The sequence below is a fragment of the Arvicola amphibius genome, chromosome 4, assembly GCF_903992535.2.
Source record: "Arvicola amphibius chromosome 4, mArvAmp1.2, whole genome shotgun sequence".
NCBI lineage: Eukaryota > Metazoa > Chordata > Mammalia > Rodentia > Cricetidae > Arvicola > Arvicola amphibius.
In genome coordinates this window covers 152,316,409-152,460,581 of record NC_052050.1, presented here as the reverse complement: position 1 = coordinate 152,460,581, position 144,173 = coordinate 152,316,409, and the positions used below count along the sequence as shown (strand labels likewise).

Sequence of the window (144,173 nt, the reverse complement as noted above, 5' to 3'; positions counted from 1 at the left end):
CGCACCAGGACTGGGTAACTCTTATGTGGTGACTGCCAAAATCTATGGGACGTGTTTCTGTAAAGAATTCCCACAGAGATTCCTAGACTAGGAGGGCTACTGCTTACAGCAGGTTCCTAACCCTCAAGCCTCCAGGCTCTTGTCAGGACCTCTGGACCTCCTCACCCTCCAGGTGAAGGCTGGAAGAACATAGAAAACTTGAACCTTGCCGGGCGGTTGGTGGCGCACGCCTTTAATCCCAGCACTCGGGAGGCAGAGGCAGGCGGATCTCTGAGTTCGAGGCCAGCATGGTCTACAAGAGCTAGTTCCAGGACAGGCTCTAGAAACTACAGGGAAACCCTGTCTCGAAAAACCAAAAAAACAAACAAAAAAAAACAAAAAAAAGAAAACTTGAACCTTGGAAAACCTTGGAGCAGAGGAAGGAGCTCATCTGGGGAAAGCCAAGATCAGTGAGAGGAACTCTCGGGTGAGCCCAAGCTACTGACATTGTGATAAACTGCCACCTTCAAAGTTTGAACTTAAGGCCTGCACAGTGAAGTTATAAAGATTAATTATGGGCTGGAGAGATGGCTTAGTTAATAAAGTGTTTGCCATGCAAGCATGGGGACATGAGTTTGGGTCCCCACACCTATGCAAAAGCCAGCTGGGGCAGTGTGCATCACAGTGCTGGGGAGATGGAGACAGGAGGGTCCAGATGGTTGGCAGCCAGCAGCCAGCATAGCTGAATTGGCCTCTCCGTGAGAGACTGTGTCTTAAAAACTAAGGTGGGGAATGACTCAGGGTCAAGCAATTGCTATTGAACAATGAAAGCCTTATGGACTGAGTTCATGCCCTGGAACCTACATAAGGGACAGAACCAGTTCCACAGAGTTGCCCTCTGACTGCTTCTGTACCCCCAGTATCAATGGAAGACCCCCAGTGTCAACCTCTGGCCTCTACATGTATACACACATGCATGTGCCCATACAAAACATACACCCTTGATACATATAGAACTACCCAAACCAAACAAAAACCCAAATCTCATTCATTATGAGTAAGCTCACCATTCTGTGTCCGGCTGCATTCATAGCTCTTCTGGGGCACCCCGGCTGCAAGTGGTACATGGCCAAGTACATCTCTCTGTGTCAATTCCATATTAACCTTGGTTGTACAGCCTCTCAGGGTTGTTCTGCTCCATTTTTTCTAAAATATGGAGCAGTAAGTATGTAAACTTAAAAAAAAAAAAAACTTTCCTTCCAAAGGATTTCCTGGGAACTATGAGGTAAAGAGCTGAACATTGACCCCTCTGCTGTTCAGCACGTTTACATTTAAAATGCTACTTGACCTTGGAGTCTTATAGGAACGAAGCCCCTGCACTGCCACACTCTATTCCTGCCCCCATCGTGAGACAGGGTTTCTCTGTATAGCCCAGGCTGGCCTTGAACTTAGAGTTCCCCCTGCCTCTACCTCCCAAGTGCTGGGATTAAAGGCATGCACCACCACCACCACCACTGGGCTTTCCAGTCAGCTTCTCTGGTGTGATACAGACCTTGGGCCACAAGACCCAGTGTTTTACCTCCTGTTCCCCACCAGTGTTCTGCAGCCCAGTGCAGGAATCCACCGCATGGGTGGTAGCAACAGTAAGCCAGGTGTATGCAGGTCACTACAGGCTTCAATGTCCCCAAGTGTCTACCCCAACACCAGCAGCAGCTGGCTCAGGACCTGTGGCCTGGAAGCAACTCTGGAAATCTGTTTCCTCTTTGTACTTTTCCAGTTGTCTCCCCCTACCCCCACCCATGTTCCCAGTTCCTTTTCCTTCCAGGGTTAAGCATGACATCACCGAGCCCCGGGCATACTCTAGACACAGGCCACTTTCTTTGGTAGGTCTTGCCTGTCACAGTTTATCCTCTGTCCAGCTGAGAAGAGAAAATCAACAGAGAAGTGCCCATTGTCCTGAGCTGTGGGGAAGACGCTGGAGGCTGCTGGGTGGACAGATGCTCTTTCTCTGGCTAGCCCTCCAAATGGATTTCCTCTGGTCCCCCTGCTCTGGCCGGATGTGATGGGGTGGGGGGCAGATTGAGAGTCTTCATGGCTTCTGTTGCTCCAGAAGACCCTTGTGGAGAAAGTGAGTGGTCTGGCATGATAAGTCACCTCCACTGTCACCTACACGGTCACGAAGAGCTGGGGAGTGCTGTTCAGGAGAAGGCCAAGGCTGAGAGCTAACAAAACCAGATCCAGATCCTCAGGTCTTTCCACGACCTCACCCTGAAAACTAGGTGTTTTCTTGCTGTCTCTGCCATACTTTGTATCTCTTCATCTCTGGGGATCCTCGGCTCTGTCTTTAAACTCTCTCTCTGAGGTTCTTTCTCTGTTACCAATAATGTCTTCGGTCCAATTTAAATGGTTTTCTCTCCGAGGTTGGGGTTTTGTGAGTGGATGACTATAAAAGCATCACGGCCAGTCATGAGTTACATGGGCCACTGAGTGTGGGAGGCAGACAGGAGAGAGGTCTGGCGGAATGTGGCTGCGTGGAGCCCCGCCCAGCCTGGGACATCAACAGCTGGCTCCATCTGCCTTATTCAGATGCAGTAGGCTGGGGGAGCTTTGGAGGTGCTGATGACTCTGGACTCCCACATGCCAGGGTCTCCTGGGTTGCAAACCTGAGAGGCTCACGGCTCTCCTTCCTCAGCACCAGTTTCAGCCTAAGTATTCCAAACTAGAAACAATCAGCTCTCCACATTCAGGCCTGAGCAAACTCTAGGCTTTCTACGAAGGCATGCGGGTTCTCTAGCTTTGGGTGCCAGGACTCTTGGCTCTTAGCTGTTAGCTCTCTATCCATGGAAGCCCCTGGTGCTCTTCTAGCCCCAGGCTGTGGTTCTTTGCACATTCCCAGTCCACTGTTTGAGTTCTCTGTAGTCTCCAGCTTCCTCCTGAGGTGCAGGTGAGCTCAGGGCTTGCAGCCTCAGCACACCCCACCCCCCAGCTGCTAATCCTGGGTGCTTGGGCCTGGGCCCCCAGAGCGTCACCTGTTCCAGTGTCTCTAGCTCAGCCTGCTCTACCTGTGACAGGGACCGTAGGTGACAATGGGCCACCCAGAAGAGGCCTCTCCTGCCTCTTGTTACAACACGGGAGTAGGAACATACAGAAGAGGCCTAGGTTAACCCGTCAAGATTGAGAAATAGCCTGCTTATATATCGAAAAAAGGAATACAGCAAAATTCTGCTTAGCTGCAGTTCTACCAAGCCTCAGATTTGTGCGTGCATGGCTTTAATTTATACCTCTCTTAAGGAGAGATGGCTCCAAAGGTCCAGAGTTCAATTCCTAGGAACCACATTGTAGTAATATGATGTTATGCTCTTTGGAGTCTTTTGGGAAGCCCACCACCCAGCTCCCAAATGAACCACACATGGAGTCTTATTCTTAATTATAAATATCCAGCCTTAGCTTGGCTTGTTTCTTGCTTGCTTTTCTTAAATTATTCCATCTACCCTTTGGCCTCTGTGTTTTTCCCATTATTTTACTTCTTTAAATCTTATTCTTACTCCGTGGATTGCTGGGTTGCTGGGTGGCTGGGTGGCTGGCCCCTGACATCCCCCTTCTCAGGTTACTTACTCAGAACTCCTCCTCCCAGTTTCCCCCTTCTATCTATTCTCTCTGCCTGCCAGCCCCACCTATCCTTTCTCCTGCCTTGTTATCAGACCATCAGATGTTCAAGACAGGCAACGAATCACAGCTTCACAGAGTTAAACAAATGCAACATAAACAAAAGTCACACACCTGAACATAATATTCCCAGCAGCACATGGTGGCTCACAACCATCTATAACAGGATAGGATGCCCTCTTCTGGCCTGCAGGTATATGCACAGAACAATCATACATAAAATATACATAAATAAAATTTTAAAAAAGAGCCGATCCCAAGCCCGGCACTTCGCCGCGAGCAGGTACTTCAGGTGGTTCTCTGCCCAGCTGTTCCCTCTGGAGACAAAGGGGGAGTAAGGTCGCCTGAAGGTCACTGAGGCCTGCCTGGCCTGCCTGAGAGTTTTCCAAGGTACCTGGGATGGTAGTGACTGAGGTAGAAATCGTGGCTGGAGCAGCTGCCATGGCTACAGCTGTCCCTGTTAGATGAGAAAGCGGATCCTGGACCCTGGGATGGATGAGAAGTGATACTGTCAAGGACCAGAGGCTGACCCATTGGCTCTTCCTAGACGCTCTGTCTCTATTCCCCCAAAGTCCTGCAGGTGGGGAGGACTCGCTTGCTGATCTCAAACAGCCACCAAGAAGGGAGCAGGAAACTGCACAGTGCACAGCCCCAGCTCTCAGGAACCCTGGGTCCTAGGTCCCACAATCCCAGAAACTGTTAGGGCCTCTGCCTCTGAAACCCACCTGCCCTCGGAAGGTCAGAACCACCTGATACGGCCTTTCACTGCCTCTTCTCGGGGCCTCTTCTTTTTGTCCTTTGCTGGGTAGTACAGTGCTGTGGGAGCACATTCTGCTCCTTAGCCAATAACCTTTAAGATACCAGCCCAAATGGGTATGGTCTCTTATACTGTAAAAGCAGCTGCAAAGCTTGCTCTCTTGCTTCTGGCTGCTAGACTCTGTTCCTGTTCACACAGAGGACTGTTATCTAGGACAGTGATCTGTAAGTTTCCCTTAAATAAATAACCCTTGATTATTCATAATTCTGAACTGATGTGGGATTATTTTGTGACTTCCGCCATCAGTACAGTACAGTGAAGCCTCGTTCAACCTTCCTCTGCTTCCCACCAGACTCAGTGGTTAGATTCATGTCCCTACGCTGTCCCTGGCAGACTGTGTCCAACTGCTGGACCCTTTGCTCAGGGTCCCCAAGCTGCTCCTCTGTGCTTCATCTCCCTCACCGCTCATCCCCACCCCCACAGAGTCCTGCTGCTGCCGGGAAGCTGAACATAGGAGGGGAACAGGCCAAGAGAACCATGTGAGGTCACCCCCCCCACCCGGGTACCAAGAGCAGTCACATGCTTTTTCTTTTAGATTTAAGCTCCACGCATCCTGTTCTTAGGCATGGAGCCCTGCCATTCAGCCTCTTGGCGTGTTTCATGGAGACGCTGAACAAGGCTTTGTCTTCCTTAGGACGCTGCCGCACTCCCAAATCTGAGGGCATCCTTTCCCCCCACAGATAGGGTCTGGTTGCCTCCCCACCCTGGCAGGATATATTTAAGCGTCTCCTTTGTCATCATCATGACACAACTGTAGCTGTATGCATCTAGTAATTTACACAATTCCACTCTTAGTAGAGCTTGACAGGTTCACCTGAGCATGGGCTGGGTACCTACCACAGCATCCATGGTCTGCCATGAAGATGGATGGAGAGGGACCCACAGAGAACTGTGAGCATTAAAGTCCACGGCTGTGGCAGAGAGGAGCCACTCTGAAGTTTGTTCTGTTGCCGTGGGAGAGTGGCCATGGCATGCCACCCTGACCCTGCAGGCTACTCCAGGTTTCCTGACACTCACTACAGTTGCGTAGTCTTACAAGAGGAGGTAGAAGCTTCGGAGGGGGAGCTGGGGGAGCCTGGATTCACCAGAGGCCCTGAACTTCATGCAGAGAATTATGTCTTTTATCTCAATGTCAGAATAGGGGGCACTGATACCACCCCACACTGCCACAGAGCAGTGTCTTTACCCCATGGCTCCCAGTCCTCACCTTAAGGCGACCTGTGAGGAAGTCAGGCCAATCTGCTACAGCCCATCTGTATCCGAGGTGGAAATGGCAAGGAGTAAGCATGAGGTTGGGTAAATAATTATCACTCCTACACTGTGACAGCAGGGGCTGAAATGTGGGTTGTCACTAGAAGGGAAAACCCCGCCCCCAATGCCTTATGGGGCTCGTGGTCTCTCTACTCCCTGCATTCCCAGCCTCACAGGTAGAGTCAGTTGTATTTAACATGGCACCCACCCAATGGAGCTTACCTGGACCCACGGGTGGGCTACTTAAAATGTAATATATTTCAACCGTTAAGTGCATTTTGGTGCACAGGGTCTCTGTGTCCTGTGCACATTGCTGGTAACTTATCCCAGGTACTTCCTCAGACTGTACTGTGCACAGGGGGTACTGTGCACAGGGGGTACTTGTGCACGGGCTGATGCAATGTCAACAGTGGGCTGTTTGGCCCGCATTCCACTGTACCCTGGACCACCCTGAATAGTATCCACCCTCACCAGTCCAAGACCCTCTCCAGACACCAGCACCTGGATTAGAGCCTCGGTACCTGGTTTTAGGGGCATAGACAGCCAGAACTCTTTTGTACTTTCCCACGGTGTGAGTTTTGTTTTCTCTAGTTCGGGACCCAGTTAGAACAGCTCTGCAAATTCTAATCTGTGCCATTGGATTCTGACTGCAAAGCGGCAGGGCAGGTGACATCAAATACTCACAAAAGGCTTTTGATGGCTCTGCAGTGACACAGCTGCCCCTAGATTTCCCACAGCTATAGGAGATTGTGGGCCAAGGTTTGGGAGGTACGACTCCAAATCCAACACCACCCCCTGCAGGTTACGACAGCATACTGCAACCGCTAGGTCAAATGGAAGAAAATGTTGAGAGAGTATTGAAATAGAGACAAGTAAAATTATATTAATAACAACAAAGTTACTAAGAATAAATGGCAATCACGATGCCATATTTTCAGTTTTTTACTTTGTGTGTGTGTGTGTGTGTGTGTGTGTGTGTGTGCGCATGTTAGTGTGAGTGTGTGTATGCCTGCATTCATGTGTGTAAAATGTGGGGCGTGTATGCTACAGTGTGCACGTGAAGCTGATGGTTTATTCTCAGGCTTTGCTGGTTATCTTCCTCCCTGTTGCAGACAGGGCACCTTTTTGCTCTGTGTACGCCAGTCCTGCTGGCTGCAAGCTTCCAGGGCTTGTCCCGTTTCTGCCTCCTTCACAGGAACACTTGGGACTACCAACCTGAGCTACCGAACCTAGCTTAGGTAAATTTTGGAGATTTGAACTCAGGCCCTCAAACTTACATGGCAAGTAATGCATCCAATGAACCATCTCCCCAGCTTTTCAAAAACATTTCAGGTACATTTTATACTATGTAAGTAGTGTATGCACAACAAATGCTTGCTAACTGAAGACATGAAATATACGTTCTTTTCAGGGCAGTGCCTACCGTGGAGAGGACACGCACGCCAGTGACACACGTGTGTGCTCACAATACAGTCCCTGAAGCCCCAGTGTGTGCCTGCTCCTGTGTGAGCTCTATGGTCCTGTATTCATGGACTGAGAGTCAGTGCAGCAAGGGGCCTGTTGGTCCTGAAACCAAGAGGGGCTTTACACGTTTTGGAAAATCCCCAATATCATCCCAGAATTATTCATGATAGGCCAGGATTTGCATCTAACACTCACAATTGGAAGATTAAGGGAAAGTCAGGGCTTAGCAGGTACAGCCTCGTTCAGTTGTTTGGGTTCAGGCCAGATTGCCTGTCTCAGTTCTGCCATCCTGCACCAGGGCCCCTCCCCACCACACCATGGATCTTCAGCTTCTAATTACTTTGTCCCACACGGTATGACCGAGGCAGGGCAGGCTTGGACATTTGGACATAGTGTTAACTTTGTGCTCTGGGAATCCAGGGAGTCTGATGGGTGTCGCCTGCTGGAGGCTACACTAGGTGGGGACCTCTGTGATGCAATCCACTCAAAGGTCTTTTTTTCCTTTCTTTCTTTCTTTCTTTCTTTCTTTTCTTTTCTTTCACAGTTGCTTCTGACCCTGGCCGCTGAGTTTTCAAATATAAAAGTAATATTTTATCTAAAGGGACCATTTGACATCAGCCATTTATACTAAGCTAATACTTTTTAAATGCGAGATCATTTTTAAAACCGAAAATTACCATAATCAAAAGGAGTCGCTCGTCTGCTTAATAACTGCTTATTAACAGCTAAAACTAGGAGGTTGTAAAAAAAAAAAATAAAAGGTCTGTCACTTGGCTGCCAGTTAGATCACAGGAAACAAAGCAAACCTCAACAGGTAGAGGCGAGCTATCTTAGCCACTCAGTGAAGCAGGCCTCATTGCAGGCAAACACTCTTCAACGGAATTTAATACACTCTTCAATGGAATTTTTATGTCATGTGCTTAGCATGCTGAGTGGCTCCTGCCTGCCATATTTACAACACAGCATGCCAAGAAATGTACCTACCATCTTTCTTTCTTGAATGTAACCTTAAACTGAGGATGGTCACATCATAGCGGCGTCTGAAGTAAATGTGTATGTGTAAGGCTTTCCGAGTAGCATGCGGGCACTTTAAGGAAGGGCATTGCTTTGGAGGTGGCCTCCTGTCTTGCCCTGCGGCAGGTGATGAATCGTTCCCCTCTCGTTTCATGCTGGTTTGTTTTGTACTCACAAGGATGCCCATTGCATAGGTTACAGACCAGACTTTTGTCCAGAAAACCCATTCGGGATGTTTGCCCAGCAAACACCCACACAGCCATGGGTGGTCAAGGAGGATAGTTCCAAGATGCTTGACGTAATCCTTTCTGCCTATAGAAGTCCCCTCTGGCCTCCACTCAAGGTTTTCTCTCCACACCTGTCCCCACCACAGGGCATTCAGCACCCTAAATCAATGTTCTGAAGACAATTTCTCTCTTTGCTTGTTGTTTAGGTCAAGAACATTAATGGGGTCCTTCCCATTGCTGTATCTCGGCATCCCTTCCTCATGGGGACCATGTTTGCAAGTGGTCACCATCCCTTAAGGCACAGGGCAGAGCCCAGATACCCCAGAATGTGGGGGAAAATTAAGGATTTGGTCTCATCTTGGTCTGGTGAAGCTGAGATGTGACTCTGTGGGTTGCCTGTAGGCTATGCCTGGTAGATTTGGGTCCCAGGAGCTGCAAATGGGGGTGCTGTCGGCTTTATGTGGGTGAGTTTCCACATTTGTGGCAAAGGGTGGTCCCTGTTTAGAATCCCTTTATCTTCTGGGTTTCAATGAGATAGATGCTCAGTAGAGAGACCCGTAGATTTTATGAACACATCATGAGAGCAATGATAAAATAAAAATCTGTTAGTATTTGAGTAGCCATACTAGGTATGGGTCAACTATTTCAGTACAGAATTGTGCTTCCGGGGGAACCTAGTGACCAAGTCAGCTTTCTTGGTTGTCAAAAATAAATAAGCAGTCGGAGCTATCTCTCCCAGATAGCAATCTATGTCACGAAGACACTGTAGGCCGCTTCAATTGTCCCTGAAGTCAGGCTTGAACTCACCCTGATGTCTGTGGCGTTCCTGAGTTGGCTCCCCTGAGGTGCTGCAATGGTAGAACTGAAATTCTGGGGCAACAAAGAATTCACATTCCAGATGTTTTTCTTTGCCAGAACCTGGAATTTATATTCGTTAGCATGTTTAGCACCGTGTTCGTTCACCATTTCCAAGGTTGAGGAGGCCTTTGTTTCTAAAACTTCTCAACAGTTTCCAGCTGGCCGCAAGCTCTCCGCAGCAAGGCTGTTCTGCCAGGCAGTCTTACTGGCCTCACGGTTTATCTGTGATGCATTCTAACTCTACGTTTAAAGCAGAAGGTCTTGTAAGGCTACACGGCCCAAATCTACAGTTTGGCTGCCCAGCAGAGCCATCTGTACAGGGAGAAGGAAAAGGACTTGTGGGTGCTCACATGAAAGCTTCTTGGGGTGGCTCATTTCAAGTCAGTATTTAACGACAGATATTGTATTATCTCAGTATATAATTTCAGTATATGGATTTTTTTAAATTTGCTAAGAATTGTTTAGTCTTAGTACATTTTTTGCCCCCATCCCCTTTGCTTTTCAGGGTTTTCAGATGGGAAATATGCTGGTTCTATTTTTAAAATCTATTTAAAATTTGTTATTGTTGTTTTTGAGATTTTAAAAGACTTTTTAATTTATTTTTATATGTGAGGAATATTTGTTTGTATGTGTGTCTGTGTACCAGGTACATGCCTGGCGCCCACAAAGGAGGCCAGAAGAGGGCATCAGATTCCCTGGAACTGGGGTTACAGATGGTTTTGAACCTCCCTGTGAATGCTGGGAATTAAATATGGGCCACCTGGAGGAGCCGGCAGTGCTCTTACCTGCTGAACCCTCTCTCCAGTTCTAGTTTTGTCTTGTTGAGACTATAGGTCTGGTATTTATTATCCAGCTCCCCACCTCCCTGTTCCCTTCCGCCTTTATTGTTGGGGGACAACAACAAAGGCTGTATTTGTTGTCTGTTGACACGTTTACTCTGACCCCCACTTCCCCTCTCTCACCCCCCCCAGCCCCCACCCCATGCTGCTGTGCTCTCTGTAGACACAATTACAGTGAATCGCCAGCTCCATTCAGGAAATGTTGGAACTTTTTCCGCATCGCAAACCATTAAGGGTAATAAACGAAAGTTCTCTATATTTTTTTCTTTTGCACGATGTTGTTGAGCTTCCTTTAAAGAACTCAGGGAAGTTCTCAGGGAAGAAGAGATTTCTGGTGGCTTGGCGCGCCCTCTTGTGGACACATGTGAGATTGCAGTAGTGGTTGTTACTGAAGAGAGGAAGGGGAAGGGCTCCTTGGGGAGCAAGGATCAGAACTTTCACCTTTGCTTTTGCAAATAATTTTCGCAGTGATTGCCACAGGTAGCGAGTGTGTTATTTACTTGTTGGTGAGACAAAATACCTGGTAGAACAGCTAAGGGAGGAAGAACTTGTTTGGGCCACAATTTGAGAGGATGCATCGTCCATAGCCGAGGGGAGGCTTAGGGAAAAGAGCAAGAGGTGTCTGGTCAGGGCAGTACGGAAACAGAGCGAGATGAATGCTGGCACCCGGCTCACTTTCCCCCTTTTTATGCGGTCTGGAACCCCAGTCCAGGAAATAGCACCCCCATATTTATATTGAGTCACATCTGCTAACCCTTCCTGAAAACACCTACACAGACCTACCCAGAGGCATGCCTCTTAGTTGGTTCTAGATCCATACAAGTTGACAGCCATCACCATTGTACACCATCACCATGGGCGGTAGATTAAGGATCTGCATTTTTAGGTGCTTCTGCTAAGTAGATAGGCTCACTGTGGTCAGGGTGGCAGACGGCTGGACCTCGGGTCAACACCCCTCTTTCCAGTCTCAGGGTGGCTTTGCTGTGGATGGTCAAATGTGTGGCCCCCTAGTCACAACAGACTCGGGGGTCTGTGGGAGAAAGGCAGTCCTGAGATTCACCCTTTCGTTATGAAGCCGAACCCGTGTCTCATTCAAGGTCACAGATCTGGCAGGTGAGTGCCTGGGATGTCAGCCCCGTCCCTAACACCCACTTGTTTGCTTGGTGACCTTGTAGTTTCCGGTTCTACTCACCCTTAGCCTGTGGGCTTCAGGGGAAGCCACAGCTGATTAAACAAATCAGGCATTCACATAGGCAGCTGTGGGGTCCTTGGGAAAGACTGGGCCACAGTGGATTTTCACTAAGGGATGGAAGAGGACAGTATGGGCCTGTCCCTGAGAAAGAGCCCCTCAGGTGTTGGCTTCATTCAGGTCTTGATCTAAGGGGGTGGCATATGCCAGTCTTCAGTGTGGCTTAATCCTGAGACGGACTCTCCCTTCGTCCTGCCTTTCCTATCGGCTGGGCAACCATGGGTCTTAGTTATGCCCAGAGAATGTTGAGGCTGCGGGGGACCTGAGCTTCCGTGGATGAGCAGCATATTCCCGGGAAGGCGAAAGCAGCAGGCCAGCTGTTCTGGCTTTGTGAATGTGGAGTTTCGCCTCGGCCTCGAAGCACAGAAGGCTGAAGCTACAGCGAGGACAGCTGTGTATTTAGCTGTTCTTTAGTGATCAGGTTGCACGGGGGGCTTGAACTTGATATGTAACTGAAGATGGCGTTGAGCTCTTCATCTTCCCTTAGAAGGGCTGAGATCATAGGCCTGCCCCTCCACACCAGACTCTGGTGGCTGTTTACATGGCTACTTAAAATCCTTTTGACTTCCCACCCCTGATGTTGACTGTGTCTTGTCCAAGCTACATAGGTCCCTGAAAGCTGCTCAGTCCCCTGGGCCCACACTCACTCTCTCTGTGGCCTCTCGAGCTGGAATTCTGTCCCAGTTCCATGCTGGACTAGATGGGAGCTCAGACTTTGATCATAGCCCGATTCTGTGCACCTCTCATTCCTCCCAGGAGGCGCCACCACAGGGGGATAGAAATCAAAAGTGGCGACTTTTAGTTCGGAGCCTTCTACTGGCTTTTTACAGACCATGGGTTCCACTCCAGCAGGTGGGGCAGAGGTAAGGACGTCATTTTCAAGAGTTCCTCTAAGGGCTGGCACAGCTGTTCGTCCTTACCCCATCGGCTCTCTTTTTAGGCCAGTGGGCACCCTGTTTGCCTTGCACCTTGCCAGGACAGGCAGGGCCAGCAGAGTGGACTCCTGTGCCTACCGCCACTTTTATTTTATTGCCGCCACTGTTCTTGTAAACACGTGGCATGGCACACTGCTGCTAATCTTTGAGCCTCTGGGCATTTTCAGAATGGAATCCTCGCTGGCCTGGCTTGTCAGAGCCTTCATTCCTGTTTCCTGGAGCCTCTCGTGGGCCAGGCAGCTGGCCACACAGTCCTGTGCATCGAGCTTATGCTCAGAGCACGACCATGCAGGACCGAGCCCAGAGCCTCTTGGGGCTTAAACGAGGAGTCTCTAATCTGATTCCCACTGTGCCAACGAGGAAGTCAAGGCCCAGGGCAGCTGAATGGATTCTCAATAGGCTTTCAGATCCAAGAATAGATTAACAAATGGAATGAACCTGAACCGGTGCCCTTGGTTCCAGCTTAGGGCTCTCGCTCTAAACCTAGCTGCCTGCTGCCTTAGCATGGCTCACAGAAGCCACTTTAGGAATATACTCCCTGGGGGGCTGGATACGACTCAATTAGCAATGCACTTGCCACACAAGCATCAGCTCAGATACTAGTGCCTCCATACAAGCCGGATGCTGTGGCACACTCCTTAGCCCCAGTGCTGGGGCACAGAGACAGGCAGGTCCCCGGAGCTCATTGGTTAGCCAGTGTAGTGGAGTCTGAACTCCAGATTCAGAGAGAGACCCTGCCTCAAAAAACACAATGTGAAAAGTAATTGAAGAAGACAATGAAATTTTCTGTTTTCTGAGTGCATGCAACTGTGCATGTACATACAGTGTGTACACTAACATGGGCATGTGCATACACACGCACCTGCAATAAATGGAGACATTGGAGTCTGGTGCTTCTAAAGGCAGTTGCCTGGCCATAGAACCCGCAGGATAAACTCCAAGCCTTCACAATTAATCCAAGATAGACCTACTGACTCTTGAGCACTCTGGACATTGACGGACCCGTCAGAATGAAGATGTAGGTCTTTGTCAATCCTGGCCACCTGGTATAGACAAATTGTCAGAGAGTATGCCATCCTACCGGTAAGTTCCAGCTGGGTTGCTACTCTTGCAGGTTGAACGCTGCAGGAATGTTTCGCTGCAACTCAGTGCTAGCTAGATAAATGGGTGTGAGGGCACCCAGATCACTATACACACACTAAGCTGCTTGTGTTCCTCTCAGTCACGCAGGAGGCCTCATGTCCTCTGTGGCTTCCTGTCTGCTAAGAACACTTTCACCCTTGGCCTGCTGAAGACAGACCTTTGTGGGCTGAGGGAAAGCCTCCCGCTGCCGCTTTTGATTCTGGGCTTCCTGCCGCTGCGGCCTGGGCACGTAGCTTGGGTTGAAGGCAGTGGAGCTGGTGCCAGAGGGTTGCACACATGATACCTGCAAGGTGCACTGCTGAGATCTGTTGATGGGTTTCCTAGGATATGTTTTGATCGACAAGATACGGAAAACCTTCGGGCTCTGTTACAGAGACACAAAGTAATGCCAAACGCCAAGCAAGCATGCAGGCCGGGCAAGTGACCTCAGAAACCAGGCTTGTCTTCAAATGAAGCTGGACCGACTAAGGGAAGCTATGTGCTGTCTGGGCCCCTCACCCTCATCATGCGAGAACCTGGGCCTTATCATCCCAGTTCCAGTGGGGTGGAGTGCATCTCCCGGTGTGTTGAAGGTGGCAGGTAGGGCTGGAGAAGCCCTCACCCAAGATCTGAAGTGTAGCATGTCACACTGACATTGGTCTCAGGAGAGGCACCGGATACCCTCACTAGGAATACAAAGTAAGGTCAATGTTATAAAAAAGCATCAATTAAGGGAACATGAGTATTTGTCTTTATTGTCTCTGATAATGGGGGGGATAAAATAATAACAGGAGAAATATTGTATATGTGTGTCTTAGGGTTTCTATTGCTGTGAAGAGACACCATGACCATGGCAACTCTTATAAAGGAAAACATTTAATCGGTGGCTGGCTTACAGTTCAGAGGTTCAGTCCATTATCATCATGTCAGGGAGCATGGCAGTGTGCTGGCAGACATGTTGTTGGCTAAATTTGATCAGAAGGCAACTGGAAATGAACTTTCTGGGACCACTGGGTGTTAGTTTGAACATATATATCAGATCTCAAAGTCCGCCTCCACAGACACACTTCCTCCAACAAGACCACACCCACTCCAACAAAGCCACACCTCCCAATAGCACCATTTCCTAGGAGATTATGGCAGCCAACTACACTCAAACTACCATGAAGTGTAGCAAGTCAGTTACCAAGAGACCCTCACTATTAAACATTTTCTGTGAACCCTGCTTGATTGACTAAGAGCTAGGAAAGAAAGCAGAGTTCCCCAGAATGGGGGTCACATCTCACCAGTGGCTGCAGGAAACACGTGACATCCCACTGGGGTTAAAGGTACTGATTCCCTTTCCCTTGGTAAGTCCACATGGACGGTGAAGAGGTAGAAAAGCAAGCTATAAAGAGGACATGGATTTGGGATCTGGAAGGCAAGGCTAGGGGTGCTGTGTGGCCAGTACGTGGCCACTGATACCCTCCGCCCCAACACCACCTCTAAGAGGGTTGATTTCTCTACGGATGGTTTCTGTGTGGATGGTGGATGGCAGTGGCATCCACGTGCAAGCTGTTACCCCAGAGCCTAGCTACTCCAGTGGGCATGGGTAGAGGTGCCTCCACAGGCGCCACACTCTTGCTGAGAAAGCCCTGGGTGCGGTGGCAGGGAAGGGGGTGCTGCGGGGGGCAGGGCTGGTCATAGCAGCTGTTGCTTGTGGCCCTAGAGCAGGTTCGAGACCTCATCTTTTCCTCATTTCTGAGAGGAGAAAATAGAAACCAAAGGACATTCCCACACTCACATAGGGAAGATGGCAAATCCCTTGCTTATCTCTCCGGACACTTACCTGAAGCAGGACAGCTTTCCCAGCATGCTAAACTGCCTCCTTCCTGGGCTGTCCTGACCCCTGGGGGCTTTTCTTTCTTTATTTTCCTTTCTCCTTCCTTCCTCCCTCCCTTCTTCCCCCCCTCTTTCTTTCTCTTTCGTGCTTCTCTGTGTCATAGGCCTCTCATGAGATCCGCCTGCCTCTGCCTCCTGAGTGCTAGGATTAAAGGTGTGCGTCATCACACCCTGAGCCAGGGGATTTTCTGATCATGAACAGCCGTGATTGTTTAGCCAGTTGGACGTTTTCTATAACACATTAAACCACCTTCTATTTTCTAAGATACAATACATGAAAATTAATAACTCAAGAGTATCTTTATTCATAACTTTATTAATAATGAGGTTCTTCTCAAGTTGAGTTCCTGAGTTGAACATCAGTTTTGACTATGTGGTGTCTTAGCCAAATCCTCCAGGTTTATTTTTGTCCACACACTAGAGACCCCAGAATTTTGTTAAGCTTGAAATACTTATGATCCCACTCTTTGACTTCTGGTCTCTCTTTTTATGCAAAGGGACATTTCATAGAGACCGTTTATTAAGTTGAAAGCTCCAGCTGGGGGTTTGAACATGACATAACTTCTCCTTTTTCTTCTTCTTCTTCTTCTTCTTCTTCTTCTTCTTCTTCTTCTTATTATTATTATTATTATTATTATTATTATTGTTATTATTATTAATTATTATTATTATGGCACATGACAGAAACCTAGGCCTAGCTTCAGCAATGAAGAGTCTGCTTGTCTTACCCTTGGGAACCTGGTGGAGAACCAACATCCTGCTTTCTACGTTTTGACTCTCACCATTTGGCTTTTCAAGGTTCAGTCTGTGGACTCCATACAGGGGCCGATGGCAGAGTCTCGGGGAGGAATCAAAGGCTAGGTTTAAGTAAATGTATCCTGAAGCAGAAGGGACATTCATCCCCAGGGGAAGACATGGCTGCTTCCCACCAGGAAGCTCCTCTGTCCTCAGATGCAGTGGTCTAGGAAACAGGCTTCCTGTATCCCAGAGCACTGTGCGCTGATGCACAAGCAGAATAAGTAACTTAAAGGAGGGTGGGGGTGGGGTCCTTTGAGGTCTAGCCTCCTGAGACAGGGCTGGGGGAGTCGGCAATGGGAACCCAGGCAATTGGGATTTCCTTGGAGCAACGTAGTGTGCTTTCTGCAGCTACGTTACATGCAAGTGGGGTGCAGTGAGCCATGTCTGGATATAGGGGGTGGAGAGTGCAGAACTGGTCCCTCATGTGTGAAAACAGCATATGACCTTGAGACTTCTACGGTGGCCTGAATATTTGTGTTCCTTAGTACTTAGGGAAATCTCTCTGTAGCTTTGGAGCCTGTGTTGGAACTCACTCCATAGACCAGGCTGGCCTCAAACTCACAGAGATCCGCCTGCCTCTGCCTCTGAGTTTTGGGATTAAAGGTGTGCGCCACCAACACCCAGCTCCACCACAGATTCTTAATACAAAACACCACACCAATTGCCCTGTGGAACCTTCAGGTGACAACCCTCTATTACCTGCCCTACTCTTGGGTTTATCTTCCAGGTCCCCCAATAGCTCATTAACTCTTAGCACTGGATGGATTTTCTGGGTCTAAGTTCTAAGGCCCTTCCGCAATCCTCCTCCAAACATAGTCTAGTCTATCACAGCAACACCCCACGGCATGACCCGGTACCAATCTCTCTCTTAGTTATGGTTTCTTTGGCTGTTATAAAGCATAATTACCATGTTATAAAACACAAGACTTGGAGAGGAAAGGGTTTATGTCAGTTCTCCATCAGAGTTCATCATCAAAGGAAGTCAGAGCAGGAACTGAGGTAGAAACTGTGGAGGGGTGCTGCTTACTGGCTTGCACCCTGTCATTTGTTCAGCTTTCTTTTAACACTCCTGCCCAGGGGTGGCGCCATCTACAATGGGCTGATCCCTCCCACATCAATCACTAATTAAGAAAATGCCTTACAAGCTTGCCGGTAGGCCAATCTTGCAGAGGCATTTTCTCAGCTGAGAGCCAGTCTTCCCAAATGACTCTCGCTTGTGTAAAGTTGAAATAGAACTAATCAGGATGGACATAGTAGGCCACTGGGGTGCTAGGAAAAAATAAGACGCAAAAATAAAAGTACGCAAGTCACTGACTAAGAATCCAAGGGGCGTCTGGATGAGGCCGTGGGGATCTTTACCTTAAGCCTTTCTGAGCCTTAGCTTGTTCCTCAAGCCAGGTGTGGGAAGATGGGTTTCTTGAAAGACCTCCAGGTAATCTGCAAGTGTAGTTCTCACAATAGACTTCTAGGTGGTGGTTGCTGCCGCCCACAATCTAAGACAGCAGTACAGAGTTCTGTGGGGCTGACTGGCTGGAGACCTCAAGCGACAGCCGTCCCTCCAGAGTCCTCTTCTTGGCAGGATGACCACGCCAGGGGCATGCTGTTATTTATACTTGGACACATGCTGTGTGAAGAGATGGACACCTGCTGTCATCCCCGCAGGTCAGATGATGCGGCACAGTGTGAGGACCTTAAATAAGACTGGGCTTGCCCTGCAGGCTGTCCCTACTCAGGTGGGCAGCGCTTGTTAGAGTCCCCCCCCCCCCAATAAAGTCACAAACTCACACCCAGATTGGAGTAGTTTTTAAATCAACACACACACACACACACACACACACACACACACATGCACGCACGCACACATGCACGCACACACGCACGCACCCACACCCACACCCACAACTGAAAGTGCATGGAGCTGCCATCTTCCCTAGCGATAGCACCCTTGCCTCTAGGTGCTCTGGCTAACAGGTGACCTGGATGTCTGCGGATACTCAGATAGAGAGGCACCATGGCACATGTCCGGAAGTCTTCAGTGAATGAGAAAACTTGCCTGAGAATTTGGGTCTGACTCTCAGATCCTGTGCCTGAATCTGGGTAGAGGCAACACCGGAGTCTGCTCTCTCTTCCGGGCAGTAGCCAGAGGGGCAAAGAGTGGAACACCCTAGGACGTGGTACCAACACCTTCTACCTCCTAGCTTGAGTTGCCCCCTTGCATCTGGTGTGTCCTCTCTAGTGAGCAGGCCAGTGATTTATGATACAGGTATGGGTTTGGGAGAGGCAGCCCTGTGCCTAAATATAGCACCTCCTCTGGCCATAAATGGGAGGGGAAGCTCAGAGCTTTGCGGGGAGAAATTAGCTCTGCTGACCGGAGCCAGTGTCTGGGAAACCCTTCTGCCCGTCGTTCTCTCTGTTCAGGCTCTTCTCCTCTGGGTGAGTCTTTCTCCTTTCCTCAGATGTGGGTTTTGGGAGACCACAGAGCACAGTGCAGCTGCATTTGCTTTCACATGGGGCCAAGTTCAGAGCAAATTGCTACCTGCAGGTATTCATGATAGGACAAATCAAGGGATTCCACCCAAGGTGTGCCTGTCTTTGACTGGACTCTGCTAGGCTCAGCCAGGATCCCTCTCCACCACCTGCCTTTTCTTCTTCCCCTACCCACTCCTGATCCCCCTTTCCTTTGCTTCCTTTCCCTTCCTTCTCCGCCTCACTTTTGAAGGGGGAGGGTCTCATGTCCCAGGCTGGCCTTGAACTTGCGAGGTAGCCAAGGATGACCTTGAACTTGTGAGGTAGCCAAGGGTGACCTTGAACTTGTGATTCTCTTGCTTTTGTCTCCTGAGCTTCAGAGTTCTGGAATCACAGGTGTGTGCCACCAGGCATTATGCTGTGCTGGAGATCAAACCTAGGGCTTCAGGCAAGCTGGGCTAGTTCTCTACCGACTGAGTTACACGCCTAGGCATTACCCCCAAGATGGTTCTTCATTTCCCTATGTTCTGGGCCTAATTGTTGTATAATCTGACGCCCCTTCAAGTCAGGTTGTGCCCCCTGGGTTTCCTACCCTTTTGATGTTTTTTAAAAAAACTGTTCCTGAGTCTGCTGATTGATTTGAAGTCTGAGGTTCTTACAAAGGATCCGAGATGAAGAGAGGAGGAGAAGGGCGGACTAGAAAAAGGAGACATTGTTGTGGGGTAGAGGGCAGAGAAACGCCGGGCATTCAGCTTAGAGCTTGGGCAGGACTGGGTGGGAGGTTCAGGCTTTTTCAGTGAAAGGGCAATTGTGGGTTGTTGGGTTTCCTTTGCTTGTACATTTGGAGTTTGGATCCTGCAGGTCACCAGCGCCATGCCTTGTGCAGAGCTGTGTGCAGAGAGCTACGCCTGCCAGGAGAGAAAGGGGCTCCTGCTGCATCTGAGTGCATTTGAGGGCTGGAACCTCAGCTCTCTCTGTCACCTGCCCCACATTCCTTCCTTAGTGAGTGCACTAAAAACAGGAAGCAAAGGGCACGTGGAACCAAGACACTTAGAGGTGATAGTGAATAAATGGGGGCCCCAGATAAAAACCTGTCCTAGAAGCCAAGGGCTGGGGCCCATGCCAACTCCATGTGCCCTCTGGTGATGCTGTGCCCATGAGCTCACTGCCTGGCACTTCTAGCTCTGCGAAGGAAGATTGGTGCAGAAGTGAGGGTAAGCAACCGAAGGCTCTGGAAGGATGTTAGATCTTATCTGCAGCACATTGTGACAAACTCAAAGGAACCAGGGAGCGAGGGGAGCTTGTCACTAGAACTCAGTGAGGCTTTCATGACTGCTGACTTAATTTCCCTTTAGGAAGTAGGGCGGCGGTGTGGGTTGCAGTAAGGATTGTCCAAGTGGGAGCTGCCTGGGACCATTTCTGTGTCAAATTCAACATTGTTGAAGTTTTATGGGGAGCCAGCGAGCCTTCACAGACAGCTGAGCGCATTGTGCATACGAAGTTGGACCCTTCTGTAGCTTATGCCAAGGCTTTCAAAGGAGGAGCCCTGCAAAACCCAGCCATGTTTAATTGATTCTCAGTGTCCCTAAGTCATTTTGAAAACCCTTTAAATAGGTCCTAATATGAACTAGCTAGGAAAAAATTTATCTCATGAACTCAGGGCTTATTTATTTATTTATTTATTTATTTATTTATTTATTTATTTTTGTCTACACTGTGTTAGCTGTTTCTCTTCCTCCTTGAATTATTTTCATCCCATGTGTCTATGAACTTTGACATTTTTAGCTGTATAAATAATTTCTTTAACTGCGTAGGAGGAAATGCTTTCAACCTGGCACATCTTCACAAACTAAAACCGTGTTTAGGGACACAAAAGAGTTTGTTCCCTCTGTTCCTTGCAGCGAGGGCTCCGGACAAGATGCATCCCCAACACGGAGCCCTGGTGCTGGGGACAGGCTCGAGTTTCATGGTGGTGTCATAATTCCTAAACATGTCAGGAGCCTCGTGGGTGTGGTTCCAGAGCTGGGCTGAGGCGGAAAGTGTCTGGGAGTGGTCAGAGGGGCAGCTGGTGTCTTGGCTCTGCTGGAATGCCCCAGTCCTTCGGGCAGGGCGTGCTCATCTGAGAGGTCTCTGGTGCGAGTTATGTACAGCCACGGACATACACTCCTGGAGGCAAGGGGTATTTGGGGGAATATTCCTGGCATTAGTTCAGTCCCCTGGTTTTATAGTGTGGACCACACAGTAGCCTGGCGCTGTGAGGGTTCAGGCCTTGGAGTTCCCAGAACCAAAGCCTCTCTGTGCTTCTGAACTCCAGGGGATCAGCAGAACCTGCCCTTTGGAGAAGAGGTGCTCCTCATCTTTTTGGGTATGTATGGGGCCACTTCAAGGATTTCTGAAGGAGAACAGCAGCAGTGTGAATCTGGGTGGGCTCCCCGAGGGCTCTTTCACCTCCATGCACCTGATACTCCCAGACGGCGGCCTCAGTTTCCAGCCTGGGCCAAGGAATATGCTTCAACAGAGAGGGGTTGGGAACCCAGCCTGCTCAGGGCAGTTCTGAAGCAAGAAGTCCTAAGGAGACAGCTATGGCAGTGTACATTGGACCTGGGTTTCATGAGGTCTCCCTTTCATGTGATATGTCTTGCTGGCCATGGGACTGGTAACAGTCTGAGGAGACAGGTAGAGCCTAGGGTCCCAGGCACAGTGCTCAGGTGCACTGATCCAGCTGACATGTGAAATCTAAGGTGCTTCCTTCCTAGAATTCAGCAGTCTTGGAGTCGGCGTTGGAGGTCACACGTCAGTTGCCCCCAGAGGCTGTGGTTTGACAGAAGTGTATGGTGGGGAGGCCTGCTCTCTGAGACCACTTGACTCCGGCCTTTGATGGCATCAGGGGGACAAAGCGTAGGGATAAGTGCCCTAAAGTGCTGTTGCCCTTGTCAAAGGCACCCAGGGGACGTGTCTGCAGTGGGTCTGTGTGTCAGAGCGAGGGGCCCAGGAAACGTGACCACTTAAGGCAGGTGGTACCTGGCTGATCACTACAAAGTGTGTACTCCGCACACATGAAGTGTTTGAAGACTTCCAGGCCCCCTGGACAGTGGGTGAGGTAGTGTCAGAGATATACTGTGCTGCGTGCGGTCACTGTCTGTGCCTGTAGTGTTGAGTGGGACATTCAGAGTAGTCAAAAGGAAAGAAGGCCATTGAGATATAGGGACCCTTGTCAGTTTACGTTCCACACAGAAGCATGCATCTAGTGGAGTGTGCTTGGCCCTCTTTAGTGGACGGTGCTACTAGGGCATGCGTTTGGAGTTCTTTTTGTAAAAGACAATTTGGAAGTTGACATAGCATGAACACATATATAAGTGAACATAAAGAATGATGTGATATTCTATGTTTCTGATGAAGAATTATAAGCCATCAGGGCAGATGGATTAGGAAAGCAGCCTAGGGAGTAAACTAGCTTTAGGGTGGTTATCTTAGCAATGCAAGGCTATCTTTAGTCACCATGTATGCACGCCTCCGGAGACGGCACATGCAGTCATGGGCAGCAGACCTTTCTTGGGGATCACCTTGCTGAGGTACAGTCAAGGTGCCCCCATGTTAAAGTGAGAGGGTCTTTTAGGGGTACCTCATCCCGTCTTCACGGTTTGGTGTCACAATGACCCTGCTGGTCTGCTGTTTGGCACTCTGTACCAAACACAGTGCCAGCTGTTACATAGATTCAGTGTGGAATATCAGAGCTGGAGAGATTAGCAATAAGCCCCAAGGCTGCACCACCGAGCTGGTGACAGGGTTTGGCCCCAGGGAGCCTGGCACCTGACCTCTGAGTTCTCCTTGAAGGCTAGCTGGGTTGGTTCTGTGGGGCCCTTAGGGCACAATGTCTTTTTACACTTTTGCAACCAGTGGATGGTGGCACACTCTGTGGAAGCCGGCGGAAGCACATTTGGCATCTGGGAGATGGTTGGTTGACTTGTCGAGCTTTGAGAAGAGGTTACTGAAATATGCTAGTGTATCAAAGCATAAGGGGCCCCAAGACAGAAGTTTACCGACCTTGGGGGATCTTTCTCAGCTCTGTGATTCTGCGATCCCACGGTCTTAACTGGAATTGATCACAGGGTAAATTGTGCGATGTGGTGAATTTTGTACTATAGATGGGGAGGACTAGAATGGAGGAGGCAGTCTCTTCTCTGAGACCACAGGCTTCCATGCTGAGCTTCTACTCTGGTCATTTCTTCTGAGTGGCACTCTTGGAGCCGTGCTGTGGGCTCTAAACACAGCAGACTCAGAGCTCAGGCCTGGGAAACCGAGGCTCACAGAGACGGAGGAGAATTGTCTCTGAGTGACTGTGTAGAGATTGACCGAAGAGGCCAGGCGTGGATTTTATTTACTTGGGGTGAATCTGTGCACTAGATGAAGATGTATAATTCCAGAAATGCTCCAAAATCTCTCATTGATCTTTCGGGAGAATTCCACCAAGACTCGCTCACTTTTTCACACCCCGGGGTTTCATTGCTGTCTTGGTTTGTCCTTTCCTGTATCTGCCTCAGATGCCAGAAGTCCACAGCTCATGACTTCAGATGACTCTTGGAGACACTGGGGGGTTGGTAATTTCCTGAGACCCCTGGCCCAGCCACGGGACGTTTCTGGAGTGGCCACAGCCTTTCCAGAGTAAGGCCCTGCTGTACGCCATGTTTCCATCTTCACGCTTCAGAACTCTTCCTGCCACCTGACCTCTGTTGGCCTTCCCACATGTGCCCTGCTGGGGGTCTCGCTGGCTGCCCTCTCTCCTCTTTTGCAGGACGCTCTATCTCTGTGTGGCCTCTGGCTCCTGTCATGTGAAGCATTTGTTTACTTCCCTGATCCGTTTAAATTATTCTTATCTTCTTTACTCACGCTGCTTTGTGCATTGCTCCAAGCACAGTAGGCAGTCTATAACTGATGTTAAGAAAGAAATTAAAAGCCGGGTGGTGGTGGCGCACGCCTTTAATTCCAGCACTCGGGAGGCAGAGGCAGGCGGATCTCTGTGAGTTCGAGACCAGCCTGGTCTACAAGAGCTAGTTCCAGGACAGGCTCCAATGCTACAGAGAAACCCTGTCTCGAAAAACCAAAAAAAAAAAAAAAAAAAAAAAAAAAAAAAAAAAAAAAAAGAAAGAAATTAAAGGCGCATTTTTCTGATTTTCATGGAAGCCGACAAAAATTAAAACTGGGTTCCAGAGAACTCTGTGGACTTCATGATTATATCTGAAGATTATTTCTATCTGTGCAATCCTCCCCATCCCCCCTTTGGGATCAGAATAGTCTTTCTGGTGTGTGTGTGTGTGTGTGTGTGTGTGTGTGTGTGTGGTGTGTCTATGTCTCTCTATATATACATCTGTCTGTGTGTCTTTGTGTCTATGTGTCTGTCTATCTGTGCCTCTCTTTCTCTGTGCATGTCTCTCTCTGTGTGTGGTTCTGTGCTTGTATGTGTCTGTCATGTTTGTGTGTCTGTCTGTGTGTATCTGCTACAGCTGTCTTTTTCTCTGTGTGTCTGTATGTGTCTGTCTGTGTCTATCCATGTCTGTATGTATGCCTGTCTGTCTGTGTGCCTGTCCTCCCTCCCTCCCTCCCTCCCTCCCTCCCTCTCTCTCTCTCTCTCTCTCTCTCTTTCTCTCTCTGTGCGCGCGCGCATGCAGGTGGGAACAGAAATCAATGAATCAATGTCAGGTGTCCTTCTCAATTGTTCTCCACCTTACTATGAGACAGGTCTTTCACTGAACCCAGAGATCACTGATCTCTGGACTTCTAGGCCAGTGATCTCCTGGACCCTTCCTTTCTCCACTCTGCCACCTCCAGCCCTAGAGTTAAAGGCATGAAGGACCAAGTCTTCCCGTGGGTGCTGGGGGATCCTTTGCAGGGCTTCCTGCTTGCATAGCAAGTACTTTTTTCACAGAGCCATTTCCCCAGCTCCTCCCCTCTCCCTTGGAATGATGTAGAAGGTAAAGCAGAGACCACAGGTCCTGACTTATGCTCTTTTCTCTCTTAGGAGCACTCAGAATGTCCCTGGTGGCAGTCCCTTTCTATCAGAAAAGACACAAGCACTTCGACCAGTCATACCGAAACATTCAAACCAGGTACCTCCTGGACCAGTATGCATCCAAAAAGTAAGTTGTGAGGTCCTGGCTAGGCTTCCTGAATGCTGAATGCATAGCTCGGATGTCTTCCGGCTGTGTAATTCCCTGAGATCTGGAGGTGAAAGGGTTTGAGGGATGTCTGAAAGCAGGAAGACTGCATCCCTGATATACACATCCCTTTGGAAAACTAAAGTTTGGCTGGGTTGCATGGCTTGGTTGCATGGAGTTTTGTATCCTGCAGGGCCTGTGGGCTGACCCTGGTGGAGATGCCCAAGGTTACTCAGTACAAGCCCACTGACTTGCGGGATTTAAAGAGTCACACACAGTATGGGACAAGGAGGAAAGCAATGGGAAGAGCATTGGCAGGGTTCATAGGTGGCAGAGCAAAGATGGAAATGAAGTCTGTTCTAACCACAGTTCTGCTACCTCAGCAGTACAGGTGCAGCACCTGAGCATCCATCCTCCCTGCCCAGTGCAGCCAGAATCTAGACCCCCGCATCCCCCTTCCTCTCTGGCCCAGCTCCTGAAGGACGAGGTCTCCTCCAGCTTGCGGCTTGTGCCTCCCTGGCACTGCTGGAGTGGCTGCCGGCCTATCTACAGCTTCAATGGGCTGATTAGAGGGTGGTGAGCAGGAAGGGACCTCTGAGTCTGGCCTGCTCCTGCTGCAGGTTCCTGCCCCATGTCACCAGCACCCTATATTTAGAAGTGCTGGTGGCGTTCATTTAGTTGCCATCCTCGTTATAAACAAAGCCAAACATTTGCAGCCCATCTCAACAGAGACTGAGATTATACCTTACACACACAGAGGCACAAACACAGACACACCACACACTCATGCATACACACACACCACACCACATACACACACATACTATACACGTAAACATATCACACACACACACATACACACATGAACACAGGCACACTACCTTCACCCCCTCACACATCAACATCTACACGTGGCATCTTGACCGAAAAACAAAAAGGATGGTTCAGGAATGGCTGGCAGAGAAAGGGACCCACCAGCTCTAGGGAGCTCGGCAGGGGGTATTTCTCAGAGGTGGTTTGCAGACCAAGGAAGAGTACCACATGCAAATATGCAGGCTTGGGTTTAGGTGCACTCATGCATATGTGTGCTTGTGATTGTGTGATTGTATATGTATATATCAATATATAGGTGTGCCTACACATGTATAGATGTCTGGCTATGTGTGTGTCCATGACCATGCATGTTCCTGCTTATGTTTGTGTGGTATTTATTGGTATATGTATGTGCCTCTGTATGTGGTATGTATGCATATACATGCATGACGCATGCCCAGGTGCATCTGTATGGACTACTTATGGGCATACATGTACATATGTGTGACTTGTATGTGCATGCTTTGGGTGCACGTGTGTGTGCTGTAGGGAGGGATGGGTGTGTAGAAAGGAAACTGTGTGTGTTAGCATAAGTGTTAGCGATTTCCAGAACACCTCATCGTTTTCACTGTTTCTTCAGGCGAGCAACCACCCAGTCGTCATCTGAGAGGTCTCTTATGGAGAGGTCCTCTTCACAGAGAGCTTCCAGTCAGAGCTCCACTGGGGGTGTGTGCAGGCTCTGTGCAAAGCGCGTGAGCGCCTCAGAAGAGGAGGAAGTTGAAAAGGAGAACAGGTAATTGCTTTGCGCCCTCCCTTGGCCACAGCCCATAGCTCTGTGCTTCTAAGTGCAGGCATTCAATTCTCGTGTGGGCTGGGGAGGCCCAGCATGCAGAAGCCAGGCTGCTTATAACCAAAGCTGAGTTCTTTCAATCACTCCCTTGCTCTTTACCATTTGACGTCAGTCCCAACACACAAGGAGTTGGAACAGCATCTCCATCATGATTGTCCAGGGCTGAGATGCGATTTTGGCTTACCCTCTGCCCTCAGATCCCTGCCTTTCCATGGCTGAGTTTCCATCACAGCCTCCGGGGCTGTTGTCCCTTGGAGCAAGGTCATCTTCTGAGGAGGCAGCCAGTGTTTAAACAGCTGTCTCTGTGGACACCAAGGGCTATGAAGGGTTCCATAAATCATCGTATTTTAGATGTCAATGGATCTGGCTCACGAGGGTGCACTGTCATAGGAAAGAGGAGGACCGGCCAGAATGTCAACCCTACAGTTACAAAATCCAAGTGATGGAGCAGCTGCTGGCGGTTGTGCATTGGTCTTTCAAGAAAAACACAGGCGGGTCCGGAGGGACGGCTCAGTAGTTGACTCTTGCTGCTCTTGCAGGAGAGCCGAGTTTGATTCCCAGGTGGCTCACAACCACCTGTAACGCCCTCCAATTCCGGGAGATCCTATGGACCAACAGTGGGAAGTGGACAGTCTCCTTTTCAGTTGTTTGCAAAGTACAGTTCTTCAACAAGAACGATCCACTGTGGAGCTCTAACACAAGCGAGGTGGAAGCGAGATTCCTGGTGTTTTTAGATTCCCGGCATGTTAAATTCTCTTACATCCAGGGGCAAGGAATTCCCAGCCATGTCACAGTTATGATTATTTTTAAGCATCCTTGTAGTAATCCTCACACTCCCGTTTAGTTAGTTAAAATGTGTATTTAATGAATAAAAATGCAGCCGGGCGGTGGTGGCCCACACCTTTAATCCCAGCCCTCTGGAGGCAGAGGCAGGTGGATCTCGGAGCTCGAGGCAAGTCTGCTCTACAAGAACTAGTTCCAGGACAGGCTCCAAAGCTACAGAGAAACCCTGAAACCCTGTCTCGAAAAACCAAAACCAAACCAAGCCAAGCCACCACCACCAACAACAAAGAATAAAATGTACCAAATTTAGTAGTACTTACAAAGAGCTTCATCCTAGAGGAATAGCCAAACAGTGAAATGATAAAGTTCAGGTCTGCAGTAAGATAACGGCTCTCCGTGGGATCATACGTGGACACTGTTTAAAGACTCACAAAGACGCAAGGACTTCGCTTACATAATGTGTTATACCTTAATAGTTCATTCAAAGGACAGGGCTGAAGAATACTATATATATGGACTTATAAGTATGAATTTGATTCATCCTTTTCTTAAAAGACAAATTAGCTTATCAGTGCTTTAGGTATATTGTACTATGAATACTGTATACATTTATTTTATTATAAAGTGAGGGCTTCTGATGTTAAAGAATGACTTCAGAGTACAAGCTTTGTGGGGTGGGGGTGTAGGTCAGTGGGGGTGTAGGTCAGTGGGGGTGTAGGTCAGTGGGGAGAGTGCGTGCTTAGCATCTGTGGTGCTCTGGTTATCATTCCGAGTCCCACATAAACCACGTATGGTACATGACTAAATGCCCAGTAACTGGGATGTAGAGGCAAGAGGATCAGAAGTTCAAGTCATATTGAGCTCTATAGTGACTTTTTCATGTCAACCTGGGCTACATGGGACATAAACACTCTGAAGTTTCAAATATTCATTTTTGGAAAGATATCTTCTGATTATATTTAAGTTTGGGGACTATACATTGGACATTTGAGCCATGCCGCTGTGTGGCCACCCATTATATATCAGCGTGCCTTTGAACATAATAAATGTCCCTCAGTGTCCCCACTGTCGGATGAGGAAAGTGGACATCATTAGCTGGAATGGTTGGTATGTTGGTTATGAATCCCACACAGTTTTGGGACAGTCTCAGTGGATGGAAATCTTCATGACACACAGACCCTTTGCACTGGGTTCTCTCACTTCGAGTCTGGCACCTCTTAGCCTAAGGTAAACATCAGTCCTCGTGGTAGGTATAGGGCTGCAGGCGTGGGGTTGGCCAGTCCTCTACTCACCCCACTGTCCCCCGTGGAATCACATTTTACTCTCGTCAGTCATGTGGGTATCTTCCTCATGTCGGGTCTCGAGATCACTGCTGCCTCCGTAAGTGGATTGGGTGGCAAGTGAGTGATCCCGGGGTCCAGGGAGCTGAAACCATTGCATTGCAGGGTAGCTGCAGAGGGTGAGTGGGCCCCATGAGCCCTGATGGGAGTCTCGGTCTTTCATTATGTGCTACCACTCTCAACCAGCCCTAATTGTTATCAAAGTTCTTATCATTCCTTGCAGGCATTAGTCCAGTCTGGTACATATTGGTCCTTTGCTTTGGTAGAAAGGGATGACCCAGGATTAAGACTGGTATTTCTTCATTGTTTATGATCCCTCAACCTCTAGATGCAGGGATCCTTCCAAGCACCCATATATACATACATGCTCTTGAAGGACTCTAAGGAGTGGCCAAGTATATTAGTCTGGTCTCTCATGCCAAGAAAGCAAGAGATGTGTGATGTGCATATCTATATTAATAAACCACACACCCGCTGTCCTTTGTAACTTCCTGTGTGCCCTTAACGCACTCTGAAAAGCAAGAGGCAAAACTAAGTAGGAAAGGTTGCTTTATTTCCCTCCATTGTCTTTTTTTCTTTTTCCTCATCACACTGAGGGATGGGTAGCCGGAGAGGATCAGTCTAGTCTGTCAGTGCCACAAAGTCTTGTCACGTGTCCTATGGCTAACGGGGTTTCTGGGCTCTCGTAGGTACCGCTCCCTAGAGGCTTCTTATGGAGAAGCTAAGAGACAGCGTTTCCTCAGTGAGCTGGCCCAGCTGGAGGAGAATGTCCACCTGGCACGGTCACTAGCTCGTGACAAGCTGGACAAGTACTCTCTGGAGCAGATGGTAGGAGGACCTCCCAGTTCCTTGGGGTGCAGAGAAGGAGAGTTTGCATGCATGCTGGTGGTTTAATACTTCACTGCTTGAGGGATACTCTTGCCACGCCCACCCTGACCATCCTTGCTTCTTCCTGGCAGGTGGATGACAAGCTAGCCTGGGAGAGACACTCATTTGAAGACCGGATGAGCAGAGCCCCTGAGATCCTGGTGAGGCTCAGGTCCCACACCATCTGGGAGCGGATGTCCGTGAAGCTCTGTTTCACTGTGCAAGGATTCCCCACACCCGTGGTGCAATGGTGAGCGACTGTGTGTACGCAGGGCTGCTTTCCTATGATAACTGTGTGTGGAAGGCATACATGCCTCAGAGTCTGTCCTATAGATCTATGGAAGTCCCTGAGGGAAATATATGTGCAACATTTAAAATGCATGTCTGGTTAATGCTCGATTGTTCAAATGGCAGGGACACTGCCCTGGTGACTCTCTCAGAACATTGTGTTGAAAGGTTAGCTCCCAGAATAGGAATGTGTGTTTGTTGTCTTGGCTCTTGTCTATGCACTGGCTTCATTGTTGACCTTGTCCAGAGAGCCCATGTATCTGCTTAATTACAGGAGGATGCATTGAGGGAAGCTATAGATATGAATAGTAGTTTTTACATTTGAGTTAAATCTTTAAAGGTCCGCAGACCCTCTTTGTTCTCCTGCTGTGGAAATTGCAGATTGCTGCGTAAATCCCCTTGAGATCTCTAACAGGAGTCTAGCAACCTTGTAGTTCAGCTCATCCACGGTGTTAGGAGACGAGGGAGTATTCCAAGGCTTGGCCAACTGTAACAGCCTGTGGTGGGTGAGCTCTGCTTTGCAGGTTGGGGACTGGAACTCCCAGGACTAGGGCTTCATGCACTGTGTGACTTTCTCTTTGTGTGTTCCAGCTGCAGTGTGGCCTGATGGGCCAGGCTGGGACCTGGCTAGCATCACCTGTATTTCTTTTTAAATGAAATGATAATTTCTGAATTCCTAAGAGGTTCAAGCGGATATACGGGGTACTGTCCGTTTGAACGTTATAACTCCTGCCTCTTCTTGAAAGCCAGGTCCAGAGCGTTTTGCATTAATGGATAGGGGAGGGAGGAGCAGATGTTTCTTAGAGCACGAAGGAGGTTGAGATAAAACTGTAGAAGTATGTCTGCTGTCACACTAACGTGATTATTTTCCCCTACCAGGTACAAAGATGGCAGTCTGATCTGCCAGGCAGGTGAGCCGGGGAAGTACCGGATTGAGAGCAGGTATGGCGTGCACACTCTGGAGATCAACAGGTAAGGGGCTATAGCCAGTGTGTGCTGGGGTCTCATCCTATGATTGAGGGCAAACTCCAAAGACAGTGGAAGCGGCTGGGAGAGGCGGTAAAGCCTTCAACCCGGCCCTCGGGAGGCTGAGGCAGAGCCTGGGGTGTCTAGACCATCCCGACTGACTGAGACTTAAGTGCATCTGTGATCTCAGGTGTGACTGGAAGAGTCACGTGACAACACACACATACTACACTCAGACACACAGGGGCATACAGGAAGGCTTATTCTGCCCGGCCCTCGATGCTGGCACAGAATAAAAACATGTTCCCTTAAAAACATTTCAATTAAAATGTTTTATGCGCTGGGTTTTGTTGAAGGAGCCATGATTCGGATGGCAATGGACACCCATGCAGTGATAGTTGTGGTGGACAGGCATACCTGGATCAGGACACCAGAGCCAAGGACAGGGTGGGGTCCACAGACAAAAAGTGACAGCTGGAGGCTTCTGGGAAGGGGTTCTGGATAACCCCACCTGGTGGGAATCTTGATGAGTTTAGGCTGGTCCCTGATGAAGATGGATGAGGGCCTCCATTAGGATGGACAAAGGGGTCAAAGTGAGGGGTTTTGCCCTTGAGGTCCTGCTCCAGGAGGAGCCTGTTTGGACTGGAAACCTTTCTGTCAGACCCTGGCCCTGCAGCTGAGATGGACTTTCTCCTTTCTGCTTCCTAGCTTTTCTTCTTCTTTCAATCTGCTTCCATGTGACTTGTTCCTCTTTGTGGGAGAGACAGTCCCTTTTCTGGGCTCATCTTGGTGGCCAGAGGACAGGGTAGTGCAGTCCCTGTGCCCTGCAGGGCTGTGGGCCCCTCCCTCAAGCCCGCAGTGTACAAATGTCTCTCCTCCACAGCTGTTCAGGCTCTACTAAGCTGGAAGCCCTGCCCCCCATAAGCTCCACCTCCTGGCGTCAGAGCTAGTTGGTTTCTTTGGTCATCTATTGATAGCCTACTGAGTGCCAGGTACCGTGCTAGGTATCCAGAAGGTGTCCCTTATTCAGAATAGGTGAATAACAGGTAGGTGAGGGGGAGAAATGGGCTTAGGGTGGCAGACCATAGCAAAAGGAGGACCAGGGCCAACTGGCTTGGGAAGATGGAGCTTGAGTGTCCAAGGTGAGAAGCTGCTAGGTGGGAAGTGGTGGTGGGTGAAGGATCTCCAGCGGTGTCTCATGGTTCACAGGCGCTGGGGCTAGAGAGGGGAGGAGGAGTGGAGGCCTCTGGACCAGGGAACCAGCAGGGCAGGTAGGATGCTGGCTTTGTTTAGAAGTTGAAGCAAGTGGACAGGATCCTTCTTGACTTGGGGTGGGAGGGAACCAAGGGGACCAATGTCATCATGCTCTTACTGAAACTCAAGAATTAAGAAGCCTGTGTGGAGCAGGGAGGGAGCAGGGGGACTGAGGAGAGGAATCCAGAGGGATCTAGAGGGATCTAGAGGGATTCAGGGGGGGATTTAGAGGGATCTGGAGGGATCTAGAGGGATTTGGGGTATCTATAGGGATCCAGAGGGATCCAGTCTACCTATGCAGCAGGTAGACTCAGGTGCTCCTGGTGGAAGCATGCAGTGTAGGGAGAAGCCAGTGGATGAGCAGGGATCCAAAGCAGCAATCAGAGGGCGGGCAGGTCTCCAGAGCAGGGGCACTCTCTGGACAGCAGAAAGGATCAGTAGGCAGTAAGCCAATGCCAGTTTTCTCAGGAAGACTTTGATGTCAGGGAAGCTGGCAGTACATCCCTGGGCAGAGTGTGCTTTAACCGGCAGGCCTGCGTAGGTTGGTTTGAATGAACAGTTAGCTTTTCATCAAGAAGTGTTTTCTCTTTATCAACTGTGGAAATAGTCACACCCCTACCCAATGTTGGCAGCATTCAAAATTTACACCCAGAATAATATCAGCTTTCAACAGTGAAGAAACACCCAGAAGGATCTAAGTCAGTTGGCCCTGGTAGGTCATGATGGAATGATCCAGAAACACGAGTCTCTTGACTTACCAAGACCAATGCATCTCTTCTGTCTATCTCTGTCTTGGTCTTTCTTTCTTTTCCCTCCCTACTGGGGGTTTGTCTTAGCAGATCAAGAGAATTTCATGTTCTGCAAGAAAAGAGCAATGGAAACCCCACAAATTATAGCTTCGCTCAGCTGTTCATTCCAAAGTGCTGAGCTACAGATCATCTGATCCGGGGCGTCTCCAGGGTGTGGAATGCCTTGCCCGTCTCTCTAGCTGGCTGTGGAATGAGCTTTTCCCTGCATTCTGAGATGACATTTGCTCCTATGAATATTCTTTGGCTCCTGTAGTTGGATTCTTAAGACACTTAAAAGCAAACAGGCTTCTCGGCACTATTCTATTTGAACTTTAACTTATTATACTTGTGTGTTTTCCTCTGGCCACCCATAATGAGAGCCTCCTTTTTATTCTCAAAGGCTTTTTATGCTCTCTTATTCTGAGGGGCACTTAGAACAGTTCGTCACATTTCTTGTTAGTAGCACTGACATCATCCCCGCTTTGCAGAACGTTTTCATGAATACACTTCTCTTCTGCTTTACTTTTTGATTTTGGTGTTTAAACTCTGAGCTAAGGGTTAAACGCTAAGTCTGATTTCTACATCACTTACCGTCTAAGGACCCCGAGTGTTGTCTACCAACAAGGAATCCATTTATGATGTCCGTTCATCTTTAGCGAAGATACAATTGCATTTACTTCCCATAGGAAGTTGTGTTGAGATGCTTTTACACTGAGATTTCGAGAGGCAAAAGAGGTCCCATGCAAGTAAAAATTGAGACCAAAAGCAAACCTTCCTGTTCTGGGAATCCGTCCAAACAGAAAGTAAAACCCTTGCAGAGTTCTCTCAGCATGAAGCAAAGGCTAGAATTAGACTCTAGGTTTGCTGAACGTTCCCTTTGGGTTTGGAGGAGCAGAAGGGAGGGAAGGTCCCCTGGGACTAGAGGGGATAGGGTCATAGTTCACTGTCTCCAAGCTAGACTTGGCTGAAATCAGGGTTTGGTAGAGTTCCCAGAACCACCCTGCTTCCCATTCTGCCCCTGTCCTAGGCGCCGTTTCCTACAGCTCTACTACATTCAGCAGTGCTGGAATATTCCAGGGCTCACTTCCATTCAAGGATGGTTGCTCGCTTATTATTTATATCCATATCACTGTTTCAGAGTTTTGTAGAGACCAAAAACACCAAAGAGTATAATGGACAAGATGAAGGAAGATACTAGAAGTTTTAACCTGCACCGTGCCTACCCAGCAGTCACCTGGGTGCACCTGATTCTGGGGAACAGCTGTCGTCATATTTGGGCAGGTCATGGATTTCCTATCCAGCGGGAAGAAAGCTCTGGAGCCTGTCTCCTGGGCTGGCTGCCTCCCGAGCCGGCTTTCCTAAGCAGTAGTTATTGCAGAGGAAGAAGCGCTTCTCCCATCAGACCTTCTAACTCCGGGGCCCTTGTGCTCCAAGTGCTAATGGGTGAACGGAGGAGCTAATCAGTGCTAATGCGTTAGGTGGCGCTGTCCCATCTGCTTGTCTGAGTCAGCGAGGGGAAAGCTGGGAGTTCCAGGGAGGTGGGCTGAGGCCCGATCATGGCAGCGCTTCTTTCCTCTCTCCTGTGGTCTGTTCTGCTACAAGCTTTGTTCTCTTCCTGTGCTATGTCAGCTCTTCCTACCTCAGAAACGGTTCAGGGGAATTGGAAGGCCCTGATGTTTGGAGGACTTTAGGCAAAGAAAGAAAACTTCGTACAGGAGAGAGTGGGAGGACTCTTTTCTGACTCAATGATTGAGCTAATGCATTATAACCGATGGCGAGAAGCTTGATATTTATATTTATAATCTATTTATAAAAGTGTAAAAGCTTTTCAAATACATTGCTTCATTTTGGTCATCAAAGTCATCCTTAGAAAGAATTTTAGGAATTTAAAATTAGGTACCTTTGGGGAGGGATAACATCTAGACATGAGGACTGTGAGCTGGTTGAGGAAGTGCGAGGTACCAAGGTACCATGACTGGAGTATTAAAGCCTTGGCAGCCGTGTTCTCTGCGGTTCTTCTGACCAACCACTATTGAGAATAGCCCTGACTTGCCAAGATGAACAGTTACAAACAGAAACAAGTTTTACCTGGAGTTTAAAGGACTTTACTCGATTAAACAGAGGTATCTTTACTGAGGCCTAGGCTCAGACAAATTATATACTATATAAATTACATACTATAGTGTTCTAAACACTGTTCTTAGTTGTGCAAATAGGGTGTGATACATCTGAGCACACGCATTTACTCCGGATTTAAAAATTGAAGAGATTTGCACCGCCACCAAGGAAACTCAGTTTGGAAACCGTTATATTGACATGAAGGGCTGTTGCTGGAACTGGAGATTGGTGGACTGGACACCTGGGTACCATCTGTGTCCACACTCCCCTGAGGACTCTTTATGGCCTAAGTGTTAATCTCCTTCTCAGCTCTGAGGACCAGGTGATCTGCTGGGCCAAGGGCAGTCTTTGTCCTCTGGGCTCCTCCTGCAAGTCCTGCTCAGGCTTCCCCATGCTCCGCTGGGTGGTTCCTTTGGGTGTTCTGCTCCTCCTACTTCCAAGCTTTGTCTGGGCCACTATGTGGCCCCGGTTGGGCTCTGTGTTGGTCAGGCAGTCACTGCACAGACTTTGCCCCTTTCCATCACCTGTCCAGGACCCCCAGCCATGCCAGTAGTCACCAGGCTGTCATTTTTCTTTCCCATTTTGCAATGCCAATGATGGTGGAGGTAGGCGGGTGTTGGTGGAGCAAGCATCCACGCTGTGGCACTTTCTACCGTACCCTGTTCTTCTGCACCGAGGTAGGGCTGCCTGCAGAATTTCTAACTGCAGAGCTGATTGCTTCCTCATTGAAGCAGGCCAGCACTGCGCTGTGCTGACTGGTGGCAGCTGGTGTTCAGGCTTCCCAGGTGAACGGAACATGACATTCTGTGCAAATGTCCAGATGGACAGGGCTATGTTGACCTCTGTGAGTAGTGGCATTTAAAGGGGCTAGATGTCATGTCTGACACAGCAGAAGTGGGTTGGAACTCCCAAGAGAAAAGAAGGGCATTGGTAGACAGCATAGGACTCTGAAAATTCTCTCCCCTTTCCTAGAGATATTATATCTTTGGTCAAAGAAAATATTTTCAGCTCTGAAAGTGCCAGAGAAGAAAGCCAGGTGATGGAAAACTTTCAGGACAGGGCTTTGTCTCTGGGAATGCTGGCTGAAGGCATTTTAAAATGAGACTTGGGCAAAGTTTTTATTTCTTATAAGTGAACTCATGCTATTTCTTCCCCAAGACTAAGACATTACCCAGTGCCCCCAGTTAGGGAAACAGCAGGAATGCCACTTTTGGAGCCCTCTGGAGCTTGTTTTCTGAACTTTCCAAGTGTCAAATTCTCCCACGGTGTTTTCCAGGATCCACTGGCAATGTTATGTAAGCCGGTAGCTGGGGACTGTGGTGCTTGGAACATGGCATGGTCAGTAGGGGGCTGGCTATACAAGCGTGCAGACCTGAGAGCTGGGCATAGGGGCATGCACGCCATCTCAGTGCCGCTGGCACACAAACAGGTGGAAACCTGGGGCTGTCTAGCAGTTAGCCTAGTGTAGTCTGAGCTCCGGGCCAATTGAAAACTCTGCTTCAAAAAATCACGGTGAGCAGATCCCAAGGCACAACTCCAGAGGATGACCTCTGGCTTCTGTGTGCATGCACACACATGTACCTACACGCACATAAACATGAGCACATATGTATATACACACAGGAGAGAGTGTGAGAGTGAGACCCCCACCAGAACCTAATGGGGTACCTAGCATAAATCAGAGGACATAAAGCCACCTGGCTCTCTCTCGTCACATTTTCTAGGGAAGATGAAGGGGTGCCAGTTCACCACCACAGAAGTGGCCTCACTTCTGAAGGAAGCCAGCAGATGAGAACCCTGCACTATGAGAGTTTAGGCCCTTGCTGTCTCAAGTTCATAGATGGGCACACACCCACGTTTTGGGTTGGACCTAGTCTGATGAGGCCAGTGTGGTCATTCCAGTCTTGGAAGGATTGTACCATTTGTGGTTCTCAACATCAGCTCCTGGCTGAGGAAGGCTTTTGGGGAGTGAGGCGGCTCTGAGTCTGCTTTATATGACTAGCAGGGTATGCTCCACACTTAGGAAAGCTCGTGGGTTTCTGCTCAGGCTTCAGATACAGCTCAGGTTCCTGCCTGGGGCTCTGGAAAGTTCTCAGCAGCCTGGTCATGTCATTTAGAACAGGACTGTGGCAGGCACAGTCCCAGATGGGAAGCATCAACACAACGTAGAAACTGGCACCAATCGCCAGCTCCTGGGCTACCTCAAGCCAACTAGAGATCGACTCCTAGGGAGGAGAGCAGTCACCCTCTACAAAACAGGCATAAGACTCTCCCAAACATGATTCTTTATTGGCCCAGCAGGAGGTTCTGCTGAGCACCAAGATCCCAGAAGCCTTCTCTGTGACTAGATAAAACAACAGATTCAACTAGGCTGAGAAATAGGGCCAGACAGACCTGATGAATTCTCCTTGAGAGTGAAATAAATGATTTCTGGAAGCTCTCCTATCCTTCCTTTCTGAGAGTCCAAGCCACACATAGTTTGGGGTCAGGCATGCATCTGTATCTATAATTAATACTATGCCCTGCCTTCCGTTCCAAGATAGAGCTGGCGTTCTCCAATAAATCACAAGCGATCCAGGCCACATGGTTGGCTTTCCAGGAATGCTTTGTTCAAGTTCAGGAGGCCGACCATGTCAGGACATCTCTTAAACTTGCTTTCTCTCCCCAAGGGCCAACTTTGAAGACACGGCCACTTACTCAGCAGTAGCCACGAACCCCCATGGACAAGTGTCTACCAACGCTGCGGTGGTGGTGAGAAGTATGTTCCTGCTGTCTCTCCGGCGTAGGGGAAGAAGGTCTTTGTCCTTGCCTGTGTCTTTCTGTGTCACATTCACCCAAATTTCCCCACAGGGTACCGAGGAGATGAGGAGCCATTGCACTCTGTAGGACTCCCAATTGGATGTGAGTATACCTGGCTGTCTTTGTCTAGAAAGATGTTTAGTGACAAATCACTAGGTGAGAAATGATTTTCTCAGGGTAAAATCTTGGTCAAACTGATGTGGCAAATACCTCTCCAGGCTTCTCCAGCCAGGGGGCTATTGAATGATAATTTTCTCTGCTGGCAAACTGTTTTTTTTTTTTTTTTTTTTTTTTTTTTTTTTTTTTTTTTTTTTTTGCCACAGGCAAAACCATCGTTTGTAGAGACTTTATGTATCTGAATGGGAAAAAGAAACGAATATAAATTCCTGGGCAGAATCTGGGATGGTGTCATAGTTTGTGTGTGAAGACGCTCCATGCCCCAGAAAATCTCTAGGCCATTTATATGGAGCAGCCGCCTGAGGTCTAGATGGGACATGCAGCCAGTGTGTGCCGACAGTGACACACACTGCCTCAGTGTCTGACAAACCTCTTCCTCGTGTGCGGTGCCCTGGAGGATGTGGCCCCTCATCTACTGTCAGTGTCAAAACCCTTCCACTTGCCTTTAAACACCATGCATCAGAATGGGGAGACACCACCTACCAGCCAATAGGCTCCTTGCCCACAGTGACCTACCGCGGCCCTGTCATGAGCCACGCATGTGACCTGTGACCCAGGTTGGTTTTTCCCTGGGAGGCTCAAGTGCTCTGCTGACTCGGACCAGGTGAGGAAGGCTGCCAGAGATGAGGGCCTACTTCCAACAGAACTCATGCACGGCTTAGGGACAAGGTTTAAATTTGTCCTATATTTCCACCAGAGGGATTGTGCTTTCTGTGTGGGCTCTGGCTTGGTCATGATTCTATGTACACGTGAGCCCTAATCATGAAGAGTTGATGACAACATTTCCTAAGGGTAGATCCTTTGGCAACCACCAATTATATTATTTTGGTGTATATGCATGAATTTTATTGGATGGGCCCACATCTAGCCCTTGGCTGGTATTAAACCACCCCAGGAGCATGGGGCAGGCTAAGGTTGGTGCAGGGAGGGTCTATGGAGCTGGAGTCTCATACACCTTGAATATGCCGATCTTTGAGTACTTTCCTGTTTCTAGGTTTCTTCCACTAAAATTTCCATCTTTCTAAACAGATACTGGAAATATCTGTAATAGTTACAAAATACTTTTAGATCACAATGACAATAAGTGCACCTGTATTCACCATGTAACCTTTTTTTTTCTTTTTATCATTTTTGCACTTTTGAAATTAGTGTCAAGTTCACATGGCACAGAGTTAACCCCTTAAAGTGCACAGTTCATCCATGCTTCAGCTGTTTTTAAAGGGCTGGAGCTATCATGGAGTTCGTAAGAACTTCCGGACACTCAGTTAATCTGCCAGGTCAAAAAAATCACTTTTTTCCATTCTGCAGACAGTTTCTGAACTTTCCCTGTATGCATGTGTTTTAAATCACAGGTGGTTTTGGGTTTTAAAAATTTACTTTTTGTTTTTGGGTTTTTTTTTTTTTTTTTTTTTTTTTTTTTTTTTTTTTTTTTTTTTTTTTTTTTTTTTTTTGAGACACCGTTTCTCTGTGTAGCCCTGGCTGTCCTGGAACTAGCTCTGTAGACCAGGCTGGTCTGGAACTCACTGAGATCTGCCTGCCTCTGCCTCCCGAGAGCTAGGATGCTAGGGTTAAATGTGGGCACCTCCACTGCCTGGCCTCAAATTTACTTTTTAAGTGTGGTGGCACACACACGGAGGCAAGGAGATCTCAAGTTGAAGGCTAGCCTGAGCTACATAATGCAACCTTGTCTCAACAAAGAACTAGGGACGATAGCTCAGGGGTAGATGCTTGCCTAGCGTGTGCCAGGCCCTGAGTCTTACACCAGTGCTGCAACAACCAGCTAAACACAGCCTGTTGACTTCCTGCTGAAGCACACCCTCTCCTGAGTGCATCTTTGAGGTTTAGTCTGGCTCTAGTTGAAGTCTCCAGGTCTGCTTAGATCACATGCTGTGAAATGGCACACAGATCAGAACAGTCCACAGTTCATTCTTAAAGAGGAAGATCTCATAGCACCAAAGGGTATGCCTTTCCCAAAGCCACTCTTTGGGCTGAGGTGGGCCGTAAATCCTTCCAGGTCTGCACTGTGTCCCTGTGTGACCATGTCCCTAATGACAAGACAGAGAAGGCTACTTGTCTGACTACAGAATGGTGGTCTCCCAGGAGGGTGACTGAGAGGGGGCCGCGGTTCCGGGTTTGCAGGTCTGATGTCTCAGACTGCCAGTGTTTGTTCTGACAGGTGCTGCTTCCTGGTTTATAGGTTGTCCTTCTTGGTCCTCCAGGGTACAAAGCTGTCTCTCTTCCTTCTCTGTAAGGGCCCTGACCCCACCATGGGGCCCATCCTTGTGATTCCATCAAACCTGAATCACCTTTGAAGGGGCTGCTGCCCTCATATCACGGTGGTTAGGGCTTCAGCACACGAGTCTGGGGGATGCAGAGCCTCAGGCACCTCCCCACCCCAGAGGGCATGTACCCCATAACCAGGTGAGGAACCAGCAGGCAGCTGGCAGTGCTCTGAACACATTTGCTGTGCCGAGACCCAGGCACACAGGCTGGCTGGGCGCCAACAGTATCTGTCCTCCCGACCCCCACAGTGCCGCTTTCATCCGTGATTCCGTACACCCATTTTGACGTCCAGTTTCTGGAGAAATTCGGGGTGACCTTCAGAAGAGAGGGCGAGACAGTCACACTCAAGTGCACGCTGTTGGTGACGCCAGATCTGAAGAGAGTGCAGCCACGAGCTGAGTGGTACCGGGATGGTGAGCCCTGTGGTGAATTAGGCCTGGGGACACTATGTCAGCGGGGACATTGGTGGAGGTGTGGCTTCAGGCATTTGTCCCTCACCTCTGCTGGTGTGTTAGCTGCCAGCAGAAAAACAGAAGAGGGGGGTGGACCTTGGCAGCCTGACACTGACCTTGAACACCATCTAGGAGCCCCTTGGAGCAGCTGATGAGGAAGCCCCTGGAGCTAACCTTGCCCTCTGCTGCTGTTTCAGACGTGCTACTGAAAGAGTCGAAGTGGACGAAGATGTTCTTTGGGGAAGGGCAGGCCTCGCTGTCCTTCAGCCACCTGAACAAGGACGATGAGGGGCTGTACACCCTGAGGATCGTGTCCCGGGGTGGCGTCAGTGACCACAGCGCCTTCCTCTTTGTCAGAGGTGCTTCAGTGGGTGGGCTCTAAGCAGGGGGTTGGAAGAAGCCACGTGGAAGGTGGGGACAAGAAAGAGATACAGGAAAGCATATGGGGTGTCTTGGTCATTGCACACTCCCCTGCCCAGAAATAGCTCCTTCCAAAATGAGAGGCATGTCCGCCATCATGACCCTGACTTGTGAGTAAGCAGGTAGAGTTAGATGCACGGTCGCTGATCCCTACTGTTCCTACCCACCTAGAATTTATAAAGGGAACCCCCAGAGTGAGTGTGCTGCACTCTCAGCTCCATGGAGGACGCAGTGGGCTCCTTTAGACTCTGGTGTTATGACTGACACATGACAGTATGACAGTGGTTTTTTTTTTTTTTTTTTCGGACTTCAGTTCATTACTGATTACTATGGTCACAACATGGCAGCAACAGTTACAGAATGCCCTGGGTCAGACTGAATCCTCTGTCCTGCATCCAACCCTCAACACAGGCTCATCAGGACGCCCTTCTTAATTATATAATAAGGAAGTGTACCATGATGCACCAGGCATAGCACCAGGCAATAGCAATGATGGCATGCATTGTAAATACTCATCATACATACGTGTATAGGTGTGTATAGACAAGTGTTCATGCACAATCTGTACAGACCACTGAAAATTCCCATGACAACTCTGTAAGGTGCCCTGTTTCCCAGCTGGAGACACCAAAGCTCAGAGAACTTAGTTATCTTTCTTGCGGGGGAGCCAGGGCTGAACTCTGTTGGAGCCATAGCCTGGGAACGTTGCCCCTGAAAAGCCTAGTGTACTGTTATGTCCCCTTCTCAGTGAGCTGCTTCTGCCCTCCCTGGCCCACCCACCCAGGCTGCCCTCTGTGGGCTCCTTCCTGAGCCTGTTGGGGAGACCCCGGTTATGGAGGCTGTCCCAGGCTGCCATGCTTTCTGTCTCCTGTGGCCAGCCCTCTTCAGCTGATCCCTCTGTTTAGCCTCCTGCAGCTCCAGGTGTGGGTGGTGTGAGAAAGCCCTTGGGATGTTAGGTTTTTCTCTCAGTGGCAGTTAGAACATGGAGAGCTGTGCCATTAGAGTATGTTACCTCAGGAACAAAAGTATACATCTCGCTTCTGCACTTCCCGCAAGCTTGCATAAGCACGCAGGGCTGTGATTTCAGGCTCTCCCATACAGTTTTGTGGGCTTTATTAGCATTGGCGTTAAGAGATACCTCCCATTTTCCTGTGTGCCTCTGGCAGGGTGCTGTGCACCATAAAAATGCAATGACTTCAACTGGGTTTCATTGCCTTGCTTATTCAGCACTATGAGCAGGAAGAACAGGAAACAAACCTGGGAGCTCAACTGTTCTAATCTCTTTCTGGAGGTTATGAATGAAGAGGAACCAGTAGACTCCAGGTTAATAAATCCCAGGCCTTTACTACATTATGGAGGTTTAAACTAGAAACCACAGAATGCTCAGCTTCTGTGGGCATGCAACATCATGGTTCCTGAATAAATACGGATTTTAGATAAGAAAATCAAGTGTTAAATGAATTAGCTCTCTAAACAGCTCTGCTGGCCTTCAATGTACTGTAATGAAAATTGCACTTACAGGCCACAAAATGAATGGGGAACCTTTGACCCAGGCATTTAACCACAAAGTTGTCTTTTTTTTTTTAATTCTCACATTTTCTAAGAAATTTGAAATATAAAAGCATCTCAGTTGGTATTCCCCAGGTGTTGCAAAGGCTACTCCACCGCCACTGTATTATTAGTAAATTTTGACTGCTTGTAAGATTTGACCACGTAAAATTAAGTGAAGGAAAATTCTGATCAATTTATAAAAAAGCCACAGATAAGACTAAGTGTTCTAGTTTTTTTAAATGCATGTAGACATTTATATTTCTTAATGTCAGTCTGCTAGGTTATTAAACACGTTCAAATAATTTGGTGATAAAGAGCAAGCTGATGAGAGAGAATGTGAGTTTGGGGGTCTGTGGGCAGGCCTGGCAGTGACCCCACCTTGTAGGTGATGCGAACATGTTTCCCCATGACAGATGCTGACCCCCTGGTCACAGGGGCTCCTGGAGCACCCATGGACCTGCAGTGCCATGACGCCAACAGAGACTATGTTATCGTGACTTGGAAACCACCCAACACCACTACGGAGAGCCCTGTCATCGGCTACTTCATTGACAAGTGAGCGTGTGCTTCATTCCCCTAGGGATGGGAACACACCAGTGACATAGCTAAAGACATTGGGGTGTTCAATGTCACTGTAGGCCGATGGTGCCGTTCAGGAGAGTGGTTAAGCCACTATTTGGCTACCCAATATAAATTACCAATCAATTACCCAATGTAATTGATAAATGATGCTAGTAGCTTGAGGCCTGGGAGACCCCCTGGGGGCTCGTTGACCAGTAACAAGATGGACCCTTCATCTGCGGGATAATTAGGGGAAGAGGGGTGGCACTTTCTAAGATGAATGTTCAACTCTATGACTCAAAGAGCCCAAAAGACTAACTTTCAGACCCTGCCATTTTCTGCTGGGGACTTAACATAGAAGTTTATATTTAAATTCCTCAGTCTGTGCCTGCGTGTCCAGGTTTCTGGACAGGACTATATGTTCAAAAGTCTTGCGAATTCTGCATGGGAAGGGTTCTAGAAACTGGTATCTTACTGTTCAGTAGCCTGAGCAGGATCCCAGTAAGGTGTCAGCCCTGGCTCAGCTCAAGTAAGATGTACAGTCTAGACAGAAGACGGTAGATCCTCTCCCAGACTTCATCTCACAGGCGAGGGGCCGCCCTGTGGCTTTGCCATTCAAGCTGACAAAAAGAATTGCTGACAATGTGGCTTGTCCTGTTCAATTTTGATGCCATAGTTTTTTGATTTTATCTTAGATTTTGCTATGTTTTATTATTATCACTTAGAAGCCTGTCCTTTTAAAATAAGAGACAGAAAGGGAATGCATCTGGGTTGAGGGTGGGTAGAGAGGAACTGGGAGGAGTAGAGGGAAGGGGAAAAACTAAAACAGAAAATGCCAACAATGGGTTTAAAATAAGTTTTTGAGCAGATTTGACTTAAACATGTTTGATGACAGGAATTATCTTAAGCTATAAACCACAAAGATTGAATTTACCTGACTATGCATGTAAATGCATGTATTGGCTATCTTCCTGACATGTAACTTTCCCTCATCTATCTATCTGTCTATCTATCTAATCTATCTATCTATCTATCTATCTATCTATCTATCTATCTATCATCTATCTATCTATCTATCTATCTATCTATCTATCTATCAATCATCCTTCAATCGATCATCTCTATCTATCATTTATCTGTCTATCATCTATCTCTCTCTGTCTGCCTATCTATTATCTATGTCTATGTATCTATATATCTACTACCTCTCTATCATCTATCTCTATCATTCTTCTATCAATAATATCTATCATCTATCTATCTATCTATCTATCTATCTATCTATCTATCTATCATCTATCTTATTTCTACACTATCATCTATTTATATCCATCCACCCTTCCCTCTGTCCCTCCATTCTTATGCACTTGTATAGTGATAGCTATTGAATTTACTAAATACTTTTAAGGTTTATTTTATTACCATTAATAGATGTCAGTATTTCAACTTTTATTTATCCAAATAGCATGCCACCCTGTGAAGACTGCTCTGTGAGCATACCTCTCTGAGTATTTAGCAGATTACCATGTGGGCTTCGTTTGTCTTTACTTCTTTTCCATTTTGAAGATGTGAGGTGGGAACTGACAACTGGGTCCAGTGCAACGATGCCCCAGTGAAGATCTGCAAATACCCTGTCACGGGACTCTTTGAAGGGAGGTCATATGTGTTCCGCGTGAGGGCTGTTAATAACGCTGGCATCAGCAGGCCTTCCCGGATCTCCAATGCTGTGGCTGCCCTTGACCCCGTTGACCTCAGAAGGTTACAAGGTAGGCTCATTTAAGTCCCCGTGAATCACCTGCATGTTGTTAGTTCTTTCTCTGGCTACCCATTGCATGTAAGCATGGCATCTCATGATGAGTTCCCTATTCTCAGCATCTTCATCAATATTGTCTTTAGGCTTGGAGGGGATTGACACACCTTGGAGGTGATTGGCATGCCTTTAGGAATAGAACCTGATGCCTGGGCTTCACGACAATGCTTCTTGCCTTCACCATGCAGTGCCTGGGGATCTAGAATGCCCAGAGTCGCATGTTCCCCATCTGTTGGTTATGCAGTTTCCACACGTGGTGGGACTTAGCTCTCAACACCAAGCCACTCTGTGCCTGAGCTTTAAGTTCTATGGCACAGATTCCTTTATGGAACTGGACCCTTCGTCATGACAATTTTTTACCTTACTATGAGTCCTCTGACCATCTGCAAAGAGCTGATTGTGCTGAGAATAATCAGGAACGCTTCCAAAATACCAGAGGTCGTGACCTCCATAACTTTTTATTGCCTAAATGCTGAGCCGGCTCACAACTCACCCCAAGTTAGGGAAAACTGCTTCCTGTAGAGAACCCTTGGATGTCACAGTCACTGTCACCCTCTCTGTGCAGCCATTCATTTGGAAGGAGAGAAAGAAATCGTCATTTACCAGGATGACCTTGAAGGTAAGTCACTCTTTCTTCAGCCTTGTGAACTCCAGAGCTCTAGTTAGAGATGAGAGAGGCTGAGGGCAGAGGGACAGTGGCCAAGCTGTCGTATGTGAATCTTCTAATGGGGCCCAATGCATCTTCGAGGGACTTTGTCAGGTAAAGCTGAGATTTGATTCTTAGCTGACATTGGGTTCCTCCTTCCCCATTTCTTTCTCTCCCTTCCTCTTTTGCTCTCCCTACCCCCTCTTGAGACAAGGTATCTCAATAGCCTGGAGCTTGCCATGAGTCGGTGAATCCTGGTGATTCACCTGTCGCTGCCTCCCAATTGAGTGCTAGACTTAACAAGTGTTCACGCTTGGCTTTCTACACAGGTATTCGAGATCAGCAAGCACTGTACTGATGGAGCGATTCCCCATGTTATGCCCAAATCTGCGCAATCCCCACAAGCCAAAAAGGAAACTGAGTCCCATATGTAAAAGCAAAGAGCCTTTATTTTAATCAAGTTTGCAAACTCCATCTTTTCGCATGTCCAACGTATTGGAATAACCAGAGAGCCCCCAGCTCAATTAGAATAGGGTTTTTATAGTAGTAAAGGTAGGGGTGAGGGGGGGTCTCTGAGGTTCAGGACCCCTGACTGGCTGACATTTGTCTTAGGGGTGTCCTGCTGAGACGTGCTGGCAGGTGTGTCTATCTACAGGTCTTGGAATGCCAGGCATTTCCTTTGAATGGTCTGCTCTTGGGTGGGGGTCGGGCAATCTCGGCTTGTGGTTCCTCCTGCAGCCAGGCATTGTCTCAGGGTAAACTATCGAGACTCCAGACTCCATTTAATTTATCACCAGAGTCCCAGGTGATAATGGTTAGAATTAAAGAACTTCCTTTGGGTGACCTGCCCAGACTGAGCTTATCATGGCTGACCCCCACACCCCATCTTACCAGCTCTCTTAGTGAAAGAATATTTTGTTTTATTTGAACTTTTTTTTCAGCAAGAACTTTATTCCTAACATTTGAGCTGAAATGGGTTGTGGCGCCTCTTTCAAATGGCATTCCTGATTTGGGGGACCGTGTTTCTCTTGTTGAAGCTTGATGCTTTGTGTCTCATCAACATGCACCCCGAGACAGCTAGAAAGAGGGACCGAGGAGGCGAATATCACACCATGAGTCCGACGTCCTGGGACTTTATTTGGACTTATGGCCAGATCACAGTGCAGTGAGCAGGAACTTAAAAAGTCACATTCCAGGGGTGAGATGGTCAGGGGATAGGGGTGCCTCCTGGGCAACGCTGGTGACCTGAGTTTGATTCCTGGAACTCATAATGAAGGGAGAAAACTAGAAAACTAGCTCCTGACACACACACACACACACACACACCCCACACACACACCCACACACACACACACACACACCACACACACACACACACACACACCACACACCACACACACCACACCACACACACATGCACACACACCACACACACATGCACACACACCACACACACACATGCACACACACCACACACACACACACCACACACACACACCACACGCACACGCGCACACACACCACACACACACACGCACACACACACACCACACACACACCACACACACACACACACACACCACACACACACACACCACACACACACCACACACACACACACACACACACACCACACACACACACACACACTTTCTTCTTATCCCCACCCCTCCCTCCCCTTCTTTATGAAGAAAGACTGCGAACCAGTTTGAAGCTACCAGTGAAGCAGGCAGGGGTGCTTCTTGGCTCTTCTTCAAAAACCACAGTATTCAAGAGGATTCCTCCTACGGCACTTGAGGGCTATGATTGACTTTTAGGTTTGCAATCCACAGTCGCCATGTGGACCTGTGAAGGTTATAGGGTCTCTGAGGAAGCATGCTCCAACCCTGACCACAGAGAAGTAAAGTTCCATGGCAAGCACTTGGGGATTCTGCAGAGGTGACCTCGAGGTGGCACTAGAAGTCTTTGTCATATATATCTCCAGAAGACCTCCAAAGTCAAGAGAGACACCCGATCAATACTCAGTAGAGGAAGCCAGCCCCAGCAGGGTGGTTTACAACCCCACATAACTGTCTGTCCCTCAGTCTAGCGCTGTGCTAAGCGCAGGGCCTACTGAAACATAGCTATTTGAATGACCGAGAAACGGCTTTGAGATATACCGGAGAGGACAGCCTTGCTGTGCGCAGGCCCCTATAATTGGGAGGTTTGTCATGCTGGAGGGAAGGCATTCTGTTTCACTCTCAGGGGATGCAGGATTAGCGGGAGAAATGTGGTGCTCTCCCAGTGTGGACGGTGGAATTCACACCCCATAACAAAGGCCGCGGTGAGAAGGTGTGGCTTGCTTCACAAATGTCCTGGGTCTGTGATGAAACCTGTGGTACTACAAAGCAGGAAGCCTAATAGAACTCCCCAAGGCAGGGACCTTCCAGCCCTGCCTTTCTAGCTAGAGGAGCCACCCTTTAGCTCATAAGCACAGATGCATTTGGGAAGCATGCTGAGCATAGAATAGTGCTGGTCAAGAAAAGTGTCGAGTAAGCGAAGCAGTTCCATAGCAACAACAGGAGTGGTATAGTGATGCTGCCGGCAGGCACGGGGACTTGGATTTCCAGAGGAGGAAGCTGAGGGCATTCAGGTATTCCCCTGTTCCCACCTCCCTGCACCTCCTTTCCAGCTGGTTCTACCCTTCCTGGTGGTTGTGACATTCTTGGGTGTGGCAGTGTCTTATACAGGCATCAGAGCATTCCTGAGGCTAGTATCTATCCTTGTGGCTAGCCTTGGAAGGAGGATGAGACCCCATATGAGGACTGGGAACCTTGGTATAGGCTGGTATTCAGCCTCGTGGGGATGCTGGCCCTGGTGTGAGGCATTGCTTGCGTAAAATAGCAACACCTGTGGTCTGCAGCAAGCTGGGTGTGAAGCAAGGTTCTGGTGTAGTGGGAGAGAACTTGGAGAGTGAGTTTGTGTTCTAGCTTTATTCTGCTGATATGATTTAAAGAAAGTACCATAACGAAAAGCAGCTTGGGGAGAAAAGGGTTTATTTCATCTGACAGTTGTGGGTTTCAGCCTACCAGTGCGGGATGTCAGGCTAGGAACAGAAGCAGACACTGTGGGGGAACTCTGCTTACTGCTCACGGCTTCTTGGCTCATGGTTTGATAACTTTTTCATATGGCTGAGGACCGCCTTCCTAGGGAGAGTACCGCCCACAGTGGGCTGGGACCCTTCTTTGTCAATTAGCAATCAAGACTGTGTCCCTTAGACGTGCCTACAGGCCAACCTGACAGAGGCAGTTCTTCAACTAAGGCTGAGTTCCTCAGCCTCTTCTCAGGTGACTTAGGCTGTGTCAAGGGGGCACTAAGCGCTAACCAGGACAGCCTGCTTCTTCTGGTCATATAAACATAAATACTCATCTTCACTAATCTTTAAAGAGATTCTATAGTGTTTTTAAGTAAATCATGTCTGAGTTCAAACATCTGCCACTAGCAAGCTCCTTTTCCTGTAATGTTTTGTATAATCTAGCCCTACTTCCTTTCCCCTCTCCTTCTCCCCCGCAGCCTCCCCCTGCAGTGCCGAGGAATCAAGCCAGTGTTTGCTCATTTCTACTCTAACATTGAACCTCCCCACCTCCTCAGCTTTGACTGATTTTAAGTTCAGATAGTTCTTTAGACATTTGTTTCAATGAAATGGAAACATTACTTTCCTTTTCTTTTTTTTAAAATTGATTTTATTGAGCTATATGTTTTTTCTCTGCTCCCTTCCCTTTCTCTTCCCTCCCCTTCTGCCCTCTCCCATGGTCCCCATGGCTCCCAATTTACTCAGGAGATCTTGTCTTTTTCTACTTCCCATGTAGATTAGATCCATGTGTGTCTCTCTTAGGGTCCTCATTGCTGTCTAGGTTCTCTGGGATTGTGATTGGTAGGTTGATGGAAACATTACTTTTATTGACCAAGAAAGGCACGCCAGCAGTTTTATCTTTTTGTTGTCTTTCTTCTTTGCCCTCATCACAGTTGGTTGGTTCCCTTCCTTTAAATATTCCATCCATAGAAATGCTCCTTCCTTAATATAATCTACCTTTTCCAGTTTTTACTGAATTATCACTTTAAAAAAAAGGATAGTCCATTCTCGGAGAAGCTAAATGTCCCTGCATAATATACTAAGGTTGATTATATTTATGTATTTTTAAACTTTATGCAAACCCCCCTCTCTCTCTCGCTTTTCATCTTTATACAGTGTCCTAACTAGCATTCCCTGTCAGCTTGTCGCAGCCCAGAATCACCTGAGAAAGGAGTCTCAGTTGAAGCATTGCCCGGATAAGATTGGCCTGCAGATATGTCTGTGGGGATTGTCTTGATTGGTAATTGATGTAGGAAGGACCAGCCCACTGTAGGCAGCACCATTCCCTGTGTGGCTGAGTCTGGAGACTATAAGAAAGCTAGTTAGCTAAGTATGAGCTCCAATGAGCCAGCGAGTCATGTTCCTCCATGGTTTTGCTTCAAGTTCTTGATTGAATTCTCCCCCGACTTCTTACAGTGATGGGCTGTAACCTAGGAGCTGAACAAACACATGGCCCTCCTACCTTGCTTTTGGTCAGAGTGTTTTTTATCACAGTAACAGAAATGAAGTTAGAGCTTTTGGGTCCTGGGGAATCGAACTCAGGTCGCCAGGCTTGCGCAGCAATCACTGTAGTCATTCAGTGATCCTGCTACCCCGGCAAGATTGCTTTCCTTCTACTGATTCCATATCCAGGATCCCGTGGTCTGCCTTGAACCACGGAGCTCGTACCCTGTGTGCTCAGTTGACCATCTATTCTGGAAATTGTAGCCCTTGGCTTGCGTTTCTCATTCTCTTGACTTCTGGCCCCTTGAGAGCTCTACAAATTCCAAATCAGCCTCAGGTTTTGGTAACTTAAGGATACTTCTTCTGGGTGATGGTGGTTTTCTTGGGTTAACAGAGGGAACAAAGCCCAGGATTGGGACCCAGAAGCCCAAAGCTTAAACCCCAGCTCAACCTCTCAATGGCTGTGGTGTTGGATGTGGTCTGGGCTTCTATTATACATTCTAGATTGGAACTTGACAGTGTCATCTTCCAAGGGAAAAAAGATGGTGGAAAACATTTAAATAATAATAAGATAAAATAACATATATATATATATATATACATATATATTATACATTCTGTATTTTCGTTATCCAAACAATTTTAGTCTGAGAAGTATTTCTGTATCTCTCCATCTTCATCCAGTGTAACCATGGCCTACTGAGTCAAGGCCCAAGAGAACTGGTAGGAAGTGAAAAGAGGTCAAGATCTTTTGTAGCTAACCAGCTGCACCCAGGTCTACAGCGAAAGGCACAGGGAGAAGTATTTGGTTACTATTTTTTTTTTCATTTTGTCTCTACAGATCTCTCCTCTCACCCTAGCTGTGTTTTTATGAATTTCCTCAATTCATTCTTGGCTCCCTAGGCCATCCCCAGCCTGGTTTCTTCTGTCTGTAGCTAGGGTCTTTGCAGATCTGCTACTTGTTCCCCCTCCCCCCCCCCCCAGGATACTGTAGAAAGTCTAAATGCCTCAAGAATTTCATCCTCAGTGCAAGCTCTCTGTTTGCAAAGACTGGACTTTTACTTCTTGCCTTGGTAGCCAATAGTGTTTCTTAGTCCACTTTTTTTCTATGCCTAGAGGCTGTGTCCCCAAAACTACATAGATAGGTCTCAGCTCTCAAGTATGCCATTTGGTGTATAGTTCCTGCCTGCTCCAGGATGGCAGGCACTGTACACGATATGTTCTCCCTAGTTTGTTCCACCAGAAGTGATTTGGTTCTGGGAATTTGGCAACCTTTTCTGTGCCTTTTTCTGGTGTCCCTGCTTGTACCCTTTTAGGTGCTGTGCACATGTAAGGGTTGAGAAGGGCTGGTGGGGTCCTGGGGTGTTCCCCGTTCCCTCAGTCACCTCTGTTTCCCCACTTTCCTGGAGACATGCTGACTCCTCTGTGAAATCCAATCCACGGACGGGCATGATTCCGGATCAGGCTGAGCCCCCTGGAGCGCGCTGTGCTCTGTGAAGTGGCTCCCAGAGTGAAACCCAATCTTGTTTTGTGCTGTTTCCATGTGGCTGCTCAATTTGCCGCCTGGAGCTGAGACCCAAGGGAGCAATTAGATATTGCAAAGGGCAGAGAGATGTCCTGGGGACTGTTCAAACCATTTTAATCATGTGCTAATCTAACTGAAAGTTTTCATATTTTGTATAACAATTAAAGAGGCCTGTGAAATTCTCTCATAAATTCGAACACAAATATCTACCACCTCACATGTAGTTAAACAATGTAGGTGGCTGAGAGGGGACGTGGGTATACCAGATGTCTCTGATCATAAATACCCCTTCACAGCTATCTGCAAAGAGCTTATCACTGTCTCTCCTGAAGTTCAAATAAACAAGCATAGATTCCAGTGCTTGCACATGTGTGTGTGGGTCTTTGGAGGGAGGAAAGAGGAGCGCGCCTTAGGAGCTAATGTAAGATCTCAGTCCAGAGCATGGTGACATCAGCAAGGTACGGCCAGTACAGGCTCCTTGACAATGCTGCCTGCCTTCTCAGATCTGCCTTCTCAGATCCTAGCAAGAGACAATCCTGGGTTGGTTGATTACTTCTGGATTCTGATTCCTCTGCCCTGTAGAAACTCTGAAAGACTTTTGGATAAGATTCTTAGGAATTGTTTTTTTTTTTTTTTTGTGTGTGTGTTTTGTTTTGTTTTGTTTTTTGTTCTTTTTTTTTTTTCCAGAAATAAAATGGAATGATCTTTACTGGAGTGGTTTTGCCTTGACTCTGGATAAAGATGCCTGGGATCTGTTTGCTTTCCCTGAGTAGAAATGGCCAACTGTAGCAGGGCAGTCTTTCAAAAAATATTTATTTTATGAGTATGAATATTTTACCTGCATGTGCGTCTATGGGCCCTGTGCACGATTGGTGCACTCAGAGGCCAGAGGAGAGCAGTGGGTCCCCTGGAACTGAAGTTATAGCCGCCATGTAGGTGCTAGGAATCAAAGGCAGGTTCTTTGGAAAAACAGCCATTGTTCTTGATTGCTGAGCCATATGCCCAGCTCACCAGGGCAGTGCCTTGGGTTATACTGGGGATGGTTGAGTATCACCACGCAGCACCCACTCGGTTCATTTTTCCTGCAGGTGATGTTCAGATCCCAGGACCTCCCACCAATGTCCAGGCCTCAGAGATCAGCAGGAACTATGTGGTCCTCAGCTGGGATCCTCCTTCTCCCCGTGGGAAGGAGCCCTTGATGTACTTCATTGAGAAGGTATTCTGGCCACATACCCAAGAAGGCTGCTCTCCGGCACACACACATGTTCACACATATACAAACATATTTGACAAATTCTACCTCTATACTTTGTAAGATATACCATTATGCCTTATGTATCTCTTTTACTTGGTTTTTACAAACTTGAACACTGAATTCAACAAAATGACGTAATTCCCCAAAGGCCTTTGTTCAGTGAGCTAAGTAGCACCATGGTTTTGCCATGTGACCTCACCATTGTGTGACACATGGATTGTGTCATGCCACCACTCCAAGTTGCTGCAGAATGGTAAAGCTTTTAACTGGACTGTGACTCATTAAGTGGTGAGGGAATCATAAACATTCTCCTAAACTCTCTTTAATCTCCGTCCCTTCCATCTTTTTGAGACTCTGACCTTCTGTCCCATTCCTCCTGCAGTCCGCAGTCGGGAGTGGCAGCTGGCAGCGGGTCAATGCCCAGACGGCGGTGAGATCACCTCGGTACGCTGTCTTTGACTTGGCTGAGGGGAAGTCCTACGTCTTCCGGGTTCTGTCGGCCAATAAACATGGGCTCAGTGACCCATCTGAGATAACTCCGCCTATTCAGGCACAGGACATGACTGGTAAGTTATGGCCACAACCAGAATCCATGACAGGCTGAAAATAAGGTGTCCCTGGAACCCCTTCAGTGAGAGGACGAATACGCTGGAGCCCTTGTGCATGAGTTTGTGCGTGGGGTTGAGTCCATTCACAAGCAATGGAGGGCTGTCCCACATTGTGGCCAGCACTCAATGATTCCCCCAAAGGTCTGTCTACTTTTCATGAAACCAACAAATGGTTTATGAGCCTGTTCACGGAGACAGGGCTTCACTGTGTAGCCCTGTCTGCCCTCAGACTCACGGCCTTCACTCCATCTCAGTCCCTTGAGTGGTGTGGTTATAAGCATGTGCTACCTAGTAATGCATGGGTTAAAATATATGTTTAAGCTATGGTCACTTAGAGACCCAAACCCTAAACACGTGGTTTCCTGCTCATCCGACTTGAAGATCCCACTCAGAAACTTTCAAATGCAGCTCACAGAAACTCGGAATTACAGTCCACCCCAAAGTGTGGCCCTCTCAGGAGGCCCCCTGAACCCCAATAGCTTTTGACAGGATGTGCCTGATGTTAGGCGTTCTCATTCTGAGCCCAGAGTACCCCTTCTCCTTTGTACCACATCTTACAAAAGCTGGAGATGACAGTGAGCTGGCACTGGGGGTAGAGACCTGCCCTGCCTTCAGGTCCTCTTTGGGTTGTAGCTTGTTTGTTTGTACTGTCACCCAGACTCTGAGAAATCAGACCCAGGACCACAACTGTCACACCTGTAGCCTCTGAGGAGAGGCCGTGGCCTTTTCCTTTAGTTAATGACACACGCACAAAGTGACGATAATTAACAAACACTGGGCCTGTGTCGGAGGTGGTTGGCTCTGGAGTGGCCTGTGTCGGAGGTGGTTGGCTCTGGAGTGGCCTGTGTCGGAGGTGGTTGGCTCTGGAGTGGCAGGAGTTTTTTTTCCTACAGCCCACTGGGGAGAGGAAAGACAGAAGATGTGATGATTAAACTGTGATTTCATTGAGTATCTCCGGAATACAATATCAGTGTGTGTGTGGGTCTTTGGAGGGAGTCTTTGTGGGTCTTTTCAAACATGGCCATCAAGCAAAGCCTTCGTGCACTAAAATCTCTATCTAGCAGCAGTTTGGAAATGAAGATTTCACGGTGGTAATGTCTTTCCTGTCAGTCATGTGACTCCGGAAGAACCCCTAGTCCCACAGCTCCATCAGAACTCACGTCTTTGTAGAGACTCAGCCCTGGTTTTTACTCCTCGGGGGACCGAGGTGGCTCTCTGGAATGACCCTCACTCTGACCACAGCTTCCATCCTCCTGTCTCCCCCTCAGTGGTCCCGTCAGCTCCCGGCCGGGTGCTCGCCTCTAGGAACACTAAGACGTCTGTTGTGGTGCAGTGGGACAGGCCAAAGCATGAGGAAGACCTACTGGGTTACTACGTGGACTGCTGTGTGGCGGGAACCAACCTGTGGGAGCCGTGCAACCACAAACCCATCGGATATAACAGGTGCCACCCCCATCCCCTAGCAACCAACCAATCCAGTGTCAGAGAGGCAGGTAGCAGACACGGCGTGGCTTTCAGAACTGGAGAAACCACAGTAGAATGCCCGTGACTCCCCTATAGACATGATCCCTTCGTTTAGTCACGTGTCAGGGTGGGGCATTCTAACATGCTGACTTGAGATAGGCGGTCACATCACTGAGATAACTTGTCTATTGATGCAAATAACTTTTTTCTGTTATTATTCTGATCTTATAAATGCATGGTATGCAGTGCAGTAATCAAACATATGTATACGATATGTCACGATAACTATCACTGCTATTTCCTTAATATTTTAAATTAGATTTGTAGGTGGGGGGAGTCAGCATAACATCTCTCCTCACCACACAGCAGGGTAAATCCATCATCTCCCAACAGGGGTGGGACAGGGAATGAATATCCCTTGGCTGGTCAGTGCCCCCACACTTGTCATTTGCTGTGGGAAGCCAGAGTCTTTACTTCTGGACTACCCATTCTGTTCTCTGCCCTGGACACATGGGTTGCCTGGCTCTGTGTTTTCTGCACAATGTACTTCACAGGAAGGTGGAGTCTCTGTCAGTGGCCGCTGTAGAGGGTGTCCGTGGTGGCTCTACCATCTTCCCTGAAAAATAATTCTTTTAAAAAGGCATATTGTAAAAACCCAGAGGGTATAAAAGAATAACAACCAGATGTTCTATCAGCCCACTGCCAGCAACAGGAGAAAGACCATGAGAAATTCTCAGGAAGGGGTCTACAGGATGTTGTATTAACTACCGTATTGAAATCATATTGGTGATAGATTCCTAGCAACTGCTTAAATTTCCCGAATACTTGCTGTGTGCAAGGCAGGCGGGCCAAGTTCCTTCTGGATTGTTTTCCACTTGATGCTTGTGTGGTTCTGTGAGGACTGTGCTTCCCCAGGAGGGAAAGCAGAGCCTGGTAGGGGTAAGGGACATGACAAGGGACATATGGTCTGGTGGATGCCAAAGCCCACACTCCAGCCTGATCTGTGTGAAGTCGAGGTCCTGGTCTCTACTCAGTGCCCCATGCATGGACCTCTTAGATGTGAGGAATCGGATGCTGTGGCCGAGCTTCAGTCTCGAGAGGCTCCAGATGAAAAACTGAAGGCGGGTCTCAGACTTTTCCATTAAATGCAGTATAATCTGCTTGCCTTTTCACCCTAAACAATGAATTAACTCATGGCTCTGAAAAAGAGGATGAAGGTGTGGTTTACAGGAAGAGTAAACTTGGGTTTAGATCAAGTGAGAGTTTTTTATGAATGGCCCCAGTGACGCATGCTTCAGCTGTATGAAGTGGCAAGCCAGGGCTTGCGCCTTGTGACTCTCGACTGTGTTCCTCAGGTTCGTGGTACATGGCTTAACCACCGGAGAGCAGTACATCTTCCGGGTTAAGGCTGTCAATGCTGTGGGGACCAGCGAGAACTCCCAGGAGTCAGAGGTCATCAAGGTCCAGGCGGCCCTCAGTACGTAGCTCATGGGCTCTTCTGTCTCTGTGTAGGGCTGTACTCTCTGCATCAAAAATACTTGTCACATGGCCTAGACCAACACCAGGGGACAAAGGTGTAGGTGCGGGGCTTGTTGCAGAGTCCTCACCTCCCAGGAGGCTGTTTGTCTTGGAAATCGCGATGTGGGGAAACTGGCAATAGGTCAACTCCATGGCAATTAAATATGGAAGGTATCACAACAGCTCCTTACTCATGTGAGGATATTCCCTGTCTGTCATGACTGTCTCTTTGAAATATGTGCTTTCAAAGAGACAAGCCCATGTGGCTTTCATGTCTCTTCCTGGTCTTATCCACGAATATTTGAAAATGTCTATTATTTTGATCAAACAGGGCACCATATCCAGAGGGACGTCACCTTCCCCAACAAGCTTAGGAGTGTGCCCCAGCTTCCCACTGACTGGTGTCCAAACAGGGAAACATGAGCTATGTACCCATATTAATCTGAAGTTTTCACTTCTGACCAAGAAGTTAAAACACACACAATGGATAATGACGCCCCCTGCTGGCCACACGGTTATCGTTCTCCACATATGCAGAGTGGGAAGCTGGATTTGTTCACTTTCAGGGGCTGGATGGAGGGCACCTCCTGTCTCCATGTTCCGTCCAGGTTCAAACAGGTCCCTGTCCTATCATCAAGGCACTTGAAGCTGCATTTAGAAAGAGCCATGGATACAGACGAAGGGAACAGGCAACTGTTAAACTCACCCCCTTTAGAGGAGGCTGGGGAATGAACAGCAGTTCCTGTGCCTCTGTTTCCCCCTGGGACTCCAAAGGTGGCTTTTTGGTGGGATGGAGAATATAGATCCCTAGTGACTGTCATGCTTCTGTGTTCTCGCAGCTGTCCCTTCTCACCCCTACGGGATTACCCTGCTCAACTGTGACGGCCACTCCATGACCCTGGGCTGGAAAGTGCCTAAATTTAGTGGTGGCTCAGCCATCCTAGGTTACTACCTGGACAAGCGAGAAGTACACCATAAAAATTGGCACGAAGTCAACTCCTCACCCGTCAAAGAGAGGATTTTAACGGTTGGTTTTCGTTTGTCCTTTGCTTTTTGCCTAAGTGACCTTTGCTGACCTTTGCCTAAGTGACCTTTGCTGACCTTTGGGTGGACTCCTTCGTTCAGAGTTTCAGAGTTCAGTTGGCTTTTGGGTCCTTTGATCCTGAAATAGACATTGTTTAAAAAAATCCTAGAAATAGGGGGGGGGGCATGGTGTTTGGATCTAGATGGATCTTAGGAAGCTAAGAAGCAAGAAAGAGGCCTTGTCAGGAACTGAGCAGACTTCATAGTCGATTAATGACCCAGTTGGCAGGGATGGTGCGGTCCATCCTAGGAACCCATCCTGGTCCAGGTGGCAGAGTGGGCAGAGGGGGCTAGGGGTGGGAAAGGATCTAGTTGAGCAAGTGCTGATGAGATACCACTACTCTTTATCAATAGCCACCTGTCTTAGCTAGAGTTTCCATTGCTGTGAAGAGACACCGTGACCACAGCAACTCTTATAAAGGAAAACATGTAACTATCGTGGCTCACTTACAGTTGAGAGGTTTAGTCTATTAGCGTCATGGCGGGAAGCAAGGCAGCATGCAGGCAGACATGGTGCTAGAGAAGGAGCTGAGAGTTCTCACATCTCGACTCACAAGCAACAGGAAGTGATCTGTGTCACTGGGTGTGGCTTGAGCATATACGAGACCTTAAAGTCCGCCTCCACAGTGACACACTTCCTCCAACAAGACCTCGCCTGTTTCAACAAGACCTCACCTCCTAATAGTGCCACTCCCTTTGGAGGCCATTTTTTTTTTCAAACCACCACACTTCCTTTTCCTAGAAATCCCCATGTTTCCTATCTCCTGTGCCAGTGTGTGTCACACCAGATGCAGAAGGAGTGACAGGTCTGGAGTTAAACCCTTAATTCAACTGTCGAAGTCTTTGATTTCTCATTTGAGCAGTGATGAATGAATTCACCTGATCACCAGCACATAAGGACTGATTATAGTAGACACACTGGAAAAATTAGAATTTGGGGTGAGGTCTTAGCTGCCTGATACCTATCATAGAGAAAACCCTGCTTTATGATACAGTTTATAATATGATTTTGTAACACTGAAACTATATTTGCAGCACTTAAATGTAATGATGTGTGTGACTTACACTCAAATTTGGCGTGACAATATTGATCCTTGCCAAGTTCTCCCTCAGCATCCGGTGGCTTTTTATTGGGCCTGTGTCCCTAATGGACCTACTTGCTTCTTCTCAGGGTGAAATGGCTCTGTCCTCTGGGGAATAAAGCAGAATAGCCACCAAGGTCTCTCCTTGGAAATCAGTATCCTGACCCGGATCAAAGGTCTTCCTTTAGGATCTTGCCTGTGACTGACAGAGACCCCAAAGCTCAGAGCAGACTGGAGACTGTAGCGACCTGAAAACCCGTGAAAGTTAGCAAGCGCTTGAACTGAGCGAGTAGACTCTGTAGTGACTACAGGGGACAGGTTTGGTGACTACAGCTGAGAGCATCACCCAGCATCACTCAGCTGGACTGGAGTCAGGGTTCCTGCCAGCCCCTTTCCCTGTCCTGCCCACCCCAGGGCTTGCAGAGACAGAGCAGGGTTTGGAGCTGGCTCCCCCTGTTCCTGATTTACTCTTTATGGGCATTGCTTTTCCTCTCAGTTCAGCTCTTACCTGCCCAGAGGTCCCCATTATCAGTCTGGTAGAAACCATCATAGCGTTGGCGTCATGACTGCCACACACTAGGTATAGGCGGCCTCTTTAAAGGACTTAATCTCACTTTCCAGCACGGTTCATTCCATTTCCTTCTCTCTCTGCAAACTCCTCTTGGGTCCTCCTTTGCCCCTATGTGTGTTAGCCCCGTGTTGAGCTCTTTTATTAATTGAAACGAAATTCATACAGGTGGAAGGCTTGACGGAAGGCTCATTGTATGAGTTCAAAATTGCTGCTGTCAACCTGGCTGGGATCGGGCAGCCGTCGGATCCCAGTGAGCACTTCAAGTGTGAGGCTTGGACGGCGCCAGAGCCCGGTGAGACAGTCTTCCCTGGCAGGCCCCCCTCCATTAGCGTGTCTGGCCAGAGGGGGCTTGTGGGTGTTACGATATCGTCACCTGCTTCCACAGTGAGAAGGTGGCCATTACATGATGTGGATTGTGGCAAGGGCTGCATGTGGCCGTGAGACTGGACCCATGCAACTGAGCATGGCCATGGAAGGGGTTTTGAGTAGGGAGTGGGCGGCGGGGCACAGAGGAGAGACAGTGTTCCACAGTCCGCAATGTGCAGCTGGCACCTGACATATGACCCTGATGTGACTGTGGACACGGGCTCCTAAGGAGCCAAGAGGAGATAAGGGCAAAAGGTCCCAGGCAAGAAGGGAGCCATGAGCCTAGCCCAAGCCAAGGCAGAGCCGATGGCCAGGTCCCCACTCCTGTGTTATCCTCCATGCTCCAGGGTGTTGAGAATCAGGGGCCCCAGCTCTGAGAAGTACACTTGTTGAAGTCCTGACTACAAGTCCTGCCTCCTTTCCTCTTATCTCCTTCCTTTCTTTCTTCCCCTCCCTCCCTCCCTCCCTCCCTCCCTCCCTTTCTGTCTTCCTCTTTACTTCCACCTATCCTTCCTTCCCTCCTTCCTTTTTTCCTCCCTCCGTCCCTCCCTCCCTCCCTTCCTTCCTTCCTTCCTTCCTTCCTTCCTTCCTTCCTTCCTTCCTTCCTTCCTGTCTTCCTCTTTACTTCCGTCCATCCATCCTTCCTCCCTTCCTCCCCTTCCCTCCCTCTCTCTTTCTTCCCATTACCTCCCTCCCCTCTTCCTTCCTTCTTTTCCTCTCTCCCTCCCTCCCTCCTTCCTTCCTTCCTTCCTTCCTTCCTTCCTTCCTTCCTTCCTTCCTCCTCCCTTTCCCCCTCTCTTTCTTCCTTCCCTTTCCTCCTCCTCCTCCTCTTCCTTCTTTCTCTCCCATGTCCATATGCCCCACCCTTCTTTCTTTCTTCATTTTCATTAAATTAAGTTGGGCCCCTTAGAAATAGCTCTACAGAAATTTTCCTCCCTCATCTCCTCTTCCTCTTTTCCTCCTCCCCTGCCTCCTTATCTCTTTTTTATTCCCCAGGAATGAGGCCAGGGTTTCCTATTAGCTAGGTGATGCTCTGTCATGGAGCTATATTGGCAGCCCTTTTCTTTTCTTTTAAAAATCAACTTTATATTAAAAACTCAGATATAAAAAAGAAACCACACACTGAAATTAACTGGACCCTAAGTCTATAGGCATTCTGAAGTTGTGGGGCTTTACATTGGATTTTACATTTTTGATATTGAATACATTTTGATTCATTTATCTACCACCAAAATAAAAAAAAGTCTATGACAGTTAGAGCGGGGACCATATTAGCTCTACAGTGCCTTTAATAACTTGTGCCATTACTACTCTTTTATTTTTATTTTGAGAGAGGATTTTACTAAGATGCCAAGCTAGCTTGAACTTCCTCTGTAGCCAAGACAGGCGTTGAGCTTTTAATCCTCCTGCCTCAGCTTCCTGAGTAACCAGGATAGCAAGTCTGTACCACCAGGCCCAGCTCCAGTCTTATTGAAGGCTTCATAGAAACTGCTTTCACAGCACACACAGGGTATACTGAAATCTAATTAAGACGAAGCTGGGTAACATCGTCTCCCCTCTTGCTTCTAAGAGCTCCTCTGGGAATGGGGAGTCAGCCCCAGACTCTGTGGCTTGCTGATACTCTGGAGAGAACTGTGACTGTGTTAGCATGTTGGGAGGTTGGTAGCACAGCGATGGTAACAATTTCTGCACATTGGCTCTCTGATGCCCACGTGCTGGCCTGAGAGAGTGATGTGCACTGTGTGTTGCTTGGTTCTTACTCACGATTGTCCAGGTACCTGATGGAGGGGATAGAGGCTGGACTCTCTTTCCAGCCCCAGCATCAGGAAGCTTCTAGAGAGAGTGAGATGTGGATGTGAAGAGGATATATGTTATGCCTGTGGAGGGAAGCCCTTGCCAAGGCGGCAGGGGAATCGCTGCAGTGGTGGGGGTGGCAGGGTCACTATAGTGGTGGGGGTAGGAGGGGCCTGCCCAGCAGATAGGGTGACATGAATGGTAGGAATAGGAGACCCCTGTTCTGGCTGCAGGGTCACTGCAGTGGTGGGGGTGGGAGGGGCCTGCCAGGGTGGCAGGGTCACTGCAGTGATGATGACGATAATTAGGCTTGGCTCAGCTGGCTGTGCTCAGATTTAGTGACTTTTCAGGCCCTGCCTATGACCTGACGTTCTGCGAGGTCCGAGACACCTCTCTGGTCATGCTGTGGAAAGCCCCCGTGTACTCGGGCAGCAGTCCCGTTTCTGGGTATCTTGTGGATTTTAAGGAAGAGGATTCGGGGGAGTGGAAGACTACCAGCGAGGCACCGACTCCAAATCGCTACTTAAAGGTGACTGTCACCCCTTTCACATGCCTGGTTTTGATTCCCTAGCTCACTGGCCCCAAGTCTCTAGGTGAGAGATGCACTGGAGACCCCCCATGGAGGGGAGTTCCTCAGGATCTACAGCGCAAGGGCAGGAAGCTCCAGCAGAGGGCAGCAAAGCACCTTAAGGAGGTGGTGTTGGCCTCACAAGCACTGCCCGAAAGTTGTGAGGATTTGTTGTTTCTTCCCTGACCCACCTTGCAGCCTACCCAGCCACCACTGTAGGGCCACGCCCCTTGTATGCAGAGGTCCATCCTCCGACCAAGGCAAGGAGAGGGCATCTAACTCTGTGCCGAGACCTCAAACCCAACATTTGCTTTACCTAGTTCCTGTAATTGCTAATAGTAATTGCTTATCTTTAACATTATTTATTTAATAATAATTATTGAATACACAAGTACACACATGAGCTCGTATACACATAGCTGCATTGTCACATACATACATCTGCCTACATTCACTCATACGCAGGCACTTGTATGCACACATGTACATATATACATATTTGCCCTTACACTCATACACATAATTTCACATCAGCACTCACACATGTCTGAACACACATGTACCACTCTTGCACTGTTACACATGTGCACACATGAACACATACTTGTATACCTGTATACACATGCATGCATGTATATACACGTGCAAACTTGAACTCCCACCCATGTACACATAAACACACAGATGCATGGCTATGCTCACATATATACACATATGTACTTTCAGATCATCCCACACATGCACACCAGCACTCTGACACATGTATGCACACATACACACATGCATTGCCACATGCATTTATATGCATATACACCTGCATACCTACACTCACACATACACAGGAGCACACACACATGCACAGTGTAAATTAGTTCACCCTCATTTTCCAAATACTGACACTTGCAGTTTTCTAGTCTCTGGGTCAGTGTGACAGAGTCTTTGAGTCCCTGGCCTGCATTCTTGGATGCTTACCTTTGTGACCCAGGGGTCTTGTCTTGATGTGGTTTAGACAGACGCCTGTGTACCCTCTTGCAAGGAAGGTGGTGTTCGCGCCAGACACTGAAGCGCAATGATGGAGGCATAGGCAGCAATACGTCTGCCGAGCAGGCTCGCAGCAGAAAGCTGTCTCCTTTGAATGAGTATGGTTGGCGGGAGAGTGTGCATACACGTGAGAAGAGACTGTTTCAATTATGGCGTGTCTAAAGGATCATTTCTAACATCCAGAGACCACATTTTAAGTTGTATCTGGTCCTGGAAAACCATGTTAAACATCATCACCAGGTTGTAACCTAGTCCATAACATTTGATCTTGCACCTCAGTGTTCAGAGAAACACATGAATGTAGATGAACCCAAACCTACTCCTTCCGTCAGTGAGCTTGGGCGCTGTCTGCCCTGGCACGTGTTTCTTCTGTCATTTCCAGATCTGCGACCTGCAGCAAGGTAAGACCTATGTATTCAGAGTTCGAGCAGTGAATGCCAGTGGACCAGGGAAGCCGTCAGACACGTCGGAGCCTGTGCTTGTGGAGGCCCGGCCAGGTGAGTCCCCACCTCTCAGTTTCTCACATGTCACCCCACTGAGGGACCTTGAGGAGAGCACTCATGCTCTGTATGTATGTGTATGCATGGGTGGAGGCATGTTTAAATGCATGAATATGTAACCTACCATTTTAAATTTTAAAAAGTTCTTTGGTAACTTCATACATGTATATAATTCACTTTGATTATATATACCCCACTACCTGCTTACCCCTTCCTCACTGAACTCTTCTTTTCTTCCCCACAAGTCCCTCAAACATGCTTTAAGCAGAACTTGATTGACAGAAGAAGTTAGGCTACATCCAGGCTCCGCACCTGCTCTAAGCCCCTGAGCATATGGCCGTCTGCCTGGTGCGGAGAAGTTGTTCTAGGCGTAGCGGATGATGTCCAAGGGGGACCACTGTTGTTTGTGCAACTGCTGGGGTCAGGTCAGATGCCTATAAAGCTATTGGTCACTATCTTGGCTGCATCAGACTCCTTTGAGGTGATCTTGTAGAGAGGCATCTCTGGGGCTAAAACCAGCTCCCAGGATACTCAGGTTGGTTGTGTGCCTGGGTTCAGGGAGGTGATGGAGCCAAGAGCTGAGACCTCCGTGTTTTATTCCTGGGGCCTCTTGCTCTCGTCTGTATATGTTTTCCTCCTTTTCTTCTTCCTGGTAACCCAGGATCGATATCACTGACTTTAGTTCCACTTACCAGCTTTGACTCCTTTTGCCAAAACTGCCACCACTCCCATTACCATCAACAATACAACACCCTCTTCTTCTTCCTCCTCCTCTTCATCCCCCCTAAAGATTTATTTTTATTTTATGTGTATGAGTGTTTTGCTATGAATGTGCTCTCAGAAACCTTCTGAAAGGGCATCAGAGCCCTTTGAACCAGAGTTATAGATGGTTGTGAGCTGCTAAGTGGGTGCTGGGAATCGAACCAATTCTTCTGAAAGAGTAGAAAATGCTCTTAATGGCTGAGCCATCTTTCTACCCCCAGCGCTAGCTTCTAAGAGTTGTATTCTGAATATCTGGTATCAGGCCAGCTGTTCACTTTGGTCAACATGTGCCAGACAGATAGCAGCCCTTATTCTCCTGAAAAAAAAAACAAACAAAATAACAGATGTGGAGCAAAAAGAATGTGTGGGAGCTATGGAATAGTGTAAACATGACAGTCCAGGTTATAGTCTGGGGGTGACCAGTCAGTCTGAGATGCAGTCCTGAGGTTTCTGGAGTGTTGGAGAGGAAGCCAGTAGAAGTTTGAGGACACAAATAGCATCAGCTCAGCCAGCAGCTGGCCTTGTCAGCCAGTTCCCTGAGGGCTGCTTGCTCTTCTAAGCCTCTTTGGTCAATTTTGGACAGACATTAAGTAAAACTGATGACACGAACAATCTCAAACAGGCTTCCACCTGGCTAGTGCCAGCCACTCTCTAGAAAAAGAAATCTGGGGGACACGGTGTTCCTGAGGATCCCTCCCTTCCTCCCATCCTTAATAGGCACCAAGGAGATCAGCGCTGGTGTGGATGAGGAGGGCAACATCTACCTTGCGTTTGACTGCCAGGAAATGACAGACGCTTCCCAGTTCACCTGGTGCAAGGCCTATGAAGAGATCGCCGATGAGGAGCGGTTTGAGGTTCAGACTGAGGGAGATCAGTAAGTAGCCAGCCAGAGGCTGCGTGAACCTTTGGCTTCCGTAGGCAGAGGTGACTAACCCTCCCCTTTCCTTTTCCTTTCAGTTCAAAGCTGTACTTTAAGAATCCAGATAAAGTGGACGTGGGGACATATTCTGTATCTGTCAGTGACACGGACGGTGTGTCCTCCAGCTTCGTTTTGGATGAGGAAGGTAACGTCTTCCTGAGATAGGCTGGCCATTCACAGCTTTGTCATGCTTTCAGAGATAGGCTCTCAAAGAGAGAAAACACATTTGGTCAGGAAGAAGGCTGGGCATGGGGTTTGCTCACGAGCAAATGCAGGCTCCTCACTGCCTCTTTCTGTCTTGGAAAGTATCCCACAGGGCAAGCAGAACTCAGTCTTTCCAAGGGGCCCACTCCCAGTACAGCAGCGTTGGTTCACCTCCACCTCAATACGGCTCACAGAGGAATCAGTTTATAATATGTGAGCTTAGGGAGATGCCTACATCCCATATATGGTGGGAGGGAGGACCCCAGAGAGGAGGGTGTCCTTGACATGCTTTTGGCTCCACAAGTTTGCAGATCTAGCTTAGTTTTAGTTAAAGTTTTACCAAACACAGACAAACTGAACAAGACTCCCCCAAGGATAGCTGAGGGTTCCATTGCCCCCTTCTTAGGCTGAGAAGGGGCTCTTCAGGCTGCCTTTGAGGACTCTCTTGTACACACACAAGAAGTGGTAGTGTGTCCCTCAGCACTGCAGTTCACACAGGACACTCTGATCACAGATGTAATGCATATGTAGGTGCCTAGGGTGAAGCTTCTGCCATAGTTTAGATAAACCTGGTGACCAAAGCAAGACCTCAGGGATCCGGGTGTAGTTCACTTGGTTTATGCCCGTCCATGCTGGAAGGTGTCACTGGGAAGGGAGGTCCTCATGGCCAAGCCAATGGTCAGATGAAGTTTGCTTTTGACTGGGAAGAATGTGACATCTTTATTTAGCACAGATGAGTACTCTCATATGTCCATGACGTGTTTTAATTCTAACTTTGTGAAGGAAGGGAGGAGAGGAAGAAGGGGAAAGAAATGGAGAGACATCTTGGAACTTTAGCTTTTCTGACTTGGCTCAGGATTTCCTCTGGGGCCATGTTTCCTGCTTTTGCCCTGTTGCAATTTGCAACGATGAGGGTTTGCTTGAATCAGGGAGCTTCACTTCATCTGAATAAAACAGAAGAAGGAAATGTTGGCATGGGGGGAAGAAACCACCAGCCTCACTATGTTCGCAGGAGAGGCCAGCTGCAGGAAGCACCTCCTGTGTGTGAGAGAGCAATCATCCCCAGAGTTGTCTCTTTATCCACTCTGCAGATTATTCTAGATTTCTGGAGTGCCTGCCTTGCCCAGTCCCGTATTCCCATGTCTCACCCTCAACTGTCCTTTTAGTAAGTGGGTCGTATGGTGAGGACTGGCTGGAGCAGACTGCTAGTGTGTTAAAAGTTAAAGACCCTTCTCTGTCCTTATGTTTATTTTCATGTCCTCAGAGTAAATCTTGGTGATATGAAATTAGCCTTGATGTTTGTCTTAGTTAGGGTTTCTGCAGCTGTGAAGACACCTTGATCACTGCAACTCTTATAAAGGAAAACATTTAATTGGGGTGGCTTACAGTTCAGGGGTTTAGTCCATTATCATCATGGTGAGAAGCATGGTGGCACACAGGTAGACATAGCACCAGAGAAGTAGCTGAGAGTTCTACATCTTGTTCTACAGGCAATAGGGCATGGCTTGAGCACATATGGGATCGCAAAGCAACCCCCCCCCCATCCGCAGTGACACACTTTCTCCAACAAGGCCCACCCACTCCAACAAGGCCACACCTCCTATAGTGCCAATCTCTACAGGCCAAGGTTTCAAGCGCACAAGAGTCTATGGGGGCCATTACAATCCAAACCACTACAGTGTTGTTCATAGATTTCTGAATGCATGGGTCAAAACTGACGAAGTTTTTTCTTCCTTTTAGAACTTGAGCGTTTGATGGCATTGAGCAATGAGATTAAGAATCCCAGTAAGTAATCACCTGGCCTCATAAACGCATCTGCAGACCTAGGAGGAGGGAGGGCTGTCAATAGGCTTATGATCATCGGCTTAGGAGAAATATCAGCTTATGTTGTGGCAGCTTGCCTGTCTCTTCCTAGTCTAAGCAAATTGTCTGGTGGCGGTCATCTCCCAGAGTCACCCCTCAGCCTCTGACCATGTCCAGAGAGCTTTAAGGAACTCATCCAACAGGAGGCTTGTCACATGGTTTTCACATCTTGCTTCCATGATCCTGGGCAGTACTCCATGGCTCACCTTGAAATGTTTAGGAACTGGGATTGGTGTTGTCCATGGGAGGCCGATCTGTTCACCACTGACTTACGATTTCTTTTCCTCCTGTAGCAATTCCTCTGAAGTCCGAATTAGCTTATGAGATTTTCGACAAGGGTCAGGTCCGCTTCTGGCTCCAGGCAGAACACCTTTCACCGGATGCCAGCTTCCGGTTCGTTATCAATGACAGAGAAGTCTCTGACAGTGAGGTGAGTTCTTGGAGTGAGCTATGGCTCAGAGGGAGCTGGGTTTGCTGGTCTGGGAGTGAGCTAAAGCTTAGGGAAATCTGAGTTGATTTGGAAGGTTCTCAGAGTCAATGTTTTGAGTTCGTTTCCACACTTTCAGAAACGGGTTCAGAAGGTTGACCAGATGGCTCAAGACTGTGGTTCTCACAGTGCTCAGAGAGTCAGTCTTGGTTTGGTACTTTACTCAATGAGCACTTGGCGTTTGTTCTACTTTGTGTGTATGTGTGCGTGTGCGTTCATTCACTTGTGTTAGTGGACGAGGTGTGTGCATGCGTGGCACACGTGAGTATTTTTCCTCAGTCATCTTTCCCTTTTTGGCTGAGACAGGGTCTTTCATTGGTTTGGAATTTCATCAAATATGCCAGCCTAGCTGGCCTGCAAGGTTACAGAGATCTATCAGTCTCTGGGCATGTGCTGCCATGTTGAGCTTTTTATGTGGGTTCTTGGATCCAAACTCAGTTCCTCATGCTTGTGATGCAGGAACTTTACTGAATGAGTCATCTTTCTATATTTTTGATTATGTGAAAAAAATCTTGAAATTACTACAGTCCTCATTTTGTGCTATGGAACACTTAACTATGTGTAGATATATTAACCCTTATCTAGTTTATAGCTTGCTGGGGAACCCAGCCATAGGACAAATCTATTTTTTATGGGGTCTCTTTTATTCAGGGGTGAGATAGGTGAGTCATCTATTGGTATGTCCCCTTTTCCACTAAATGCCTAGTATATGTCTTTGGTGCTTAGCTACCTAGTCCTAAATTCCCCATCCCAGTATTCACCACACACCTATCAACTGGGAGCTGGAACTGAGAGCCCACCCATGTTTGTGGGCAGCCCACTCTCTTTCTGTGAGCTTGGCTATCTACTCTCAGCCTGGTCTTTATTTCTGGTGGTATTCGCAAAACAGGGCTAGATGAAGTGTATCAAACAGAAATCTTGGGATGTCAGGATCATGTGGTGTTTTAAATCACGTGATCAAGTCAGTCTGTCCCACGGGAGCCATGCCATGCTTTTAGAAAAAGTAGAGGGCAGTTGGATTTTGTGGGCTGTAAACTGCCGAGTGCATGCACACTGTGTATGGGATGGTACTGCCTGATCAAGGTGATGGGAGATGAGCAGGGATCACGCTAGGAAAAGAAGTGGAATGTGGAGTAATTGCACATTATTCGCTGAGCATCTTTTGATTAACATTCCCTGCCTGCCACAGCGAGTGACAATGCTGCTCCAGAGCTAATCCTTTGGAGTAGGAGTGCGCCATTTCATGTCTTTAATTAGCAGCCCACAGGTGACTTTCACATTTGAAGACTGATGCTGTTTTGTGAAAGTCACATAAAACCCTGTATTTATGGGGCTCGTAAAAATCACAGAACTTCATCTTGCTGCATCAAGATGCCTAATTATTTCCTAAAGCCTTCTCAGATACCATAGTGAGGGAGCGGAGGAAGCTGGAGAGCCTGCTGTGTCTTCAAGCTTCTGGCTGGTGAAATTCATACCTGGGATTTTTTTTTTAACTAGTTAGAGTGGGTTCTGGCACTTCTGGGAACAGATGGTGAACTGGTGGTGATGTCACACGGATACTGACCATCTCTTGAGCAACATGAAAGTTGCTTTTGATAATTCAAATGTCTTCATCTGAAACTAGACAGATATGCAAGGACCAGGGCAGGGGCAACTCGCTGGGCCCTTATACTTCTAGTCTGATATGGTGGTGACTCATTTCAGGATGAGGACACGGTGCTTCCGCATAGTTCCTGTCATTAACACATTCCGGAAGGCTCTACCTCAAGACCAATGGGCAGGCTGGTGCCCTTCATTGTGGTCTTTCTTGAGAACATAGATATACCTGTCTCCTTTTCTATCTCCCTTTGAAAATACTCAGTGATGTTGTACAAATACGGAATATGTGGCTGACATATTTGGAAGCACCTTTGAATTTTTTAGTAAATTTTTTGTATGTTTATTGGATATTAAAGCCTGGAGAGGAGGGCAGGCTTTAGCCATTTACAACCAGGAGGCTGTTTACAGTTCAGGGGCTGAGGCTCATAGCTACACACTGGGGGAACTTCCTGTCTCTCTTCCCTTCCCAGGGACAGTGGTTTCTTTTTGGTCCTTGGTTCACCAAGAGGTATAGTTGATATTTCTTTCTGAGTTCCTTTGTGTCCCCCAAGTTCCTTCAGAACAGTCTCAGATGTGCCTTAGTTAGTCTTCTGTTGCTGTACACATGGGGGCCTGTGTACAGTTTCAAGGGGTTAGTCAGTGGTCATCATGGCAGGAAACAGATGGGCATGGCACTGGAACAGAAGCTGAGAGCTTTATATCCTGAACCACATGTGGCAGGGAGAGAAAGAGAGAGAGAGACAGAGACAGAGAGACAGAGAGAGACAGAGAGAGAGACAGAGACAGAGAGAGAGACAGAGAGAGAGACAGAGAGACAGAGAGAGAGGACTCACCTGCTGTGGGCTTTTGAAACACTTCCTCTAACAAAGCCACACCTCCTAATCCTTCCCAAACAGTTTGACTCCCTGGTAATTAAGCATTTAAATATATGCGCCTACTGGGGGACACTCTCATTCAAGCGACCTCGAGGTGTAACTTCATTGTGGAGAAGCAGTTTCATCACGTCATTCTCTGTGTTTTTTTTCTGGGTTCCAGACTCACAGGATTAAATGCGACAGGTCGACAGGTGTGATTGAGATGGTCATGGATCGGTTTACTATAGAAAACGAAGGGACCTACACTGTGCAGCTTCAAGATGGAAAGGCTAAGAATCAATCCTCATTGGTGCTCATTGGAGACGGTATGCCACGGGGAGCATTTCCACATGCCCGCAAAAACATATTTGCAAGAAAATTCCTTTGAATCGAGAGATATTTCATCTCTCTATTTTTCTTGAATAGCGTTCAAAGCTGTTCTTGAGGAGGCCGAATTTCAAAGGAAGGAATTCCTCAGGAAACAAGGTAGGTGGTGGCTCCCTCACACAGCAGTAGCACGAGGTGCAGACCTGACTTTGTAACGTGTCTCCAACAGACCCTGCATCTCACAGCTGACTCTGAAGACACATGGGATGATTGAACGTTAAGCAATCATTTTAGCCGAGGAAATTAGGAGATCCCTCTGTCTTTAGCCCTTTAGGGGTATCTTGCTTATATTCTTTCTTGCTTCTAAACTTGGCTGACCCTGGATATATGTTCATAATTTCCTATGACTCTCCTTATGGGGAAGCGGGCTGTCTTAACTAAGCTCTGCAACAGGGACTGACCTGTCCCTGTCCCCTGCAGCTTGATAGTCCTTCCTAACCCCTTTCTTTCCATGTTCCTCTGCATGCCACATATTGATAACCTCACACAGAAGTTGTAGAAGCTCAGGTCGGCCAAGTTTCCATCCTATTTCAGCCCAGTATAACCCTCTGGACACATCAGACAGACTTCTCTGGATAGCCCCATCACAATGTCCAGACCACTCATTATTTGGTTTTGCTTTTACCACAGGTTTTAAAAATATATTTTTTAAATTGAAATAATATTATATCACCTTCTGTCCTCCATTTATTCCCACCAGTGCCTCCTAGGTACCTTACTACTTGTCCCCTTCACAAGCTTATTTAAACAAGACACCAACTGAATTCTAGCCTTATAAAAGTGTATTAATATAACACAATCAGTACATGAGTCTCAAACCTGGTTAACATTGTGTTGAATGAGAAAATAGTTTTATTAGGAGATAGCTTACTTCACACTTATTTCAGCAGAAATGATTGATATTGTTGAAAGACATACACAGCTCCATCCCTGATCTGAACTAACAAGTGTCTACAAAGTTGTGAGGTCATGTTGCTTTGTTTTCCTCTCCCTACCTCTGCTAATTCCCTTCCTTTAAAGACTTTGTCACTGTGCTGCTCAGTGTTCAGTCAGAGGCAAAGCCCAGGAAAGAGACTGTGAGGGGCCGGATATAAATGTCTAAAGAGCAAATGACCCCGTGTGCAGTAAGGAGGGGACCATGTCCTCCCACTGGGAACAGGAGGCTCAAGAGAGATTCAGCTCTAAGGCAAGCTGGCTTCGGGACTATGAGCCATACCTTGGCTTTACAGGACACAGCAGGTTCCTCCAGCCTTTATGTTTATATATCAAAATATAACATAGACATATTAAAACACATATACATATGTACATGTAATATTTACCTTAGCCATAGGTGTCTATACATGTAAGTTCTTGTTTTAGAACTTCCTCCTTTCCCCACAGGCCCTCATTTTGCTGAATATTTGCACTGGGACGTTACGGAAGAATGTGAAGTTCGGCTTATCTGCAAGGTGAGAGACCCAATGGTTTCCCTTTTGTGTTTCTTGTGGGGAGGCTGGCTAGGGAGCAGCTGTGGGGAGTGAAATGGGTGGCCGAGGTTTAGGTGCAAGAAGAGACTTCAGGGTCTAGTGAACCCTGTAGACGTAGATGGTGAGTGCCTGTCCTTTCCTCTTCATAGCGCATTAGTTTTGTTACTTTCAAAAGAAGAGTTAAGGAGGTAGCTTACTAAAGCATGGACTTGAATGTTAACAGTGACTCCATGAGAAGACGTGTCATGAAGAAATGTGTATACCATGCTGTCCACATGGCACCATCAGGGACTAAAAGGCATATTTGGGGAATGGTTACTTATGTTTTATGTTGACAATTCAGTAAAGAAGCTTATTTCTAAGTTGTATTTTAACCAACAAACCTTTAAGTGATTGAGTACCTGCCTTATATGTCACTGTGAAAGCGTTGGGATAAATGATAATAGTGCATTATTTTTTTGTTCTTAAACTACTTACAGATTACTTAAAGCCCAAGTAGGAAAGATGAAAACAAGCAGGCTGTTTCAGCAAGGTGGGGGCTTCAGGGGTGAGGCCAGTCCAGGTCCAGGGAGTGAGACCTTGGGCAGGAGTTAAGTGTCACCCTTAACCACAGTCAGAAGACAGAGCCAATGTTATGTGTGTTTTGTACAATAAGAAGCCATGGAGTTATATCAAGAGGCCAGAGCTGGTGGGTGTAGGGTTGTAAGAAGGGTTGGGTATGATGGTGGAGCCTGAAGTATTGGCATTCAGAGGCAAGGCACTAGTCCTTTACTGGACAATGGGCTTTTTTTTTGTACATGGGCAGAAAAACTGAAAAAAAAAAAAACCCACCAGTTTTTTTAAATGACCAGCATGCACAGATAGGTATGTATTTCTATATTGAGCATTATAAAGCTCAGCTCATTAGGAGGTCAGAGGTCAGACTCAGGGACGAGGAGGGTGACTGATGTTCTGGTTCTGACCACAGCACCAGGACATCCTGGTCTTCCTGTAGCCTAAGGACAAGGGTCAAAAACGTGAGGTCCACTTCTTGGGGGCTGATAGCGTCCAAGTGCTGTGTAACTGCCCACAAATATTTGAAACTATGTCAAGTTCCCTGATCACAGATCTGCACAGTCCAGTAGACACGGGTATTAGGACAATGAAAGAAATCTCGAAATCAGTATTTTGCAATCTCATGCATTCAGTTTGCACATTCATGTCCCCATAAATGCTGCAGACTACCTTCCTGAATATCTTTTCATTCAGTCATCACTGTGGCAGATGATACTTCTTGATTTATTTATGTGACAAAATACATAGGGAATAGTATATATTAGGGTCTACTTTCACTTTCATTGAATAGCATCTGAAAACAAAAGAAGTATTTAACAGAAACCCTCAATCACAACAAGAAGAAATTGTGTTGGGAATTTGTCATTCTCTAGAGCAGTGTGATAAGAGAGCAGTGTTCCTTGGGCATGTGCAAACCGTGTAAGCAATGTCTGAGGAACTTGCTTCTTCTTCATGTCTCTTTGCACACTCATGTGACAAAGATGAATTGCAGGGTCAGAGGCGACGTGCAGAGGCTGTCACTCACTCGGTGAGACCCCTCCACCCACATGGCAGCAGAATGGAGGCTGTTTAGACACCAGATTGAAGGGCACTGGAAAGTCTTTGGTTCCACACACACAGAGTGGCAACTTTCCCCTCATAAGCAGAGTGAGCCTAGAGACAGGGAAGGATGGCAGGGGCTGGCATTGCAGGGAGATCCAGCCAGAGCAGACCAGGAAATTACTATCCCGTGATGTGTGTTCCGTCATGTTCTGTGCTGGGGTGGGGCGCTTCCAGGGCGCTACTCCATGCATTCCTTAAACATGTGATTGGCTTCTCTGTACGAGGCTGTCTTTCAACTCAGGACTAAAGTAGGCAAACGTACCTGCAGTATGTGATTTTTCTCACATCACTGGCGACAACACTGCATATAGCTGCTGTGGAAATTCCAAACACATGGCCTTCCTGGTCTCTAGAGCCAATCCCATGACATAATGTTCCATTGCTGGCATTCCCTGTATGGGGGTGATGGGGATGCTGACTCCTCAGCCTCCTGAAATCCAATGCCATGCAACACCTGTCACGCAAAGTAGAATATCGTCTTCCTGAGCTAGCATGTCACCCACGTGAGTGTGAACGTGGTACCTCTCCATCAGAACTCTGCAAACCTTAGCTTCTAAGCCAAAGGCTTGACTGTGAGGAACTCCCACATAGGGAAGCTCTCCCCTCCTGGTGCCATCCCTTTGTGTTCATATGCCTCGATATCACACTTTCAAAGAGCAGTCACCCCGTGATCTTAAGAATCAAAGCAGTTTGCTTGGGCCTCATCAATGACATTTCCTATTAAAGGAGAGATTTTTCACACCTACTGACTTCATCAGTCCTGTCAGTGGCAGCTGTGAGAGCTTACTGCTTTTAGAAGACCATTGATAAATACATTCGCTGTTAATTCACTGTTATTAGAAGTGACAGTTCTTCCACGAGTCGTCCCCCCCCCCCCCCCCCGCTGAGCCTGTTGAGGGTAAAAGCTGGTGTTTTCTTTAGGGCTGGGGTTGACTAACCCTGAAGGATGTTTTTTTTTTTCTCTCTTGAACCATGGCAATTCTCTTAGGACTTCTGTTTTGCAGGTGGCAAACACCAAGAAGGAGACAGTTTTCAAATGGCTCAAGGATGATGTCCTTTATGAAACTGAGACCATGCCAGACCTGGAGAAGGGGGTCTGTGAGCTGCTCATACCAAAGGTACGACGCAGCCAGAGAAACAAAACAGCGCTCTCTGTAGCTTGTCAACTCGGCCGTGCCTTCTGGTTTGCACACCGATTTCCCATGCTTTGCAAGGAAAATGGACTAAGACAACATGTTGCCTCATGGTGTTTATTTTGCATGAATACGGAATGTGGTTTTTTTTTTTTTCCTAGTTGTCTAAGAAGGACCATGGGGAATACAAAGCAGCCTTGAAAGATGACAGAGGTCAAGATGTCTCAACCCTGGAAATAGCTGGCAAAGGTAAGATGGTGCCTTCTTTGTCTTACAAGGAAATCTGTTCTGGATGAGGGTTGTTGTGGAGCTGTGTCCACACACACCCTGAGCTGTGTGCGTATCCACCAATCAGGACTCTAGTCCGTCCATGGGACGGGGGAGGGAGGGGACACTGTGGAAGAGTACTCAGGAGTATCTGCAGCTGTGTGCGTACCAGCTGAGCAGGACTCCATTCTGTCCCTGGAATGAGGGGGGTGTCATGGAGGTAGGGTCACACACACCCTGAGCTGACAGAGCTCCATGCTGTCCACGGAATGGCCCGTGCTACAGAAGTACCCTCATGCACAATCTGAACTGTGTGCATTTCGCCACTTCAGTGACGCTGGGTAAGGAAACCAGATTGTCCTTTGTCTGCACTAAGAGTTTCTTCACAGTGTTAGAGAAAACGCACAATATCACTTTGGGCTTAGATCAAATGTCATTTCACCCCCTCATCAGAAGCCGCGTTTGATTCCTTACAAATGCCGTAAAGATGACTGAAGCTCTTAGGAAGTTATTCAATTCCATGTACAGTTGGATTTATGTCGAACAAAATGTTCTTGTCCCGTGTTTAAAAAGCGAATAGGTTTAGAAGGATTTATGGCGCACATAAGCCTTTTATGGACAAATATTACCATTTTAGTGTTCCATTTTTCAAATGAGGATCACAGTTTCCTGTGTCAGTTTAATTAGACATGGAAAATGCTGCTTTCTGTGAAAGTCACAACCAATGATGGTGCGCCGCCTTTCTCTCTTCCAGTCTACGAGGACATGATCCTGGCAATGAGTCGTGTGTGTGGTAAGTAAAAGAAGTCCCCGAGGTTTCAAGTCTGGTTGGCTGAAGCATCTCTGTTTCCTGGGGTGAGCACTCATGCCCCAGAGGACACTGATGGCTGGGTGTGCCCCTGCCTGGACTTGGGCTGGTGGCAGGAGAATGACTTGTGACCTGCCTGCTCCGCCATGTTCCTTCAGAGCTCTGCAGTGTGATTACTGGAGCCTGTGTTCAGCTTCAGGAGGCCCTGCTGGCACTGCCCACCTTCAGGAGGCCCTGCTGGCACTGCCCACAATTCACCACTGTCAATTTGCCCTTGCCCAACCTGGGCAATGGTGTTGTTCAAAAGTGCTATTAGTCTTTCTTCAAACACAGAATAGTCATAGTGGATATTGAACACTTAGACTTCATAGTCTGTATATTGAGCCATTTGCCTTTGTCTAGAAACTGGAAAAGCAAAACACCGCTTATAAACGAACAAATGGTAGCTTACACAGTAACAGTTAGTGATCCGTTACTCCAGACTCTCTAGATTTGAAGGCATGCCCAACCTGTGACCCACTGGCCATGTGCAACTGTACAAAGTCAAGGATAGCTATACAAGTGGCCCAACACAGAATCAAATACCTATTAGTGATGTCATGAGACCTTCTGGAACTTCCTTCCCTGCTGCCCTGTTGTGAGGCTCTCCAGTGTGAATTTTATGACTGACAACACCGTGTTATAATGTCAAAAGATTAGACACATCAGCTGGAGAATACCCAAGTTACATTTTCTGATCATGCAACCAAAATCTGCGTGGGCAGGTAGATGGCCAGCTAGCTGAGTCGGGACTCACCAGAACCCAGATCCTTTTTACTTCAATTGCAAAGTCCTATGCTTTCCCAGAATTCCCTTGAAAACCACTGTTTGCATACCTTTAATGCTTTTGCAAGCTTCCTGTGAGGTAGACCTTTTTGCTTTCGTTTAGTGAAAGGGACCTGGCTACATTTTAAAATGAGATTCACTTGGAATGGCTCTCAGTGAGTCAAACACTAGCCCATGGGTGTGCAAGCTGCTTGTAAGGTGATTCAAGCCACTTGAAAAATGGCTTTGCTCTCACACTCTGTGGGGCTGGTTTGTATTAACTATCTCATAATGTGCTGGAGGGCCACCTGCCAATGACAGGTTGGTCACATGTGGAGAACCGATGAGTGCAACAGACTGGCCTCACACGATGCTTCCAGAACTCCTGGCTCACTGGAGGTGACACAGGCATCTTTTAGAGGGAGTTAGGCGCAGATGAAGGGCAAGCACAGAAGTCTCCATGTGACTAGATCCCCTGGCATCTCTGTGACATTTCAGGTGGAGAGGAGTGAGGTGCAGATGTCTTCAGGAAGAAAGGTTCTGGCTGTGTCCTCCCACTCCGGCTTCTGCTGATTTGCCCTCCTCCCTCCTGTATGGGTTTTCTGTAGCTCTTCAGACTTGGGTCAATTAATATAGCAGGTTTCATAGCCATTGTCACCAAGATTGATTCTTTCAGGCAAGCCAAAGTGCTTAGGGTCAGATGTGGATTACTTTTGAAAAGCTTCATCTTTCTTTGGTTGTAAGCAAAGGGCTTTTCACAGTACTCTGGCAGGTAAAATGTATTTCTCAGATGAAAACATGTGACATGGGAGGGAGGGAGGAGCCTCTGTGGTTATGACAGGAAGTACCAACTTGAGGAATGACATGCTGATACTGTGGATGGATGTGCCTTACCGTTGGGCCATGGGCCTATCCTGCCTACTTCTCTGAGATCTGATCTAACATATTATTATCTGCAGGAGCCTCTGCCTCACCACTGAAGGTTCTCTGCACCCCAGAGGGTATCAGACTTCAGTGCTTCATGAAGTATTTCACAGAGGAAATGAAGGTCAGCTGGTATCACAAGTGAGTATGAGAGCTTCTGTCCATGACTGCAGCAGCTTGTGGCTCAATGTGGTACTCTTGGCAAACTACAGGCCATGTTTTCAGTTATTGTGCCAAGATTTGGCTAAGTAGGCCATGGGGCAGTGAGTATGGACAAAGGAGAAAGAAAAGGACAGTCAGAAGGTGTCCATAGTGGTTACAAATGGCACCTGTGCTTAGAACACATTCTCCTGGTAGTGAGAAGAGCAACATGGGGACAAGTGTTTAGAGTCCAAGGTCCAATTGTAGGCAGAGTTTTCCTGTCCCACAGCTGCTCTCAAATAGACATACTGAGGCTTATATTAATTATAAATGTTTGGCCAATAGCTCGGGCTTATTACTAACTAACTTTTATTTTAAGTTAACCCATATTCCTTATTTATGCTCTGCCATGTGGTGGTACCTTTATTAGCATGGTCCATTCATCTCCTGCTCCCTCTGTGTCTATGCCTGTCTCCTTCCCAACATTCTCAGTTTGGCTTTCCTGCCTACTTTATTCTGTTCAGCTGTTGGCCAGTCAGCTTCTTTATTAAGCCAATCTGAGTAACAATTCTTCACAGTGTACAAAAGGATTATTTTACAGTATTCAACCTTCCAACCAGTGGTTTTTCTCACAAGACATGAGTAAGAAGACAGGGAACCCAGGGTAGAGGAGAAACCTGTGTCAGCTGGTGACATTCCATCCATAGACCCCAATGAGAAATCCACAGAATGCAGACTCAGGCAAGGACAATTGTTCATTGCTTTAAAATGTGCCAAGTCATACATCAACGAATGCAGAAAATGCCACTTTAAATAAAAGATAGGCAGTATACCATCTTGTGGATGAACTGCACTTTAATTGACTATTTGCATGTCAGGGCCCATGTGGCTGTCCACACTGCCCACTGTGATTAATATTTCTGCAGATGTGAGTGCCTAAGTGTCCATGTCCCTGCTTTCAGCTATTTTGAACATGCACTTAGACACAGAAATGCTGCGTCAGGTCATATGATCCACGCTCAATATTCTTACAAATGGCCATATTAAATCAAGTATTCTGAAGTCCTTTAAGTTGTAATCATTTGGCTTTAGGAGGTTTCAGGCCCGAGTTATTAATGTACTTAAGTTTAAAACAGTCAGAAAAATAAACCCCAAAACTTACTACGCTATTGGCATGAGCAAGCGAGTAAACAGTCCCCAGCCAGATGTAAGTGAGCAGACCAGGCCCGGCACACTCAGACATGCTAGTGTCCCCTCACAGGTGTGAGCATGAGATCTGGAGGTTAACTGAGCTCACCCATGTTGCGTTGTAGAGAGGCTAAGATCTCATCCAGTGAGCACATGCGGATTGGGGGAAGTGAGGAGATGGCGTGGTTGCAGATCTGCGAGCCCACGGAGAAGGACAAGGGGAAATACACTTTCGAGATTTTCGACGGCAAAGACAACCACCAACGCTCACTGGACCTCTCGGGACAAGGTATGAGAGTTCCCTGTTGCTCGTCACATTCCTGTGAACAGCCCATGCAGATGCTGAAAAGAAAAGGGAGCATTAAATAATCCACTGATGTCATGACTTTCACCTAGAGGAAACGACTTAAGAAAAATCAGTTTATTAGTTTGATTACCCCTCAGCTTTTATCTCGTCAGCTAGCTAGTAGAGCATCTGCGTTGATGAGAGTTAAACACGTGAGAACATGACTGACGTATGCAATGTTTCCTTGCAGCATTTGATGAAGCCTTTGCTGAGTTCCAGCAGCTCAAGTAAGACCCACAGCTTGTTGGCATCATTTCTGATTGGGGGCAGGGCTCTCGCTTGGGTTCATCCGGCTACATTCAGGGTTATCCAAAAATGCCTTGCTGATTCCAAGAATGCTCTATTCCTGGGATGAAAATAGCAACGGAAGAAACTCAATCTGTAGCAGAGCAACCATTTCCCTACACTAGAAATGCATTGTGTATTAACTTCCTAGGGCCAGCCAAACCCTGGATTACTTTAAATGATTAAAGTGATGGATTTCTCAAATTGTCATAATTCAGGTGACATGTGACACAGAGCAACTGTTAAAGAATGCTTCAGGTTTTCAAATGAGTGTCTGAGGTTTTGAATATTAGAATGGAGGACAGCCATTGGCTCCTACTAAGCTATCTAGGATGCCTTCGTGGAGTGGATACGTGACAAGTCTGATAAATCAGAAATTGACAATTTAACAAGATGCCGAGGGTCGAGGAGATGGCTTAGTGAGTCAGGTGGGTCCTTAGAATCCATGTTTGAAAACAGAAAACTGGGTACAGAAGGGCACACCTGTAATCCAACCACTGGGAGGCAGAGACAGGAGCATCCTTAGGGTTCCTGGCAAGCCAGTCTAGCCAAATCAATGAGAGAGAGAGAGAGAGAGAGAGAGAGAGAGAGAGAGAGAGAGAGAGAGAGAGAGAGAGAAAGAGATCAATCACGCCTCAAAATGAATATGGTATCAACCTTTGGCCTCCACACACACACACACATCCACACCTGTACACCTGTACCAACCAGCACACACAGGCGCAGACACACAAACACCTAAAAGTCTCTAATGCAGTCTGGTGAATTTGGTGTAAAACCATGAGAGTCTGCATGCTAACCTTCCTTTTGATTTTAGCGTGCTCCCCAACTCCAAATGACCAGAGCACGATCCCTCTGCCTGGGCACAGGTTCTGCACCCTCAGATCCAACCACAGTTAAAAAACAAAACAAAACAAAACAAAAAACAAAAAACATTGCAGGGGCAGAGTATCCCTGCAGGCATATTTCTTGTCGTCATTCCCTAAGTAAAAATGGTGTAGGAACTCTTCACACAGTATTTACTCCACTGGGTATCAAGTGACTAGAGATGATTGATAAGACCCGGGAGAATGAGTATATGCTGCGTGTAAATACAACACCCTTTTATCTCAGGGGCTTGCACATCCATAGATTTTGGTATCCTTGGGGTTCTGCTGTGGGACCAATGGGAATGCCTGTAACGCTACGTATCATTAGGCCTTCCTTCTTTATTTGCTTTTGCTGCGAGCAAACGTCTCATGTGCTTTGGTGGACTTTGGTCGGTAGCTTTTCTTACACCTCTCTCTCTCCCTCTTGTGGTTTCCAGGGCAGCTGCATTTGCAGAGAAGAGTGAGTACTTGTGGGATGCTAATGAGGATGGGTGCGGGGAGGTGCACATTTCACATGGTTGAGTTAGTGGATCAGAACGGCAAACCTGCTGGCCCCAGCTTGAGTGCATCCTGCTACCAAGTGGCCCAGATACCAAGACTCTCTCCCTCGTGAGGTGTAGCTCTAGGTGCAGTCTTTGATGTGATCTCCCAGGTTCAATTGACTCTCATTCCCCTTTCCTTGGCACTACTTGCCCCCCCAACCTGCACAGAGCCAGCTAGTCTTTGCCCATGGCCCCCGTGGTAGCTTTCTCCACTCCGAACATAACTTTCTGTGCGTCCTCTGCTGAGGTTATACCCACCCTTCCCTGTTTCCATCTTGATATCCACTTGGTGTCAGCCTCAGGCCTCTCTGACAGTGTCTCCTCAACCTGGCTCTTCTTCATTATAGATCGTGGCAAAGTGATTGGTGGCTTACCTGACGTGGTGACCATAATGGAAGGCAAGGTGAGAGCAGACAGTTGGGAACACGGCTGGGATGAGTGTGGTGATGCAGGGTAGAACTCAGCTGTCATCTTACGGGGAGACTCTGGGGAGCTTGAGAGCTGGAACCATTCCCTACTCAGCCTGGAGGGCACTCAGAGCTAACTCCCATTGTGCTGTCAATCCCTGTCCTGAGCACCGGAGAATTTCTGCAAACAGAGAGGTGGGATAGCTTAACACTCATGACTGGGGTGCACCTCAGTGGTAGAGAATTTGATTAGTGTGTGTGAATCATTGGGCTTCACCCTCAGTACTGAGAAAAGGAAAAAAACAGCAGCAACAACGACAAAGGCCAGCGTTGCGAGTCCTCAAACACCAGGCAGGTTGTGTGACTCACAGACTTGGTACAAGGACCTTGGGGTCCACAGAGTCTGATGTCACCTGGCTCAGGGGCTTTTCTGTAGGAGGTGGTGGGCCAGCTCCCCCATTAGGGGTGAAACTGCGAGCCACCACTTTGAAGGCAAACAGTCACAGCTTCTTTAATAGTAAAGGGAGAGAAAAACCCTGCTCCAATTTCCAAGGTCACTCTGGAATCTATAATTGAAGTTTTAATTTGTCTCCCATCAGTGGAGTTATTGATATCTAATTGGCACTTCCGCTGCACGATTCTAGCTCAATGTCACAGGGACATAGGTACTTGAAAGGGCTTTATTAGGCCTAAATGCAAAATTTATAGACCTCCTTTTAGCAGTCAGTGAAAGCGAGGGATGAAAGCCCCTGAGAAGGAGCGACAGTGACATCACAAAAGATGTAATTGTGAAATTAACAGTCACAGGCTGCAAGGGGGCTGAGCCCAGGCATGTGTGAAGTTGCTGCATCTGAGTTTGGAGGTGTAGACACTATATTCTCTGGACTTTCCAGAAGAACTGGGGAGACAGACCCCTAAGTCTGTAATGTAAAGGAAGTAAGAGCCAGTGCTTCTCTTAGAGAGAAAGTTGGGGTTCAGCTCCCAGCATCCACCCTGAGTGCCTCACAACTTCTGATACGTTCAGTTCCCGGGGGATCTGACACCTTATTCTGCCCTCCACAAGCAGCTACACTTGCGGGTACATCCTCATACATAGACGTGCAGGAATGCACATAAATAAGAATAAAAACAAACACACTTGAGCTTACACACAGGGTCAGTGGAATGATAATAGTGCTAATCCATTTTCCAAGTTTATATCCCTCCCCCTCCGACTCAGATTAGAACTTGGAACAAGTAGAACCATTTTCACAGGTTTTCCTCAGGCCCTGCCTCCCATAGCACAGGGCTCCTCTGCCCCCACCTCCCTTTGGAGTGTGTCTATGAAGGATGGGTGATAATAAATCATCAACAGGTGCCAGTAGGCATGACTGAGCATCCACCTTCGGAGAGGAACATAGCCTTCTTATTCCTTTTTAGATTAGTACTGGAAAATTCCATGCATGCGTGTGGTGTGTCTTGATCATCCCCTCACCCCATCTCCCACTCCTTTTCTAACTGTCTTTCTTCACCCCGTCTTCCCTCCAAAGACCTTGAACCTCACCTGCACAGTGTTTGGGAACCCTGACCCTGAAGTGGTCTGGTTTAAGAACGACAAGGACATTGAGCTAAGCGAGCACTTCTCCGTGAAGGTGGAACAGTCCAAGTACGTCAGCCTCACCATTCAGGGGGTGACGGCCGAGGACTCGGGCAAGTACAGCATCAACGTGAAGAACAAATACGGAGGCGAGAAGATCGATGTCACAGTCAGCGTGTACAAACATGGGGAAAAGATCCCCGATATCTCACCTCCCCAACAGGCCAAACCCAAGCTCATCCCAGCCTCCACCTCATCTGAGTGAGGGCATACGGTGAACCCTGGGCTGGAGCGGTGGCAGGGACAGTTGGAAGTCTTAGGATGTTGTGTGCACTGGGGGGATGGTGGTTCTGAGCGATAGCACATGTACTGAGGTGGGTGACTGCACACCGGGCGTTTGACTTTTGTGCTCTGTGATTACCGTTTTCTGTGCGAAGGGAAAGGCAGTGTTTCTACAAGGCGGACAGACTTGGTTGATTCCAGGAGTAGAGGGCAGTGGAGAGTGAGCTGAGAAAGAGCCGCTGACATGTCCAGGGTCAAGGCCGTGTGGGGTGATGCTCAGATGGTTCTAGCGTGTGGTCGGGCAGTCATTGCCATCCTGAGGGGATGGTGGGGCCTGCAGGACACATCTCTGGAAACCCTTTGGAGGCTCTGAGCATGTTACTTGGGTTGCCTTTTCCCCTCTTGCTTTAGGCTAATAAAAAAAATAAAAAGCATTTTTGCTGTGGTTTCTGTACCATCCTATCCTACCTACGTGTTCCCATCTTGGCTCAATAAGTTTCTCCGGCTTTCATGGTCCTGTGGTGTGTGGACTACGCCTCTCCTGCAGCTCCATCCATTTATACAGACACAGAAAGGGACCCTCAGTGAAGAATCCCTAGATGTGCATTCCAACAGGTTCTCAGACCGTCAATTTAACGACTTTTGTAGAGGAAAGCAAAATTTGTGTCTGGCATTTCTCTGCTCTAGGATACTAATTAATTAGGCAGGGATTCCCAGGGGAAGGATCCCCTCATTGAAAAGAGCATTGTAGTATTCTCCGAGGAAAAACTAAAGCCTGCCTAGTGCGGACCTGCTTGGGTGAAGTTGAAAAACCACACAGGGTGAATACAGGCTTCCTGTACAAGAGACCCAAGTTCTCGGCTATAAAAGTCTTCACCTGCCAGTATCATAGTTGCTTTGTAGTATAAAGAGCTTTCTGGGTTAAGTACATTTTATCTCTTTGGGTCATTAAAATCTGTATTAGTTGCTTTTATTGTTGCTGGGACCAAATACTTGACCAGAGTAACACCAGGAAGAGAGGGTTCTTTTTGGCTTACAGCTTCAGGGGACAATCTGCTATGGAGAAAGGATGGCTTCAGGAGTCTGAGGGATCTGGTCTCAGTGTGTGCATACCCAGGAAGCAGAGATATGAATGAATTCTGATGCTCAACTCATTCCGTTTTCAATTAGTCTAGGACTTCAGCCTACACAAGAATGGTGCCTCCAATATTTAGGGTGGGTCTCCTCACCTTGGTTAACTGAATCCGGAAACTCCTGGTTGAGAGGACGGGTACTGGCACAAGACACCCCAAGACCAAGTTCTCAGCACAAAGGAGATTTGCTTGCTTTAGAGGGTACGGAGTAAGAGACAGAGACAGGAAACAGAGGACATGGGAAAAGAAGGGATCAAGAGAGAGGGGGAGAAGGTATTTGTCCAGGAGGGACGAAGGTCTGCCTCTGGGTGGAGAGGAGACAGATGTGGCCCATAGGCAAGTGGCAGTTTATAAGGTAAAAGGGAAACCCATGTTAGGATGAGGTGTTTAATTTTGATTGGGCATGTTAATTAGAGCAGCCAAAATGGGGCTTTTGATTGCTGGACTTCAATACTTTGATAGCTGGACCTTGGTAGTCAACCTCAGGGGGAGGAAGTAAGGACCAAATAAAGGAATATATCTTGGTGGCTAGCTTTAGGAACATAATCTAAGTTGTTGGTTTTTCTTTTCTTCAAGGAAGAGGGAACAGAGAAGAAGGGCAAGACCTGCCAGCATCATTGTTGACCATGTTCAGGCTGGCTAGAGTCCCTTCACCTGTTGCGTGATGAAATCTTTCCTGGGGTAATGCAACACACCTATCTACTCCCCCCCCCCCCCAAAAGATAGGGAGCCCATGACAAACCGAAGAGATACCACCAAAGTCCAAGTTGGTGAACCAATGAGTTTTATTGAGTTTACTTTCTGGAGTGTGGGTGAGGGATTACTTACAGGAGCAGAAATATCTCAAAGACAGCTGTATCATCAATGTCCACCCCAGCATGGGCGACAGCTCACAAAGCTGGGACTCTCAAGCACACTGCACAGCTTGTAGGTGGCTCAACAAGTTGGAGAGTGCCCTTTTCAGGTGCCTCAGTTGGTCTAAATGCCTTCCAGGAAGCTTTGCTGGTGTCTGCTTCTAGGCAGCTGGTTTGGTCTGAGAGTCTTCTTCGCAGCTCAGCATCCTTCTGAGAGGAACTCTCAGTTTTCATTGCTTACTCTGACAGGGAGAGACCTAGGGAATCTGGTCAGTTTCAGGAACTTCCTGAAGCTATTTCAGTTGTTCGCCTTCCTGATTAGGGAGCTTCCTGCACGGTGGAATGTTTCAATCTCTGGAAACTGTTACACACTCATTCACAGGCTTATCTCCTAGGCAAGTCTAGACCCTGTTGCTATTAAAGGTCACAAAGGCCAATCCTTTGAACATTTCCTCACTGTTTTTGTAGATGACACTGGCAGTCCTGAAACTTAAGTTTATCTTGCTGCAGCATGGGAAATGGCAACAGGAACTTGGTTAGTCGTTTGCCCTTCTGGGTCACGTGGGCAGACAGCTGGGTTCATTTCATCATCTATTTCACGTATTTCCAGAACACCTTCACAGCCACGGACTCCTTTCCGCGCGAGACCTTAGCTTTATTAGGCTGACTTCACTGATTGTCTAGTTTAGAAACTCATTTTCTTTTTATTTAGCCGCTGTGGCTCATAAAACAGAGTTGTGATTTATTATAAATTTTATTTTTAATTTAATTTTATTTTTAAATATGTATGTGCCTGTGGCTTATGGCTCTGTATCTGTTGAGGGGACACTAGCCCACTTGAGCATGTGACTCTGGCAGGCCTTGCCCTTCTCCCCATTCATTCCCTCTGTCTTGCTAAAAATCATTAGGTTACATTCCTAAAGCTAGCCACCAAGGTGTATTCCCTTGTTTGGCCATTTCTTTTCCCTGAGACTGACAACCAAAGTCCAGCTATCAAAAACCCCTTTGGGCTCACCTAATTAACATGCCCAGTTAAAGTTCAACACCTTAGACTAACAAGGGGTTCCCCCTTTATCTTTATAAACCACCATTTTCCTGTGTGCCCCCTACCCAGAGTCCTCTCTTTTCTGTCCAGAGGCAGCCCTTCGTCCCTCCAGGACAAATACCCCTGACCCCTTTCTCCTGTCCCCTTCCCCTTCTCCCCCATCCTTATCCTAGCCCATTCTAACGCAGACCCTCCCTTCTTCTCCTCTTCACAATTCCACCTGCAAGGTCATTTGCTGCTGTTTTTCTGAGTCAGAAAGCAGCCACATTAACTTTTCTTTCCCACTTAATAACGGATCTTTTTGTGAAAACCGGTGTTTGGGTGTGTGTTGTGGCTAACTTGGGGTTCAGGAGGAAGCCCCCACTGTGTGTGGGTCTCCTTCATCTGCACCCATACAAGAGTGTGGCTGGCTTTAGTGTCTATCTGCAGCCCCGAGCTTGCTGTCGGCTCTGTCTCTCAAAGAGCACGAGTGGGCGCCCAGCTCAAGCAGGAAGTGCAAGATACTGCATCTTCTGAAGAACCCAACACTGTCCAACCATGTTTGTGAGAATCCTTCCTCCCTCCATCCCTCCCTCCTCTCTTCTCTCCTTCCTCCCCCCCTCCCCCCACACAGGGGATAGAAGGGAGAGCACAGTGCATGTAAACAAGCATTCTGCAGTACGCCACACTACCGGCCCAATTTAGATTACAAACTTCTTTTTTGGTTTTTTCGAGACAGGGTTTCTCTGTAGCTTTGGAGCCTGTCCTGGAACTAGCTCTTGTAGACCAGGCTGATCTCGAACTCACAGAGATCCGCCTGCCTCTGCCTCCCGAGTGCTGGGATTAAAGGCGTGCGCCACCACTGCCCGGCCTTACCGGCCCAATTTAGTGATTTGATTTTCATTCACCTTCTTAGGTTTGACCAGAATGAAACTGTGTAAGATTAGAAAATGAGTTGGAGAACAACATTTTGCCCTCAGTGAGGTAATATCTGTTCTGTAGGTAGCCATGAAAGCACCCAGTTTATGTTAAATGAATGCTGAATATTGAGATGTCCTTCAAGTAAGTCGGGTTGGGGGGGAACTTAATGACTATTCTCCAAAATCCCAGCTGTAGCCGGGCGGTGGTGGCGCACGCCTTTAATCCCAGCACTCGGGAGGCAGAGGCAGGCGGATCTCTGTGAGTTCGAGGCCAGCCTGGTCTACAAGAGCTAGTTCCAGGACAGGCTCTAAAAAAGCTGCAGAGAAACCCTGTCTCGAAAAACCAAAAAAAAAGAAAAAAGAAACAAAATCCCAGCTGTTTTCCAGAGTATTCACATGGGCTCCTGAAGTCTGCAGATAACGAACCACAACCTGTATCGTCCACAGCACCGAGACCCCCTCCAGTTAGGGAAAGAAGGACCACTCGGCAGTGCTGCTGGGATGTTGCTCTCCGCTCACTCCTAGTGACAAGGGGGCCTCTGACAGCAAACACAGACTCTTCTCTAGGACATGTTTTAACCCAAGAGAGTCCGCACATGAATGTTAATGACCTAGAAAACTAAAAACTGCAACGAGATTCAGAAATTAAATTTCATAGAGAGCACACGAACCATAATGATGACCAAGCAGATGTGTGTGACAAGAAAGGACAGAGATTGCTCATCACTGGGAGAGGTTGCGTATAGAAGCTTTTCAAATAATTCCAATGATTCTTGACTTGAAGGTGTATCTATGTCCATGTCCACGGGGGAAGGGATTGGTAAGCAGAGGGCTGAGTTCTTCCCATGTTCTGGGGAATGCTTATTCTCCACCAGGGTAAATATCAGTCAGGTGGAGTGTGCCTGTGACAGGGACCATCCTCCCCACCCCATTTCATCCCAGAATTGTACTCCTGAAGTTTGACATTGAAATTTATGTCCTGGCAATGCTGAAGCATGCATGGGCAGCTCGCCTATGATGGTTCTGTGGAACTTGCCCATATTGGGTTTCATGGTCTAAGTTGATGGGGACAACTGACCAGGTCTCTTCCTCAAGAGGGCACCAGATCTCATTACAGTTGGTTGTGAGCTACCATGTGGTTGCTGGGAATTGAACTCAGGACCTTTGGAAGAGCAGGCAATGATCTTAACCACTAAGCCATGGGGCTGGAGACATTGTACTCCCGGGTCTCCTCTAAATGGGAACTCTGACAGCTGTTCCGACTTCTGTCCCTGCAGGGAGGTGGGATGAAGGCAGGGCATCTGTAGGCCGCTTCTAGTTCACCTTCACATCCAAGTGCCTGGAAAAGGAAGTTCTAAGAGAATGGAAATCAGTAGCTGTTGGTCAACAACCATTATTAATACTATTTTTTTCTGTTGGATGGAGCCTTGGACAGCATCTTCCAATGTTGCTCTTTTCTCCCAGGTGTGGACTTTAGAAAAATGGCCATTGTTAGTCCTTCCTCTGCCCTTTCACGAGGAGACTACTTCTCGGGGACCCTGACTGGCAACCAGGACTCAGGGCCAGCCCTTTGTAATGTCCTCGTCCCTAGTTAATATGAGAGCAGGAGTCTAACTTCAGAATTTTCTAGTTGTTAGACTCTGTGGCCGTCACACCAGCCAAGGCCGGGTGTGAATGTTTACTTCATTCCTTAGGCATAAAAACCCTAGTGAGTTTTACTTTACACAACTTTACACAAGCTAGAGTCATCTGAGAGGAGGGACCCTCAATAGAGAAAAGGCCTCTGAAAGATCCATCTGTAGGGCATTTTCTTAATTAGTGATTCATGGGGGAGAGTCCATCACTGGTGTAGGAGGTCCTTCTGTCTATGTATTGCTTTCATTGGTTAAAAAAGGAACTGCCTTAGCCTGTTGATAGGGCAGAACTTAGATAGGCGGGGAAGATGGAACTGTAGGCTGGGAGGAAGAAGGGCAGAGTCTGAGCCGCCAGGAGCTGCCAGAGACAGACATGCTGAATCTTTTTTGGTGAGCCACTGCCACATGGCAATATACAGATGAATAGAAATGGAATAAATTAATATAAGAGTTAGCCAATAAGAAGTTAGAGATAATGGGCCAAGCAGTGTTTTAATTAATAAAGTTTCTGTGTGGTTATTTTGGTTCTGGGTGTCTGGGATGAACAAGTAGCCTTCTCCAACACATCACACTGTGGGTGGTACCACCCCTGGGCTGGTGGCCCTGGGTTCTATAAGAAAGCAGACTGAGCAAGCCATGGAGAGCAAGTCAGTAAGCAGCACCCCTCCTTGGCCTCTGCATCAGTTCCTGCCTCCAGGGTCCTGCTGTTTGAATTTCAGTCCTGACTCCCTTCAGTGATATACAGTGGTGTGGCAGTGTAAGCCAAATAAACCCTTTCCTCCCCAAGTTATTTTAGGCATGGCATTTAGTCAAAGCAATAGAAACCCTAACTAGGACTTCAGGGAAACAGGATCTTTTGCTTTTCCCTTCATGGCTTGAGCCTTGTCCATACAATTTTTTGAGGTGTCTATTTAGATCTTTTACCTGTTATTGATTGGGTTATCTATTTTCTTGCTATTGGGTTCCTTATATATCTCAAATATTAGCCTTTCACTATGGATGCTTTATAATTACCTTGTCTCCAAGGCACAGGCAACTGAGTGAGCCTTGGTATTCTCAGCGCTATTCATTGCAACGGCTGCTCTTTCCTTATCTGTCCCTGGTGACTCTGTCAAAGATCCACTGACCATCATTATGGTGCAGGTTCATTGCTTACCGTTTGTTTTTCAGAACCCTGTGCAGCCGGGACTTCTCCCAGACCTCACCTCCCCTGTGTTTCCTTAAAGCTCCCGAAAGTTGACTTCCCTTCTGACCTTATACTTGCTTTGTATGGTTCATTTTGAAAATGATGTTGGGATTGCACTGTATTTCTTTATCTGTTGCAGTAAAGCAGGGACTTGTAGGCACAACAAGGCAATAATTACAACAAGACCAGGCAGACCCAAGTCTTCACAGCTGTGTGATGATCACCCTGATTGTTGACTTGATGGACGCAGGATGATCTAGGGAACAGGTTTCCAGGGTTTGGGGGGCCTTTTTCAAATGTGATGGAGGAGGGATGGGTCACCCTGGGAGTATGTGGTGCCATTCCCTTGGCTGAGGTTTTGGATTGAATAAAAAGAGAGAGTGTGGGCTGAACACCAGCACTCACTGCCTCTAACTCCTACTGTGGATGCCACATGACCCGCAGCCTCAGCGGACTGTCTCCCTCTCCTGCCACGATGGACTACTCTCAAGGCATGAACCAAAATAAATCCTTGAGATTTCAGGGGTATTATTATTATTATTATTGCAACAAGAAAAATAAATTAGCCTGTGGAGTGTGATTGCAGATAACCTTTGCTTTTCCTGGGAACGGTTCACAACACCTGGTTTTAGATAGCCTGACATTTGGGGCACACACCCACACCAAACCCACAAGATGGGATTCTGGGGTAGAGGCTGCAAAGGGAGATCAGGCACATAGTGAGGCCTGGGATAAGTAGACCATCATTGGCTGAGAGTAGGGCAAAGAGGGAGGGGCTGGCTAAGCATCTCCTCCCAGAGCCGGGTCATCTTATTGCCCACCTCATCCACAGGAGAGAGACAGCTGCATCTGTGTTGCCAGCCAGTCTCTCAGCTGTGGCTTGGAGCGCATGCTCACCGGAAGCTGGCTTTGCTGGGTCTCTCAAGGCTGTCTTAGATTTCATTGTACAGTTTGCTTCACATACAGGCTCAGACTTTTTCAGACAAATGTTATTTTCTCAAAAAACTTTTTTAGTGTTGTTTTTGGTTTTATTCATGTGCATGTACACATGGCACACATATGGAGGACGGGGGGGGGCATGGTATGAGTTGGTTCCCTTCTTCAGCCATGTGGGGCCAACCCCTTCTCTATGTTTTTTTCTTTTTTTTTGAGTTGTAAAATACTGGCACCCTCAGACATGCTAGTTTTTAGTCTATAAAATTCTTGTTTCTCAATTAGGCAAGTGGAACCCACCAGCTAGCCTTCCTGTGGTCATTCCTTAAGTAGCCACTAGGTGGCAGTGAGACACTCAATTTTAGCCACCTGGCCCGGCCGCTTGCTTCCTTGGTGCAAACCCATCACTTAGAGAATGGAGATTGTTCAAGGCATTAGACGTAGCCCAGCAACAAGGACAGGTCTGGCAAATTACTGTTTCCAGGAAATAGCAGGCCGTTTGGAGGCAATAATACAGCGTCTTAATCTTCACGTGACTCACACTGAAAGGAATAAAACACACCTTGTGAGATATTACAAGGCTCACATTGCATCAGCCAAGCCATAAAAGTGCGTGATCTATCTCTGCATTAAGTCTGGGGTGTGAATTTTAAATATCCCATGTTTCAGAGAGTCACGACAAAGGCGGCAGGCTCCCTCATTTTTCAAAGCTGTAAATCGCAACATTGGAATTCTTCCTGTTAGCTCTGGACACGGCAACGCTATCACACGGTGATGGGAATTGAGTCAGGACTTCCTGGGCCTCCGGGGACCTGTGAGCCCAGGGGTCCTTCTCTGCCCTTCTGCGTTCTTTCTGCCTGCGGCTGGATCGTATCTGGGAGGGGCTGTACCCGGAGGCACAGAACCCCAACCCCCTCCCCACTCTGTAATGATCAAACACAGCTAACTTGGCCATCTTTCACAAACATTTTAATTGATTCTTTGAGTTAAGCAGTGAGTTGGATGAAAGATCACAGATATAGTCTCATTTTTCACCGGCGTCAAGTGGATTAAGTTCCTGTTTAGACTCATTTCGCCTGCAGAACCGCGGCCATATTTTTTCAACAGAGCCTGTTAAAAAGGTTCATCAGAGTGTAACAACGAAGGAGCACATTCAACGGTAGACTGACAATTATAAAAGAAGCCCCAGTCAGCCTAATGGTATGACTCCAAAGAAGTCACCGGTCGCTTAGTGCCCTAAGCTGCCATCAATTGCACTGATCTCTCCATTTATGCGCTGATATAGATGTTCTCCTACTTCTCCAGATGTGCAAACGTTGTTTCTTTCAATATACTGCTGTAAATCATGATCAGTTCCCAGCACAGGGATAAGGACACAGGATTTTTACCCCGTAGGCAGCCTTACCTAGATGACGTTTCTTCTGTGACTCAGTTGTTTTATCTGTAGAAAGTGGAACCAATGCACCTCGAGCTAAACCTCATCCTTATGCACATAGCGATTCCCTCCATGACCTTGGACCCCTCGAACACACCCTGTCCCCCAGCCCATCAGCGGACCTCAGTAACTGTTCTGAATGCTGCATCTTCCCACCGTATTCCCTTCCACTGGCTCTTCCTATCTTGTTGGGGCCCAAGACCCCAGGCCTGTTAGCCAAAAGAGCTTACAAGAGTTGTTTTTCAAATTAGGACATGGTTTCAAAATCTTGGAGCAGAGCTTTTATATCTAAAAAAGCATCTTGCGGTTGTCTATGTCTTGCCCAGCTGTCTGTGCCAATCTCCCCCGGGTGGTATTTTCAGATAACTTCCCCTTTGGCCTAGGGCTCAGTAGTTCTCCATTCTCCTCCGACCTTACCCCTCCCTACCAGAACTACCCTATAAGAAATGTAACCCCTGCTTGCAATAAACGGAACCTTGACGCGTCTCAGACTGACTCTGTCTTTTTTACGCGCTTGGTTCCCTTTCCCTTTCCACCCCATTATTCCTAGGTGATGCCTCCTCGAGACCCATAAATTACCTGGCCTGCTGGACGGGTCACTATCCGATGCTCAGTGGTTTCTAAGGTATGTCTCGGACCTGCTGTGGACTGAGATGGACTGAGGGCCAAGCGTGGCTGCGTGGCCATTTCCTGGCTGCCTGTCCCAGAGACGGTCCGTAAGAATAAGCTGTACTCGGGCCCTACACCAGCAGCAAGGGCAGCCCTCGCCCGTTTACCTTTTCTTTTTTTTTCTTTTTTTTTTTTTGTTTTTTTGTTTTTCGACACAGGGTTTCTCTGTAGCTTTGGAGCCTGTCCTGGAACTAGCTCTTGTAGACCAGGCTGGTCTCGAACTCACAGAGATCCGCCTGCCTCTGCTCCCGAGTGCTGGGATTAAAGGCGTGCGCCACCACCGCCTGGCCCATTTACCTTTTCTTTATCTTTCTCCCCATGCCCTAATTAAACCATCAAAACCGGGACACCGTGGTGGTAAAGAATAACTGGTCCCTGGCCCCTGCACAGGATAAAACAGATGACAAACAGTTCAGGTCTGAACACACTAGGCAGGTTGGTGACCTGCATGAGGCTCACTCGGAGGGGCCATACCCATAACCAAGGAGCCAGCAAGGCAGAAGCCTCATGCAGTTGCCTATGTGGGCTTCAGAACAGTGGGGATGACCCATTGTCCTACAGAAGGGAGACATGTCTAGAATTCAGGAGGGAAACAAGAATGTCTTCTGCCAGTTATGGCCCCATGATTGCAAAGATCCGTGCAGATTTTTGTGCAGCCAGAGGCTTGGCGCCTAGTAGTCTGGCCAGTAGGGCAGGATGCAGAACTTTCAGCCACCTAAGGAGACCACGTCCTCCTGCTCTGTTTTGGAAATGTCCCTAGTATTTTCTCAAAGGGCAATAACCTTGCAGGTTCGTGTCCATGCCTTACCTTCTAAAGGCTGAGAAAGAAGAAGGGATTATAGAAATCCTTCTGTGTCTGCTACACCACTTGCTTAAAGGGCACTTGTGACAACCCCCACCTCTCTTCTGTGGCCACTTGACTCACAGTCTTTGGGGGGAAAAAACAGTTCTGCCTCCGCCTAAGGGGTGAAGGCATGCCCCTATTGCATCAGCTTCTTAGCATGAGAGACGGCAAGCAGAACGGTCCTCAGTACCAAGGTGGCGTAGTCTGGAATCTCTGCTCTACAGACATTTGAGCAACGTTGAAAGTTGGGGGTGGGCACCGTTTCTTACAGTAAGAACTGGCTTTATCAGCTGGAGAAATCAGACTGTTGGATGCAACCCAGAGAGGTCGCTTGGTTCTGTGCCCAGGTGAGTTTTGTTGGTCACTGTCCACGAAGAATTCTCCAGGTGTGACAGTCAGCGTGGGTAAGAAGCTCGGGAGAGGACCTGCACGCACCAAATCCGTGTCAGGTGTTTAGTGCTCGGACCGTAAACCCAGGACACCAGAGCCTTCTGCCTGCTGAGTTCCTGAGAGCGGTTCTCTAGGCAGGTGGGCCCAGGCTGTTCATCAAAGGTAGCTGAGCAAGCCCGTGGGAGCAATGGTGGCGGCGTTCCTCCATGGTCCTAGCTCCAGGTTCCTGCCTGAGTTCCTGCCCTGACTTCCTTCCCTCCATGATAGACTGCGCTGTGGAAGTGTAAGTTAAAATCAGTCCCTCGCTTCCCAGGCTGCTTTTAGTCAGGATGCTGTAACACAGGAAGAGAAAGAAAGGCTCCCTCGCCCCCGCCTCCTTATGGGTTTACTTACATTTTATAGTTTTATAATAATCTCAATGCTTGGATATGGGCTAGTGTGTGCCACACACGCACACAGACGCACACAAAGTTGCAGTTAAAAAACTCGCCCTTTTCGCCTTCCCTTCCTTGATTTTAGAATTTGCCGCATTGTACCTGAAATTGACATGTAAAGTTCACTTACCCATTTTGTCCTCTGATTTCATGTGTAGCACTATTATTTTCCTTCTGAGAAAGACACGTACTGTTTCACGTTTTTTTTTTTGTTTTTTTTTTTTTGTTTGTTTTTTTTTTTTTGACGTTGGAAAGAGCATTAACTGAGCATTATTTCCGGCATCTTGGTGAGAAGTTTCTAAGGTGCAGATATGACAGTGGCTGGACTAGCTGCGCGCTTTACCAGGTCTTCCCGATCTGCTCTTGGAGACGCTGTTGACTTGAAGTCATGTCTGCCAAACAGAGGTCCTTTGGTTTCTCCTGTTTGGTTGCACATGACAACAAGGAAAGGCCCCAGTTAGTGGCGTGTTGTTCTATCACACTCTCCCTATGTCCCTTCTGATGATTAGCAGGCTTGCTGGGCTCTTCGGGTTAACAGCCATGTTGTCTTCAAACAAATATTTTCTTTGTTTTTTTTTCAGTTCTCATAAATTAGAGATTTTCCTTCCTTCCTTCCTTCCTTCCTTCCTTCCTTCCTTCCTTCCTTCCTTCCTTTTTGTTTTTTCAACACAGGGTTTTTCTGTATAGCTTTGACGTCTGTTTGGAACTCGCTCTGCAGACCAGGCTGGCTTGAACTCACAGAAATTTGCCTGCCTCTGTTTCCCGACTGCTGGGATTAAAGGTGTGCACCACCACCACCCGGGAAATTACATTTTTTCTTGATGCATCTGTGAACTAAATTGCCAGGGAGATGATGGGGAAGAGAGGTGTATCTCAGAGCCAAGGATGTGGTGGTGGCTATTCCCTGTGCTTGCTGCAGATGAACCTCTGCAGGATATGCTTGGGGTGGGTACCGCCAGTTATTTCCACCAGGGTTTATGGAAAGAACCACTTTTCTTAGTTGCTGCTTTCCTCTTTAAGTCTGTGTGACAGTGAATCACGTTTATGAATGTCTCAATGTCAAGCCATTCTTGAGGTCCTAAAACAGGTATTTGTTTGGACAGACTATATTTACAAATAAATACCACAAGATCATCCGCAAATACTAGCGACGTTCATGTGTATGAGTCCCATATGGAAAGCTCAGGCACTGCCGTTCGTGGACATTAAGAACAGCCCACATCTTCCTTGGAAGTTTGGTAGACATCTCCTGTCGTATTATATGGAACTTACATTCTTTTGTGACTTGCTCCCACAGAAGCTTGTAAGATAATTGAATGTTTATTTCAAGACAATTAGAACAATATTTGTAAAGTCCTCAGTTTGTATAAGTCTGACAAACTTGTACTTGGATCTCGTGGTCTTGTCTTGTGCTTTAGCGTTTTGTGTTCTCCTTGTAGTTAAACATTTAAAAGATTTTTGCGCTACATGGTCTGTAATGATGATTGCCAATATTTGGGTTTGCTCGTTATTTTCAGAAGCCAGCATTTGTTCTTGTTATCCATCCTCGGGATTTCTATATGTCTTAGCCAATTATTTCTGCTTTTCTTTCTTGCTTTCCTTGGGAGTGAATGCCAATTCATTTTTTCCCATCTTAAATTGTGAATTCCATCTCTCCTATGCCGTCTTACAGAGCCTCTCTGTCTCACTTGCGGGCCTCCTGGGCCAGCATGTTGGCTCTTCCAGACAAGCCTTGAGTTTGCAGTCCGTGGGGGCTTCAGTAAGACATGTCCTGCACAGGCTCATCTATTTAAGCACTTGGTCCCCAGTTGGCTGCACTGTTTGGCACTATTATGGAACCTTTAGAAGGCTGGAGGAAGTACATCACTGGGGGCATCCTCACTTCCAGCTCTCTTTCTGCCTCCTGTGTGTGGCTGAGAAATGATCTCTCAGCTTCCTGATCCTGCTGCCATGCCTTGCCTGCCAACCTCTAGCTACCTGGGACCGTAAGTCAAAACGATACTGCAGCTGTCTTTGCCGTTTTCGAGTTTGGGCAACCATGAGTACAGCTGTTCTGAAGTTCTGTATGGAACATAAAACTTCACCCTCTTTGAGTAGATACTAAAGGCTTTGATTTTTAAGTCATATGCTAGAGTGTTTGGTTTGATAAGAAACCATTGGACAGTCTTTCGCAGGGTCTGTAGTGTCTTCCGTTTGCCAGCACCAAGTGAGGACTTCTCCATGTCCCTCCGTGTCAGGGTCCAGATATTGGTTTTACTTAGAGGTGGGCAGTAGCAGCCTTTAGTTCTGGTTATGTTTTCTGGTTGTGCAACCTGTGCTTAAGTTTATTGTATCTGAGCTGTGGCAGCAAACCCAGGACAGCCATATTCTTTCCCTATTCCTGGCTCCTCCATTTCTGTTGCTGGGCTTCATGCCCTGCAGCTACCAATACCAGTGTCCTAGCAACCAACATCCTTTCAGAAGGGATTTCTCTACATCATCCCACCCGCTTTGTTTGAGAGCATGACCTCATAAAGGGAAAGGCAGTGGGCTCTTTCCTCATGTGTTCTGGCTTCTGAAGATGAGGAAGCTGTGTTTGTGGCAGCCAATTCTTCTTCTTCTTTTCTTCTTCTTCTTCTTCTTCTTCTTCTTCCTTGTCTTCTTCTGCTTCTTTCTTTCTTCTTCTTCTTCTTCTAAGTAAGCTTCTTCTTCTTTCTTCTTCTTCTTCTTATTTCTGTGTCTTCTTCTTCTCCTCCTCCCCTCCTCCTCCTCTCTTCCTCCTCCTCCTCTCCTCCTCCCTCTCCTTCTGTCTTAAACAAATTCTAATCTGCCATGTGCCCTCTCTATAAGATATCCATTTAGACATGCATGCTCCTTCTTGCTTAGACACTTCTTTTTAAACTTATAAAAGTTTGATTTGTTTAAATGGCTTTTGTCTGCTTAGTGAGCTCTGGGATGCTGGTCTTCAGAGCTGTGTGGCATTCTGGAGACAGGATAGAACCTTTGGAACTCCCTATTGCATGTCACCAATACTATCTGTTCCCTCCGCCACAGTCTAACTCCAACCCACCCAGCCCTTGTTGAGACCATGTCCACAACTCTGTCCTGCCCTTCTGCATCTGATTTCCCTAGCCCTGCACACTCATCTTAAAGCTGGGCCCAGTCACAGTACCCTTCAGGGCATGCTACCACTCAGTGAATTATCCTGCTAAAGCCTGGCATTTAGTTCAACACAGCCCATCACTTACTTCATGGCTAACCCTTAGGCTGCTGGAATGCCACAGCCCTTCTGCTTTTCTCTGTTGAGCCTGCACCCACCCTGCTGTGCAGAGGACTCCAGCCCCCTTCTTCTCCTGGTCCTGCCTCTGTAAGTCAGCTTGCTGGTCCCCTAGCTTCGGGGTCATGTCACACGAAGAGGCTTCTGTATGAGTGGAGTGACTTTGATGCTCTCTCCTTCCCCCAACCATTTGCCCTCATACTTTGTGTCTCTGTTTAGCATGACCATTCAGTGCTGGTTCCATATTTTTAAATTTCCATATTAATGGGTTTTTAATCCCTCCAAGAGATGTTTATTCTTAGTCATTTGAATATCGAATGTGCTGGCTTTTCTGTACTTTGTACATTTCATCAGTTCAGGGCAGGCTCTGGGGGACCTGAGGATTTCTTGTGTCTCCACATGGCAGGATAGGTATCCTTCCCTTGCTATGCCTTGGTTTTTCATGTTTGAGGCCATATAGTCCTTAAGACCACATGACCAGGCGACTGTGTATGGGAGATAGTCTCATCTGTGCCATGTGCCTCTCTGGTACACACTGGGGCCACAAAGAGCTCATCTTCTGCCAGATCTGCTGACACAGAAGACTCACAGTTCCTTTCAGATAATGTGATTTGTTTATTCTGGTCTTTAAATATTTTTTTCTGAGGTTTCACGTCTACATCCTACCGCGCAATGCTAACCATAGCTTTTCTCTTTTTTCCTCGTTAGCTAGAAGCTCCCCGCAACCTCTTTGCAGGGATGTGTGCTGAAGAAAAGGAAATTTCTTTGCAGAATAGCAGTTATGGGTTCCACCAGGCAGTGTTTTCCTTAAAACCATGAAGCCATTTAAATGCTAACATTTATTCATCATAAAAAAGGCAGTGGAAATAAATACAGGAGCTATGGTGGGGTGATTCTGCTAACTGGCTCAATTATGGTGACAGGTTTCACAGTTATCAAAACATTGAGATGTGCACCATATACATGTGTATGTATATGTATATATATATGTGTATATATATATATATATATATATATATATAATGTCCACATAACTTTCATTTGTCAATCGTGATAAAACTAGAGGGAAATGTTTGGATGCTAGAAAGCCAGTATCGGCTTTTCTACCTGATCCTGGAGAAGAGTCCTTGGTCTTAAACAAATGTGCTGGGCACTGGCTTTCTCCCTGGGTTTTTCTTTCTTTCTTTCTTTTTTTTTTTTTCTTAAGGATGATTCACCTTCTATTTCAGGTTCTTTTCTTTTTCTTTCTTTCTTTTTTTTTTTTTTTTTTTTTTTTTTTGAGACAGGGTATCCCTGCAGCTTTGGAGCCTGTCCTGGAACTAGCTCTTGTAGACCAGGCTGACCTTGAACTCACAGAGATCCGCCTGCCTCTGCCTCCCGAATACTGGGATTAAAAGCGTGCGCCACCACAGCCCGGCTATACTCTTGTTGGAGTACAGATAGATTTTAAATTTGTCCAGGTCTTATTACAGTTTCTAAAGAAAGGAAATAATAGTAAAATATCAAGCAAGCAGGATCATCCGGGAGCTGCTTCAGGCATGCGCTGAGATGGCCGATGGAGCCTGCATGACTTGACCGTGGGGCGGCGCACATAAACTATGCTGCAATACTCGGTGTGATGGGTAGGGGGAGATGCCGCTCAGTCACTGTTGATTTTGCTACATAGTAATTGATCTTGTTGAATCTGAGGGAAGCTGCTTTTCAGTGCGGGTCCTGGAGGTGGCCGCCCCCCCCTTGGGATTAATTAGTTTTCTGTTTCCCTCAAGCATGGTTGCTGTAACTAGACCATTGTGGATGCCACTCAGTGAATTCGCTCGTCTACCCTGCAGACGCACACATCGCTACAGGTTTTCTTTAATTCGTGAGCTCATTATTTACTCAGGAGTCTTGGAACACAGAACTACTTTGACATTTAACCATCTTTCCTCAAATATTTTTATGACAGACATTAAATACAGAAATGCATTCCCAGGGCAGAATTCAATAAATACACAGTTAATAGCAAGCAGCTCCCCACAGGCTACCGCTGTCATTACCTAGCATTTGGAGGCTGGGGAAGGACAGAGGTGGCCGCCATTCCCATAAGCCTGACCTCATTAACAGATTTAACACAGCTCTCCCAGGGCGCCATGCCTTATGATCAGTAAGGGGCCCCAGCTGAGACTCTGCCTGAAGAGGACTGGAGCACAGACTTTCTGGTTTGTCTAGGAGGGTTTGGCTCTTAAACCCTCCAGGTCTGGGAGCAGAAGGAACTTGGCATTTGTGAGTTTCCCTGGATCATAGTGAACTAAGAAGCAGTTTTAAATGGATATGCCAGTTCTTTACAAGATGATGCTCTGGAGAGCGGGGCTAGAAACAGGGCTAAAAGGCCTTGCTTCTGGGTCCTTCTGGGAAGGGTCTGTGTACTTTAGCTAAAGGTGTCGCTTCTGTAAGCCTGCATCAGGGTGTTTATAGGACAGAAAAGCCATAGAGCCCCCGGAGCACAGCCAGAATGAAATGTCCATCACACAGTTCCCAGGGCCTTCCAGGAAGACGTGTGCATGTGCCTTTCACAGTTCCTACAGCTGTTTCCTCAAGATCCTTCTCCACAGCAGAGCTTTGGAAACCCCAGGGTGCCAAGGCCGCAGAGCACTGGAGTGGGTCCTGACCAGGAGAACAAGTTTAGTGGCTGTGTGGCCCCGGGCACAGTGGCACAGTGGGGGTGGGGTGGGGCAAAGATGCGGTCATTTTTCCCAGACTCTCCCCATGACTCAGAGGGAGATATGCTCCAGCTCCCAGCTTCCCCGTGAGGATAGAATACACTAAACCACATATTTATACCCAACTTTTAAAGATGAACGCAGATGCTTGATCCTTTTGGGGCACTAACAGGATGTGGCTTATCCTAGTTTTGTGGAGGACACAAAAAACAAAGACGTCGGTTTGGACAAGAATGTTGTCCTCTTTCTTAGTGGCGTCTGCCTTTTAAGCTATGGCTATCCCAGTCAGTAGCTGCAACTCCAGGGCTACCAGCGGTGGCTAGGTCACAAGAGCCGCAGTCTGAGGAAATTTTGTTCCCTCAGGCACCGACTCTTTCAAAGCTACTAAGAGAACTTGTCTAAATCTCTGTCCCACTAAAGAGCTCAAGATCCAAAGGTTGAGGTAGAATCCTGCTTCTTAGGCTGAATAGCAAGCAGCTCACCTCCCTGAGTCTCCCAAGAAGTCTTAGTGCCCCCTCCCCTTCCTTATAAACCCTTCTCCACCTGGCTCCTTCCTACAACTTCCTGTCAGTTGCTGACCTCAGGTGAATTTTATTTAATCAAACACATCTTTGCATTGTTAAACAAATGTTCGAGAGCATAAACAAAAGTAACACACCTTAAAATAATTTCTATGACACAAGAGACTCTGGCTGGGCTGATTTGGTGAAGTCTGTCTGCCTACAGAGGCAATGGGACAGGACTGGGAGGGTGAGCCTGTCTTCTGATGTGTAGCAGTCAACATGGAGAGTCAAGAAAACCTAACTACACAACAGCTTCCAAGACAAAGAAGAACACAAGTCTTTAGAGACCCCAACGGAATGGAAATAACTGATGGACCTTTGCTTATCTCTTAACATTTAAAACAGCACTCAAACTATTTATCTGAGTTTAGGATAATAAGGATACACAAAGTGAGAAAAGATGGAGAAAGATAGAAAATATAAATACATCAAGAATCAATCATTGGCCTAAAAGTACAATATTCCAAATAGGATTTGATAGAAACTTTAAGAGAAAACTAAAAATACAGGCAGGGAATAGAAAACTTGAATACAGGTCAGGGTTAATAAACTCTGAGGGAAGAAAAAACAAAAATCTAAGTGTGTGTGTGTGTGTGTGTGTGTGTGTGTGTGGAAAGAGAGAGGGGGAGAGAGAGAGAGAGAGAGAGAGAGAGAGAGAGAGAGAGAGAGAGAGAGAGAGAGAGAGAGAGAGAACAAGATTTAAGGGACACCATTAAGCTGAAAATTTAGTTACTGGAATTTCAGAATAAGAAGCAGGAGGCATCTTAAAGCTCATGAATGGCTATTTCCCACACTGAAGAAGGAGCTGAAGTGCTGACCCTGGACGCTGGCTCGGTACTCAGTAAGATAACTTCAAGGACTCTGCTGTCCAGTCGTGAGCAGTCAAATTGCCAGAAGCTGAAAAACAAAAAAATTGAGAGCAGCCAGAAGAAGACTTGTTACTTAAAAAGAGATACTCTTGAATTTTATTTTATTTTATTTTAAAAATTAAAATATAACCTCATTTCCCTCTTCCTTTTCCTCCCTCCCACCCCTCCCATGATTCCCCTTTTACTTTTCATATTCATGACCTCATTTTTATTAATTCTTCTCTCTTTCTCTGTTAAGACCATATATTGTTACCCTTATGCGTATGAGCTCAGGGCTGACCATTTGGGTTTAGATAATCCATTAGGGGCCTCTTCCCTAGGGAAGACTGTTTCCCTCACCCTCAGCATCCTTAGCTACCTGTACTTATTTGTCTAGGGTTGGAGAACCATGAGATTTCCCCTTTCCACATCAGCATGTACATTGCCACCATGATCTTTATTAAAAATTTATAGTTTTTTTTTATAAATTTGTTTTTGTAATTTTTTGAGAAGTTTATGTAAATTATTTTGACCATATTTAATCTCACCCCTTATCCCAACTCCTCCCTGACCCACCCCCTCCTCCATGTCCTCTTTTAGAAGAAGCTATGTCTCCCAGCAGATGTCCTTGTCTTCCTCCATCTTCCTTGATGGACCCTGAACATTGTAGGGATTGTATTGCAAACGTATTAATTAGGGATGTTTACCCTACGCTCCGTTATTCTTGTATTTTGACCAGTGTGGCTCTCTGTCATGCTCTCCGACTGTTGCAGGAGAAGCTTGTTTGACGATGGGTGACAGCCACACTTAACTGTGGATATTAGGGATTGATTTTCAGGATGCAGTTAGAGCTGATATACTGGTTTAGGAAAGTGGCCGTGGTAGTTTATCTTCTAGACTCCACGGTCTTGGCAGCTACCGGTAACAAGACGTATTTTCCAGCAGAAACTTTAGAGGCCTAAGGGTGGGTGAGATGGTCTGTTCAATGTACCGATGGAACTAAAACATCTACCAACCAGGAATATTATACCTGACAATCTTATCTTCCAATAACGACGGAGAAATGAAGACCTTGTAGGAGAAATCCCAACAAACTCACAGTTTCGTGTGATGCGTAATTCTCATACCTCACATGCTGAGTAGGAAGGCTGTAATTGGTGACATCACTTCTCATAGGGAAACACTGTTAAGGGAACAGGTTTCAGATGCTGTTATCTCGGGAAAGACAGCTATGTAGCTTGATGGCCATGGGCGTTATTTTGCTAGCTATCTTGATGCCATGCCTCATGGCATGTATATACTTATACATCCTAATAGATTTATTTTTGTTTACATACATCCTTTGACTTCATTCAAACAGCACTCAATACCTATTTCCTACTGTTTGAATCTCTTTTACTAAATGAGAAAACTGTATTCATAGAGGACAGATACGACTTAACAATCACTGCTCAAAACATAAACATTAAAGATGATTTTCTGGAATTGTCTTGAGCGCTTGCGCCCGTCATTGAGAAACACAGCTGGTGGGTGGGGGTGGGGGTGGGGAGCTCCTTCACAATGCAATGTTTTTACTGTCAAAACGTGAGTGTTCCGAGGATTGTTTTCTAGGGGCAGGTAGTTTAATATTTGGCAATATTTAATTTTGAGTGCCATTTAATTGGAGGGCTGGATAAAGCCTAGATGTCCTGGGATCAGGATGCCTGGAGTCCAGCAGCAGCAGGACCCTCCTCTGAGAGCTGGATCCTGGATCTCCTGTGCTGTGTCACACTGAAATCAATGGCAACATGGTGAGGAACCTGGGGACCATTTGAGTTTATAAATAAAACCAGAACTACTTCAGGAGAGAGATAGCTTAATTTGATTTATGCCATAAGAGACTGTGGGCAGAACTGTCGAAGTATGAGAAAGATGTGGATTTTAACATGGCTTAAAACAGTGGAAAGCTGGAAGGATACACCAAATACAATCATTTATTTAGCGGCAGGAAAATACCGCAAATCGGCAAAAATTGGCAAAGATTTAGGCATGCAGATCCCAACAAGCTTGCTTTTGTGTGTTTATTTTTATTTATGTGTGTGCCTGTGTTGGTGTGAGTGCATGCCATATGTATATGCCTGATTTTAGAAGCCAGAAAGGGTGCTGGAGTCCCAGAAGGCTGTGGGTGCTGGGAACCCAATTCAGTTGGTTCTCTAAGAGCTGGAAGCTATTACACATCCAGCCATGTGTGCCATCTCTCCAGCCTTTCGACAAGCCTGTTTATCTCAGTTTTAATGCATTTGGAATTTCCAATAAGGAAAATGTCCACGGATGAGCTCTGGGAATGATAAGGTATTATTTTCATGTCATTTATGGCATCGTCTTTGAAATTCCATCGAACTGCCCATCTGATTGTGCCAAGTGTGCAAGATTTCAATCTAACTCGTGTTTATACATTATTTGAGGACACCAGGTTAAACAAATGTGTCATTTGCTAAAATCACAGGGTGTCTGGCACTTAGGAACCAGCTGCCAGTCTGGAAATCCATTTATTAGTACATCTTGGCATCGAGACCCGTTTCTGCTCCTGCCTCCTTGGGATGCAGCCTGGCTAAGGAAGCATCTACCATCTGCAGCCATGGCAAAATTCCTTCCTTGTGGTATCACACTTTCTTCTGAACACAGTCACCTATGGAATATGGAGTAAGGCTTTGGAAGATTGATACGGTCTGAAGAGAAACCTCAGTATTTAGTTTTTTTTTTTTTTCTTTTTTTGGTTTTTCGAGACAGGGTTTCTCTGCAGCTTTTTTAGAGCCTGTCCTGGATCTAGCTCTTGTAGACCAGGCTGGCCTCGAACTCACAGAGATCCGCCTGCCTCTGCCTCCCGAGTGCTGGGATTAAAGGCGTGCGCCACCACCGCCCGGCTCTCAGTATTTAGTTTTATATTAGATAAAGCAGCTTTGAGATCCTGTGTGGCTTGACTCAGGGCCGCGAGTGTCTGAGATTTCTTGGGTCACAGAAGTTCGGCTTCTTACTCTCGTTCTACTAGAGCTGGTTCTAGAACAAGCCTCAGGAAGTACCTCTACAAGTCTTGCCCAGGCTGGAGTGACCGTCTGAGTTCCAAGGTCCTTTTCTTTCATGCCACACTGAAAGACGACGTGGGCCTAGGGGACTTACGGCATTCAGGCTTCCCATGGCACCAACACCCGAAGTTTTCTGCCTCAAAGCCTAGGGTCTGAGGAGACTGAGAGCCCTGTGTCTGTAACCACTTGCTTCAGCTGGTCTCCTGAGGGCAGATCATGCGCTCACCCAACCCCTCGGCACAGAGCATCCAGCATGTCTGCTTCCTTTCTCTTGTCTACGCACATGCTCACTTGGGTCTTACTGGGGACAGGAGCAATGGCATAGAAAGCATCAGTTCCTTCTAGCTTCCTTCACGGCACCTTGTTACACACTGAGGTACTCCATCATTTATTTATAGTAAAATGACCTCCCTGTCCCCATCTAAGCAGATGCAGACACAGGCCAGGAGGACCTGCAATAGGATGTATTAGATTGCTTTTTCCCCACCGTGCTCAGACACCTTAGGAACAACTTAGAGTAGGACTTATTTTGCTCCTAGGAACTCTAGTGCTTCACGGTGTGAAAGGAGCGAGGGATTGGACCAGCTCTGCCTTGATGGTCAGGAAGCAGAGCTGGCGCATGCCTGAGCTAAGCTGCCTTTTCCTCACTCCTTGTTCATTTCATCCATGCCCAGCCTAGAGGGTGGTACTGTCCGCATCCGGACAACTCTTCACACCGTAGCTACTCCTAGTAACACACAGATGCATCAGATGAGTGACTCTAATCTTCTAAATCCAGTTGAGTTGGCAAGTGTTCTGTTTTGTCAGGAAAAGGTGGATATGACTTGCGTGAAAAAGAAAGGAATGATAGAAGTTTGGGCACAGACCTGGATTTCAGGAAACATTGTTAGTTTATAAAAAGGAAAATGCTCCCATCTCACAACCAAGGGCTGGGGCTGCTGGGCAGAATGGGAATCTGAACTTGGTTTCATTGGTCATCAAAGCTGACATGGTTCTTTACTCAGCAAATTGGGGCCCTCAGGAAGGTGTCCCTGGCATCTGGTCTACCTGGCTTTCCCCACATCGGAAGGCTAAAGCCGCCTCAACATTTCTCATGGCTTCTTTGATATCTCTTATTACGGGGGGATGACAGGAAAATGTTTGTGTGGGGACATTGCAAAGAAAGGATTTTCTCAGACTCTTTTTTCCAATGAGTTAAAGCAGATGTTTCTGGAATCACCAGGCCATTTTCCTTGCCCCTACATCACCAAGGTGTCACTGGAAGGGAAGAAAAGCAAGTCAGTAGATTGCTTCTCTCAGTTGGTGCCTTTGTTTGCCTTAAACTTTCAGATTTAAGTTCTGAGAGCACGCACCTCACATTGGCGTCAAGTACAGTGTGTTTAATAGCAGAAAGGGTCCAAGTTACAACCAATTGCATATCAGCGGAAGGTTCTTGAAATAAAAATTCTAGGCTTTTTCCCCTCTGGCTTAGTGTATTCTTTGTGGGACTGAGACAGTAAACCCCAGAGTTTTATGAGATTGAAAATAACTCACTTACTGGCAGAATCAGAATGTGGCCCGTGTGAATTCGCAACCCACTGTTGCCTCCCCAGGATTGACACACATGGACCTCACCAGGTGTGAATGTCCAAACTCCAGCTTCATATTTAGTGGGGACTTTGTTTCATTTCCTGGCACCGAGCTCAGGCCCAGGCCTGTCTAGAGAATTGTGACTTTGTATTAGTGGGTTGACAGCCACGTCCAATTTTCCACACACTGAAATCTTCTGTGTCAAGAGCAGACATTGATCCCCCTTTAAAAGGAACGAGATTCCATCTCAGTGAAAATGTCACCCATCTGAGAGATTATTCCTGGTCTAGTGTTGTCATGCCATGCTTCAGAACGGGAAGACTTGGCTATTTTTAGAGCAGAGACAGTCATAGGGCGAAGCAGGGGGAGGGCAGCTGGCTGTGCATGGGGTGTTCTGTGCCAGCTCTCTGGCAGTGGCTAGGAGGGTGCAGGGTGGGGCTGGTGCCATGGGCAGGCTCTTATGCAACATGGACAAATGGTCTCCATACCCAGCAGGTGCTCGCCCTGTCAGCACACTCTCCTAATGACATTTCCAGTTGTGTCTCTTATATAACGGGATATTCTATAAATACTTCCAGGTCCAGCAGTGGCTCGTAAGAGCCCAAGCTACCCAGTGCTTTGAGAGCGTCAGGATGCCAAAGCTTTGTCTCAGCACCTTCAGATGGGGCATCAGCTAAAACCAGAAGCCCCTTTCTTCGGAGCGCGTTTTAATGCTTTGAAGAGGGAGCAAAATTTGCATCTTTGCTGAAAAATAAAATTGTCTTCAATTATATTCAGAATAAAGACTTTGTAGTGAAGCTCGTGGCAAGGTCTGAGAGAGTGGCAGAGTCAGGAAGGAAAGAGGTGAAGATGCGGGCTGGAGAGATGGCCCCCGGTCAAGAGCTCTCGCTGGTCTTGGAGAAGATGCTGGTTCAGTTTCCAGCAGCCACACTGGGTAGCACACAATGTCTGGAGCTCCAGCTTCAGGGGACCCAATGCACTGGTCTCCAAGAACACTTGCATACACCTGGGGTCCATGCCCCTCTCTGATTAAAAATAAATAAATCTTAGGGAGGAAATAGGCCTATGTTGTGCAAATTAAAAGTTCTTATTATCTTTCATTATTTAAAAATAAACCCAAGCAGCTGTGAATGAACACCTCTGTCTCTAGGTTGCCAAAATATTTTCCTTAAAAAATTTCTTCTGTTCTTAAAATTCTCATGATTGAGATCTACTAAATAGTTAAGGGATACGCTACTGACACATGGCCATGTGTGTGTCAGAAAGCATGTACTGTTTTAATGCATTCTGCTTCCATCTTAGAGCATTATGCTTCAGTCTTCCAGACAAAAAGCATTTAATATTCTGTTTTCCAGTCAATCCTAGTTTATCTTGTTGAAGTTCTACATGTTGATTAAGTGGCATTCATGAATATGATACCTGAGTGTCAAAAATTTGACATGACCTTTTATCCTAATACCCCAACGTAAGCATTTAACAACTACTGAAAAATGTAATTTTAATGAAGTTTTTAAAAAATTCTAGATGAAGTAAATCAATAGTAATCTTTTCATATGTTAATGTATTTCATGCCATTTTACGCATAAAGAATAGACACGTTAACACAAGTTTACATTTATTTTATATTACATTTCTATGATGTTATATAATATTTGTTTTGTAGAATATGCTTTTAATATTCATGATATTGAAATCCACAAGTATATATTTAAGAAATACCAATGAGTAGAATGAAGAAAGCATTTATGGCTCAGTTTTACTCCAGTTGCTTCTATTGGCATATCTTCTTTAAAGGTCAGTCTGGGCAAGGAGTGCCAAGCTTTTTCTAACATCCATCCATCCATCCATCATCTATCTTCTATCTATCTATCTATCTATCTGTCTGTCTGTCTGTCTGTCTGTCTGTCTGTCTATCTGTCTATCTGTCTATCTATCATCTGTCTATCTGTCTGTCTGTCTATCTGTCTATCTATCATCTATCTATCTATCTATCTTCTATCTATCTATCTATCTATCATCTATCTATCTATCTATCTATCTATCTATCTATCTATCTATCTATCTATCATCTAGTCACCCATCCATCCATCATATCTATCTTACCCACGATTTCCTTATCTCATCTATCTTTGCCCTTTCTATCATCCATCTATTGTCATGTCCCAAGTCCGGAACACCTAAATATCACTACGAGACCCAATCCAATGCAAAAGCAAAGAGTTTTTATGTATGTTAACTCAAGCTTCCCCGTTCATCAGGAGCAGCAGCAGTAGCAGTGGCAGCTGCAGCAGGAGCAGAGAAGGCGAGACCCTGAGTGGCACAGGGAGGGGATTTTTATAGTAGGGAAGGCTTGGGGAATTCCAAGCCTACAAACTTGGAATTGGCTGCCTCTCCATGGGGTGAGGGGACTGCCAGCTTCTGATTGGCTTCTCCTGTGAGGGGGAGGAGCCCCTGGTGCCAGGAGTTAGGGAGAGTTCACGCCTCTAGAGTAGAGGTTACTACTTTTCAACTCAGGGATTGGTTGGTTTTGTGTCAAGGGCAGAGATGACTCTGATTTCAGGGCCAAACTGTGCTTCCTTCTCTGGTCCCTTTTATTGTTTATCCATTTATTGCTCTAATTTTAGGGTCAGGGTGACTTTCTTTAACAGGCTCTGACTCTAGGGGCAAAGTGTGTTCCTTTGGCTCTGGTTTCAGGGTCAGGGTGTTTTTTTTTCTGGCTTTGGGTTCAGGGATAAAGAATTTCTTTTGTTGACTCAGGTCCCAATCCAGGGTATGTTTCTTTCACTGACTCTGGTTGGAATCAGGGTGCTTGGGGATTGTGCTATGGCTCCAGATCTGCTGGGGCCTGGGTATGTATGTGTGTGTGTATGTATGTATGTATGTATGTATCTATCTATCTATCTATCTATCTATCTATCTATCTATCTATCTATCATCTATCTATAATCATTATCATCTCCATTATCTATCCATCCATTTTGTATCTATCCATCTGTTTCTATGTATCTTTAATAGCATCTATTGATCTACCTACCTACCTGGATTTATCATCTATCTGTCTCATCTGTCCGTCAATCATCTGTGTATCTGTCTAGCCCTATTTATGATCTATTCACTATCTTTCCTTCCCATTTCATCGTTGGTCTCAGATACACTTTCATTGCTGGGAAAAGATTATCATGACCAAGGTAATTTATAAAAGAGTTTATAGGGGGCTTGCTCACAGTTTCAGAGCGTTAGTCCATGATCTTCATGGCAGGGAGTATAGCAACAAGCACGCAGGCATCATGTTGGAGCAGTAGCTGAGAGCTTACCTGTTGAGATAACAGCCATGAGGCAGAAGGAGAGAAAATTGTTATATGACATGAGCTTTTGAAACCTCCAAGTCCATCCCCAGGGCCACACCTCCTCCAAGAAAGTCACAGCTCATAATTCATTCCAAACAGTTCCATCAACTGTGAACCAAGCATTCAAACAGATGAGCCTATGGGATCCATTCTCACTGAAACCACCACACCATTTTCCCATCCTTTTCTTGTCATATGTCTATTATCAATTACAAAACCATCTGATGCATCTCTTCATTTATTTTAAAAACAGTCAGAAGTACGTTAGGAGTGCCGCACAATAGCAAGACCTACAGGGATTTGCTAAAAGAAAAGAAGACTGAAAACCAAGGAAGGAATCAACACAAAGACTAGAGTGCCATGGTGATACTCTATTCAATTATTAAAAATACAGAAATACATTTATTCCTAGGCTCTGTAATATTCAAAGACAATGCAGAGATTTGAGCCAGTCTTAAGGAAATGTGTGAGAGCCCACGTGTATGAAGGTCTGTGAAATTTTAGGGACAGGTGGAAGGAAAGACTGAGGTGTCAGTCTCCACAGGTGTAGATATGTTTTAAAAAAAACAAAACAACTGCACGGTGATCACTGGAAGGCATTAAAATGCCCCCAAATCTGTGCTGAACACATGTTAGCTGCAGAAACACGAGACAAGAATGAGAGGTGACATTGTGCACAGCTTGCAAGGTACCTTGCTGGTGCTGGCAGTTCCTTTAGCTCCTCTACAGATAGCTTAAAGTTTCTTCTGTGTTCTCATGTACAGTCTCTTTAGGTTGAGTCAGGAAACCCGGCGTAGATCTGGGAAGTCAGGAGATCATCAACTGTGAAGACAGCAGCTTCTGTGCAAACACGCACAGTTCCCGTGCAGGTAAATGCGGCTCGTGGCAGTAATTCTGGAGGGCTTAGAGACAGCCCAGCCCAGCTGAGAGGTCCCCAGAGTACGGAGCCAAAAGGGCTTTGTGTCTCATGTAAAAGAAAAGCACAGAGAGATAGAAGAGAGTGATGAACAGTAGTGTGCACGTTGCAAGCATCTGTGATGCCCCGACTTCAGTCTCCAGGGCGAATGTAGCTCTTAGCACAGTGGCTCGGCGATGGAAGCAACCTAGGTGTCCAACAGAGGGATGGAAAGGGCAAATGTGATTGATATACACAATCGAATTATTCAGCTGCAGCTAAGAATGAAGTTCTGCCATGAGCAGGAAAATGTGTATATAACTGAGATAATCATTGAGAGAATTAGGTCAAACTTAGACAAGTATCACATTTTCTCTTATTTGTGGGCTCTAGTGATGGAGGAGTGTCTATGTGTTACTTTCATTATTAATAAAGAAACTGCCTTGGCCCTTTAAGAGACAGAGAATTAGGTAGGCGGAGTAGACAGAACAGAATTGTGGGAGAAAGGAAGCAGAGTTGGGGAGACGCTTCAGGCAGTCTCCATAGAGAGTCTCCATGCTGCTCCTCTCCGAGATGGACGCAGGTTAAGATCTCTCCTGGTAAGCCACACCTCGTGGTGCTACACAGATTACTAAATATGGGTTAAAGGAAGATGTGAGAATTAGCCAATAAGAGGCTGAAACTATGGGCCAGGCAGTGATTTAAAAGAATAGAGTTTCCGTGTAATTATTTTGGGTAAAGCTAGCCGGGTGGCGGGACACAGCCCGCTGCTCCATCAACACTCTAGGTTTTATAATGATGCATAAAATTATATATGTACTCATGGCATGTACATATATGGGAAATAAGACAGTTTGGAGAATAGTGGGGGAGTACCGGAAGGGGATTATGAGAAAGGAGGGAATAGCCAGGTACAGAGGCATATTCTGAAAGTACATTATATACAGGTATGAAAATGACTGTATGTAACCCAGAAAAATAAAATTAAAAAGAAAAAATGAAAAGAGCAATCAAGAAAAAGTATAATAGACTCGTGCTCCCAGATGTGTCTGCTCAGAGAAGTTACACACCGCACATACCTTTTCAAGTCAGTTCTGACTTCTTCACTGACAATGAGACTAGCTTGAAGCCACTGATGACAACCACCGTATCCAAGGGCTAAAAAGCACAAGTGTTTTCAATGACAACTCCCGAGTGGAATTGGTAACAGGTCTCATGTGCAAATGAGATATTATCTTGGTGATTCCCCCCCCCCCCATGATGTATGCAGGAAGGAAGCCATCTTCCCTCCTGCAGCGGCTGGGATCAACACATTCCTACACCTCTGCTCCTGTGGATGATGTGAAAAGAACATAAGCAAAATGGTTCCTGCCGCTGATTCAGACTTCAAAGGCACAGGTGGGGCATTCTGCCATTGGCCAGCATCTCTCCTCAGTAGCTGCTGTCTGTGGTCTGCTCCATCTTAAGAGAGCTGCTGTTGGACACAGCCCTGTGTGAGGTCTGACCTCTAACATGACTCTTTCCTAGCCATAATTCCATTCTTATTCTCCTCTCCTCTCCTCTCCTCTCCTCTCCTCCCCTCCCCTCCCCTCCCCTCTCCTTCTCTCTCTTTCCCTCTCTCTTTCCCTCCCTCTTTCTCCCCTCTCCTCCTTCTCTCTCTTTTCTCAGGGCAAGGTGCTAGCAGAACAGGAAAGCACCCATGCAGGAGATTGACATTCCTTTGGCATTGTTTCCAGTTCTGAGGATTCTTGGGTTTATTCTACATATTCCTTTGTTGGTGGATCCACCTTTTTGACAGTGTACACCGAGAATGCACCCATTGGCAAGGACTGGTAGGTGACAGAGCTGGAATCAGTAGGTTGGGTATGACAGAGGTGGGTATGCATGCTGTCAGCCTCAGTGTGGGAGGTAATGGGTGATTCTGGGGCCAGCGTTCCTGGTAACATCCTGGCAGACCTGAGGACTGGCAGTCCTTGAGGAGAACCTGGCTTTCATGGGCACTACAGAGGACTTTTAAAGCATGGGTTGATTTTTTTCCTCCTCTGTCTATTAGCTTACTTTTTGTTTTAAAATACTGGATGGGGTCGGCCTGGAGTTTCCAATTTTTACTCGTGGAACTTTGCATGTCTTGAGAGAAAGTACTCAAACGCGTAAACTACTGATTTCCTCAAATGCATATGTGTGTAGTTTGCAGTCTTGCCAGACATGAAGGGATTAACTACCTTTGAGCATCAGCCCAAGTTTAAAAAATTGAGCATTTGATGTCCATCCACAGGAAGCAGACCCAACCGCTGAGGACAGAATAATGTCATCTCAGCCAGATAAAAATCTAGCAAAGCAGGAATTGCAGCTACAGTGAAGATGGGGGATTCCAGAAAGTTCTCAGTGTTAGAAATATCTCAGTTCATAGAGAGGCCATCGTCAGTGAAGGCGTTGACAGATAGATGAGGTGTGGGGCTCATGACAGCCATCCAGCCTCCGGTCTCCAAGTCAGAGTAGGCAGTTTCCTAAGGGTGGGATGAGACAGAAATCTGGATATCACAGAGGGTTTTGGATTGCCTGAAGGTAATCACTGTGGAAGTTGAATGGTAGAGGCATGATGTCACTCATCTGTGTGACCTGGTGTTGATGTGTGGGTAACTGTGGCCACATAATACCCCAGGGTCACTGGGCGTGGGAACAGCACCCAGTGAGATCAATAGTTCCTGAGTGTGAACTTGTCTCCTGCCCACCCAGGACAGGAGTTGCTCTGACCCTGGTGCTCACGGGTAAGAAGTTTCCTTTTTCTGAAAAAAATGGAAGAATTCTGGGGGAGAGCAGTAAGCTTATGATTTCCAACAAGGTTACTGCACCAATATCTGGGACAGTCGGCCTTTGAATTCGACATTAGCAAGAAGTCAATATACACGAGCATGAGATAGACCAGGAGAGATGTGTTAGTCACCTTCTCAGCACCACGAGGGGGACAGCTTGAGGGTGTGGATTCTGTTTTGGTTCGCAGTTTCAGAAGTTTCCATTCATTGAGGCAGGCAAGGCTTAGAGAGCTTCTGGTTGGTGTGAGTGCTGCTGAGCTCTTCGTGTCGTATGGTGTGTCAGCAGAGAGGACAGGTTCAGACCAGGGCAGGTACAGCTTGGTGTCCTACTTGTACCAGTCAGACTGCACCTCCAAAAGCTCCACAGGCCCATACAACGTCACTGTTAGACAGAAAATGTCATGTTAGGGGCATTCCACACTCAGACCGCATGTATGTGTGGTGTTAGGGCGATCATGCGTAGTTTAATAAGACTGTGTAAACACACTGAGGGGTCAGAATGACACATCAGAAGAGATGGCCAGTATACATTTAAAGTTAATTAGGCTGTACAACCAATGTGTAACTTCCTACGCCATATGTGATTTTCCTTTTTTCCCCCAATGTAATATTTTTTTATTATTTGGGAAATTCATATAATATACCCCATATAATATAATCACACTCACTTCCTATTCCTCCCAGGTCTACTCTCCCACCCTTGTGACACCCCCCCTTGCAATACACCAATTCCAATTTGTGTTGCCCATTTATTGGAGCATGGTCAAACTCCCTTCCACCAGCCAGTTCCTTAAAGATAAGTGAGTCCTTCCCCATCCCTATTCCAGAGGCCATCAGCTGTGAAATGCTACACTTCAGCATCTTCGTCACAACTTTTAAGGATTCTCTTTAATGACTTCTTGTCTAGATGGTTTCTCTTTTTTTTGCAGGGTGGGGTGGGGGAAGAGGCTGTCACAGAAGTCTTTAATGTCTCTCATTCTCCATTATGAGTCTGCAGTCACTGATACTCCTGCAAAAGAAGCTCCCTTACCTATAGCAGCCAGTGGCAGCATGCATCACAGACATCACTATGGCCCCTCACTGCAGCTTGGACATTAATATGGCCTCCAGCACCAGCACAGACCACAGATATCCATACGGTCTCCTGCAGCAACCCTGATCATGGTTAGAAACATGACCTCTGGTGGCAGCACAGACAACGATACAGCCTCTGGCAGCAACATGGATCACAGGTGCCAATGTGGCCTCCATCAGCATCCACATGGCCTCTGGGGACATCACAGACCATGGGTATTTTGGGCAATTGTGGAGACTGGTCTCTTAAATAGATCTGATAGGTGATTTTTCAAATATTAAGAGTAATGTACTAAGCATCCTTCTTTGAGAACCTATTATTGAACAGGAATAGGATATAGGAAGTAAGCACATGGCATGGTCTTCCTCCTAAAGCAGCTATGAGCGGCAATTCCCCTCGTGGAGGACATTCTACCAAGAATAGACGATCACTCACCTGCGCAGAAAAATATCAGCTTCACCAGGGTTAGCTCATTACCCATGCATTCCAGAGTGTTAGGGCAGGATGCTCAAATAGGAAAACAATAACCATGTGGACACAGGAAGAGGAAGTGGACCACCGAGGAAGTCAAGTTGTAAGGAGAGTCTGTTTCATAGACGCTGATCTTGGTCACTGGGTTGGAGGGACCTCATGCAACACTGGTATTACCTGGCAGGGCTACTGTGACTGGTGGTCTGTCCTGTGGACACAGTCACATCTGCCAGGGTCACACTTTCAGTGTAGCAGAGATGGACACCAGAAGTAAAGGTGGGAAGACCGGACTTAGTGTGAACAGAGCTTTGTTCCTCTTGAATGTCCTACCTGTCACTTACTCCAGCCTCACCATTGAAACTTCCTCTTTATACCCTGCTTCCAAAGGTCTCCTTGATTCAGCATTGTAGATAAACTTGGAGAAACTTAACAACCTGGCTAGCCAAGCAAGATTCTAAAGACCCTGGGGTTCCCATTAGTTATAAGATATGTCTCCGCCGGGCGGCGGTGGCGCACGCCTTTAATCCCAGCACTCGGGAGGCAGAGGCAGGCGGATCTCTGTGAGTTCGAGACCAGCCTGGTCTACAAGAGCTAGTTCTAGGACAGGCTCCAAAACTACAGAGAAACCCTGTCTTGAAAAACCAAAAAAAAAAAAAAAAAAAAAAAGATATGTCTCCATCAGCTACATCCCACTAATGAAGAAGATTGCAATAGGAAGTTCATGGTGAGGCATTGTTGAGCCAATCTCTTTTGTATATGCAGGGGCGAATTCTAGCCTCTGATCTATACTTTGCTTGAAGCCACCAAAACAAGACAACTCAACACTCTGACTTTATTTCTGAAAGCTAGCAGGTTCCTTTTCTGAGTCGGTTAGGAAGGTATTACCAAACTGATGAAAATGAATATAACGAGAACAGATATTTATGTCAGGATTCACCAAGCATCTTAAATAGCAGCCTACAATAGTTATATTTGATGAAAGAATTGCCTGACATTTGGCTGCTTAGTCTGTCACGAAGGTACCATTCATTTTCTCATGGAGGTCTTAGTTTACAACGTGTGGCTTTGCAGACACAGTGCCATCTTGGGGTTCCATGACATACACTGTGTTTTCACTCTGCAGCACTAAATGTACACCTACAGTTGTGAGCACAGAGAAAGTAGAATTAATGAGGTTAATTAATACATGCGTCTTAATTTGTATAACCTTCTTTTACCATTGGCAGTTTCTTCTTAGTCAGGTAGCAAGTGTGTGTGTGTGTGTGTGCGTGTGTGTGTGTGTGTATGTGTATGCTCGCGCTAGTCAGGTAGCAAATGTGTGTGTATGCACATGTGTGCACATGTGTATGTGCATGTGTAGGCTAGAGGTGACTTTATGTGATCATTCTTCAGATACTATCTACCTTGTTTCTTGCGACAGGATCTCTTACTGACCTGGAGTTCTTGCCAAGTAGACTAGCTGGCCAGTAAAACCTAGTGACCCATCTATCTCTGCCTACATGTATGCCAGCCACCACATCTGGCATTTTATGTAGTGTGTGAGGATTGAACTCAGGTTCTTAAACTTGTACCACAAGCCCTTTCCTGACTGAGCTATTGCCCCGGCCTCCGTGAAATTAAGTGCTTTCTATAAAGACTTAATTTTAGCGGAGTAGGTGAGGCAGTCAGGTGATGTTTTGCTTATTTAAATTGAATGACTAGCAGAAGTTCATTAGCGAGAGCACTAGTGGGTGGTGGAATGAGTAACCTTCTAGAAGATGATGTGTGAGAGCCAGTAGCTCTTCAGAGTTCTTTCCTCCAGCCCTTTCCTTTGAAAAATTACACCTCAACAAATGTAGAAATTATATTTAACTGTTGCTGAATTAGATGTGATGGTGTACATTTATAACCCAATAATTAAGAAGTGGAGAAAGGGGGGTTACAAGTTCTGGATCAGTTTGGGGCATTTGCATGGTTTTGTTTAAAATAAAACAAAACTTTCTCTGAAGTAGGTCACTTCTTGGTATTTTACCATTTGTATATAGACTTTCATTTGTAAATTGCTTATGGTTCAAATTATTTGCATTTGAAATTATATTTTGAATATAATATTGTTTTGTTTTTATAAAGTTTAAAAGTTCTAGGGCTGAATAAATGGCTTAGTTGGTACACTCACCATACAAACATGAGAACCTGGTTTCCCAGAACTCATGTAAAAAAAAATCTTCACATGGTGGCATGTGCCTGTAACCCCTAGTACTGGGAGGCAGGACAGGAAGATCCCTGTCTCAAAAAACAGGGTAGAGAATCATTGAGAACACTTGATAATGACCTCTGGTATCTATACACACATGCACCTACATACACATGTGCATATGCACGAACACATATGCACACACACAAAGTTGGCATGGCTATTATATGCTGTAGCATCTTGGGACGTTTGCTTAGCAACTCTTTCCATTCTCTTATCCTTAAAACTAGGGTGACAAGGGTCCTTATTATATGGGGCTGCAAAAAGGACCAGCAGAAAAACCAGGACTGTTTTTCTTGGTGCCATTTTGGCATAGACTTGATGACGAAGGTGAGGATGGTAATCATGATGGTAGTTGTAGCAATGATAGTGCTGGCGATGTCACCATAATGTACCATAATGATGGTGACGGTAGCAATGATGATGGCGGCGATGGCACTTATGGTGATGATGGCAACGTTGACGGTGATAATTGTGTTAGCAATGATGGTTAGTGGTGATGCTGTTGAAGGTGGTGATGATGAAGGTGATAGAGGCAGTGCCGATGGTGAGGATGAAGATGGTGGTGGTGGTAACGATGACGGTACTGATGATAATGGACATGCTAGTGAAGATGATGATGATGATAATGGCAACGGTAGTAAAGGTGGTGGTGATATTAACGGCCACGATGATGGTGACTATAGTGTGATGCTAGTGGTGTTGGTGATTATGAAAATGACCATAATTTACCTCCCAAGAAGATGGCAGCAACGGTGCCTTCTTAGATGGCATCATCTGTCTTCTTGATATATGGGGGTTATAGAGAGCTGAGGTTCATCCTCTAGAAGTAAGAGTGACAGCCGTAGTAGCAGTCCTTCTTAAAATGAGCTGGAGCCGTGGAAGTGTGCCCACGGGGACGAGGCCTGGCATGTACCATTTGTTAAACAAAGCTGCCCACGAGGAGCTTCTCTAGCAGCTTATTTCCGTTGCTGAAAGAATAACTCTTTTATTGTAAAAGGCGGACAAAGGCTATGAATTCTACCACATTAACAGAAGAAAATCGTCAAGATTGCAAGTAATTAGTTTACCGTAGCATGCTCTGCACAGTGAACTTCTCTCAGGGGAGACGGGGCACTTTTCATCATGCTGTACTTAACCTTTTCTTAGTCCATTTATCAAGCCAAACTTTGCCACGGATGGGCTTGTCTGGGTCTAACTTGCTTCGTCTTTTGATCTCGAGGAGAGATTGTGCGTATTTATTTCCCTGATAAGGGATTTTATTTTACCTCAATAAGTGTTTAGTTACTCAGTTACTTTAAAATTTAAACTGCCTCTGTTTAGCCACAGGGGCATTTCCACAAAAATGTTGTATACTTTCAGCCCACGGAGGCTATACTACCCTGTCAGGGCACTAAGTGCTGCCCATCAAATTCAGGACACAGGACAAGTGGAGATTGTTTTCTGACTCTGTGTGGATTAAGGATGGTGTTTCTTAAGCAGATTCTGCAGACTGATAGATAACAGCTTCCTGGCATGGTACAAGTTATTGTTTTCTCTAGAAACTTCAGGAGATACAATCTCCCATTGATCAATGTCTAGGGAGGGCAGTCCTAGTCCTAGGATTGGGGGAGGATTTTAATTTCCTCTCAAACTCTATTTCACAGCTCCATAGTCCTCTGTGGGGGTCCTTCTCCAGAGCAGGAAGGAACAGGAAGTAGCTGGTATGGGGGGGGTTAATTCTTTCCCTCCTTAACCCTTTCTCACCTCTCTTTTTTAGTTAGGCAGGAAATTGTCTTTGGTGCTTTAGCCTGAAGTCGTTTTTCAGTGAGGAAGAAGCTTCCTTTTCAGACAAGCCAACACCTTGTGCAGGTGATAACAGCTGGAAAGACAGGCGGGCTTCCGCGAGTCTCCCGCTTAGCAACTTCCCTCCACTCACGCCTTCCACTCCAGGCCTTTTGTGCTTTGTTGTACACTCAGAAATTGCTGCTGTATCCCAGAGCTCCTGCTGATTCGATCTGGCATCTCCTAGGTTTTATCCCACCCCCTCCCCGCCCCCGTATTTGTGAATTTCTCAGCATTCAAATAATCTGTTCCGTAGAACCCCATACAAATAGTTAAACACAGAAAACTGTTCCGGATTGCAGGGGAAGGCACAATCAAACGAACCAGGTGACATAACTCTACTGGTCTCTTCTTTTCTTCTGAAGACAATTAATACAGAAAGTTTAGTCTCTTTTCTCAAGCTACTTGTTTAATCATTTCTGCTGTGAATGATGGCTTTTTTGTATCAGATGGCATACATCAGGTTCTGTTCCCACAAGCTCTCTCCCGCAGCCCAGTGACTAATGAAAGTGGCTGCTAGCTTTATGCATTTCTTCAAGTTCACGGAGACCTTAAATGTGGCTGGTGTATCTCTTCCAATTAATATGCTGAATTTCAAAAACAGAATGAAATGATTAAAATGCCATTAAAATGATCTATAAATCTCTCACTTTAAGAAAGGGCAGCACACGTAGTATATTATCGTCACAATATAAGTGGGACTAATTAGTCTCTCTCCAATTAAAGCTTGAGTTATGAGTATATTGCAGTCTGATATATTGTTATTTTTAGAAAAACAATAAAAGGCAGGAAGGGAGTTGAAGGAGAGCTTCTCTCTTGAGTTACTCACCAGAGGGGGCACTGCACTAAGAAAAGCTTTGGGTTCCCAAAGGGTGTTTGTGGAACCAAATGAGAGGCCTGCACCTTAGCTCTTACATTTGTGTTGTAGCTAATTATGGCATGAAAAAAATTATATAAGAGAGGAAAATGTCTTGAATTCCCAGGATGCCTTGGTCACTTTCCACAGTGCTCCACAAGCTTCATGTGACCTCTGCAGGACACGGAATGTCTGCTACTGAAAAAGGTTGTGAGAGCATCTTGCATGTCTCCTGTGTTCTCCAGGTGGGGATTAGAATCCTGCAATTGCGATGCATGGCAGGTACTCTGACTTGGGCAGAGTGAACAGAAGGACCTCCAGGCAAGTGGGCTGAGGGACCAGCGCTGAGGAGGTTAAGTTTCCTGGGATGAGTCCTGTCTGATGGTCAGTCTTGGTTGTCAACATGACTGCATCTGGAATCAACTAAGAAACCGCCTGGCACACCTGTTAAGAATGTGCTTGATCAGGTTATTTGAGGTGAGAAAACTCGCCCTGGGTGTGAGCAGCACAGATGAAAGGAGGTCGGAGGGGGAAAGCTTTACTTTTTGTCTGCTTGCATTCACTCCATGCTGGCGAATTCATCTACTCAGCCTGCGTCTTGTTGTTGAACCCATCTACTCAGCTGTAGCTGTGGCTACTCTTTGGATATCAGAATACAGTTTCTTTGACCTTCTAGACCGTATCTTGTAAGCTAGTCTAATAAATCTCCAGTGCCCTCTGCTGTGTTTCTTACACTGTGTCTGGATCCTCTGCTTTCTCCAGAGAGTCTCCCCCTCGGCTTTCATGCCACATGTTCCATTATCCTCTCTTGTTCTCCCTCCCTTAGACGTTTTCCTCCCCACTCACAATCCCCTTTATAGTCTCATGAATCCCTGCTATAAATGTGTGCACACAGACTCCCCTACTATAAATGTGTGTGCGCACACATACATCTATATGTATATATCTATAAACACACACACACACACACACACACACACACACACACATGTTTCAGTTTAGATTCCCCACACGAGAGAACACAAGCTGCACCAATGGGCACCCATCTTTCTTAGCCTGGCTTCTTTCACTTTGCACAGCGTTTTCTGGCTCCCACATCTTCTCTTAGAGATGTGATTTCTGTTCACCATGGAGGAGAAATGCCTTTAACATTCTGGTGCTGTGCACTGGTTAAATGGTCCCTGCTGAGCCCTCAGAGTTATCCCAGGGACACACTGGAATCAGTCATCACCTCCGATCAGATCTCTCCTTATTCTATTAGGAACAGGGCAGCTTACTTCAGATCATCCTAACACTGTGGGCTCCGTCACTGTTGAGCAAAGGGGCCCCGAGACAGTTGATGAGATCCCAAAAGAAGTGCCAAAAAGAACAAGGGGCAAAGCATGATGGAGAGTGGGTTCCCTGAGTGGGTAGCGTATACATTGCCTGGGAGATACCCTCAAGAGACCCCTGCATAGGAGCAAGTGAGGGGACTGGGGACACGGCTGGTACTTGTCTGATCTGTCTGCGCTGCCTGTCTGGGCACCTCTTGTCTGGGTGGTGACAACCTGCATCAGCATTTGTCACTTATCATTCATAAACCCTTCTTGTAAAATGTGGCCAGATACCTTGAGAGCCACAGTGAGTGACTTCTAAGAAGAGAGCAGTTATCTCAGGGGACTGGGCCAAAATGAAGGCCCTGTAGATACGTGCTCATGAATAAACCTCTTCATGGTGCTGAGAACGGGATGTGCTCATGGAAGTATAACCCAAAACACAAAGGACACACACATAAAAGCTCAATTAATTTAATTAGAGCCAAATAAAAGGTGCCAGGAGAGGACTCAGCACAAGGTCTGGCTTGTTGTAATGGCCAAAAATAATTAAAATTTACTGAGAAATTGTGCTATTATGTGGTTTGGGCTTTCTCAGTCTGGTAATTCTTGATGTAAAGAATGGCATAAAGACTTAATAATTACCACATTTATTGGTTTACTGTAACTCATTATATATAGTGAATATGTGTATATGTATATGCAGATATGCATGTGTTCACACACATATAGTGAGCAGATACCACACACACATAATCATGTATGTACCTATCTGCCTTCAACATGTGTTCCCTGCACTGTCACACTGCTGCCCAGAGGACTGGGGGTAGAAGGACCTGAGGGTAGGACAGAGTCCCTATGCTCACTATTATCTAAGTGCTAGGCTGACTTCTATTCTGAATATTGAGGCTGTACGTATGGAATCAGCTAAACACCTAGGTTAGTACATGAGAAGGTCATACACAAAACTGTGTCTTAGTCAGGGTTTCTATTGCTGTGTAGAGAGACTATGACCACAGTAACTCTTATAAAGGAAAATACTTAATTTTGTGGTTTACAGTTCAGAGGTTTAGTCCATTATCATCATGTCAGGGAGCATGGTGGCATGTAGACAGACATGGCACTGGAGAAGGAGCTGAGATTCCTGCATCTTGATCTACAGACAACAGGAAGTGAACTATCTCACGGGGTGTAGCTTGAGCAGAGGAGACTTCCAAGCCCACCCCCCACAGTGACATACTACCTCCAACAAGGCCACACTTCCTGATAGTGCTACTCTCTAAGGGTGTCATTTTATTTCAAACCACCACAAAAACTTCCAGGAAGAGTATTTAACTGGTCAAACTTGGTGCTATGATGATGTTTAAAAACAGAAATTCCACTAGGTGTGATGGTGAATCTCAGGACTCTGGAGGCAGAGGCAGATGGATCTCTGTAAGTTCATGTATCCTCATCTGCAGAGCAAGGTCTCAGCCGGTCAGAGTTGCATAGTGAGACCTCATCTCAAAACAAGCTGCCAAACTACTTAACTAGCTGGGGTTTGAGATGCTATCCTCACTGTGAAGGGACCCCAGAGGCTGTTCTCACCATGAAGGGACCCTAGAGATTGTCTTCACCATGAAGTGGACCCCAGAAGGTAAATTGTAGACATGTAACAAAGTATCCTGGGATCCAAGTTAGAGAGAAATGACAGATATGGAAAAGTGTACTTGCTGATTTGATTTTACAAATTTATAAAAAGGAATTGTACATTAGGAAAGCAAAAGACGCAGATGACCAAGTTGGAGAACCCCAGCTCAGGTAATCCCCAAACACAGAAATGGACAGTCAAAACCCATGCATGGGTGGGGCAATCATTAATGATAATTACTGATATTAGATAAGTGAGATATTATCTAATAACACAAATGTTCAGCGGTGGCTGTTTTTAATTCTTGCAGATAAAGATATTGGTGAAGTGACACATTATTACCAGAAATACAAGTTGATGAAATCTATGTGTTTTGGTTTCATTTCTGTTGCTATAATAAACTACCCTGACAAGAAATAACTTAGCATGGAAAGGAGTTTTTAGCTATACTTTCAGGTCATGGTCCATTATATCTGGAAGTCAAGATGGCTCATTTGAAACATTAGTGATCATATCCACAGTCAAGATCAGAGAGAAATGGACACACGCATGCTTTTAGCTCCACTAACTCAAACTGACTGTTTCTCCACTCTTAGTTCAGGACCCTCTGCCTAAGGAATGGTGCCACCCACAGTGGATCAGTGTCCATTACTCACATTTATTAAGATATCCCCTGCAGATATGTCCACAACCCAACCCAGTGTAGACAGTTTCTTAATGAGCGTCTCGTCTTAAGAGAATCTAGTTTGTATCAATTTGACAGAGTTAACCATCGCACTGTGTTTTAGAATAACTTGACAAAGTAAATATATGTGTGTACTGTCACGAAGCGATCTACTTCTGAGTAGTACCCCCAAGAGATGAGTACCTTAAAAGTCTACAAGAAGGGCATTTGTAACAGCCATGTTCACAGTGATAAAAACAGTCATGGAGACAGAGCTTGCTCATCAAAGTGTGGGACACCTTCAGGGACTGTGGAGCCTTGAACTAGCTACTTGCTCTCTGATAATTTGTTGACTGCTGGTAGGTGGAAGAAACGGAGATTGATCTGGTTTAAAAAAAAAAAAAGTAGCTCACGGAGAAGTGGATGCCTGCACTTTGGAAATCGGCTTGTTGGTAATTGTATTAGCAACTGGAAAAAAAATCCATGGAGGATCTCTTCCAGCTTGCTGTTTGGGCTTACTAGAGGAGCTGGTGTCTGCAGAATGACTGACGGCTGGCGGGCCTGGGGGGCATGAAGGCAGAGAAGTAAAGCAACACTGCACAAGGAAATAGAACATTCAGTTAACACGAATCCCTCAGCCTAACTTGGCAGCTATGTGGGCGTGCATAGAGATGAAGAGAAAATAAAATTGTCTACAACAGTCTGTTCAGTAGCGAAACCTTACGTGAAGATTACAGTGTGTTTAGCTTTTTTCAAAAAGGAAAGAAAAGGAATAGACCTTATACACCTGCATTATTTCAGAAAATGCTCAATTTGTATACGAAGCTTGATGGTCGAAGGATTATTTCTAACCCACCGTCCAGATATGTCCTTCAGAAATTATTTAGCGTGACAGTGTAAATAAGTCAACAAAGGAACCAGAGAATTATTAAGTTTATAAAGAAAATCCTCTTGTCACATGAATGAAGTGGCTGGCGTGGCAGCTCCAGGATGGATGGTCTCATCTCTGTATCTGTCGCCCACATGGTTCTTCCCCTCACAAATGTGTGTGTGTGTTTCTACACAGTCGCACTACACTTACCTGTGTGTGTCTCCTCCTCTGAGATTTATGCTTCCTTTTGGAGCATGGGGCTGAAGGCACTCCACAGGGGAAATCATGATTCACAGTTGGGACAGAAGATAGCCCCATAAATCATTTCTTGTGACCCAAGTGCCATGATTTCAGCCCAAAGTGAACAACATCGTGTCTGTGACTTACAGAAATGACCAAGAATTATGTCTCGAAAACTCTAAGGCAGCCTCCACAATCCTGCTTCTTTTCAGTGTTAGAAGCTACGTTTTGCGATGAAATATTGAAATGTATGCCAGAAAACTAGATGGATGGAGAAAATGAAGACTTTTCTTTTGAAACAAATATGGATCAAGACTCCATTGTGTGGCAGAACACATGATACATATCCCAAGAAATGTGCTCACCACACGGGGTTCGCCTTTAGTTAGACCTGCAGTGTTGGCATAAGACTTGAGTCAATCATAAATCCCCCCTTGCTGGATTTGAAAAGATGAGATTAGTTTCTCCCAGTTGAGGGCAATGGAAAAGTTAATTAAACCGTGGAAAGCTCTTTGCTTATGCTTCTGTGGTTCTGGCCGTGAGAACCTTCTCTTCCTGACCATGCCCTTCTCTCACACAGGGGCTGATGACTTCAAGGCAAGCACTAATCCTCACAGTCTTAGTAATCATCACTTCCACTCTGCTTTCATGCAAAGCCACCTTCTACAGGCAATGGCGTCGACACCTCTGCAATGAAGGGTCTTAACTGCGGGCGGCAGAAGTGACTTCTCTCCCACATCCCTGCCCCCATTGCTGCTGATTCTGTCCCTAAGCATTTTCTAGACTCTCGCTGCGTGGCCAATGTGTGAAACAAAGAGACAGAGCAAAGTCATCCGTGTTGTCTAGCTACAGTGGGGACGGGGGACGATGCTCAGCTGAGTGGAAAGTCTTCTACATTGAAGTTTTATTCTTGCTAATGTCTTTGGTCTTTTCATCCTCAAAGCTCCCCAAAAGACTGCATCTGGGCAGGGGGTTCACTACTTGCTGCCACCCACTGTCCTCCAACACACCTCTGGAAGTTTCCTGCCACATACGCCTTATCATTTGACAAAGATGCCAGGAGTCCAGAGAAGCCTCTAGTGCTATCCTCCTCCTCTGCCTCCTTCTGGATCCTTGCTTTGCGCTTTCTAGCAATTCCGGGAACTTGGTCAGGGTCTCCTAGGCCAACAGACTCCCATGGGCTCTCAGGGTCTTTCTTTCTGCTTCCTGTCAAGGCAGGAACCTCTGGAAGGACCCAGCACAGCCTAGAATGACCTGCTTCTTTTCATTGTTCTCAAGAATCACTGACCATGCCACGTGTTTTCCAAAACCTACACCAGTGGTTTCTTACGCTGCCTCTGTACCTCATTGTTTAGGACCGAAGGGCTACATCTGGTGTTTCATCCTCCTCCAGCATGGACAAAGGGCGAATCTATCAAGGTATTTTCTTTTTAATTTCATTTTTAGTTTCTGTGGCTATCTTTTAACATGATTGATCCTTACAGTTCTCTGTACCCACAACTGAATCAGTAGAGACATGGCATTTTCCTCTTATTTCCATCACTGAACGTTATTGTTTCCCCATCTCCAGGGTCAAGCACTGAGTCCTCCCAGGGAGCAGTCAGGCTCCACCCACAGGGTCTGCCTTGCTTTGCTCCACAGAATTGGATCTCAGGGTCCTGTTGCTGCCCCACACTGTATAATGAGGCCCTATTCAGGGCAGCTGTCTCTTCCTCCACTGCTGACTTCTGAGACAATGAGTCAGGAGAGCCTGGAATAGTCATCCGCTTCACCTGTGCTGAATCTCTTGACACAGAGATGGTGCGGTTTGCGTTCATAATTAGAGTGGTTTTCGCGTATGCCTTTTTTCTCATGTAACATCTAGTATTTCCTTACACGGCTCTGTGTTTCAAAGAACCAGGGAAGCTTCTTCATACGGTGTTTGTTTGTTATTATTGCACAGTTGCATGTGTATGGTTTGTGAGTATGGGTGTGCGTGTGCCACAGTGCCACACTGCGCATGCCGGGATCAGAAGGCACCTTGGTGAGTCGTTTTCTCCTTCCCTTTTTCTGGGGTCGAGGGGGGATGAACTCAGGTCATCTGGTTTGCACATCAAGCACTTTTACATGCTAAGCCATCTCAGCGCAGTTCCTCCTTCTTTATTTTGTATGTTTTCTAATTTATGAACTTCTGATTTTATTGTTGCAGATTTACTGTTATTTTTATTTATTTTTTGTTCTCTATTAGTGATAGCTTAATACATTTGCAGACTTTTCATAACACATAATGGAATATTTTAAACTGGTAATATCCATACAATGATAGCTTTTTCCTAATGCTATTGGCTTTCTTTCAAAGTATTCCCTCTCTCCACCCCTATCCCTCTCTTTCTCTGTTTATGTTTCTATGCAGGCGAGTGGGGCCAGAGGTCAGTCTTGGCTATACTTCCTCAAGTGCCGTCCACAGTATCTCTCACTGACCTGGAATGCTTGGATTTGATTTGTCTAAACTGACTGGCCACCAAGCCCCAAGAATCCTTTATCAACACTTTCCTGGCTCTGGGATTACATGTGTTCACTGATGCAGTCAGTTTATATATATATTTAGTCCTGAGGCTCAAACTCATGGACTTTTATAAGCTGAGGCATCTCCCAAGCCCCCAAAGTACATTTTGGAGGGGTTGTCACTGCTGTGAAAGAGCACACACCCCAGACTGAGGAGCGTATGGCTTCTTTGGATGTAATGCTAGGACATGGAGTACTGTGTAGAGCCCAGCGGTGCTTTGTGTGCTAAGACAATAATTATTCAAATGATCTCCCCATGATAACAATGGCAGCACCAGTACCAGAAGCTGGATGTCTTACCCACATATGATTATTTAATTTGCAGAAAGCTCTTCGTGGCAGGTTGGAGGGCAAAGGCTTGTCTTGCCAGGCAGACTTTCTAAAGCACAGGCATTACCAGGTTTCAGTCCTGAATAAAGATTAGCAGCTAATGAAAAGAGAGGATAGTATACAGGGCACACACCTTCAAAGGTCTCTTTCTCAATATCATATTCACTTTGGACTGAGAACTTGGGTCTATTTAGCAGTGGTGTAGACAGAGGCTGTGTTTCATTTCCCAGGCACCCAGACCCAAATAATCACATAGAAACTATATTAATTACAACATCGCTTGGCCTATTAGCTCAGGCTTCTTATTAACTAACTCTTACATCTTAAATTAACCTATTTCTATTAATCTATGTATCGGAATGAGGCTGTGGCTGCCTGGTAAGGGTCCAGCATCTGTCTCCTTTGGCAGCTACATGGTGTCTCCCTGACTCTGCCTACTCTCTCTCTATGTGTCTCTTCCAGTCTGGTTATGTTCTTCCCTGCCATAGGCCAAAGCAGTTTTATTCATTAGCTAATAAAAGCAGGACATATACAGAATGACCTTCCACATCACAGAGACACTACTGACTTGGATGACCCTTGATCTTCCCTGTGTCCTAGCAATTGGCTGTGGTGAGGCTGCTGCTGGTTGAACGTGCAGCACAGCATCTGATCTTTTGGTAATGGAGTCCAGCCCCATGTACAACACCCATAGGACCATTCAGATCCTCACTGAAATAAAAATTGGTCCAGATGATGATTCATCATGGAAGCACATGTGGAAATAAGTCTGTTACATTTAACCCAGAGCACAGAAAGCTCAAGAGAGACCCATAGAGATGTTATCTGGCAAGGAACATGGATTCAAATCTTCATCTTTACAGGTAATGGAGAAAATGCCCTTGGGGAAGGAGGTGGCCATTCTACTTCTGGGACCAGAGACAAGCCTTCAAACTGCTCAATAGATGTCAGTGTATTAGTAAGGGTTCTCTAGAATAAAAGACCTCATAGAATGAATCTCTCTGGATATAGAAATGGGATAATTGGGATGACTGACAGGCTGTGGTTTAGCTAATCCAACAATGGCTGTCTGTGCATGGAAAACCCAAGTGTCCCGTAGTTGTTCAGCCCACAATGCTGGGTGTCTTAGTTGGTCTTCAGTGTTCATTGAAATCCTAGAGAAGTAAGCTCCAATGCCAGTAGAGTAATGGATATGCTAGCAAGGGAGGGGCAGCATGCAGAGAAGAAGAGCTTCCTTCTTCCATGTCGTATATATTATATAAGGTTATGAAATATATAGGCTTCTAGCAGAAGGTATGGCACAGTTTCAACGTGTGTGTGCCCACCTCAAGATCCTGGTTAAAGGCATGTGTCTTCCTGGCTCAAGACTGGATTAAAGATGTGTGTCCCTCTACCACTAAGATCCAGATTAGAAGTAAATCTACTCACTTCAGATTAAGCAAAACCCCCTGATAGCTGCACCCTCCATTTTCAGATTTTAGTTAACTCTAGATGTCATCAAGTTGACAAGAATGAACATCACAGTTGGTTTGCTAACATATATGTGATGCTAGCCTCACAGGCTCTAGCTAAGGGCAGGTTGCCCTTGGCAGGTCTTAGCACCCCATTTCTCTGCCCTGCACTCACTCAAACTCTAGCACTCACGGCTACAGGGGCACGTGCTGATTTGTAAAGACACTCATGGGCAGGACCCTCCTAAGGGTTTGAGCTGAGCATCTAATAAACCATGACTCAGATGCTAGAGCAGGAGATTAAGAACACCCGGTACTGACAAACAACTATGCATTCCATACCAGGGTGGCAGTGGGAACCACTGAACCCGGCTGTGCAGATTTTCAAAACTTCATTAGTATCCGGGCAGTGGTTTGATAATGGTGCAGGCAAGGGAAGTCTGCACCCTCCCCCTCATTGAAAACTAATGAGGCTGCCTTGACTTGGGTCCCTCTGGAGTCACAAAGGGACTTTAATTTTTCATCGAGCACTAGATATTGTGGCAGTATAATTAATAAATACCAACCTTATTATCTAGTCTGGCTTGAAGTACTGAAATTCCCCTGTTACTGAGAAAAATGCTCTTGTTTTGTTGCTGCCCAGAGCTCCACTCTAATGTGGTTATCACATCACCAGCTCCCTCTCCTCTTCCCATCTCCAACATGTTCAGGGAGCTTATGAAAACAATCTATTGGCATCCATTCTTGGGGTTCGCTTGCTGGTCCTGGCTTCACAGTGCTAACATCGACTTCATTGCCCAAGAGGGATTTGCACACAGAGGACAAGACAGAAAGGAAGATGAACACAGCAAGTTTTTTTTTTCACATGGAGGGTTTTTTTATTGGGGGAAAGGGAATGGGAAAAAGGGGGTGCAGGAGGGTTGAGTCTGAGTCTGGCCTCTGGGGACAGGAGCAGCAGGAGAGAGGCAAGGGGGAAGAGACCGGCAGAGAAGGAGAGAGAGAGAGAGAGAGAGAGAGAGAGAGAGAGAGAGAGAGAGAGAGAGAGAGAGAGAGAGAGAGAACACAGCAAATTTTGAAGATAGATGGTTAATATCTGGGTGTCAATGGCGGCTGCTTGGCTGGTTCATTTGGCAATAGTTCATGAGCTGCATGCTTCTCTGTCCTCACCTTCCATGCATGTTTGTTTGCTGAGAAGACTGGACTCACATGCTGAGGTCAGAGCAGGATGAGCACAAGTTGCAAAGATGTCCTTACCTGCAAATGCATCATTTTCAGCTTTTCCGCGAGCAACCTGTCACAGCGGATGGACCCAGTTTGACATGTCATCACTACAAGCCCATGGTTCATATCCAGCTTCTTCTTGTTGGTTTAGACAAGAGGACAGTGAGTTGTAGATATGACTATTATATTTTAGAGGGAGCTTTTGTTGACCTATTTTTTTCAGTTTGTTAAAATTGTTAATCATGTAAATTTGTGAGTCAAACATGAAAGTTTGACTAAAGAAAGCAAACTAGATTTTTGTCATTATTTTTATGATGCCAGGATATATTAGGTGACAAAAAAGATGGCTCTTCTGCTCAGAGAGTCGAATTAATCTCTCTAAGGAGGTTTCCTTCTTGGTGGGCCATGGATTTCTCAACCTAGTATCTGCTGTGGAATCACAATAGGAAAGAGAGTGAGCCCAGAACACCCTTCAGAAGCATACTCTGTTGCTATGGAAATGCTCCTTGAGCATCCTCTGTTACCATGGACACCCTTCTTGTGCATCCCATTTCCTGAAGGGGAAGGTGGGAAGAAGGACTCAAGCTGATTTTCAGTTGAAGCCCAGATGGTGGAAGAGCTCTGGGGTCCCTGTCAGGCACTTAGGCCATCAAAGGACACCTGGACCTTCCCGGGGCAATGGATTTTTCCACAGTTGGCTTCCATGCCATCCTTTCTAGTGCTGAAGCCTATCTGAAGGAATAATGCCTATAGCATTAACTTTCAAGGAGCGTTATGATCAACTTGCCCGGTGGCGGAGAACAATTTAGCTCTTGCAGTAAGCATACAGATAATTGAAATATTATTGCTACTTAATTCCACTGAAACCCATTTTAAGAGCATTGAGGTAAACTGCTGGGTTTTTTTTTTTTTGTTTTTTTTTTGGCTCACTTGACCCTGAAGGGAAGCTGATCTGCAGTCAAGAAAACAGTGTTCTAGGTCACCTGGTGAGCACAGTACCCCCCTGCTAGATTTGGGCTGTGTAACAGATGTATCATGGACACCGTGAAAGGGATATGCAGTCTGTCTGATACCTGCTTGCACTCTCCCTTCCCTCCCTCCCTTCCTCTTTCCAGCTCCTCTTTCTTCTTTTTTCCCTCTTTCTTCTTTTCTCTCTCCCCTTTCTCCTTCTCCTCCTCTTTTCTCTCTCTTCCCCTCCTCCTCTCCTCTTTCTCCTCCTTATCCTCCTTCTCCTACCCTTCTCTCTCTGACCAGGGGAAGGACCTTCAACTTAGCCCTAAAGTAGGTGGGGATGCTGAACTGGATAACAACCCACTAACTCAAAGGTACACTTTGGCAGGAGAGCAGTGGGATGTTTACCCTTGGGTCATTCGCCTTTCAGAATGGCTTTGTTAGGAGAGGTTTAGGAGGTGTGGGAGTACGCCACTGGAGGTGGACTTTCAGACCCCAAACCCTCCCCCTTTTCCAGACTGTTCTCTTTGCCTCATGGTTAAGGTAACGGATGTGAACTCTGCATTCTGTGATCTCTGATATGCACCTCACTGTAAAGCTATAGGTGACTTTGTTGACTTTGAAATCACTCCTGGTGTTCATATTTTCTAGACATTTTATAAGTCTATTTAAAGACCTTCACGTAATTTAGAAAGAATTAATACACTGATCAATTATGGAAATGAACACGTCTGACGGTGTTTCCTGTATAGAAAGACACCACCTCAAAGCACTGTTTTAGTCCTGTGTGCACCTGACATTGCTCCTCACCATAGGGTTCTTGCCTAAGATTTCTTTGTTTTCTCCTTTAAGACAAAATCAATCAGAAGGCATCTATTTCAGTTGAGGTTAATGAGCAAACCGATTAATTATGGAAATGAAAACATTTCTAATACGTTTTATGGATTAAAACGCAAAAGGCAACATAAGCGGCAATCTTGTCAGTTCCGAGGCCCCCGGACTTTGGGATGAAGATGCCATGAAGCCTTATGCTTGGAATCCAGAAGGGCTCAGTCTCCCCAGCCAGTCCTTTCAAATGAAGATTAAAGAAGGCTGAAATAACAAACCCTGCCTGTCTCATTAGGGTTTATTTAAGGGATTAAGAGTCTTACATGGAGAATAAACACCAAGAAAGCAACAGAGCCTCCCAGGCCGTACATCTTCTGGCTGTCCTTTCTTGCCAAAGGTATCAGACAGCAGGCAAGGCCCTTCATCTACACTTTCATGTGCACTGCTTTGAAGATAAAGTTATCACAAATGGACTGCCCAATTCCTAGCAACACAGCTTGCTTTGGAAGAAGTGGGAGCTGGGACACGGCTGCTTTCCTTGAGCGGTCACCAGGGTTACTGGGGTGGGTAAAGAGGTGGCTTCTGAGGGACACTGGATTCCATTAAGAGTTGGTGCTATTCCATGTTTTCCCAACTCCGTCCTTGTTTATACCAACTGCGATCTCTAGTAAAGGAGCCTAGAGCGTTGACTCCTTCAACGGTTGGCTGCTGCTGGTCTTGTGTGCAGTTCCAGCATTTGGTTCTCAGCCCACACTATGTTCCCAGCCCAGCAAAGTCTATGGTGTTGAGACTTCTCTCCCAGGTGCAGGGGTTAGCAGGCGATCTCCCATGATCAGAACTGTGGTTGGATGGGGCAATGCTTGTTTCCCCAGCCTGTTGGTTGTACTGGGAAAGATGTCCTGGAGTGCTTCTACCTTGGGTAGCAGAAGGTGAGGTGCAGTCTTCTCTTCCTGATGGCTGTCTTCTCTTGGTGATAGCCAAGGCTTTCTGAGCCTCTCTGGCTTCCCTACAAAGAGGGAGACACCAGCCTGCCTCCTACTCTGGATGGATTCTCTCATGTGATTATCAGGTCCAAGGGCAAAATATGGTTACCATGGATACCGATGGGGAGGTGACAGCTCTTCAGATGGCTTCAAGAGTCCTACAGAGTGCTGTAAACAGCTGCGGTGCTTGCTCACAGGGCAGAACCACAGCCCAAGTGGTGAGGGGCGCTGATGTACTTACTACACATCTTCTGTCGGCTTTTTAGGGGCTTGAGGCAGAATGACCTTTGGGTGATGAGAACTTAATGTGGCCTTGTGGTTTGATGAGAAAAATCTTCATAGTCTTATGCCTTTGAACACCTGACCCCTAAACAATGGCACTGTTTGGGAGGGCTATGAATTGTCTAAGAAGTGAAGCTTACTACTGGAGGAGGTCCCTGGAGTAGGCATTCCTCTTCTCTCTTTCTCTGCTTCCTATGTTCAGACGAAAGACTATCATCCTGCATCCTTAGCTCAGGCTGGCTGCATGCTCTTCCTGACATGTCTTCCCTGCATCTACCCTGGGACTTTGAACTGAAGTGAACTCTTTCCCCTCTAAGCTGTCTTTCATTAGGGCAATCTATCAGAGTGCAGGAAAGTAATTGATGAGAAAGCAAGGAGTCAGGGAAAATTTCACTTTGTATTTCTTTAGCAGCTAGATTATTAACAAAGATACTCTCACACACACCACACATACAGACATAAAAATGACTCTCCCCTCCCCTTTCCCACCAGGCTGCTGCACACCAGTGCACTTAACTTTAATGTGCTCATGTGGAGGACTTGTGTCTTCTCAGGTGTCACGTACCTAGGGAATACATCCTTCCCACAGCTAGGCTGCTAGCTACTGACTGCTCTATGTCACTGGGGTAGAGCAGGTTCCCAAGCTGCAATATGTGACGGTACTCGTGTCTTAATGTAATGAGGGTAGCTTCTCAGACAGCCTGAATTCACAAACATGAATCAAACACCTCATTTACCAAGCTCTCCAACATATGACACCACACGTATTCACCTGACGGCTGTGAGATGAAGACATTTGGATTCTTACCGTATTAGACATTATTGAATAGGCTGTGGATTAATCTCATGCTTAATTTATGCTTTTAATGTTTCTTTAGATTCTAAATGCACTCTGCACTCTCATGGGGTCTTTTCTGAGACCAAGAAAATTGCCTGTTCTCAATTCTCTGAAAACGAAGTCTCTCCCCTAATGAGTTGACAAATACCTTCATTAGTGCTTCTTAGTCCGCCTCCTCTCGGCTCAAAATTCAACAGTGTGATGTTTCGGATACTCTTTCTCAGCGTCTGAATAGAGGCATCCAGGAATCCGAGTCTCATTTCCCTACAGATGGTCTGATTACAGAGGGATGAATGTGTCCATGAACAAGCAGTACCATTGACTGGCTCAGATGCCGTCTGTCCACACCAGTGTTCATGGGCATCCAAACCGCAAACCGCATAGTGATGGGAGAAACAAGATGCTCAGGTGTCCCCAGCTGGAGCACCTGCCCCTGTCTTTATGTTCTGTCATCTCCTGAAACATCTCAAGTTGAATTAAAGTCTTATCAGTTTTGCCACAATTGATACACAGTTGATAGACAGTGGGATAAGGAGAAACCTGCTTATTATATTTTTTTCTATCAGAAAATACCTCTTATTATACACCGAACATTATATAAAACTAGTCATGCCCCAGAATTACTGTATCTTGACGCCAATAATCTCTGGGATGGGAGGTTGGTATTATTGTCTCTCAATAAATCTTATTTCTTCTGGTTTTGTTTCTGTGATATTTTAACATATATTCCTTTTTTTTTCTTATAAATTTGGAGAAAATAGAGCTTGTTTCAAGGCCCTGAGGTTTTGCCCTTGTAACTTTTCTTTGAAGTCAACTTCGGTATCAGACATTCCCATGTATCCTGTCTAAAGTTGAAGTAGGATGTGTTCTGTCTGGAGGTCGCAGGCCCTGCATTTTATCTCCATTTGTAATTCCTTATTCCATGGTTGGTGAAGCAGGTGCCTCAAGAGAGAAATGAGAGGTAAAAGTGGCTGAGGTCACCAAAGGTGTCAGGTAGGAGGGGGACATGTCTGCAGTACTAGCACTAAGGGGTGGTAGGGCATTCAGGGGTTTAAGGTCATCCTTAGCTACATGGCATATTGGAGGCCATCCTAGGCTACATGAAAGCATGTCTAAGACAGAAGAATCATCTGAATGAAGGGATGGACAAGAGCACCCTTGAGGAGGATTGTGAGGACAAGCCCATGGGGCCCGGGACTTTATGTGCATCGGACTTTGTAAGACTACATTTTAAAGTCTTGTCTAGAAAAGAAGACCTTGTGTGGCTGATCCCTTCAGTGGTACCTAGTACAGATGATAACAGCTTAGGAATGCTTCTTGAGGGCTACAGACAGAGAGACACACTCAAATGCTTTCTGTAAAATCACCCCTTTATCAGAGAGCTTCTTTCTCTCTGAGAAGAGCAGGTTTATAAAGTGGGTGTGTTCTGTTCTTGTTTTGTCTGTCTGATATGGATGAAAAGGGTTTCCACATAGCATTTAATGAGCTCCTTTATCTTAAGGGCCTGTCTGTACAAGGGTGCTTGCTCTCTTTAAAGTGTATTTTCATTTTAAGTGTGTGTGTGTGTGTGTGTGTGTGTGCGCGTGCATGAGTGCGTGTGTACACACATATACATGTGCAGGGTTGCATGCATGTCTGAAGGTATCTTCAGCAGTCAGAGGTGACAGGTCCCTCTGAGCTGGAGTTATTGTCACTTGGGAGCTGCCTGATATAGGTGCAGGGAACCAAACTCAGATACCTTACAAGAAGAGCATGGTCTCTTCCTCTCTACCTCTCCATACCCCTCCCCCCTTGGAGGGGTACTAGGATACGGGCCTTGGGGGTCACACTGATAATTGTCCTATTGTGGCTTGGCTCTGGCTAAAGCTATTTGTTTGTTTGTTTGTTGTTGTTGTTTTTCCTCTGTTGACATTTCTTACCTGGCACCTGCCAATTTCTATCCCATAATTTTAATATGGAGGAAATAAATACAGTTTTTAAAATGCGTATTATATTTCCTGACCAAGACATGAGTATTTTTATTTCTGGGAGGTGTTCAAACTGCATTGTGAGTTGTGATTATTGGGATAAGGTTCTGGATGGGTCTCTTGAATGTCTGCACACTTGCAAGTGATGTATTAATAGTATTTTGTTCTAAATTATCTCATCAGATACCAGCTAGGAACAACTATGAGAAATAAAGACAGGGTCTACTTCTGTTGTGTAGGATAGGCCTAATTTAGGGAGAGTGAAGAACTTGTCTCTCCCTAAAGCCAAGGTTAATCACCATTTGTGATTATGGAATATTTGGAGTATTTGAACTTGGGGCTATAAATCCAATTGTACTGGTACACACTGGCCCTATGTTGTTGTCTTGTGGGAATCATAGCTCCAGGAACCAGGAGGACCCTGACATCCTCAACACTGCCCTTCCTGCAGAGAGCGCCAGTAGGCTCTGTCTGACCTGGATGTCTTCTGCCTTCAGCTAGCTTCTGTGAGATCAAGTGGAATCAATGTTCCTCAGAATTCTTGATAGCGACTTACAAAATGTAGCATTTTCAGGCAGAATGAATTAGGGTGAAAATTACCTGGCTTTGACATTTCTATGTAGAAATGCATTTTAGTAAATAAAAACCACGGCAGGTTGCTCTAAAGCAGCTTCGACTTTGCTCCCACATTCTATAAAACAGCCACTCTGTGCACACCATGTAAACGTCGGGTTAGTAATGAGCTATGCCACAACTCCATGAAACCCAGCAGAGGCGGCAAACAGGAGGTTCCCGCTTCTATTCTAGCCTGGTTTCCTAGAAAGTAAAATTATGCATGCGTATTTATTACTGTATTGTGGCACATTCAATACATAACATATAGAGAGTGTATGAATATCCAGTCTATTATATCAATGGATCTATCTATCTATCTATCTATCTATCTATCTATCTATCTATCTATCTATCATCTATCTATCATCTATCTATCTATCATCTATCATCTATCTATCATCTATCTATCTATCTATCTATCTATCTATCTATCTATCTATCTATCTATCATCTATCATTGATTTATGTTAAAACAATCTTTTCTCATTTTATATACCAATCCCAGTTCCCTCTCACTCCCCTCCTCCCACTCTCCCACCCAACCCCCCATCCACTCCTCAGAGAGGGCAAAGCTTCCCATGGGGAGTCAACAAAGTCTGTCACATCACATTGAGGCAAGGTCAAGGCATTCCCCCATATATCTAGGCTGAGCAAGGTATCCCTCTAAAGAGAAATGGCTCCAAAAAGCCAGTTCAAGCACTAGAGATAAATCTTTGGCCCACTGCCAATGGCCCCACAGACTGCCTAAGACATAAAGCAAAGGAAACCAGTCTACAATTCACAATCCCAGAGAACTTAGACAACAATGAGAACCATAAGAGAGAAAGACATACATGGATCTAATCTACATGGGAAGTAGAAAAAGACAAAATCTCAGGTGTAATTTGGTAGCAAGGGGACCATGGGAGAGAATAGAGAGGGAAGGAAGAGAAAGGGAGGGGAGTGGAGAAAAATATATAGCTCAATAAAAACAATAAAAAAGGAGAAAACAACACAGTGATAAACACGGGCACAAAGTGTCGCTGTGGTGTATTCTGAGGTAGAACCTTCTGGGGGTATACACAGAAGTGGCATATAGCTGGGTTGAATGGCCGTTCTAGCTCATATTTTGAGGAAACACTATACTGATTTCCATAGTTGCTGCACTTGCCGGCATGCCCACCAGAATGTTTAGGATGCCTTTTGAAAATAATTCTTAAAGGGCAGCCCTGTCTTCCTTTACCAACCTCCCAAGGACAGAGCAGTGGGCATGATCTTTGTTCTTGTGAACTTTGACGTTCAGGTAATTGGGCTAAGGGTAGCCATGAAGAAACATTTAGGAAAACAAGTCTTTCCTGATCCCCAAACTGACAGAATGCCTAGCTGTCATCCAGAGGCCGGCAAGCAGCGAGCTCTGAACACACAGCTCTCTTTCCGTGGATATGTTTGTTGCCAGGCAAGCTCTGGGTCAAACACTGTAAAAGAATATGAATGCAGGTTTTTGAGGAAGGCTTTTCCCTGGGGGCATGTGCAGCGTCTGGAACCCAGAGAGAGGACAGGGTGGACTGTGAGGCCACAGGGCAGAGTCTCCGTTCAAACCTCAGGGTATAGCTCAGGCAGGATGGTCACAGCTCCAGCTAACTGTGGGTTGGTCTGTTGGAAACATCAGGGAAGGGGTGCAGCATAAGTCATGTTAATATTCCCCGTGGCTGATCACATTCGCGTTGTGGTTTAGGAAGACGAGAAACCTAGCGAGCTTTATCAGGAGGTGTGTGGTTCACCAGGTTGGTCGGCACGCCCTCCCCTGAGGCCAGAGACGTCCATTGCTAGAGTCTGGAGGTTTCCCATGTATTGTCCGCTACCCCGCAGCTCATTCAGTTCCCCTGACCCCAGGACCAACCTGGAAAGCCTGAGTCTTAAATGTTGCTCTTCCACAGCAGATGCCTTGTTTATTTCCTGTGTGTCCAGGTCCCCTGCACACAGCATGGAAGCAATTGCACCCCGAGGCGGGTGCCAGGCACCTGGAAATCAGGCTGTCTCAGATACATCACGCTGCACCGGAGGTGGGAAGTAATTGGTTTCCTCCGTTGTTTTTGATTCCTGTTAATCATCCTCTGCAAGTTGAAGTTATTTATCTAAACGGTGCAGGTAGAAAACTAGTTGAAAGAGAGATTAACAGGAGAAGGACGTCTCCTGCTTTGAAACCGCAGTGCCCAGAACAGGTGTCTCAGGAGATGGAGCTGAGACACAGAATGCCCTGAGCGGGAGAGATTAATTAAAACACATTGCTAGATGGGAAGTGAGAGGTGTTTGTAAACAAGGTCGTGATTTCCTTTCTTCTCTCTCTCTCTCTTTTTTAAAAAATAACTATTAGCAGGGAACAAAGCAGAAAGGCACCTGAAGAATTTACTTCAAGCTATTCTCTATTTAGGTAGGCCTGGCGGAAGCAGTTTGTTCTTGTCTCAGTCATGGGTGAATTTGGGTATATTTTTTAAGGTGACCTGCGACTTTAAAGATGGACTGGCAGAGGCATTCATACCAAGAGCGAGGATAGTGCTCTCTCAGACCCAGCGCTTCCTGCTTGCTTGCTTTACTTAAGACACAAATGGCTAGCGGCAAGAAACAATGTGGCCGCTGTGCTACTTCATGACTGTCCAGTGTCCTTTGTATTTAGCCTTGCAAAAACTGTTTTGATTTGCTGGTGTTTAAGTAATTGTGATGACTGAGTGGGGCCACGTTGGTTAGACAGATGGCAGAGCAGAGCCTCTGTCCCGATGGACATGTCGTTGGGTCTGGGGCACACCTCCTTTCCCCTTTCTCAGTTTTCATTTTCCCCAGCCCTTCCATTTCTTTAAAAATTGTCTAGTATGATTTTGATTATTATTATGAGTGTTATCGTTGTGTGTGTATGTTATATGTGCTTTGTGTGATAGTGTGTGTATGTTATATGTGCTTGTGTGTGTGTGCATGTATGTGTATGGTATGTGTGCATGCATGTGCATATGTGTGCCTGTATGTGTATGTATGTGTGTATGTGTGCATGCATGTGTGTTCGTGTGTGTATGGTATGTGTGCATGCATGTGCGTGTTTGTGTGTGTACTGGCACGTGAATGTCATTGTTATAAGTGTGGAGATCAGAGATCCACTTTCTGGAATCAGTTCTTTCTGTCTACCATGGCTTCCTTGGATTATTCAGGTCTTCAAGTTTGTGGGTCAAATACTTTTACCTGCTAAAATATCTTGCTAGCCCCTTAAAACCTTTTAATTTTTTTTTACTATTTTTTCCTTTGAAAAGGTAATGAATGCACATATCAGTTTTCTTTCTTTCTCTCTCTCTCTCTCTCTCTCTCTCTCTCTCTCTCACACACACACACACACACACAGAAGTCTAAGGAGGTGAACAGCAGGAAGGCAAAACCCACACTCACTTTTGAATCCCTGTGTCTTGTACTTCTTTGAAATAAAATAATTAGCAAAAAAGTCATTATACAAAGTTTGGTGAAGACATTTCAATTCAAGTCCATCATGTACTTAGACTTGGCTCTTCTCCCCTCACCTTTCCACTCCCCCTCCCACATATATATATATATATATATATATATATATATATATATATATATATATATACCACATGTATCTAAATCTGGATTCTGCACCTGAGCATGTTCTAGCTGCCTTTCCAAGAGCGTTAGTCAAGTTTTCTCCTTGCTGTACTAATTACTGAACAGAAACGTCAGGCAGACGTGTTGGCCCTGGCTTCAGTGCATCAGGTTTAGAGAACGGGGAGCAGTGCACAGGGGTGGGAGTCTGTGGCGGGCTTCTCACCTCTTGACAGAAGGCCAGTGTCAGGAGCATGGGTGTTATGGTCTCAACCCACCCACTCCCCTTACAGGATCCACGACTCTCAAAATAGTGCCACCAGCTTGGGATGAAGTGCTCAAACACAGGATCTGTTGGGCGACATTTCAGATTTAACCTGTAACACTGAGCCGGCTCATTGTGCTTCAGATAATGCTTTGGGGTCTGTTATTTTTTTCAGCAGATGTTATAATTACATTCTTTTTAATGGCTAAGCAACACCCCACAGTGTATATTTATCATATTTTTATCATTCTTTTGCTGAAGGATATGTAGGCTGATTCCATATCTTGGTGGCAGTGAATGATTACACACGGAGCACAGTGTGTATCTATGGTGTTCTGACTCTGATAGGTCGATCAACTAGACAGTCTGGAATCACCTGAGAGCTGGAGATGCCTTTTGTGGGTTATATTCATGTATAATTATGTTTCTCCTTTTTCCTTCTCTCTTCAAACCCTTCCACATTCACCTTTCTGCTCTCTTTCAAATTCATGGCCTCTTTTCCATTTATTGTTATTGCAGGCATGGGTATATGTATACACATATAGATGCCTAAATATAACCTTCTCCGTCTGTATTATGTTACTTGTATACATGTTTCCAGGGCTGCTCATTTGGTATTGGATAACAAATTAGTGTTTAATTGGACTTCTCTAATCTATTTTTTAAAAACATTTTTATATTAGCAGTGGTGAACATGAATCATTTGGTTGATAACTAATTGAATCATTTGGTTGATAAAGTATTGCTTTATTATATCAGGAAAATGAGACACGAAGGATTTGTTTGCTTATTTATTATTAGTTTTGAGGTAGAGTTTTGTGTAACTCACTATACCATCCAGGATGGCCTCAGGCAATTCTCCTGCCTCAGTTTCCCCAGGCATGGAATTAGCGCCATAGTTCAGATATACTTCCAGGTCTGCATTGCTTATATTACCATTCACCGTGGAGAGGGGAAGGATGAGTTCTGTGCAGTAGACACAGCTGCTTAGTCCAATTTCATCACGACACAACTCCCATGCTCTTATGTCTGAGTGGCCGGGAAACTAAGAGGCTGGGACTATGGTCTCATTTGAGGGGAGACCTGTCATTTGGTCTCCCCTCAGGTGACAGCTGACTTCTGAGTGATGGGGTCTTGGGGAGCTGGTGACCAGGCTCAGGTGAGGACAATGTTATTCCTCCTGGGCTCCTTCCTCACAGAGGGAGACTTTGGGGCACGGGGTGGGTGGTGGCGGGGGAGTGACGGCACTAAACCCCATGCTGGAGATGCCTATTTGAGTCTCTACCTGGCCTGGTGCCCAGCTCACAGCGTTTGTTCCCGGAGACTCCATGAGATGGAAGGCTGTGGTCGTGGGTGATCCGGAGCAGAGTTCTAGCATGGCTGGGGACAGCCACTGTATGGATGTCTGGGACTTATATTCCCCATCTGTAAAACCAAGATTTCATATTCAATCCATAGTCTTCAGCCTGTCTAGGGCATTCTGAGAGCTGGAGACCTTTCTGTCTGTGGAATTGGTGGTGGCAAGCCTGGCTTTTTAGACACGCATAGCTCTAGACCAGATTCTTACAGCATTGGTTTCTCCAACGAAGTTTCTGCTTGAAGAAAACACTAGATCTGCAAAGTGTGGAATAGCCACAGATGTGGCTTAGCTGTCCCAGGACAAAGCATGGGTCTGTGCTCTCTCACCTACAGGAAGACATAGACCTAACCTTCCTGCCCTGGGTTACATCATCTTTGGGGAAGAGAAACACTGGGCTGCCTTGCTCTAGTGTGTCTTACAAACATTCGTGTTTAAACAGGGCTCAGAGAAGTACAGCTGGGAAACAGGTTTAGACACTGCCTTCTCGTCTATAGCTTGCTCTTTCTCCTGAGATACAGCAGTGCCTCCCAGTTTATGAAGTGCAGAAAAGAGTGTTGTTTCATAAAGAATATATATTAGAATAACACCCCCGATCGCAGGGGCAGGGCAACAAATCACCTGTATCTGATGGGAGTCATTCCCTCTCCCTGTCACGCTGTCGCAAAGGCATTAAAAATAAGCATTTTAATAAAGAAAACAACATTAAATTCCAGCAGGCTAGACCATTACTTCTAATGAGAATCCTCGGAATGAAGAACCAAAGCTTAATTGGTTAAAAAAAAGATTAATAGTTAATTATTTGCTCAGGAACAAAAAATGATTAAAATAAAAAACACCTGTGTTTGCTCATAAGGGCAGGGATCCAAGGAAAGGGGCCTCTGTGAGGTAGCTGCCTTTCAGAACTCAGAGCCAAGACACTGAGGCCTAGCTCCGTCCTTTGGTCGGATGATGGACAGCTCAGAGTGCAGGCACAGTCTTAGTACCCCTGTCCTGAGCTACTTTGACTTCAGAGAGCCATGGCCAGCCAGATTCTCTGCTGGGGCCACCTCCTGGAACTGCATGTTTATTGCTTTTGATAGGTGGCTCCCATTCTTGCTGAGATTTTTAATCAGAAATGAATATGCATCAAGGAACCCTGTGTGCATAGCAAGTCCCACTTAGCCAGGCTGCATGAACAGATAAGTTTTTCATTTGTTTGTTTTATCAAGGGCCTTTTCGCTGAGGATCGGTAAGCTCTAACCTGGGTGTGATGGCACATGTCTGAAATTCCCTCTACTTGAGAGGCTAAGGCAAGAGGATGGAGGGTTTAAGGTCAGCCAGGACTACAGGGCAAGACCCTGTGAGATAGAGAGATGGGTGGATGGGTAGATAGGTGAATGGGTGGGTGGGTCAGTGGATGGATGGGTGGATAGGCGAGTGGATGGATGGGTGGGTGGGTGAGTGGATGGGTGGATGGGTGGGTGGATGGGTAGATGGATGGGTGAGTGGGTGGGTAGGTGGATAGGCAGGTGGATGGATGTGTGGATGGGTGGATGGGTGAGTGGATGGGTGGGTGGATGAATGGGTGGGTAGGTAGGTCGGCAGTCAGTTGTGTGGTATTTGCCTACTGTGTGCAAAGTTCTAAGTCTAGTCCTCACCTTGGTCATGATGAATGACCTTTCTCTGTGTGTTGCTGAACCCAATTTGTCAATCTTTTCTTAAGGATCTATGGTCATCAAAGAAATTAATTTATAGATTGCTTCTTCCTTGTGTTATTACCTGAACTTTATAAATGGGAATATTAGCTTTACCAGACTTGTTTGGAAGCATCCCTTCAATTTCTATGTCATAGAATAGCTTGAGGAGCCTTGGTGTTAGGTCAAGCCTGGGAATCAAGTGGTCCCGGGCTTTGTGTTATTGGGAAATCTTTTATTACTCCTTCAATAATTTCTACTTGGCATAGATAGATGGAGGTTTTTATATACCACCTATTGATTGTATTTTAATGGTTTTTATGTAAAAATAGACCCATTTCTTTTAGATTTTATAACTTGTTAACATATATAGTTTTATATATTATTTCATATAATATTCCCTAGTTGTCTTTGG

At 46.5% G+C, this 144,173-nt stretch overlaps 1 protein-coding gene across 1 annotated transcript; it reads left to right on the top strand.

Moving 5' to 3' along the window:
* The first annotated feature begins 24,593 nt into the window (after positions 1-24,593).
* On the top strand, positions 24,594-83,169 carry Myom2 (myomesin 2). Its single transcript, XM_038328146.1, has 36 exons — positions 24,594-24,700; positions 26,172-26,324; positions 29,194-29,332; positions 29,464-29,621; positions 30,539-30,631; positions 37,455-37,543; positions 37,636-37,686; positions 40,293-40,457; positions 40,694-40,855; positions 42,881-43,022; positions 44,595-44,794; positions 45,404-45,457; positions 52,653-52,780; positions 53,202-53,385; positions 54,696-54,870; positions 56,247-56,368; positions 57,249-57,436; positions 59,311-59,437; positions 61,656-61,834; positions 63,297-63,411; positions 64,894-65,050; positions 65,134-65,240; positions 67,040-67,084; positions 67,456-67,592; positions 70,284-70,428; positions 70,529-70,588; positions 71,873-71,940; positions 74,619-74,732; positions 74,909-74,996; positions 75,769-75,807; positions 77,586-77,691; positions 79,005-79,168; positions 79,416-79,452; positions 80,817-80,839; positions 81,269-81,324; positions 82,858-83,169. Exons 1-36 carry the CDS (start codon positions 24,594-24,596, stop codon positions 83,167-83,169), a joined length of 4,389 nt encoding a protein of 1,462 aa, XP_038184074.1.
* Positions 83,170-144,173: the final 61,004 nt, after the last annotated feature.

Bases quoted from the DNA above. Each gene is read 5' to 3' on its own strand.
- Myom2 (XM_038328146.1), top strand. From the start codon at position 24,594: ATGTCCCTGGTGGCAGTCCCTTTCTATCAGAAAAGACACAAGCACTTC. The intron at 29,333-29,463 runs GTAGGAGGACCT...TCTTCCTGGCAG, and splicing joins AGTACTCTCTGGAGCAGATG to GTGGATGACAAGCTAGCCTG. The intron at 70,589-71,872 runs GTAGGTGGTGGC...CTTTCCCCACAG, and splicing joins GGAATTCCTCAGGAAACAAG to GCCCTCATTTTGCTGAATAT.